Source organism: Bombina bombina, chromosome 1, assembly GCF_027579735.1.
Source record: "Bombina bombina isolate aBomBom1 chromosome 1, aBomBom1.pri, whole genome shotgun sequence".
In the NCBI taxonomy this organism is placed as follows: Eukaryota; Metazoa; Chordata; class Amphibia; order Anura; family Bombinatoridae; genus Bombina; species Bombina bombina.
In genome coordinates this window covers 1,446,735,010-1,446,879,188 of record NC_069499.1, presented here as the reverse complement: position 1 = coordinate 1,446,879,188, position 144,179 = coordinate 1,446,735,010, and the positions used below count along the sequence as shown (strand labels likewise).

General features: G+C 39.1%; 1 protein-coding gene and 1 non-coding gene across 3 annotated transcripts; both read left to right on the top strand.

Moving 5' to 3' along the window:
* The first annotated feature begins 45,227 nt into the window (after positions 1 to 45,227).
* Positions 45,228 to 109,143, top strand: LOC128652644 (zinc finger protein 570). 2 transcript variants are annotated; one of them, XM_053705577.1, is made up of 6 exons: positions 45,237 to 45,311; positions 55,328 to 55,494; positions 62,570 to 62,671; positions 76,526 to 76,652; positions 102,197 to 102,304; positions 103,976 to 109,143. In XM_053705577.1, the coding sequence occupies exons 3-6, from the start codon at positions 62,579 to 62,581 to the stop codon at positions 104,959 to 104,961; spliced, it is 1,314 nt and encodes a 437-aa protein (XP_053561552.1). In that variant the 5' UTR covers positions 45,237 to 45,311; positions 55,328 to 55,494; positions 62,570 to 62,578; the 3' UTR covers positions 104,962 to 109,143. The 2 variants fall into 2 exon arrangements, with proteins under 2 accessions (XP_053561555.1, XP_053561552.1); XM_053705580.1 differs by lacking the exon at positions 55,328 to 55,494 and having other exon boundaries at positions 45,228 to 45,311.
* LOC128646343 (U5 spliceosomal RNA) lies at positions 99,034 to 99,149 on the top strand. Its single transcript, XR_008400287.1, has one exon. It is a non-coding gene; the product is annotated as a U5 spliceosomal RNA (small nuclear RNA).
* Positions 109,144 to 144,179: the final 35,036 nt, after the last annotated feature.

Here is a 144,179-nt window from a genome sequence, read left to right as displayed (position 1 = left end):
CTGTCCAGCTTAGTGTACCTCAATTAGCAGTAGCTGAGTCTCGCACTACTTGCACTTCAGTGTGCAGTTTATAATTCACTTGTATGTTTGGGTGAGCCTGTCGGTTTAAGCAACTGGATCTTGCATTGATGCAATCAATTGGGATATTACATAAGTGCGCAAAAAATTATATAGCACTTTCACGCTTGCGCACTTAGGCCTAGATTTAGAGTTCGGCGGTAAAAGGGCTGTTAACGCTCCGCGGGTTTTTTTCTGGCCGCACCATAAATTTAACTCTGGTATCGAGAGTTCAAACAAATGCTGCGTTAGGCTCCAAAAAAGGAGCGTAGAGCATATTTACCGCAAATGCAACTCTCGATACCAGAGTTGCTTACGGACGCGGCCGGCCTCAAAAACGTGCTCGTGCACGATTCTCCCATAGGAAACAATGGGGCTGTTTGAGCTGGAAAAAAACCTAACACCTGCAAAAAAGCAGCGTTCAGCTCCTAACGCAGCCCCATTGTTTCCTATGGGGAAACACTTCCTACGTCTGCACCTAACACTCTAACATGTACCCCGAGTCTAAACACCCCTAACCTTACACTTATTAACCCCTAATCTGCCGCCCCCGCTATCGCTGACCCCTGCATTATATTATTAACCCCTAATCTTCCGCTCCGTAAACCGCCGCCACCTACGTTATCCCTATGTACCCCTAATCTGCTGCCCTAACATCGCCGACCCCTATGTTATATTTATTAACCCCTAATCTGCCCCCCACAACGTCGCCGACACCTACCTACACTTATTAACCCCTAATCTGCCGAGCGGACCTGAGCGCTACTATAATAAATGTATTAACCCCTAATCCGCCTCACTAACCCTATCATAAATAGTATTAACCCCTAATCTGCCCTCCCTAACATCGCCGACACCTACCTTCAATTATTAACCCCTAATCTGACGACCGGAGCTCACCGCTATTCTAATAAATGTATTAACCCCTAAAGCTAAGTCTAACCCTAACACTAACACCCCCCTAAGTTAAATATAATTTTTATCTAACGAAATAAATTAACTCTTATTAAATAAATGATTCCTATTTAAAGCTAAATACTTACCTGTAAAATAAATCCTAATATAGCTACAATATAAACTACATTTATATTATAGCTATTTTAGGATTAATATTTATTTTACAGGCAACTTTGTAATTATTTTAACCAGGTACAATAGCTATTAAATAGTTAAGAACTATTTAATAGTTACCTAGTTAAAATAATAACAAAATTACCTGTAAAATAAATCCTAACCTAAGATATAATTAAACCTAACACTACCCTATCAATAAAATAATTAAATAAACTACCTACAATTACCTACAATTAACCTAACACTACACTATCAATAAATTAATTAAACACAATTGCTACACATAAATACAATTAAATAAACTATCTAAAGTACAAAAAATAAAAAAGAACTAAGTTACAGAAAGTAAAAAAATATTTACAAACATAAGAAAAATATTACAACAATTTTAAACTAATTACACCTACTCTAAGCCCCCTAATAAAACAACAAAGCCCCCCAAAATAAAAAATTCCCTACCCTATTCTAAAATACAAAAATTACAAGCTCTTTTACCTTACCAGCCCTGAACAGGGCCCTTTGCGGGGCATGCCCCAAGAATTTCAGCTCTTTTGCCTGTAAAAAAAAACATACAATACCCCCCCCCCAACATTACAACCCACCACCCACATACCCCTAATCTAACCCAAACCCCCCTTAAATAAACCTAACACTAATCCCCTGAAGATCTTCCTACCTTGTCTTCACCATCCAGGTATCACCGATCCGTCCTGGCTCCAAGATCTTCATCCAACCCAAGCGGGGGTTGGCGATCCATAATCCGGTGCTCCAAAGTCTTCCTCCTATCCGGCAAGAAGAGGACATCCGGACCGGCAAACATCTTCTCCAAGCGGCATCTTCTATGTTCTTCCATCCGATGACGACCGGCTCCATCTTGAAGACCTCCAGCGCGGATCCATCCTCTTCTTCCGACGACTAGACGACGAATGACGGTTCCTTTAAGGGACGTCATCCAAGATGGCGTCCCTCGAATTCCGATTGGCTGATAGGATTCTATCAGCCAATCGGAATTAAGGTATGAATTTTCTGATTGGCTGATGGAATCAGCCAATCAGAATCAAGTTCAATCCGATTGGCTGATCCAATCAGCCAATCAGATTGAGCTCGCATTCTATTGGCTGATCGGAACAGCCAATAGAATGCGAGCTCAATCTGATTGGCTGATTGGATCAGCCAATCGGATTGAACTTGATTCTGATTGGCTGATGGAATCAGCCAATCAGAAAATTCATACCTTAATTCCGATTGGCTGATAGAATCCTATCAGCCAATCGGAATTCGAGGGACGCCATCTTGGATGACGTCCCTTAAAGGAACCGTCATTCGTCGTCTAGTCGTCGGAAGAAGAGGATGGATCCGCGCTGGAGGTCTTCAAGATGGAGCCGGTCGTCATCGGATGGAAGAACATAGAAGATGCCGCTTGGAGAAGATGTTTGCCGGTCCGGATGTCCTCTTCTTGCCGGATAGGAGGAAGACTTTGGAGCACCGGATTATGGATCGCCAACCCCCGCTTGGGTTGGATGAAGATCTTGGAGCCAGGACGGATCGGTGATACCTGGATGGTGAAGACAAGGTAGGAAGATCTTCAGGGGATTAGTGTTAGGTTTATTTAAGGGGGTTTGGGTTAGATTAGGGGTATGTGGGTGGTGGGTTGTAATGTTGGGGGGGGGGTATTGTATGTTTTTTTTTACAGGCAAAAGAGCTGAAATTCTTGGGGCATGCCCCGCAAAGGGCCCTGTTCAGGGCTGGTAAGGTAAAAGAGCTTGTAATTTTTGTATTTTAGAATAGGGTAGGGAATTTTTTATTTTGGGGGTCTTTGTTATTTTATTAGGGGGCTTAGAGTAGGTGTAATTAGTTTAAAATTGTTGTAATATTTTTCTTATGTTTGTAAATATTTTTTTATTTTCTGTAACTTAGTTCTTTTTTATTTTTTGTACTTTAGATAGTTTATTTAATTGTATTTATTTGTAGCAATTGTGTTTAATTAATTTATTGATAGTGTAGTGTTAGGTTAATTGTAGGTAATTGTAGGTAGTTTATTTAATTATTTTATTGATAGGGTAGTGTTAGGTTTAATTATATCTTAGGTTAGGATTTATTTTACAGGTAAATTTGTAATTATTTTAACTAGGTAACTATTAAATAGTTCTTAACTATTTAATAGCTATTGTACCTGGTTAAAATAATTACAAAGTTGCCTGTAAAATAAATATTAATCCTAAAATAGCTATAATATAAATGTAATTTATATTGTAGCTATATTAGGATTTATTTTACAGGTAAGTATTTAGCTTTAAATAGGAATAAGTTATTTAATAAGAGTTAATTTATTTCGTTAGATGTAAATTATATTTAACTTAGGGGGGTGTTAGTGTTAGGGTTAGACTTAGCTTTAGGGGTTAATACATTTATTAGAATAGCGGTGAGTTCCGGTCGTCAGATTAGGGGTTAATAATTGAAGGTAGGTGTCGGCGATGTTAGGGAGGGCAGATTAGGGGTTAATACTATTTATGATAGGGTTAGTGAGGCGGATTAGGGGTTAATACATTTATTATAGTAGCGCTCAGGTCCGCTCGGCAGATTAGGGGTTAATAAGTGTAGGCAGGTGTCGGCGACGTTGAGGGGGGCAGATTAGGGGTTAATAAATATAACATAGGGGTCGGCGATGTTAGGGGCAGCAGATTAGGGGTACATAGGGATAACGTAGGTGGCGGCGATTTGCGGTCGGAAGATTAGGGGTTAATTATTTTAAGTAGCTTGCGGCGACGTTGTGGGGGGCAAGTTAGGGGTTAATAAATATAATATAGGGGTCGGCGGGGTTAGGGGCAGCAGATTAGGGGTACATAAGTATAACGTAGGTGGCGGTCGGCAGATTAGGGGTTAAAAATTTTAATCGAGTGGCGGCGATGTGGGGGGACCTCGGTTTAGGGGTACATAGGTAGTTTATGGGTGTTAGTGTACTTTAGGGTACAGTAGTTAAGAGCTTTATAAACCGGCGTTAGCCAGAAAGCTCTTAACTCCTGCTATTTTCAGGCGGCTGGAATCTGGTCGTTAGAGCTCTAACGCTCACTGCAGAAACGACTCTAAATACCGGCGTTAGGAAGATCCCATTGAAAAGATAGGCTACGCAAATGGCGTAGGGGGATCTGCGGTATGGAAAAGTCGCGGCTGTAAAGTGAGCGTTAGACCCTTTAATCACTGACTCCAAATACCAGCGGGCGCCCAAAACCAGCGTTAGGAGCCTCTAACGCTGGTTTTGACGGCTACCGCCGAACTCTAAATCTAGGCCTTAATTTGCAATACACTTTAAGTTGAATGTGAGGTGGTGAAAGTCTTAGCAGAGGTATAACTATATTTGTGCTTGGCCAGTTTGTCTAGCTTAGTACACCTCAATTGACAACAGCTGAGTCTCGCATTAATTCCACAGCAATGTGCAGTTTGTAATTCACTTGTATGTTCCAGTAAACTTATCAGTTTAAGCAACTGGATCTAGTATTAATGCAAACAATTGTAATGTTACATAAGTGCGCACAAAATTATTCAGCACTTGCACCCTTGCACACTTGGTTTGCAGTACGCCTTAAGTTTAATGTGAGATGGTAAAAATCTCAGCAGTTACATACACCGATATTAACCACAGAGGACTTATAATTGTAAATATATCTACATTTCTTTCCAATGTTATTAGTATATATCCTATGTAGTTATATGAAGTACATTGCTATTATAGGTAGCAATGATACCATATGGAGATCGATGGTAACTGAATTGCGTACAATTGTTTGTTTGGAACAATTAATTGTTACACCACCACACATATAACTAAACATCCCATAAATAACCCTTGGCTGGAAGCCCAACATAAATCATGCACTTGTATAGCTTTAGGTGATCCTAAATAGTTATTGCCAAATAGTATTAATTTCTAGCAGTAAGTAGTCCGTACTAATAAAAGGTTTGAGATAAAGTAATCAAAGTTATCCTAAAATGAGCAAGCCCTAACAAACACAGGAGCTCCCTGACTCCTCACCAGTGCCCTAACATGTTTCGCCGTTCTCACGGCTTTCTCAAAGGGGGGTGTGTGCACGCGTCGCGCTCCAAGTGACTATTTATGTGTGAAGGAAGCTGAAACACCCTCCCACATCAGTGACGTCAGCCGGTCATGTGAATTGAGCGGTTTCGGAATGAAGACAGATGATGCGCTTGTATCGAGTGTTAAATTATGTTACTCAAACTAATGTAGATAATTGAAATGTATGGATACCTACAAGAGGAATTAAAAAAGAATTAGAAAATAAAGATAATTATCAGTTGAATTCTTAAACCTTACGTATTAACATTACAAAGAGAAATTGTAGACTAATGATTAGCATTAGTAAATAATGTGAGCAATTGTGTGTGTATGAAAATAATAATGATTAAAAGAAAGTGCTCATATTAAATTGCTGTATTTGCTCTGTGTGTTGAGTTTGTGACTGTGCTAGTGAGCATAAAGGATTTGACAACCCGTGGAAAGGGTGATAAGTGAAGGAAATTTGTAAGGAAGGATGTGTTGAGACATCACATATTGCATTCAACACATTGTGTGATCAGGACGTGCTTGTGTATTTGCAGCCAATCATCGGTTCCTGCAAAATAAAGTGATCAAACTTGTGCAAGTGAAACATGGAATCAATTCATGCTTCTGTTTAATCAACAGTATGTGTAGATGCATAAGATAATGTATTAACCTTACACCTACTCAATCAGTAATAGGGGTCATGTGATATTTATAAAACGTGGAAGCTGAATGTTCCCACATAAAAGTTTAATGTCTAAATAAAATACCGTGTGACTAGTGTTGTGATTCACAATACTAAACCTAAGGGTCATGTTCTACAGTGTCTCTTAATTTATAAATCTCCAAAAGAAAGGGAAATTGTGAGCCTGAAACGTTGCTTTGTTTTGTTTGTATCCCTGTTTGCACAATAAAAGGTTTTTGCACCAGCTGGAACATTTCTGCTTTTTTCGTATTGATGCTGGGTTTGGTAAACCTGTTCCTTGCTGTGCAGTGAGTGCTGTGTTTCATGCTACATTGTTGCAGTATTGACTTTACTCTATCAGTTAGTCTGAGGATGGTAGCCAGAAGACAAGGAAACAGTGGTTCCGATCAACTTACAAAAGGCTCTCCAAAAGGCAGAGATAAACTGTGGACCTCTGTTGGAAACAATATTCGCAGGAATGCCATGAAGTCATACCACATGCAAGAGGAAAAGAGATGATATTTCTTGGGTAGAAGGCAGTTTTGTTAGGGGTACAAAATGAGCCAGTCTGGAAAAGTGATCCACCACAACCCAGATAACTGTATGGTGGTCAGAAGGAGGAAGGTCCACAATGAAATCCATTGTTATGTGTGTCCATGGTTGTTTGGGAATAGACAATGGTTGGAGCAAGCCGGGAGGCAAGGATCAGGGAGTTTTGTTGGCAGCACAGGTTGTGCAGGCTTTCACATAATCCTGAGCATCAGACTTCATAGTTGGCCACCTTACGTGTTGGGAAAGAGTTTACTATCATGAGCCCAGTACAGCACAGGAGTGCATAGGTTCAGAGGTACAAAAAAGATATCAGAAGCCACGGGGGCTTCAGGAGGTTTACTAGACTAGGCATGTTGCAGTCTTTGAAGAAGGGTGGTATTCAGTTGAGCAACCACACGGGAGGGAGGTATGATATGTTCAATATGAGCTTCAGAGGGATAACTTGAGTGAGGAAACTGATGGGAAATCGCGTCAGCCTTCTTGTTTTTGGGCCCAGGAAGATAAGAGATCACAAAGTTAAAATGGGAAAGAACAAGGCCCACCTGGCCTGTCGAGGATTGAGCCGATGAGCAGTCTCTAGGTAAGTCAGATTCTTGTGATCGGTGAGAATCTGAATGGGATTGGTGGTGCCTTCTAACCAATGACGCCATTCAGTCAAGGCCATCTTAATGGCTAAGACTTCATGATTACCCACATCTTAAAGGGATACTAACCCCTCATTTTTTCTTTCATGATTCAGATAGAGCATGCAATTTTAAGCAACTTTCTAATTTACTCCTATTATCAATTTTTCTTTGTTCTCATGTTATCTTGATTTGAAAAAGCACTAATAAAAGGTTAGGAGCCGGCCCATTTTTTAGTTCAGCACCTGGGTAGAGCTGCTGATTGGTTTGCTACATTTAGCCACAAATCAGCAAGTTCTACCCATGTGCTGAACAAAAAATGGTCTGGCTCTAAAGCTTCCAGTATTGCTTTTTCAAATCAAGATAGCAAGAGAACAAAGAAAAATTGATAATAGGAGTAAATTATAAAGGTGCTTAAAATCTCATGCTCTATCTGAATCATGAAATAAAAAAATTGGGTTTAGTATCCCTTTAATTCCTCTTTGCAGGAGTAAAGCGTTTGGGAAAATGCGACTTGGAGGTTAAAGGATCCCTTTGGGTTAGAACTGCTTCAGCCCCTATCTCGGAGGCATCAACCTCTAAAGTGAACTGTAGGTCAGGATCAGGATGGTGGAGCACAGGAGAAGAACAGAAAGCCTTTTTTAGATGCGTGAAGGCATATATGGCCTCAGGGGGCCAATGTTTACAGTCATTGTTCCGTTTTGTCAATTCCGTGAGAGGAGCAACTGTTTGAGAAAAGTTCTTTATAAACTTGTGGTAATAATTGGAGAACCCCAAGAATCTCTGCAATTCCTTTAATGAAGTAGGTTGAGGCCATTCTAAAACTGCGGTGAGTTTAGCAGGATCCATGGAAAAACCTTCTTTCGAGATGACATAACCAAGAAACTAGATCTGAACTTGGTCAAATTCGAATTTTTCTAGTTTGGCTACCAAAGAATTGTATCTGAGATGTTGAAGTACCTGTCTCACGTGCTTATGATGCTCCTCCAGAGTGGAAGAGAAAATAAGGATTTCAACCAGGTAGACGATGACCGTGCGATTGAGGAGCTCACGGAAGATATTGTTGACAAATGCCTGGAAGACTGCAGGGGCGTTACACAACCCAAAGGGCATTACGAGGTATTCATAATGCCCTGATCTTGTGTTGAAGGTGGTCTTCCATTTGTGGCCTGGGAAGATACAGATTAGATTGTATGCCCCACGTAAGTCCAGCTTGGTGAAGAAGCGAGCATTCTGGAGAGAGTCATAGAGTTTGATGCTTAAGGGAATGGGATAGCGATTCTTGATAGTTATGTTGTTCAAGACCCTGTAGTCGATGCAGGGTCTGAGCCCACCATCCTTCTTACTGACGAAAAAGAAGTCTGCCCCAGCAGGAGAGGAGGAAGGGTGAATGAAACCTTTAGCTAGGTTCTCTTGGATATACTCCTCCATGGTTTAGAGAAAAAAGGGGGTTGGGGGGAGTAGAGTTATAGAAATGGTGCCAGGTTTTACCTATATTTACTATTAAAAATGATATTCTAAATACTAGAATTTTAAATTATATGAAACAACTGCAAAAACCTGGAGTGGATTATTCAATAAAGCAACTGACAACAACTAGACAAACTAGTTGTAACTGAGAGTACAACAAAGTTTAAAGAGAGAATAATTCCACTAAGTATTATCAAACTTAACTCTACTTATATCGAGAAGTGTTCAAAATAATAAAATCGTTCCCAATCATTCATACATTAAAGTTTATTAATTCAACTAAGGAACTCACACTCATACAGTAGCAAAAGCTGTGAATTAAAACCACTTAAACTCTGTGGTTTGCATAATAGCCATTGAATAAGTATGTCCACTATTAGATATCCTCAATCCGTAATGAATTTAAGCTAACTAAGCCCTTACAATCCAAGGGCTGCATTAATATTATTATATAACATTAAAGGATTAGAGGACATAAATTTAACCACTTATTGATCTATTTTCCACAAGAGTAAGCAAATTAAAAACGCACGTCAGGGGTCCGACAGGGGCAGCTTAGTCTCTTCTGTTGTTTGTTTTTAATTTGCTTACTCTTGTGGAAAATAGATCAATAAGTGGTTAAATTTATGTCCTCTAATCCTTTACTGTTATATAATAATATTAATGCAGCCCTCGGATTGTAAGGGCTTAGTTAGCTTAAATTCATTACGGATTGAGGATATCTAATAGTGGACATACTTATTCAATGGCTATTATGCAAACCACAGAGTTTAAGTGGTTTTAATTCACAGCTTTTGCTACTGTATGAGTGTGAGTTCCTTAGTTGAATTAATAAACTTTAATGTATGAATGATTGGGAACGATTTTATTATTTTGAACACTTCTCGATATAAGTAGAGTTAAGTTTGATAATACTTAGTGGAATTATTCTCTCTTTAAACTCCTCCATGGATTTGGTTTCATCATTGGAGAGTGGATAAGTCCTCCCTTTAGGAAGTGGGTCTCCGGGAAAGAGGTAAATTTTAAAAGTTTTGAGGAAAGTTTGCCACCTTTTAGTTGGTGAGAAAAAACTGTGAGATCTGCAGTGTAAAAATCTTTACAGAGTTACGCTGGAATTAGAGAGACATTTTTATATACGCCCATGCTTAGCCCATTTTAAAAAAAACCCAACAATTATGCTTTGTATTTTGTACTTTGTCAGGGTACCTGTGAAATAACATTAAATAGACTACACATGCATCACATAATTTAATATTTCATTTTTGGCTAATATCTAATTTGACATAAATTGGTCTCACTATGACCCCTGCCCCACCTCACTGCTCCTTAAAGGGACAGTATACTATAAAATTGTTTTTCCCTTAATGTGTTTCCAATTACTATTTTTACCAGCTGCAGAGTATAAAATATATGAGGTTTGCTTTTTTAAGGCATATTTGTGCTGGTTTTGTGTTTTGAAGCCACAACCTAATAAAATGGGTTGAGCTTATAGGTATAATCAGATCTCATTACTTTATCACATTGTGTAAATATACCTGATTCTTTATCTTATATCTGTCCATAAACCAATCACCAATACTTGGAGAGAACAATGGAAAATTAAAATTTTATTACCTTATCTCTTCTATAACCCAATGGGAGTGTATTTTCTTCTACTGGCTGTGTTAATACAGCTTGGCCTCGTGGCCAAAAACTCAGGATGGGTGGGGATACCACAGGATTAATAAACTAATTCAAATGCCAATATAAGGTTAATGGAAATACTTGTAAACAATTTAATACACTCCAGCAGATAAAGTGGATCATTGGGAACAAATTAAAGGGGAGAACATTTTTGAGTAAACTGTCCCTTTAAGTTAAGTGAGAACAAAGGGAAAACATTTGGTTCAATTAGTGAAGGCAGTTTCTTTCAAAGAGATTTTCATTACATGGCTCTCTTTCAAGTTTGATTTCCTTATCTTTCTTCTATATAATAAAAGGTTATCAGGTAATGACCCCTGCTGATAAACAGACATATTTTCTGTAGGAAAACCCCTTTGAGGCTTAAGTGTATGCAGCAAAAAACCCAGTTTTTTTTTTTACAGAAGAAAATGACCATTGCCATTAAATTATCCCCTGCGGAGCTACATATGCATCTTCCCAGACAAACTGGAAATATAAATTTTTTTATTTTTTTTTTGTTTTTTAAAAAAAAGGAGAAATTAGAGCTTCATATGAAATGAAATTGTGTAATTTTCAAATATTCAATATATGCCTTGCTTAGACTGTCCAAATAAATCGTATTAACATATATTTGTGAATCTGAGTGAAAATGCTTAGCAGTGGCATGTTAGATAAATATTTGCTGAATTTAATAAGTGGCTAAACAGTCAATTTAAAATGTCCAATTTATTTCAAAATTAATAACCTATTATTTTTATTTTTTTCAGGCATCTGAGAAGTACATGTGTGGTTGTCCCATAAATTATGTCATATGTTTTGTGCACTCAGCAAAAGGTGTACTGAATGTGAAATGTGCTGTATTTGTATTAATATGGGATAATGATCAAATGCAACTTTAAAGGCATCTTCTGAAATATTATGAAAAATGCATCATGTTTAGTATCATTGAAATGCCCAGATTAAATAATATTAAGTGATCCTATACAAATTGGACAAAATTGTTTGCTGAGGCAAGAAATAATGAATATACTAAATATACACTTGAATATATATATAAAAATCTGTATGTATTGTTAGCAGTGTTGATGATGAGACTACATTTCTGGTTTTCTGCTACCACCAATAGTTCAGAAATGGTATGACAGCCAAGCAAATTGACTATTAGAACATATGCAAATCCAAATAAGCCAATCAGGGAGGTGTCTCCCAAATAATCAATCAATGCTCAGCTCCGTTAGGAGCATAGGAAAAAGACAAGCACTGTGGAGCGTATCCCAACAATGTTCACTAATGATTAGAATAAAAAGGGGTGGGGTGTATCACGTGATATAACCTCATGCAAGAGGAAAGAAAAGGGTCTTTTGCTGCTGAATTTTGACTGACAAACTGTTGCCTTGGAATCCAGTCTCTATAAAGCAAATCTGGGCCTAACTTCCTTATCCATATTGCAATACCTTTCTTCATATGAGGTGAACTGGACTTATCTGAAAAAAGATTGAACATTCAATTTGGTGTATCTGGTAATGTATAAAAGGTTGTTTCATACTCTTATATTTAAATCAAAGGTATCTTGTTACCACAGTTAAATTGCAGCTAATAATTTAAAGAACATATTTGGTGTTTTAAGTTATATCCATATCTCTGTGTAGTTTTAACTAGTCACAAATGCTAAATAATTTAATTTGCTAGATAAAGGTCTTTTGTATTTCATATCTCTAAGTCAGGCTTATTATTGTAAATAAATCTCTCTGGTATGTATTAAGTTATTTGCAGCTATATATACAGTACATATATATATATATATATATATATATATATATATATATATATATATATATATCCTCCATGTGTGTCTGCACTCCCAATCTTGTGTAGTCATCAACCAGGGTGCAAAGTCAATCAAGTATACAGTCTATATCCAATAAGGGACTGCACTCGCTGGATTTGGTTTAAGAAACCTTCAAATCTTTATTATGGTAACATTTCGGGGTTCGCAGACCCCTTCCTCAGACCAGATAACAGTGCAAGTGAACAAAGTGTGCAATATATAGCACTAGCCCCACCCATCACAAACATCAAAATTGCGCCAAAAATCCATCACCATGGTAACACATAAACAAGGCCTAATGACCATACCACCAGAAAACACAATCAAAAATAAGAAATAAAACAAACTGCATATGCAAGTATCTTGCATTACCTCACAGCTGAACACTAATATATACAAATATTGAGTAGTAGATATTAAGTAGTTGCAAAAGTATAACTGTAATCAGTTACTGATCCAGTCTGAGTAGGTTAATGATGGAAAACACACACAATCAAATAATAAAAAATAAAAGTAAACATCATGCAAGAAGAGGAATCTATCAGTTGCACTGTGCAAAACCATATTAACCTCCCTGTATCCAGTTGCAGGAATGAATCTTAAGGGAATATACACATAAGCCATAACATATAAACATTGCAAAACAGATTAGGCATTTAAACCTCTTACATTTGAAATAGGTAAAAAAAAAATAATAAAAGTCAATCAAATATACATATGAGGTCTGTTACTGCTAGTTCAATGTCCCCCATATTCATCCCAAAGCTTGCTATGACCAATCCTATATAAAAGTATTTGAGCTATATGTACTAACCTGACATTCTGATAGATACAAAATAAGCCTTTTATACCAGCTTTGGTCTTTTTGGGTTTACATAGAAGCTCAGTTGAGATAGAGTTATGCAGGGCTGCTAATGAACTATATCTACTACTCAATATTTGTATATATTAGTGTTCAGCTATGAGGTAATGCAAGATACTTGCATATGCAGTTTGTTTTATTTCTTATTTTTGATTGTGTTTTCAGGTGGTATGGTCATTAGGCCTTGTTTATGTGTTACCATGGTGATGGATTTTTGGCGCAATTTTGATGTTTGTGATGGGTGGGGCTAGTGCTATATATTGCACACTTTGTTCACTTGCACTGTTATCTGGCCTGAGGAAGGGGTCTGCAAACCCTAAAACGTTACCATAATAAAGATTTGAAGGTTTCTTAAACCAAATCCAGCGAGTGCAGTCCCTTATTGGATATAGACTATATATATATACATATATATATATATATATATATATATATATATATATATATATATATATATTAGAATTTGTCTTATTGCAGCTAAATAAGAGGTTATTTCAGGTCAGACATATTGGCAGATACATTGGCTGTTTGCATTAATAATATATACAACCTCTGGTATTTTATTGTGGTGTTTTAATGTTAATTTTAAAGGTATATCTTTTATGATCTTTGTAAAGAATATTATAACAGCATAAGCGTGTATAATTTGATTCATAAACTGGTCTCTACATAAATATATTGCAATGTTTATATAAAATGTAACTAATCTAAAGAATTTAGGAATAAATATTAATTTCAATTGTTTCGTATATACATTTTAATTGGGAATTATTTTAAATAATAATAATAAATAAATTGTATTATAACCCTGCTATATACTGACATATTATCTGGAGGCACCGCTAGAAGATTATTATATTTACCATATTGATATAACATATTTCGTGGTAAATAGAGATTATTATTTTAAATTTTTTTTTTTTAAATTAATAATAAAAAAAAAGTTTTAATTTTGTTATTAATAATATTTCAAAATTGATATTAATATTTTAATATATTTATTTTCTCTCTTGTTGGTCAAAATTGTATTAGCGTTTTAAATTTAACCAAATACTAAGTCAAAATAATATTTTCTGTTACTAGAAGTGAATCAAATGAATCTATACTCAGTGTTGAAATACGTTCCCTAAAATTACCCCTCACTAAGGGCAATCTCCTTAAGATAGACATTACAGGCCACATTAAAAAGATTTCAACCAAAACTTGAAAGAAGGCGAGTCGGGGCCACAGGCTTAAGAGCTTAAAAGGGTAATTTTATTGCCATACAAATTAAAATTGCGGTATTCACAGCAAAAGACATAACAGGTCAGATCTGAGACAGCAGCGGTCTAACATGTTTCAGCTCACTGCCTTAATCATAGACCGTGCTGTCTCAGATACACAGCCTCCTTAAATTACAAAATCACAGTGACGTGCAATGCCAAAGTTAACTCTTTAGTTACCTGCTAACACATATATACATGGTCTGCAATGTAGTGCAAAAAGGACATATAGGTATTAGAGATTTACAGAGCATTACTTAGCAATAGAAATGTAAGATTTTTGTAAACATGCTAAATAAACAATCTATCAGTTTAAGGCAATATTCACTCTGTTTTGTAACCGATCATTCTCAAACGTTACTTGGAGTTCCACAAAAGGATTCTATGTATTTATAAAGCTAAGAAGTGTCACTTGAGTAATTAACCTAATGACAGTTTAAAGAGAAATTATCTCAATACTTCTTATTATATTTATATATTGCTTAGCTTAATCTCTACTAGTTTTGTTTGGGTTACTCCATGGTTACTTGGCAGTGATTAGGGAACTTAACTCCATTACTTGATCTAAAAATTAGTTTGCACTAAACTTGGTTTATTTTTAGCATTTTTAACATATTATCTCTCTCAGTTTAATATCTATTGCGTTTATTATAAAGAGACAGAAACTAGGTGAAAGGGGGAATTTATAAAGTAAATTCATGAATATTTATATATTAATGGGACCCTTTGACAGTATATACAAGGCTAGAGTAAGCACATATATTCAAAAGAGTGCCTATTTTGTTTGGCATCATGAGTTTAGAAAATAGAGGTATGTTTCATTGCGGCTAATGCCGAAAGAATTATCTCCAGCAGTTTATAAGATCAGTATGTATGTTTAGGCCCCTAGGGGCCCTTGTATCCAATTTGAAGATCCAAAATGCCTCGCGCATGCGAAGCAGTTTGTCTCTATCACCCCCTCTACTAGGGACTTTAACCCATTCAATAATTTGCCACGATAGATTGTTTGTACTACTATTGTGACAAAATTTGAAGTGTCTCGCTACTTGTGAGTCTGGATCTTCTGATTTGATGTCATAAATATGTTCCTTTATTCTCTCTCTAGCTTCCCTTTTAGTAAGACCTACATACTGTTTTAAGCATTCTTGGCATGTTACGAGGTATATTACATATGTGCTGCGACAGTTTGTGCATGCATCCATAGTAAACACCCTTTGTGTGTATGTTGATTGAAAAGTTTTACCAATTCTGGTGTAGGAGCAAGCTTTACATCTCGCAGCCCCACATCTATAGTGGCCCTTGCATTCCAGCCAGCTTGTAGATCTTTGTGGATTTATTTTAATTTCACTTGGGGCCAAAATGTTCCCCAGGGTTTTGTTTTTTCTTGGGATGCATTTACATCCTTTTTGTACTATCTCATAGAGATCTCCATCTCCTTTAAGGATCGGTAGGCAATCGTGAATAATGCTTGCAATCTGATCAAATTGCTTGCTATAATTTGTTACAAATATTGGTACGTTGATCATCTTTTTGTCTTTGTGCGCTCTATTCATATTGAGCATTTGGTCTCTATCCATTCTAGATACTATATTGTATGCTTTAGTGATTAGCTTCCTAGAGAATCCTCTCTGTAAAAAACTCTCTTTAAAGTCTCTGGCCATATTATGATACTCTGATATTGAAGAGCAATTCCTTCGTAAACGAATGAATTCTCCTTTAAGTATGCCAAAGCTTGTATGTTTAGGATGCATACTTTTAGCATGCAAAATGCTATTTCCTGCTATCTGTTTCCTATGTAGTTTAGTAACTACTTTACTACCTTCACTAGAGAGTGTGAGGTCCAAATATTCTATATTTGTTTTACTTGCAGTACTTGTAAAGCTCAGACCAACATCGTTGTCATTGAGACTTTCCACAAATTTAGTGCCTTCCTCAATTGATCCCCTCCATATCAGGAGGAGATCATCTATGAATCTCCGGTACATCACAATATTTCTCCTCTGGTCGCAGCTCTCTCCATATATATGGGATAGCTCCCACCACCCCATATATAGGTTTGCAAATGAGGGGGCAAAAGTGGCCCCCATCGCTGTACCTCTTTTTTGCAAGTAGAAGCTGCCACCAAAGGAGAAATAATTGTGCGTTAGCAAGAAAAAGAGAACTCTTAGTATGAAGTCTTTATCTATATTACTGTAACCTGTATATTTATCCAGGAAGTATGCCACAGCAACCATGCCTTTGTCTAATGGTATGGTTGAGTATAAGCTAACTACATCAATAGTCAGCCATGAGAATTCTGGTTTCCAATTGATGTCTTTTATCAGGACCAGTAAATGCTTTGTATCCTTAAGAAATGAAGGGAGGATTTTAACCAAAGGCTGGAGAATACCTTCCATCCATCTTCCCAAGGGTTCTAACAATGATCCAATGCCAGAGACAATAGGGCGTCCCTGGACATTTTCAAGACCCTTGTGTGTCTTGGGGAGATGGTGGAATATGGGAATTCTGGGGTTTTTAACCCATAAATATGCCTTAGTGTCGTCATCCATAATACCTAATTCATTTCCATCATCAAGGATCTGTCTTAAGCTTAGCTGGAATGCACTCGTAGGGTCAAAACTTAGTTTCTCATATACCTCTGTTTGACTTAATTGTCTTTCTGCTTCAAGGATGTAATCCTGTTTGTCTAAGACAACAATGTTGCCTCCTTTATCACTTCTACGAATCACAATATCATGTTTGGACTTGAGCCTCTGTATGGCTTCCTGCTCTGATTTTGTCAGGTTGTTTGATCTTTCATGTTCCGTTACAACAGATTCCTGCAGTTTATGTAGTTCTGCCTCTACACGTTTATGAAAGGATTCTAAATAGATTCCTCTTTTCCCTGTAGGGTAAAATACTGAAGTCGGTTTAAATTTTACTTTAATGTTTTCTCCTTGAGATGACTCCATTTCTAAATCTAATAGGGATAGATAATCAGTAGCCTCACTAAATTCAACATTATCGTACACATTAGACCTTACCTCACATGTATCAAAAGTGTTTTCATCAATTATACTCTCTTTGAAGCATTTCTTGACAGTTAGATTTCTCACAAATTTGTTTAAATCTAGCAATGTCTCAAAGAGATTAAAATTGGTAGAGGGAACAAATCCTAGGCCATATTTCAATACTTTTTCTTCCTCTTCATCTAGGTCTGTTTTTGAAAGATTCAAGATGGTTAAATCTTGTACTTGTTCTTCTGTTTTATTTGGGGTCTCAGTGTATATCTGTTTGTCCCTGCGTTTCCCCCCCCCTCTTGTGTGGCCTCTAAAACGTTACCATAATAAAGATTTGAAGGTTTCTTAAACCAAATCCAGCGAGTGCAGTCCCTTATTGGATATAGACTATATATATATACATATATATATATATATATATATATATATATATTAGAATTTGTCTTATTGCAGCTAAATAAGAGGTTATTTCAGGTCAGACATATTGGCAGATACATTGGCTGTTTGCATTAATAATATATACAACCTCTGGTATTTTATTGTGGTGTTTTAATGTTAATTTTAAAGGTATATCTTTTATGATCTTTGTAAAGAATATTATAACAGCATAAGCGTGTATAATTTGATTCATAAACTGGTCTCTACATAAATATATTGCAATGTTTATATAAAATGTAACTAATCTAAAGAATTTAGGAATAAATATTAATTTCAATTGTTTCGTATATACATTTTAATTGGGAATTATTTTAAATAATAATAATAAATAAATTGTATTATAACCCTGCTATATACTGACATATTATCTGGAGGCACCGCTAGAAGATTATTATATTTACCATATTGATATAACATATTTCGTGGTAAATAGAGATTATTATTTTAAATTTTTTTTTTTAAATTAATAATAAAAAAAAAGTTTTAATTTTGTTATTAATAATATTTCAAAATTGATATTAATATTTTAATATATTTATTTTCTCTCTTGTTGGTCAAAATTGTATTAGCGTTTTAAATTTAACCAAATACTAAGTCAAAATAATATTTTCTGTTACTAGAAGTGAATCAAATGAATCTATACTCAGTGTTGAAATACGTTCCCTAAAATTACCCCTCACTAAGGGCAATCTCCTTAAGATAGACATTACAGGCCACATTAAAAAGAGGTGTAATATTGCGGGTGATTTAAATAATTATATGGATATGCTCGCAATTAAGGCTAAAAATATTGCTATTGATGATGGAAGGTGGAATGAAAAAAAGTGAATTGTACCAAGAATTATTAAAAATTAATCAATGCAAAAATCTCAAAAAACGGGATGAACTAATACTCAAATCCTGGCCCCTTGTAATATGCATTATTGACAAAATGTCCACACACCTTATAGAAAAGGAATTGCAAATACAGGGGCTAAAAGATGATATTCGCTCATCACGCAAATGGGAAGAGAGTTTAGAAATAGCCGAAAATTAAATTGTTACATTTAAGCAAGACATGGCCGCTTTAGATAAGCATAATCTAAATTTACTAGCCAAAATACAAGAGTTAAATAAACAACTCGCGCAAAACCAGAAAAATACTTAGTGAACTGAAAAGGCAGTCTAGCAATAATACGCCCCTTCTGTTAGCAATGAGGACAATGCAGATACTTTAAAAAATCTTAAAGAATTAATGAGAAGTGAATTACAGAACTTTAGGGAAGAGTTTAAACAAAGGACCCCTATTGAGTCAGAAATAAACTTCCCACATAGACAGTCACCTCATGTTTTAAATTCAAAGAACTGCTACACTTCATAGGGGGAGGGCAGTGATTATAGTGAGTCAGAAGGCAGAGTCAGCTACCCAAATAGCCCACGTAGTACTAATGTACATAAGGGGCCTCCCCATAGTAGAAGGACAGATAGGGAATGCTCCAACCCTAACAAGAAGGTCCCTAGGAAGACCCAAGATGCATCTAATAAGGTATATGACACCCCTAAAATAATTAAATTTTTAAGTGGCGCAGTACCTAAGTTTTAAAACAAGGGAACCAATTCTATAATTGACCACTTAGTGACTTATGAAAATGCTTTATGCATAATGAATGTTACTAGTGAGGAGTCAAAAAATTAATTTCTGCCCTGGGTATTTGAGGGTAAACCTCACAAATTATTTGCTTCACTAAAGGATATGAATATTCATTACTGGAGTGAAACGAAAAATCAGTGCAAAAAGGAGTTTGGGCAATATCGCACTAAAACCACTGCGAAAATAGCTGTATTCGGTTTAAAATGTAGTGCCAATCAAAGCCCTATAGAATCGTTTCTGTACTAAAAAGTGCATACAGTATAAACAAAGATTACCCCATATTTGAAAGCTCAGAATTTGTGAATTTATTTTACAAAGCATTGCCCGCACACATCAAACTTAACTTAGCTAGATATTTTGATGAGAACTGCTCATTGAACTGGCTGGTCAAAGAGAGTACAAAGTTATACTCTATTTAGCAGTCCGGTGAACAGGGGGTTAAAAAGGAACCAAGGCCCAGCCCCAAAATTGTGGCAGAAACTAGGTTGTCCCCTAACCCCCTCAATTCGGAGTCTAACAATAAAACTAATGCGGAAGTGGCCCGAGAAAACATGCCTTCCCCACAAAGTTTTAACTCTGCCCCACCCCCAACACGGGCTGAGGTGCAGAGAGAATATACTCAAAATGGGGGGCATAAACAGATAAATAATTATCCCCAAAGAGATGAAAACCCACAAGGTTATTGGTGCCCCCGTAAAAATAAATACCAAAAGTGGCGAAAATACTCTCAGGGTAACCAGACACCCCAAGTAAATAGTGCTCCCCAAGATATTAATGCTGAACAAGTTGAACCCCAAAGACAACCACGTCAAAATAGGAACAATAGCTATGATTCTGAGGGATCCCAAGGATCCAGGAATCATTACCCTGGGACATCAAAAAATTGGTCCATGGGTAAAAAGAGCTTGTCCATTCAAGTGGGCCAATTCAGTACGCAAGTAAGCCAATTATGTACACTATTTAATAATATGAGTTAAGTTTTTACGGCTCAGAACCCTAGTAATCCTTTTTTAGGGGTACAGCCAGAGGCCAGCAGTGGGCAACAGGCACAGTCATAAATACTGAGGTATTACCTGAGAGAGAGGGGAGAGATATACCAAATAAAATTATAAATGTCAATAATGGTACTAATCATGGTCTCTTTCTACACTGCAGGGAGATATTATGTATGTGCTGAACTCCATGATTCAGTTGCTAACCCAGCATGGGATTAATTGATACTGGATCTCAGGCAACTATTTTATCCCATAAGTACTAAACACAGCTAAATGAGCTAACACCCCACAAACCTAAGATAAAATAATTTGATGGTTCACTAATAGGTGTTGGGGTGACTCTCAAAGTCTATGGTACGGCATGGTTAAAACTGATACTAGGGAACAGGGTAATAAGACACCCTGTCATTATAGTGGATCTGCCAACTGATCATTTAATTATTGGTAGTGATCTCCTGAAGCGATTAAGCACCATAATTGATTGCATAAATAATGTAATTTGGTCACAAGTAAAAAGACCTATTAATTATGAGCGATCCGGTATATCTCACACCCAACATAACTGTCACGTGGTGGAAGAGAAGCCAGATACTGTGGAGATTCATTTCAGGAATAACTGTACTGAATAGACCTGAAATCACTATCTTACAAATAGATGATCAGACTCCTTTAAAGGGGTCTGATGGTAATATTTTTAAAATTGCGCCTGGAAAGATAGCAAATATTTCTTTAGACGGCGATGTATTAACCATATACCTCCACAAGGGGGACCCTAAATCCCATAAAGGGGGAGATCATTCACAATTCCTTGCAGAAATTGCGAAAGCTAAGGATGATCTATTTATCCCTAAGCAAGTGCATGACCTTTGTAAAACCAAGTATGCTAAATTGAACTTAAAACAGGAAGCTAGCTACATAAGTGAAGGTTTATCAGCGCAGATAGCTGAACCTAAGGTGATTTAATATCTTTCTCCCCAAGACCGCTGGATGACAGGTCTGAAAGCTATAATGTCACAGCTAAATGTTTATTATCTATCTTTATATGTAATAAATCAGCAAAGCACCTGTTTTTAGTTTTAAATACCCCCCATAATCAAATCTACATTGGCAATGATCTCTTACATAGATATGCCATACAAAAAGATTTGATTAACCTTTGCCTCTGGAGCAAGTTAAAGGGGGACCCTGAAGTATTTCATGAAGAAAAATCGGCCCTGAAATCAAACCAGCAATTGCCATACGCTGTGAATATGCAGGTGTCTAACAATGTTGTAATCCCTGCTGGGTCTGATAAATTCCTCTTATCCTTACAGGTAAAAAGAGGTCAGAAATTAAAAACTTCTGAAACGCTATTATGCATCTCCCATAGAGTGCAAAATCTGGGTATAACAATGACCCATACTCCTATGGTAAATATTGGAACTATTCCAATACATGTTATTGTGCATAACAAGACCGCACAGGATATAACCTTATCCAAGGCAACTACCAAAGGATATGCGCTGGAATCAAGTTATTATACTTTTGGATTCCAGAATAATGTAATTGGGCTAATACCTGAAGAATACTTAACTGAAGAACAATTAATAGAACAATCCTTTGCATCTATTGTTTACAACTCAGTCTATTTATCCCTTCAGCTTAGAGGAAGGCAATGTAAATTATAATCAAGGGGATCTCACCCCTAGGTTGGAAGAAGCCTATGAGATAGGACAGCCTGAAATCTTTCCAGGATTTCAGCAAATAGTCAAAGAGCAAATCTCCTTAGCTAATGGCTGTTCCAGTAATGACGAACCCCAACAGCTACGAGAACTCCTGATGGAGTACAAGGATATTTTTTGCTAGGGATTCTTATGACTGTGGGACTACAGACTTGCACATTGCAAGAATCCAAACAGATCCCAATGCACCACCTGTCTTTGTTAAACAATACAGACTTCCTTTAGCCTCATATGATTCTTTTGCAGAAATCATAAGGAACTTGGAAGAAAGAGGTATTATCAGACAGGTGCATAGCTCTTATAACAATCCTATTCTAGGTGTCCTTTAGCCCAATGGACAATAGCATTTGTGTGCTGACTTAAGACAGTTAAACAAACAAATGTACATGTCTGGTTGGCCTGTGCCATATATTGGCCAGTGTCTAGTTCAGGTGCAGGGATCTAAAATATTCACTGCCATTGATTGTGCACAGTGATATTGGACCATAAAGGTACACGAGGAGGACCAGTATAAGCTTGCATTCTCATTCCAAAAGGTCCAGTATGTATTCCAAAGGCTCCCGTTTGGATACATACTGTAAATTCAGGACATGAATTTGCAGTATTCATGCATAAGTAAGGCTATGCCTGATGCACTGGAAAGGGGGACCTTATCTTATGTTGATGACATTTTAATCAAATGCACAGACTTTGAAAAACACATCACATAACTTAAACACATCCTTAGCCAACTTAAAAGGGCAGGTGTCAAATTATCCCTACAAAAAGCTCAATGGTGCCGCACTCATGTAAACTTCTTGGGACATGAAGTTACTTCTGAAGGGTTAAATCCTCAGAAGAAAAAGGTGGAAGCTATAATAAATTCTAAGAACCAAACTAACTTAAAGGAATTGAGATCATTCCTGGGTATAAGCAATTATTCTCGCAAATTTATTGATAATTATTCAGAATTAGCTAAATCACTGCTACTTCTTCTAAAGAAGGATGTGAAATGGCACTAGAGTGAGGCTCAAGAGACAGCCATCAGAGAGCTAAGGAGAAAACTCACACAAGCACCTTGCTTAGCATACCCTGAAGGGGGTAAACTTTTCTACTTAGAGACAGGTTACACCGATATGAGTGTGTGAGGATAAGACAGGATTACCCATAATATACATATGTCTGTATACCGCACCACTCAGTCTCACACCAAACCTCGGGTATTAAAGTATATATAATACCCCAATTATGCTCATAGAACTGAGGGAGACCACCTGGGGTCTAGCATTGTAATACAGTACAATGAAAATAAGGAAGAATAAGTATCCAATTTCACGGTGAATACGTGTTGTAATCAGGACACTGTGCTGGTTACAGGTTTGGAGAGCTAATACTGTAACATGTTCTGCACTGAAAAAGATTGACTACCTTGGCCTCAATATCCACTGGTGACATATAACAATAAAGTCAGTAGTACAATGTTAAGCAATGGTAGGGAAAACAGTAATAGCTATCAGCATGAACTTTTAGAGTAATGCAATCTTACTTCAGGTTTAGGCAGAAGTAGTGAGGTTTGCGGCCTAGAGCGTGGAGCAAGATTCCTACAATGATGCTAGGAGTGAAAGGCAGAGAAGCAGGCAAAGCAGTCAAGCAACTGTCTGTATATGAACTTGGCACACGGTAAGTTAAATAAGCAGTTCATAGAAAGATGTTAAACACAGTAGCGTTAGTTGAATGTCCGTGCAGTTCTATAGCCTGCTGCCTGGTAGTCCGACGATGTCCCTGGTGACGTCACATGCACTAGCGTGTAGGAGGAATCAGAACCCAGCTTGTGAGTGCTTAGACAGCGGAATGCAAAGTAGCAGCTCAGAGAAGACAGTCCAGAGGATCGGTAATTAGTGGAGCTGCAGTGAGGAGGAGAAAGTTAGAAAAAGTAGTGTTTAGCTGTAATAACAAAGTTGGCTAGGAGAGCTTCTGGAATTGCACTGAGCGTTATCCCAATTAACCAGATTACCTAGCAAAGGTAGAAAGGCGGATCAGGGCTAAAATAGGGTAGTGAGGTCATGTGACAGCAGGACTTAAAGGGGAAGTAGAAAAGATGCACAATAGACTTAACATGTTCCTGACAGACTGCTGTTTTATACCAAAAGCATGATAATTTAAGCAAAGTCATTGCTTATGCAAGCCAAACTCTATCCCCAGTAGAAATAAAATTTAGCAATTGCAAAAAAGCCCTCTTATCTACTGTATGGGCTCTACAAAATTTCCACAGCTATATACAGGGTGAGAAAATTATTGTAGAAACGTCCCACCAGCCTTTGCTATATCTGCAAAGTGAGAGAATAAGAGACTCTTGGACTCTTTCCTTACAAGGCTGGACTTTAGAAATTCGCTATAAGCAAAACAAAAAGAATCCAGTCGCACAGGGGCTTGCTTAGCTCCACGACTGTACTGCTAAGGATCATGGGGAAGAGTTATTAGAAGATGATTTCCTGGAGGAACAATTGCTTTCCATTGTCAAACATTACCTTGGGTATATGTTGATGGTTGTTCTTATCATGCCACTAGTAAAAATGAGTGCAGACTAGTTGCTTGCATTGGTATAACTTGGGCAAATGGATTCCCAAATATTTCTGTAGGTTTCAACATTGGACCAAGATTCAGTCAAGTTGCAGAACTAACCGCTGTTCTAAAAACCATTGAAATGGCTATTGAACAGGGTATTCACAAATTTGTGATCATTACTGACTCAAATTATGTGCGTGGCAGTTTTGTTGAATACCTGCCAACTTGGAAAAGAAATGGCATGCAGAAAACTAACAACAAACCAGTCAAACATGGCAAGTTGTTCTGCGAGATTGATAATCTAGTGGTATCCAATGGGTCAACCATACATTGGAAGAAGACTAAGGGTCATTCTAGGATTATAGGTCCTGATAAGGAAGGCAATGATCTTGCGGATTCATTAGCCAAACAAGGAGCCATAACTGGAGAGCTCCTTTATATCGACCACTTAATGGGTGCAATTCAGATAAAAGCCATTACCAGAAACCAGGCTAAATAACAAAATGAGCCTAACCTGGTACAATGGAGTCAGGATTCTCCTAGTGAGGACCTGATCACTAGTCAAAAGGAAGACCCCATTACAGGTATCTTTTATAAACACATAGAAGATCCTGAAAGCAACCCCATCTCAAAAGAGGACAGTATTGGCAAGGACGATCTTAGAATCTTAATGAAATCAAAATCACAATTCAAGTTACAGGATCGTTTGTTAATTAGAACCTCCTAAACTGGCATCCAACAATGGGTGGTACCTACAAAGTTCAGAGGTCTTATGCTCCAACATGCCCATGATGCTCCCATATCTGGTCATCGTGGCGCCAATTTAACGTATGCAATATTAGGTAACTACACCTTTTGGCCGCATATGTTGAAGGATGTTAAAACCTACTGTCAAGGTTGTCTAATCTGTCCACAGCTCCAACCCACTGCGCCGACGCATAAAGCGACATTACAGAAAATGAGGATGGTAATGCTATGGTCAGATATACAAATTGATTTTATTGGCCAGTAACTAGGCCATCTAGAGGTAACAAATATATGCTAACAGTGACATGTCTGTTCATTAAATGGGTAGAGTGCATCAGTGCACCTACCAATAGTGCTGAAACATGCGCAGCATTGCTCATCAACCACGTGTTTTCCAGATTTGGTTTACCCCAGCGAATCGAATCCGATCGGGGAACCCACTTCACTTACAAAGTGATGACCAAAATGTGGAAAATACTAGGGGTCAAAAGAAAGCTCCATATTGCATATAAAGCTGCCTCAAGTGGTGGTGTAGAGCGTTACAATCAGTCCATTGTGAAAATCCTCAAAATGTTTGTGAGTGAAACAGGTAAAGACTGGTATGTAAAATTACCTCTAGTTCTACTGGCATTAAGAGCAACTCCAAGTAGTGCTACTAAGATGTCACCTTTTGAATTGATGACTGGTAGAAGAATGGTTCTACCTCAGCATCTACTGAACCGTACACCAGACCAGAACTTGATAAATGCCGCCAATACGCATCAATATGTGGAGAACTTAAGGAAACACCTGCTTCTGCAACTGCCGCTAAAAACTATTATGATCTCAAAACGTCCAAAAGGAAAATGAAATAAATGATAAAGTTTAACTTTATGACTTTGGAAGAGATCAGGTTAAGGAGAAGAAATTTCTCCCATCATGGAAGGGTCCTTTTGTCATTACTGACAAAATATTTCCAGTTGCCTATAAAATTAGGATACCTAAAAATGATACTTTTATGGATAAATGGTCCATATTAATAAGTTGCGAGCATGCCATCCTAGATCCCAACTACAAGTCATAGAGGGAGAATGAAGTGTCATATCCCCAAATGCACTAAAGAAGTACTGCAGTTTAAAGATGCCTAGCTAGCGAGCATGAGGGCTCAAAAATAATGGACTCTCTTCATAGAAGACTGTCTGTGAATCAAACTGTCAGTACACTCACTAAGTACCACTGACTTTAAGCCAATTCAAATACATGTGTCCTACATCTATTTAAAATTGGAAGGGGTAATTATGTCAGGGTACCTGTGAAATAACATTAAATAGACTACAGATGTATCACATAATCTAATATTTCATGTTTGGCTAATATCTAATTTGACATGAATTGGTCTCACTATGACCCCTGCCCCACCTCACTGCTGCTTAAGACAAGTGAGAAGAAAGGGAAAACATTTGGTTCAATTAGTGAAGGCAGTTTATTTCAAAGAGATTTTCATTACACGACTCTCTTTCAATTTTGATTTCCTGATCTTTCCTCTATGTAATAAAAGGTTATCAGGTAATGACCCCTGTTGATAAACAGACATATTGTCTGTAGGAAAACCCTTTGAGGCTTAAGTGTATGCAGAAAAATGTTTTTACAGAAGAAAATGACCATTACACTTAGGTGTTAAATTATCTCCTGCGGAGCTACATATGCATCTTTCCAGACAAAATGGAAATGTAATTTTTTATTTTTTTTTTAAAAAAGGAGAAATTAGAGCTTCATATGAAATGAAATTGTGTAATTTTCAAATATTCAACATATGCCTTAGACTGTCCAAATAAATCGTATAAACGTATATTTGTGAATCTGAGTGAAAATGCCTAGCAGTGGCATGTTAGGTAAATATTTGCTGAATTTAATAAGTGGCTATACAGTCAATTTAAAATGTCAAATTTATTTCAAAATGAATAACCTATTCTTTTTATTTTTTTCAGGCATCTGACAAGTACATGTGTGGTTGTCCAATAAATTATGTTATGTGTTTTGTGCACTCAGCAAGAGGTGTACTGAATGTGAAATGTGCTGTATTTGTATTAATATGGGATAATGATCAAATGCAACTTTAAAGGCATCTTCTGAAATATTATGAGAAATGCATTATGTTTAGTATTGATGAAATGCCCAGATTAAATAATATTAAGTGATCCTATACAAATTGGACATGTTTGTTTGCTGAGCAAGAAATAATGAATATACTAAATATACACTTGAGTATATATAAGAATCTGTGGCCTAGATTTGGAGTTTGGCGGTAGCCGTCAAAACCAGTGTTAGAGGCTCCTAACGCTGGTTTTAGGCTACCGCCGGTATTTGGAGTCAGTCAGGAAAGGGTCTAACGCTCACTTTTCAGCCGCGACTTTTCCATACCGCAGATCCCCTTACGTCAATTGCGTATCCTATCTTTTCAATGGGATCTTTCTAACTCCGGTATTTAGAGTCGTGTCTGAAGTGAGCGTTAGAAATCTAACGACAAAACTCCAGCCGCAGAAAAAAGTCAGTAGTTAAGAGCTTTCTGGGCTAATGCCGGTTTATAAAGCTCTTAATTACTGTGCTCTAAAGTACACTAACACCCATAAACTACCTATGTACCCCTAAACCGAGGTCCCCCCACATCGCCGCCACTCGATTAAATATTTTAAACCCCTAATCTGCCGACCGCCACCTACGTTATCCTTATGTACCCCTAATCTGCTGCCCCTAACACCGCCGACCCCTGTATTATATTTATTAACCCCTAACCTGCCCCCCACAACGTCGCCTCCACCTGCCTACACTTATTAACCCCTAATCTGCCGACCGCAAAGCGCCGCTACTTACGTTATCCTTATGTACCCCTAATCTGCTGCCCCTAACACCGCTGACCCCTATATTATATTTATTAACCCCTAATCTGCCCCCCACAACGTCGCCTCCACCTGCCTACACTTATTAACCCCTAATCTGCCGAGCGGACCGCACCGCTATTATAATAAAGTTATTAACCCCTAATCCGCCTCACTAACCCTATAATAAATAGTATTAACCCCTAAACTGCCCTCCCTAACATCGCCGACACCTAACTTCAAACATTAACCCCTAATCTGCCGACTGGAGCTCACCGCTATTCTAATAAATTTATTAACCCCTAAAGCTAAGTCTAACCCTAACACTAACACCCCCCTAAGTTAAATATAATTTAAATCTAACTAAATAAATTAACTCTTATTAAATAAATTATTCCTATTTAAAGCTAAATACTTACCTGTAAAATAAATCCTAATATAGCTACAATATAAATTATATTTATATTATAGCTATTTTAGGATTTATATTTATTTTACAGGTAACTTTGTAATTTATTTTAGCCAGGTACAATAGCTAAAATAGTTAAAATAATTACAAAATTACCTGTAAAATAAATCCTAACCTAAGTTACAATTAAACCTAACACTACACTATCAATAAATTAATTAAATAAAATACCTACAATTGCCTACAATTAAACCTAACACTACACTATCAATACATTAATTAAATACAATATCTACAAATAAATACAATGAAATAAACTAACTAAAGTACAAAAAATAAAAAAGAACTAAGTTACAAAAAATAAAAAAATATTTACAAACATCAGAAAAATATTACAACAATTTTAAACTAATTACACCTACTCTAAGCCCCCTAATAAAATAACAAAGACCCCCAAAATAAAAAAATGCCCTACCCTATTCTAAATTACTAAAGTTCAAATCAGAATCAAGTTCAATCCGATTGGCTGATCCGATCAGCCAATCAGATTGAGCTCGCATTCTATTGGCTGTTCCGATCAGCCAATAGAATGCGAGCTCAATCTGATTGGCTGATCGGATCAGCCAATCGGATTGAACTTGATTCTGATTGGCTGATTCCATCAGCCAATCAGAATTTTCCTACCTTAATTCCGATTGGCTGATAGAATCCTATCAGCCAATCGGAATTTGAGGGACGCCATCTTGCATGACGTCCCTTAAAGGAGCCTTCATTCGTCGGTAGTCCGTCGGGCCAGCAGGATGTTCCGCGTCGGAGGTCTGCAAGATGGATCAGGAAGAAAGAAGATTGAAGATGCCGTTGATAGAAGACTTCAGCAGGATCATGGACCTCTTCAGCTCCCGCTTGGGCTTGGATCAGGACATCGGAGGAGCTCTTCTGGATCGATCGGTGAACCTGGTATGGTGAAGATAAGGTAGGAAGATCTTCAGGGGCTTAGTGTTAGGTTTATTTAAGGGGGGTTTGAGTTAGATTAGGGGTATGTGGGTGGTGGGTTGTAATGTTGGGGGGGGGGGGTATTGTATGTGTTTTTTTTACAGACAAAAGAGCTGAATTCTTTGGGGCATGCCCCGCAAAGGGCCCTGTTCAGGGCTGGTAAGGTAAAAGAGCTTTGAACTTTAGTAATTTAGAATAGGGTAGGGCATTTTTTTATTTTGGGGGTTTTTGTTATTTTATTAGGGGGCTTAGAGTAAGTGTAATTAGTTTAAAATTGTTGTAATATTTTTCTGATGTTTGTAAATATTTTTTTATTTTTTGTAACTTAGTTCTTTTTTATTTTTTGTACTTTAGTTAGTTTATTTCATTGTATTTATTTGTAGATATTGTATTTAATTAATGTATTGATAGTGTAGTGTTAGGTTTAATTGTAGGTAATTGTAGGTATTTTATTTAATTAATTTATTGATAGTGTAGTGTTAGGTTTAATTGTAACTTAGGTTAGGATTTATTTTACAGGTAATTTTGTAATTATTTTAACTATTTTAGCTATTGTACCTGGTTAAAATAAATACAAAGTTACCTGTAAAATAAATATAAATCCTAAAATAGCTATAATATAAATATAATTTATATTGTAGCTATATTAGGATTTATTTTACAGGTAAGTATTTAGCTTTAAATAGGAATAATTTATTTAATAAGAGTTAATTTATTTCGTTAGATTTAAATTATATTTAATTTAGGGGGGTGTTAGTGTTAGGGTTAGACTTAGCTTTAGGGGTTAATAAATTTATTACAATAGCGGTGAGCTCCAGTCGGCAGATTAGGGGTTAATGTTTGAAGTTAGGTGTCGGCGATGTTAGGGAGGGTAGATTAGGGGTTAATACTATTTATTATAGGGTTAGTGAGGCGGATTAGGGGTTAATAACTTTATTATAATAGCGGTGCGGTCCGATCGGCAGAATAGGGGTTAATAAGTGTAGGCAGGTGGAGGCGACATTGTGGGGGGCAGATTAGGGGTTAATAAACATAATATAGGGGTCGGCGGTGTTAGGGGCAGCAGATTAGGTGTACATAGGGATAATGTAAGCAGCGGCGGTGTACGGAGCGGCAGATTAGGGGTTAAAAATAATATGCAGGGGTCAGCGATAGCGGGGGCGGCAGAATAGGGGTTAATAAGTGTAAGGTTAGGGGTGTTTAGACTCGGGGTACATGTTAGGGTGTTAGGTGCAGACGTAGGAAGTGTTTCCCCATAGCAAACAATGGGGCTGCGTTAGGAGCTGAACGCGGCTTTTTTGCAGGTGTTAGGTTTTTTTTCAGCTCAAACAGCCCCATTGTTTCCTATGGGGGAATCGTGCACAAGCACGTTTTTTAAGCTGGCCGCGTCCGTAAGCAACTCTGGTATCGAGAGTTGAAGTTGCGTTAAATATGCTCTACGCTCCTTTTTTGGAGCCTAACGCAGCCATTCTGTGGACTCTCAATACCAGAGTTATTTAAAAGGTGCGGCCAGAAAAAAGCCAGCGTTAGCTACGCGGGTCGTTACCGACAAAACTCTAAATCTAGCCGTGTATGTACTGTTAGCAGTGTTGATGATGAGACTACATTTCTGGTTGTCTGCAGCCACCAATAGTTCAGAAATGGTATGACAGTCAAACAAATTGACTATTAGAACATATGCAAATCCCAAATAACCAATCAATGCTCAGCTTCATTAAGGGCCTATCAAAAAGACAAGCACCGTTGAGTGTATCCCAAAAAGGTTCACTAATGATTAGAATAAAAAGGTGTGAGGTGTATCATGTGATATAACCTCATGCAAGAGGAAGGGAAAAGGGTCTTTTTTGAATTTTGACTGACAAACTGTTGCCTTGGAATCCAGTCTCTATAAAGCAAATCTGGGCCTAACTTCCTTATCCATATTGCAATACCTTTCTTCATATGAGGTGAACTGGACTTATCTGAAAAAAGATTGAACATTCAATTTGGTGTATCTGGTAATGAATAGAAGGTTGTTTCATACTTTTATATTTAAATCAAAGGTATCTTGTTGCCACAGTTAAATTGCAGCTAATAATTTAAAGAACATATTTGGTGTTTTAAGTTATATCCATAGATCTGTGTAGTTTTAACTAGTCACAAATGCTAAATAATTTCATTTGCTAGATAAAGGTCTTTTGTATTTCATATCTCTAAGTCAGGCTTATTATTGTAAATAAATCTCTCTGGTGTGTATTAAGTTATTTGCAGCTATATATATATTTTAGAATTTGTCTTATTGTAGCTAAATAAGAGGTTATTTCAGGTCAGACATATTGACATATAAATAGGCTGTTTGCATTAATAATATATACAACCTCTGGTATTTTATTGTGGTGTTTTAATGTGATTCATTTGTGAGTAAAGTTATTTTTAAAGGTATATATTTTATGATCTTTGTAAAGAATATTATAACAGCATACGCGTGTATAATTTGATTCATAAACTGGTCTCTACATAAATATATTGCAATGTGTATATACATTTTAACTAATCTAAAGAATTTAGGAATAAATATTAATTTTAATTGTTTCGTATATACATTTTAATTGGGAAATATTTTAAAGAATAATAATACATAAATTGTATTATAACCCTGGTATATACTGACAACTTATAAGTATAAATTTCTTGCTTTTTTGCACATTCAGTGTACTTAAATTATAATTGACACTGTGCATATTTAATACAATTTATTAATGTGTAATTTACATACAATTTTTTTTATAAAATACGGGGATCCATTACATATGCTGCGACGACCACAAAAGCCGGCGCTGCCGGTTTTTACGCAATTTTGGTATTACATATACGGCGTAGCATACAAGTTACGCGCGTATATTTCACCTGTCGGCCGTATTTTTTTCTCCCATAGATTAAAATAGAACAGCCGCGCAATTTGGTATTGAATATATAGCTTAAGGACTTACATGCGCAGACTTGAGAAAATCTACTCTATTTTCATCTCGCCATACATTGCAGGCGCAGCAACCCTTGCACTGACTAAAAAAGCAACGCAACTCCCTGGAAGCCTTAAAAAACCACATACATTTAAGCAGCATCTCAAATAGTTAAAAGGGACAGTATACTATGAAATTTGTTTTTTAAGCTTTATTTGTGTATTTGAAATAGCTGATTTTGTATTTTGAAGCCACAACCTAATGCATTGAGCTTGTAGGTATAATCAGATCTCATTACTTTATCACATTGTGTACATATACTTGCTTATTTACTTTATATTTGTTCTTAAAACAATCACTAATACTTGGAGAGAACAATGGGAAATCATAATTGTATTACCTCTATCTCTTTAGAACCCACTGGGAGTGTAATTTATTCTACTGTTAACACAGCTTGGCATTGATGCTAAAATATATAATGGGGCAGTCAAGTCTAAAGAAAACCTTCTTGTTTCAAATAGGGCATGTCATTTCAAACAACTTTCTAATCTAATTCTAACACTGATTTTGCTTGATCTCTTGGTATTCTTAGTTGAAAGCTAAATCTAGGATGGCTCATATGATAATTTCTAAGACCTTGAAGGCCGCCTCTTTGCAATTGTGTCAAACTAATCACAAACAACACAACCTCTTACCTGCAGCCTTAAAACACCTGATAATGCACACCTATGAGTAACATCAGTATTATATATACCCATGTGTCAATTTATATTGGATGTTAGATACATTGATTTACATCTTAGAAGTGAATATTACTATATTTACCCTTCATAAACAACTATTGTGGATGTGAGTTATAGTGCAAGAATATGTCATAAACATTATAATATTACCTGTTTTTATTGTCATTTCCATACAGGTCATATTATATGTTTTAACAATATTAGTCTAATAAAACACACCTTACATGAATATGTGTATGACAATTATATGGTAAATAACAGAGGACAATGTTTATGGTGAACTATAATAATATATTTTTTTTTTGGCTTCTTGGATGAGGGAGCTGAGGTGCCTGTAGTGGATTTCCTTGTTTTCCTGGTTTTTGAAAATTCTGGTGTTTCTGCTGGTGTGCTGGCCACAGATGATAGGCTCAAGGCAGTGTCCTGCTGGTGTGTAAATTTCTCAACCAACACACCCAAGAGTTGATTTTGTTCTCTCCATCTATTGTCTATCTGCATCTGCATATCCGACAGAATTTGCATAATCTGTGACTGGTTCTGAACACTTTCACTTAACAATGCTGCAATGTCCCTCTGCAGCTCTATGCTACATTGTTGTATCCTCTCTTGCCTCCTGAAGAACCTCTCTTGGCCTCTTTGTATGCTCTTAGTGCTTGTTATGAGCCTCCTCTGGAGTGCAATGTATTCCTCATCCAGGGGAGAATACAATGCATCCACAGGCTCTTGAGCAACAGGGCTTCTAGTTGCTTGTCGGGCAGGTTCAGCTGCATCTGCTGGTGCTTTTGAGGCAAGTTCAGCTGCATCTGATGGTGCTTGTGGGGCAGGTTCAGCTGCATCTGATGGTGCTTGTGGGGCAGGTTCAGCTGCATCCGATGGTGCTTGAGGTGCAGCTGTAGTTTCTGATATATTTCAATCTGCAGATGGTGAAGCTCGTCCAGTGGATGAGGATGGTGGAGGTCGTCCAATAGGTGAGGATGGTGGAGGTCGTCCCATGGATGATGATGGTGGAGGTTGTCCAATGGATGAGGATGGGGGAGGTCATCCCATGGATGAGGATGGTGGAGGTCATCCCATGGATTAGGATGGGGGAGGTCGTCCCATGGATGAGAATGGTGGAGCTCTCATGGTTGATTGATAGTCCTACTGATGACCAGTGTGTGACCACTCAGCCTCTCCAATTGGCACTTCTTGGGTCCTCAACTGAAGCCATTCAACCATGCTCATGCCTGGGAGCATACTGTTCTTGCGGTTGCCTGAAGACTGGTGGTGGTGGTGGCATGGATGTTTGCATCCTCGTGACAGGAGGTTCTGTGGAGGAGTCAAAGGATGAGAGGGATTAGTACATTAAGATATATGTATATGTGGGCATACAATTACATGTGGCTTGTAGCCTGTGTTACTCTGAGACATGTTAGTATTGCACTATTCCACCTCATATCATGAATTGCATTGTGTTAAGTAGCAGTAATGTCAAGTATAATTGCAGATGTTTTTGTTAGTACGCCAAATACCATGCTCCTCATTGTGTACATGAATGTGTGATATTAAAGGATGTAATATCTCAAATACATATAATACTGGTGTGTGGGATGTTACTCACCAGCATGATGTGCGGTGGTTGCAGCCCCTAAGTCACGAGCCCCTGGAAGTCCACAGGCTGCTGTGATACTCAGGGATCTGCATATCATCTCCTGCCAGGTGTTATACTCTATATCCAGGGATGGACCACTGCCTGTTTCCTTCTGGTGCATAGCTTCCTGCCCCATCTTTTCTTTGACCCGCCTCTTGCAGTCATTCCAGCTCTTTTTCAGGCCCTCAACAGTCCTCCTCTGCGGGGCCACACTGTTGACGGCATCCGCTACCGCCAACCATGCCGTTTTTCTCTTTTTTGCAATGCCTTTGCCCTTATCAATCACACACAATTACAACCAAACACTCAGCCTATCACACTGTAAAACTCTAATAAAATATGTGTGAAGTGTTAGAAAAATAAGTGTGGTATATTTGTAGATGTATGTATGTATGCAATGTGTGCAATATGTAAGAATATGTGCAAGTGTACAAGCTTACTCAACAACAATGCAACCTAACTAACTCCTCTGTTTGCGCCTCTCTCTTTACTCTGACTAATCCTCCACTCCAGTGTAGTGTGTTGTAGCTCAACGAACAATCCAAACACACTGAAGAAAATGGCAGCTGCGCATGGGTTCATATCTGAATTTGAATAGCGTAATTATGTGTCGCATTTTTATATGAAATCGCGGTTTCATTTTTACGAGTGTTAACCTAATTTGCATAAAACTACTCTTTATTGACACTTTCCAGGGACACAATACTGTCGTAAGTTACTTGCAATGACTAAAATGTGTATTTGCGCACATTTCAGAAGATCGCCAGTTTGTCCTACTTACGCCAGTCTATCATCTAATGGCACAGTATATGTAATACCCCGATGTGCGAGGTGAAATTACGGGCGGCGCGGTTTTCAACGCTTGCACCAAAGTCTTGGCCGTATATGTAATTGCGCCCATGATTTTTGGTGAAAATTTTTGTTACGATTTTTGATGCACCTTAAGAATGCAATTTTTCCCTGCTTATTTTTGTGTGAATAATTCAATTACTCGTTTTGTATGATGTTTACAATATGAATTTTATTGTGCACATTTTATAAAAATATTCAGTATACACCCCTTAGCGAGACACCCTGTTTTCAGGGTAAAAAGTGGCTTTAGATCATACCACCAGGTAAATAGAAGTACTGGTGAGCATTCTTTAATAATCTCGCCAGCCCAGAGAGTTTTAGATCATTGGGCCCTAAGCCACCAACTACAGTCAGGAGATGGAATCCTGCCAGTTCTAATAGTCTTTGTTAAGCTCTAAGCCAAAAATAAAATCCAAGCCTCAGGACACCATCATTGCAGCAGGACCCTGTACAGAAGGGACCTTCAACCGAGGTTACATCCATGTTTGCCTCTGATGGGACTCTGGTCAGAAAGATAGACTTAAAAACTTATGAAAAGGCAAAGGCAACCCAAAGAGTGTCCTTGGGGAGAGGGTACTGTCACACCCGCGCCTGAACTTGGGACTTTTGGTTTGCAGCCCTTTGCTCTGTCCTTGAGTCATCAGAGGGCTCTGTTCTAGGCTGATTTTCTTGGAGACCAACTACAGGCAGTTACCTAACTACAAGTACTATAAGAGGCTGCCTCTCAGACCATTTCCTGCCCTGACATTGTTGATCAAGTTCTGCCTTCTGTTTACTGTTGTTTTGGTAAATCTCCTGGCTTCTGAACTTGTCTTGTTTACACACATTTCTCCTGGACTTCACCTGCTTTTTGTGTATAATCAGACTGCTTTTCTGGTATACTAAACTTGCCTTGTCTTTTAACAATACTTCTGGATTACCCCTGTGTTTGGTGATTGATCGGACTGCTCTCTGACCATCAACTTGTCTTCAAATGATTCTCCTGTTACCAACCTGTCTCAGCAGTACCTGTGTAGGCAGTGTTACCAACCTTTCACAGCAGTATCTGTGTATCCAGTGTCACCAATTTGTTACATCAGTACCTATATAACCAGTGTTACCAATCTTTCACAGCAGTACCTATGTATCCTGGTCACCAACCTTTCCCAGCAGTACCTGTGTATCCAGTGTCACCATCCTGTTACACCAGTACCTGTGTATCCAGTGTTAATAATCTATCACAACAGTACCTGTGTATCCTGTATAACAACAGTACCTGTGTATTCAGTGTCACCAACCTGTCACAGCAGTACCTGTGTATCATGTGTCACTGCGGTACCTGTGTATCCAGTGACACCAGCCTGTCACAGCTGTACCTTTGTAACACAGCCTGTCACAGCAATACCTTTTTATCTAGTGTCACCATCCTGTCACAGCAGTAACTGTGCTCCAGTCCTCAACCCTAGAGTGGGCCCTCCAGTCCTCTGCACTAGAGTGGGCACTACTCCAGACCTGCTCCGGTGTGGGCATTACTTCTGCTAAGTCATGTGACTACCGCCAAGACTCCAAATCCTGTGTCCAGTATTCAACTCTATATATTCCAGTACAATTAACTTGACTTGTCGGTCTTTGTAGCCATACCTAATAGGGGTAGTTCCTCTAAGAAAACCATCTCACTGGTCCCTTTTAACACCAAAGATGGACTTAAGACTGACACCTCAACTTCTGAGCTAAAAAAACCTTGAACCTGATGCTCCGGGCGTGACACCTATCTAGAGCACATTTTCTAATCAGTCGCATAACATATAACAAGAATGATAAAAAAAAAAAAAAAGAAAAGAAAAAAAGTCACACAGTAGAAAATGTATAAATGTATAATTGTGCCAAGAGACCCAGAGTTCTAAAAAAAAAAAGTGTCCAGTAAATTAAAGTTAGGTTCACTTATAGTATAAATTCTATAAACTTTAAATATAAAGAATGTTCACTCCAAATATGTCACGAGGAGAAAGCAAGTAACATCAAATGAGAGCCACCGTTATACTCAAATATGTAACCTCAATCTTATTGCTTTCCAATAGGCACCCCAGGAAAGTGGCCCCTTCTCACCAATAGATACCCAGGCATCCTGTAAAGTGGCTCCTGCTCAACAATAGGTGCCCAGTCACCCAGAGAAAGTTGCCCCTGCTCACCAAAACACATCTAAGCACCCCTGAAAAGTAGCACCTGTTCACCAATAGGTACCCAGGCACCCCTGAAAAGTGTCCCCTGCTCGCCAATAGGCACCAAGGCACCTTGCAGAAGTGGCTCTTGCTCACAATTAATCACCCAGGCACTGCAGGAAAGTGACCCCTGTTCACAAATAGGTGCCAAAGCAGCCCGGGAAAGTGGTCCTTTTTCGCCAATAGGTGCAGTTTTTTTTAAATGTGAGTCCTATATTGTTAAATAAAATTAATTTTAACGGATCAAAATACCCTTTGTGTTCTATCTCTTGAAATGAAATACTATTTGCCAACTTGAAAAAACTATAACCGCAGGCTATAGAATCTAGGTCTGAGAGATTTTGTAGACACAATATTGCAGCAGTATAGAAATAATAGTACACAGGTTGCTCATATTGTTAAAAAAAATGTGTTTATGTAAATGGTTTAATACAATGTAACTAATACCCATGCATCCTTTAATGAATGTTTAATGTTCTATCCGTGTCTAATACCCCATTAAATATCCCTTTAAATGACCCCCACAATATACATTTAATAAATGTTCCCTGTCTAATGCCCCTTTAAATATCGCTTTAAATGATCCCCACAATATACATTTAATAAATGTTGCTCTACTGATGAGCAGGGGACAATTTTAGGGGTACCTATTGGTGGGCTTTGGCTACTTTCCCGAAGTGCCTAGATGCTTATTGGCGAGCCGGGGCCACTTTCTTGGGTGTATGGGCACGCATTGGCAAGCAGGGGCCACATTTATTGAGAATTCCTAGGGGAGCAGAGGCTACTGTCCCATGGTCTCCTAGGCATCCATTGGGGAGCAGGGGCCACTTTCTTGTGGTGCTTGGGCATGTATTGGCAAACAGGGACCCCTTTTCTTGCATATTAGCAAGCATGGGCTACTTTCCTGTAGTTCCTGTGCATATATTAGAGGCCACTTTCCCATAATGCTGTTTATTCTGCAGCATAACAACGACCCCAAACATACAGCCATTAAGAAATATCTTCAGTGAAAAGAAGAACAAGGAGTCCTGGAAGTGATGGTTTGGCCCCCACAGAGAACTAATCAACATCATTGAGTCTCTCTGGGATTACATGAAGAGAAAGAAGCAACCAAGGGTGCCTAAATCCACAGAATACCCATGGTTAGTTCTCCAAGATGTTTGGAACAACTTACCTGTCAGTTCCTTAAAAAACAGTGTACAAGTGTACTTAAAAGAATTTATAATGTTTTGAAAACAAAGGGTGGCCACACCAAATATTGAATTGATTTAGATGTTTCACTTACTGTTCACTTACTTTTCATTTTGTTAATTGATAAAAAATAGCATTCTTACTTTAAGCATTTTTTCACACCTGCTTAAGACTTTTGCACAGTAGTATGTATATATGTATACAGTTCTTTTTTTGTAAAAAAAAATGTATCAATACTCACTGATTGATATATTGTTCTCTGTAACTTTGAGAAAAGCAAAGGGACAAAGTGATTTAAAGTACTTAAATGTGTGGGGGCTTGATATGTTCTATGTGTTATGAGATAGTGGTATGAAGTGGTGGTATAAAGCCCTGTATATATATATATACATATACATATGTATACAACACACAGAGAAAACCCAGCACTCACTTACAAGCTCTCAGCTAAGATTTAAAAGCAAAAAAGGAAAGGTTAGTTACCGCATCTGGCCAAATGGGACAAGCCCAGGTACCTCGTCAAGGTCCTTTCCAATACCTGGGACTCTAAAACAGCCACACAATGCAAGCTTTCAAATCCAAACAAACTGGGAACAAGGGAAGGGTGCACAGGCATATGTAATCACCATAGACATATACAAAACACGGAAGGGAACTGCACTCTCACACCGGACCGGGTACACATCCCATGACCCTGCAACATGCTCAGCCCTGGGTGCCACTGGCACTCACAGGAAGCTGTGCTGTCTCCAGAGTCACAGACAGTTAACCCCAGACAGGTTTGGGTGCAAGAACCATAGGGAAAATTACAAAACAAATTAATACAACACACAGAGAAAACCCAGTACTCACTTACAAGCTCTCAGCTAAGATTTAAAAGCAAAAATGGAAAGGTTAGTTACCGCATCTGGCCAAATGGGACACATGTACCACATGGTTTGACAATCTAGGAATCCATTGGGAGAATACACTAGACCTAATAGGTCAGTATTAACCCATTAAGACAAACTGTATTGTCATACCATTAAATTGCCCATGTATTATATGTTATATTAATAAATAAGTTTTGATATAAGCTCCCCCTCATAGGCGCTTTCATATATACATATTTTAGTTTTACTTGGCATTAGGGTGGGCTAGAACATTCTTATATTTAAGCGACAGAGGTGGGTCCGAACCTAAGCGCTTTAACTCACTTGCAAATGGGACAAGCCCAGGTACCTTGTCAAGGTCCTTTCCAATACCTGGGACCCTAAAACAGTATCTCACCTTTCCATTTTTGCTTTTAAATCTTAGCTGAGAGCTTGTAAGTGAGTGCTGGGTTTTCTCTGTGTGTTGTATTAATTTTTTTGTAATTTTCCCTATGATTCTTGCGCCCAAACCTGTCTGGGGTTAACTGCTTGTGGCTCTGGGGACAGCACAGCTTCCTGTGAGTGCCAGTGGCACCCAGGGCTGAGCATGTTGCAGGGTCATGGGATGTGTACCCGGTGTGAGAGTGCAGTTCCCTTCCGTGTTTTGTGTATATATATATATATATATATATATATATATGTGTGTGTGTATGTGTGCATTTGTGTATGGTGTGTGTATGTATGGGTGCACAGCTTTTAAATCACACATACTTTTAAATCACTGTTTAGACATGTATAAGATGTAAACAGCAGTTTCCATCTTGGATATAAACTGTCTGCTCTTATAAAGTATTTCATATCTATTTCTGCCTTAATCCACTAGATGTTTTAGCTTAACACTGCCAGTGATAGCACTATAAATAATACACAACTGCAATCCAATACTGACGGTACTATCCCGTGACAACCTCACCAACGGTACTTGCAGGGTATCCTGTGCCTGCTGAGTCTACTGTGTCTGCTGTACCAGTGACAGTTTTCTTTGGTCTTGCTGTGCCTACTGTACCTACTTGGTATTACCTACAGTACCAGCTGGGTACCCTGTGCCTGCTGAATCTCCTGTATCTACCTGGTATTAAGTGGAAGATTCACTGACAGTACCCACTGGGTAATCTGCTCCAGATAGTGTATTCAGATCTACTGTAATTGTTACTGCAAACCCCCACCCAGTCTTGTTCAAATTGAACAAGACTCTTGTTTCAGTCTTTTGGCCTATTTAAAAACTAGCTGTTCCTGTGTTCCAGAATTAAAACTATCAATTGTTCAGTTGTTTAGTGTATCTATTCATGCACTTAAGTTCCACTCACTCTAACTCCTTCACAAGTCTGTTGCTATGTTCTGTAGATAATTATCGGATTACCAGGATGTCACAAGCACCTTTTAGTATTGAGGCTTATCATGACCGACACCAGAAAAAAAAGGCAGGCAAAGGGCTTTAACATAGACATACATCTAAATATTGATATGTATGTACACATATATAGACATATATTTAGGTGAATTGTAGCCCTTTTCAGTTATATAGTTGAAAACATGAAAAAACGTATTTATGACATTTTTAAATTTAATAAAGTGTTATAGTGTGTATTTACTGTAAATATTTCCCATTCCAATAATCTGCACATGCTGGTATTACAAATTACGAGCAATGTAAACGTGATCTTGCGTTTGCATTGCAAGGAAGCATTGCGCTCGCATTGCAAGGAAGCATTGCGCTCATGAGAGTACACTTCCATAGGCTCCAATGGGAGCCTCGTTCTCATGCTGTGAGAAACGTCATGAGAACTAGCGCAGCAAAGGAGGCAAGACGAACAGCGATGGCAGCAAATTGTAAATATAGAGATAGAGAATACAGGGAGTGCAGAATTATTAGGCAAATGAGTATTTTGACCACATCATCCTCTTTATGCATGTTGTCTTACTCCAAGCTGTATAGGCTTGAAAGCCTACTACCAATTAAGCATATTAGGTGATGTGCATCTCTGTAATGAGAAGGGGTGTGGTCTAATGACATCAACACCCTATATCAGGTGTGCATAATTATTAGGCAACTTCCTTTCCTTTGGCAAAATGGGTCAAAAGAAGGACTTGACAGGCTCAGAAAAGTAAAAAATAGTGAGATATCTTGCAGAGGGATGCAGCACTCTTAAAATTGCAAAGCTTCTGAAGCGTGATCATCGAACAATCAAGCGTTTCATTCAAAATAGTCAGCAGGGTCGCAAGAAGCGTGTGGAAAAACCAAGGCGCAAAATAACTGCCCATGAACTGAGAAAAGTCAAGCGTGAAGCTGCCAAGATGCCACTTGCCACCAGTTTGGCCATATTTCAGAGCTGCAACATCACTGGAGTGCCCAAAAGCACAAGGTGTGCAATACTCAGAGACATGGCCAAGGTAAGAAAGGCTGAAAGACGACCACCACTGAACAAGACACACAAGCTGAAAAGTCAAGACTGGGCCAAGAAATATCTCAAGACTGATTTTTCTAAGGTTTTATGGACTGATGAAATGAGAGTGAGTCTTGATGGGCCAGATGGATGGGCCCGTGGCTGGATTGGTAAAGGGCAGAGAGCTCCAGTCCGACTCAGACGCCAGCAAGGTGGAGGTGGAGTACTGGTTTGGGCTGGTATCATCAAAGATGAGCTTGTGGGGCCTTTTCGGATTGAGTCAAACTCAACTCCCAGTCCTACTGCCAGTTTCTGGAAGACACCTTCTTCAAGCAGTGGTACAGGAAGAAGTCTGCATCCTTCAAGAAAAACATGATTTTCATGCAGGACAATGCTCCATCACACGCGTCCAAGTACTCCACAGCGTGGCTGGCAAGAAAGGGTATAAAAGAAGAAAATCTAATGACATGGCCTCCTTGTTCACCTGATCTGAACCCCATTGAGAACCTGTGGTCCATCATCAAATGTGAGATTTACAAGGAGGGAAAACAGTACACCTCTCTGAACAGTGTCTGGGAGGCTGTGGTTGCTGCTGCACGCAATGTTGATGGTGAACAGATCAAAACACTGACAGAATCCATGGATGGCAGGCTTTTGAGTGTCCTTGCAAAGAAAGGTGGCTATATTGGTCACTGATTTGTTTTTGTTTTGTTTTTGAATGTCAGAAATGTATATTTGTGAATGTTGAGATGTTATATTGGTTTCACTGGTAAAAATAAATAATTGAAATGGGTATATATTTGTTTTTTGTTAAGTTGCCTAATAATTATGCACAGTAATAGTCACCTGCACACACAGATATCCCCCTAAAATAGCTATAACTAAAAACAAACTAAAAACTACTTCCAAAACTATTCAGCTTTGATATTAATGAGTTTTTTGGGTTCATTGAGAACATGGTTGTTGTTCAATAATAAAATTAATCCTCAAAAATACAACTTGCCTAATAATTCTGCACTCCCTGTACACTTTAAACATTTTTTAAAATGTACTTGTATTATCTAATTTGCTGAATAAGCAGCAGTAAACTTCTGGGAGCTAGCAGAAATCATTTGAGAGCCAATAACATGAGGCATATATGTTAAGCCACCAATTAGCAGATTCTGAGCCTACCTCAGTATCTTTTTCAACAATGGATACCAATAGAACAAAAAAAAAAAGATAATAGAAGTAAATTGGAAATCTGTTTAAAATAGCATGTTCTATCTGAATTATGAAAAAAAAAATGGGGTTTCCTTAGCTCTGAATGAGCTTAGCTATATGTGCAAGGCTCATTTTGCTTTCAAAGACTCATCCTAATCTTCATATATTTCCCCAGGGCAGTGGCATGCCATTTTGTACATGCATATGGTATAAATAATGTAGTGACAGTTATTTTAAATCAACGATTTCCACCCATATTGGGCTAGATTACAATATGGCCTCTCATTCGCATTGCCTGGAAGCTTTGGGCACAAAGTTAATAATAATATATGTATATACACATTCACATATATATTTATGTGGCTGTGTGTGTATATATACACATATTAACACACATATATATATAAGCATGTAATGGCTAGTTATTTATCGTGTGCCCGTTAACGGGCGAATTTGCCCATTTACAGGCGTGCAATAAAATAGTGCTTTATTTGTAATCTAGCCCATAAACCGTATAAATGCTCTGTATGATTCGGAACTATATATTTAGTACTAATGATATAACTAACCAGTAGCCACCTTTCAGGAAATTGTCCTGCTTCAAACTTCTCAAAAGCACTGAGTTAAACAGTCCCAAAGACAATATTTTATATTCATTTTCATGGCATTTATCCCCAAATAGTCAGAAGAAAATAGTCACATATTTAAGATCTATAATTAATTTTATCCAAATGTATTTTGTTGTTGAGGACGCGCAATGCATAAATTAATACTAGGTGAAATTATACACCAGTGAACCGATAACAATAATTCGTAGACCAGTGATTTTTAACCTTTTTTTTGCCGTGGCACACTTTTTTACATTAAAAAATCCTGTGGCACACCACCATCCCAAAATTTAATAAAAAATCACACATTGTAGCCTAATACAGCATATATATATATACACATACACACACAAACACACACATACTGTATGTATTGTGCTGTTATGCCATGCCTCCTACAAACTACCCCTGCATTGGGAGTAAAAAACAAGCAAACTTTAAAAAATATGTCACACTGTTGTCAGTCTGCCGTGGCACACCTGAGGATCTCTCACGGCACACTGGTTGAAAAACAGTCTTAGACCATATTGTGTTTGCATATAGGGAACACATCAATCTTAATTTATATAACCTGGTACATCCTCATTTAATAGAAGGGTACTCACACAGGGTTTTAAAAAATAGAAAATCTTTATTCATGATAAAACAAGTCACGTTACTTGTTTGATCATGAACAAAGAATAAATGTTCTATTTTTTAAACCCTATGAGTACCCTTCTATTAAATTATATATATATATATATATATATCCAAGGCATGCCTACATTTTGTAGCATATTATTATATTGTCTTATTATTCAGGATTCTAAAAACGGTCACATAAATTTGACGCCAGGTATTAGGACATAATTGGACCGCTTGCGAAGCAGTTCTTTTTCGTTTAAAAAAACAAGAACACCACCATGCTTCTACTATACATATATGTTAGTAACTATTTGCGGTTTGCGTTTCAGACCTCGTTTTGAGTTACATATATCTGATTGGCTAATTGGCGTGGATATTTTATTGCGTAAAAAAGCATGTTTTTATGGGAAATGTAGTTCTTCTGTGATCTGCCGTTCCTGAACATTTGATGGCAGAAACTACCCATCCCAGCAATCTGTGGGAAAGTATCCTATGATCTACACTACACTAATCCTTTTTACCGCATATTAAATAGTGAAGAGAACTGGATGTTATTTTGATTAAGGTGAGGTGATCAAATATAAATCGTTTTATTTATGAGTTATTTTAAATGCATTAGGCAACCGAAATGATTTTGCTTTATGATTAGATGATTGTATACGGTAGATTTTTGCGATTGAGGCTTGTTATTTAGCCAGTAGCCATGACTCCATTATAATGCAGGGTGTAAAAATCTTCATCCCATTTTTTTTCCCTTCATTTATTATATGTGGCTGGATCTCACTTCTCACATACATTGTCAGAAGCTGCTATAGTGACTTTTACATGAATAGAAAACGTAAATGATTTATTTTCTTATATAGGTAGTGATTGCCTTTAAAATTATATTTAGAAATTCATGTTTAAATGTACAATTTTCTTGATGTCTTGATGATTAGTATAGTAAATTGAATACAGATGACAGCTCTAAATATATTAATAATTTATTTGTTGGCTACTCCATTTTTTAACATAACTGAATACCTATTTCAGACCTTTTTGTTAATTTCTTAATTGTTAGCCCTTTTCCCTTCAAAGTCCTGCAATTATTCAACCACTGCACTTTTCATATCAAAATATAGCTTTATTGATAAACACTGGTCTCATATTTCCACCAAGGGCTAAAAACATATATTTTAAAGGGACGTGATACCCAAATGTTGAAGCACTTGAAAGTGATGCAGCATAGCGGTAAAAAGCTTAATAGAAAATATCACCTGAACATCTCTATGTAAAAAAGGAAGATATTTGACATTAAAGGGACATTAAACACTAAATACATGAAAGATAAAATGATGCATTCAAAGAAAAGATTAGTCCATGACTAACATGTAGATGTATTTTTTAAAGTTTCATTAGTTGTTTAACCTCTTAAGGACATATGACGGAATTTTTCCGTCATAAAACAATTGAGCAAACTGAAAGCTGTGTCCTTAAAGGGTTAAAAAGTGACAAAATAAGTGTAAAGTTTTAGTGTCTATAAAACACTGGGAGCTGCCATGTTGTAACTTGTGTTACCTTCTCTGCTGTGGCCAATTAGGGACAGTTATAAATAGGTCACTAGAGTGTGCAGCCAATGGCTGTGTGGAATAGAACAGTGTTCTGCACTTCCATTTCTAACAGGAACTGAAAAGCTCACAATTTCAGAATGGAATTACAGGCAAAGAGGACAAAATAAATAATGAAAGTATATTGCAGAGTTGTTTTATATATACAATTTATCATTTTATATTACCATCTCAAAGTGTTTAATGTCCCTTTAAAGTGAAGGTCAATTTTGATGAACTAGTGCCCAGTTTTTAATAATCCTATTAAAAACAAGGGCACTTTAATTCATCAAAATTGACATTTCACTCGTTTTCTTCAAAAACTTACCTTTTAATCCTGGTTGCCGCTCCAGCACTTCCTCCGCCCGTCACAAGCCGTCTTTGCGGGTCCAAAATGAAGAATCCTGCTTCCTCTAATCACGGCATTGCATCAGGCCAAGATTCCCCCGGGGGGAAGCCGTGATTGGAAGAAGCTGGATTCGTAATTCCTGACGTCTGCAGAGGGTTCCAACGGCCAGGGGAATCGCTGGAGCGGCTGCCAGGATTAAAAGGTACGTTTTTTTGAAGAAAACAAGTGAAATGTCAATTTTAATGAATTAAAGTGCCCTTGTTTTTAATAGGATTATTAAAAACCGGGCACTAATTCGTCAAAATTGACAATCACTTTAAATTTCCTAAGTATTCACACCACACTGTAAAGAGACTTTAAAGTGAAGGTCAAGTCCGGCGCTCAAGTTTACAGTTTTATACTTAACATGTGAAAACAGCATGATGTTCATTCATCAAAAGCTTGAAAATTATGTTTGTCGTTTAAATTTTTAATTTACAATTACCCTCCGTAATACCGCAATTGTCCGCCCGACATTTTCCCTCTATTGATTGACATGTTTTCTAAATCTTATAGCCAATTCCTTTACTTCCCCCGTGGCGTCCTGCCCCTTTTTACCCGCGTCATCAATCACTAGTGCGCATGCGTGTAACTGCGGGTATGGCCATCGTCTTCATGCTCGTGCACGATATGCGCATGCGTATTAGGCTGTATGTCTTCATTCGTTCCAAAGTATGGATCCAAGTTGTAATTCCTGTAAATACAATGTAACACTGATACGGAATGAACACTGCTACGGACTGAAAATTTCTACGCATGCGCGAATGCGGTTAAAATACGCATGCGCATATTGAACCCGGTGTTTGTGCACAAGCTTTGAAGTGACGCGGTCAGCTTCTTGTTACGCTCGCTACGTCATTAGATGCAAAGAAGGAAGTGGAGCGGGGGAGGAGTAACAATAAGAAACGTCGGTATTATATATATATATATATATATATATATTCATATACTTTTTAAAAATATGTTAGCGACTTTAATATTTAGATGTGAATGTTTACATGGATGCTGTGCCGTGAGTTTAAATTGACCTTCACTTTAAGCAGCTAGTCAGGATGCTAGTCCCTAAACTTGCAAGGGAGTGTGCATTTGGCATGTCCATGCACAGTCATGTTATTTTCCTATGCAGTTTAAAGTGATTGTAACTAAAAAACCTAATGGTTTTTTAGTTACAATATTTGAAATCATAAAGTAAAATATTGGCACTTTCATTCATGAAAGGACTTGTAAGTGTTTTTTAAAAAAAAAAAAAAATTATTATGCTTTAATGTTTTCAGATATTCTGCCGTTTCATTTGCCCTTAACGGATACTCTATTTCTTACTTCAGTGACGATTCATACTGTAGCCAATCGTATTGCACCCTCTTTGGTGTCCAAAACCAGAGGCGTTATTACTTACTTGCTGGATGACAAATTGGGCGCGATACGATTGGCTACAGCATGAATCGTTACTGAAGTAAGAAATAGATTATCTGTTAAGGATAGAGGAACAGCAGAATATCTGAAATCATGAAAGGGTAATTTTTTTTATATATATATATATATATATATATATATATATAGCATTTACATAGCCTTTTATGTAACTAAAAATGATTGTTTAACATCACTTTAAAGGGACAGTCGTCTATTAAAAATTAAACTTTCATGATTCAGATAAGGCACGCAATTTTAAACAACTTTCCAATTTACTTTTATCATCAAATTTTCTTTGCTCGCTTGGTGTCCTTTGTGGAAAGCTAAACCCAGGTAGGCTCATATGCTAATTTCTAAGTAATTGAACTGCTTCTTATCTCTTTTTTTTATATTTTTTTATTTTTTTTTTATTGGGGGAAAAGCTAAACAAAAACTACATTACATTTCAAAAAGAAAAATCCAAATACATCTTCATCTTATATAGTCAATATGAGATAACATCTTAAATAAATGAAATACAAAAAAAAAAGAGACTTTTCCAGTTTACTTGCTTTTTACACATCTTTCCCGATATTTTGCCAATTAGAATTATTGGGATGTTTTAGCTTCTCCCACCCTTGTATATTTTTCTCTTTTCTTACATTCTTTATTAGGAACCTCTATGTATACAGTGATATACCTCAAATGAGTTATACTGTCCCTTAAACACTTTCTTGAGTTCTCCTGCTCAATATTACTCCTATTTATCTTCCTTTCCCACCAAGGGGCTGAAAGTCGCCCCTCCGTAGTGTACTAGATCGAGCACAGAAAAAAACTCAAGGAAAATCACCAACGTATTAAAAACAGTACCCAAGGGGGGGGCGCAGGGGGGGGGGTGGAAAAAAGAAGAAAGAGAGAGAGAAAAGAGAAAAAAAAAAAAAAAAAAGGAAAAATATATATACTTCTAATGTTGCAAAATTTTTTATTCATGCTTTGTTATAAACGTGCCCAGTTTGTAGGCAAAGAGCCATTTACAGTTAATTCTAGGAAGGGTATAGAGTCTTGAAATGTAGATAATATGTGATGTTGCACTGTAATAGGTGATATGTAGATATACTTTTTCCATTTTTTTAAAAAATGTTACAACCTGATTCTCTGCCCTCTTATCCAATCCTATAGTCTCTATCATAATCTGACCTCTCATATGATTCAGAAATTCATTTAAAGATGGAGCATTTTTATGCTTCCACATTTTACATATTACGTTTCTTGCGATCAGGATTGCCATATTTATAAATAATCTGTCTCCGATATTATGTGATGGATATAAAAAGAAAACATATTCTGCAACTATTTCTATCATGTCGCTTACATTTCTGTTTATCCAATATTGGATTTTGCTCCAAAATTGTGTGACCTTTGGACAACTCCAAAGATAATGTAATAGATCCGCATTTGGTCTGTGACATTTGGGGCAGATCGGCTGTAGTTGAGACCACTTAGCAATTCTGGCTGGGGTTAGATAGAAATTGTTAATTACCTTATATTGAGACTCCCTTAGATTAATTCTGTCGGTTGCTTCTAGTGTTCTTCTTAAACTATCTGTTACGTCTTTCTCCTGAAGTTGTGGAAAGTACTTTAGAAATTTTTGTTTGATCAGTTTAATATGCCTTTCTCCCTCCTGAACCATGATGTTCTGGTACCAAGTGGCTATTGATCTATTACCCGCTTTGTATAGTCTGATGCCTGACTCTGTTTATCTGGGTCCAATTCTCCCCAAACCTTTTTTCATATTCCTTTATAAAATGGCGAGTCTGCAAGTATACATAAAACTGTTTGGATGGTAGATCAAACTCACTTGCCAAATCTACAAATGATCTGATTGGCCCTGTTAGTGATTCTTTTAATTGTGATGCGTATATCAGCCCTTTATTTTTCCAAACATTAAATAACTCATTACTACATCCTGGTAAGAAGGCTGGATTGCCGCGTAACGGAAGATGATTGGAGATCTGGAATTCTATCCCCATTATTTTACAATATTTCTGCCATGCAAGCACAATATTTGCGATAGTAGTTAGTCTACTGACATTGCTTGGTAGTTGTCTGTATGGAAAATGCATGATAGCCTGTAAATTGAATGGTTTGATTAATTCCGTCTCCTGATCATAATATGTGACGTAATCAATTCTACTGAGCCAATCTATACCAAATTTAACCAATGAAGCTATATTGTAATATTTTATATTAGGACAGGCAAAGCCCCCAAACCGCTTCATCTGCGCCATCTTACTAAAGGCAATGCGCGACGTCCTTTTCCCCCATATAAAGATAGCACAGGCCTTATTATATCTGTCGATATCATTTTTTTTGTAATAATAAAGGTAAATTCTGTAGCAAAAACAAAATTTTTGGGAATATAATAGATTTTATTACATTTACCCGGGCTGAAATAGATAGTATAGATTCCATTTTGCTAGGTCATGGTGTAGATTCTGAAATAACTCTTTAAAGTTAAGCTGATACCAATGTGCCGGGTTCTTACTAATCTTAATACCTAGATAGTTAATGCTATGTACTTCCTTGAAGTTATCTGAATAACTGTTTTTATCTTTAATGATCCACAAAATTTCTGATTTGTTAATATTGATTTTGTATCCGGAGAATGAGCTGAATAACCTTATTATTTCCATAAAGCGGGGTATACTCTGTGTCGAGTCTTGTAAGAATATTAGTAAATCGTCAGCATATAATGATATAGATACTTTCTGCTTCCCTATTACAACGGGTGGAAGATACTTTCTAAGATATATCGCTAGTGGTTCTAGTGCTATATCGAATAGTAATGGTGAAAGAGGACAGCCCTGGCGAGTCCCACTTCCTAGAATGATATATTGTGATAGTTCGCCGTTAATAAGTAATTGAGATCTAGGTTTGTTATATACTAACTTAATCAGATCGACCAGGGCACCTGAAAAACCAAACTTCCTCATCGCATTTATTAGATGGTCCCAAATAATTGAGTCAAAAGCTTTTTCAGCATCAACCGTGACTAATGCTATATCTTTCCCCTGGTATTTTTTCCCGGGGTCCTGGCCGATCTGATAAAGGTAGTCCACGGTAGTGAGTACTCTGCGCATGTTTCGCACTGAGTTCCTTCCTGGGATGAAACCTGCCTGGTCAGGGTGTATGATATCAATAATTGATTTTTTCAATCTGTCTGCAATGAGGGACATTAGTATTTTATAATCATGGTTCAGAAGGGAGATCGGACGATATGATGCAATATTAGTTGGATCCTTTGCTTTTTTGTGGATTAGAGTAACTACTGAGTCAGAAAAATAACTTGAGTTCATATCTTTCTGCAGATAATATTGATTAAATAGTCTAGATAAAATTGGGGATATCTCTGCTTCCATTATTTTGTAAAATTCTGCAGATAGGCCATCTGGCCCGGGGGCCTTACCAGATTTAGCCTTTTTTATGACAGCTAATATTTCCAATTCAGTTATAGGGGCATTGATTAGCTGTAATGCTTCATGTGAAATCTGCGGGATGTCCAGCCCCGTCCAGAATTGCTCTTTCTGCGTCTCATTTACCTCCTCCTTGGCATAGAGTCTGCTATAATAGTCGTAAACTGCCTTTCTAATTTCATCTGGATTGGTGGATATTTTATCCTGTAATCTAATAGCAGGGATTTGATTTGATTTCTTCCTGAATTTGACCAACCTGGCCAGGTGTTTAGCAGATATACCCTGAAAACCCTGAAATTTGGCTCTGTTTTTAAGCTCTTCCTGTGCTCCCATCTTTTTCAAAAAGCATTCCCTTTCCACTCTTGCTTCTTTGTATTTATCCCAGGTGTCTTTATTGGGTACTCTGAGATATTTAGCATAACTATTTCTAAGTTGATTAGACAACTGGTTTTCTCTCTCTTTATTTTTCCTATTTCTTTTGATCATGTATGCTTTCACCTCTCCACGAATAACTGCTTTGCCCGCCTCCCATAACATCTCTATTTTATTTTCATACTCCCGATTTTGTGTGTAGTACTCCCTCCATTTTTGCTTTAACCAGTTTTCAAATTGTACATTGTTAATCATATAGTGGGGAAAACGGAAAGTGTTAACTGATTTTTTGGAATGGGCACTCAACATGATCTTTATATCAATAAACGCGTGATCAGAAATAACTATTTCCGAGATCTGTGATTCCAATTTAAGTTTCATGATCTGCTCATCTACTAAAAACATATCTATTCGGGAAAAGTTTTTATGGGCGCCCGATTCGCATGTAAAATCCTGAGTATCAGGGTGCTGAATTCGCCAAACATCCCGAAGTTTTAGTATAACGGTGAAGCTCTGCAAATGCTTTGCTTCCCTGTAGTTAGCCGCTCTCCGGCGTATTTTGTATCGATCTAAGTCTGGGCACAAAGTATTATTAAAGTCTCCTGCCACATTCAGGTTCTGGCCTATATATGGTGATAGTACCTTTTTCAATTTCTCCCAAAATTTGGGATTCCAGATATTTGGTGCATATATATTGCATAACGTCCAAGTCTTATCATCTATTTTTAGCTGCAGCAATAGGTATCTCCCTCCTGGGTCTAGTTCCTGTTTAATTATCGTATATGATAGTTCCCGTCCAAGCATTATCGCTACCCCTCTCTTTCTTTTTTCACCTGGTGTCGCAATTATTTCAGCAATCCAGTTTGTTTTCAGCTTCCCTATCTCTACTCTTTTGAGGTGTAGTTCTTGCAGGAATATAATATTAGGCTTGTGTTTCCTAATTTCTTTAAGTACGTTTTTACGCTTGATGGGAGACGTTATGCCGCCTACATTCCAGGAAATTAATTTTAATGAGTTATTCATTTAATTTTTTATTCTTTTATTTGTGTGCTTTCTGAGAGAAAAAAAAAAAAAGGAAAAAAAAACACAAAGGATCGAAAAAAAAAAAAGCCCCCCCACCTCGATATCTTCTAACAAAACCTCCATTGCATTCACTTTTTCTATACACAGTTGAATAGTCTAAGACCGTTACTTTAAACTTCAATGTTATTTTCTCTGCAAAATTCTTTTGCTTCTTCAATTGTGTTTAGTGCAATAATGCCATCCATACCCAGCACTGTAATTTTTGCCGGATATCTCATGGTGGCTTTCAGGCCCGCCCTAATTAGACCTGTACAAAATGGTGCCATCGCCCGCCTCTTTGTTGACGTTTCTATTGAGAAGTCTTGGAATAAAAGGATCTGTTTAGTATCTATAGTGAGAGTCTGGGTCTTTCTATAGTTTTGCATGATTTTAACTTTGTCTTGAAAATTTAGATATTTTATCATAACCATTCTTGGTCGTGTATTACCATCTTTTAGCTGTCTCGCTATACCAACTCTATGTGCCCTCTCTACCTGGAAACTTCCCTCACCTACCTGTAGTCCTAGTAGTTTTGGTAATGTGTATGTACTAAATTGTAAAAGATCCTCAAATTCCTTTGACTCCGGGAGGCCAATTACTCGGACATTGCTACGCCTAGATCTGTCCTCCAGGTCCTCAATTTTAGCTTTTAATATTTTAATCTCGTCCGTATGTATATCTAGAACACCCTCCTGTTTAAAATGTCTGTCTTCTATATTCGAGATTCTAGATTCTACTTCTATGAGTCTATTAGAGAATTGCTTTATCTCATTTGACAGAGCTGAAATTTCTATTTTTATCATTTCAAACTGTGGCAACATCAAATCTGCCAACTGATTTGTGGTTAACTGTTTTTCCAGATTTGCTTCAGGGCTTCTAATAGATATCTCTTGTATATTTTCTTGTGAGGATTTTTGTTTTCTATCCCTCTTTAAAGGCATAGCTGGAGATTTGTTTTTAGGATTTGTAATAAACTTCTCCATTTATCCTGGTGTTCAGGACCAAGTTTTGTTTCCCTTTTCTACTTAAGCTATACAGAGTTGATAAACCAGTTTAATGGCGTCCCCTCTTACACCATCTTTAAGCGAGAAAAAAGTACAAATATAATCTATTTAGTTACCTCCCTATGATGAAATGGGCCTGCACATACACCTCCTGGCAGGATACCCTAATATAATGAGGTTTATCTAGTACTTTCTAGATTCAGCTCACTAGTGGTTTACTTTTAACTATTTTGGGTGTTTGTGTTAATATATATTAGTCAAAGGGGGGCCTGTATAATAAAATTTCAGACACAGGTCAGCAAGTGTACATTAACTGTTAGAGCATTGCGAGCCTTTACATATGTATATACTTCCAAGGAATACCAAATATCTTATTCACTTGGAGATCCAGAGCAAAATTTTACAAAAAACTAGACAATCTATACAGACTTAACAATCCATATACCATCTGCAAAGTTAACACAAATATGTAAAGTCAAAATACATCAGAAGATCTCTACAGAATTTACATCATTTAGCAAGATTTGACTTTATAATCTTAATCTTTTCAATTAAATCATTCAAACCCTGTCTCCCTTGACACTGTGCCAAAAGCTAGAAAATATATATGTGTGTCTTATCTGTTCAAGGTATTCAAAAGATCTTTTTATAGCTTGGAGCACTGTGCAGGGGCTTAGTATGTCTTACAACTCCTCTTTTGTCAGGTAGCATGTACTTTAACAGATAACATGTACTATACAAGTCGGTATCTAATATCTATTGTCACAGAAATACTTGAACCACTACTGATTACTCCTTAACTTCCCTAGAAAGGAGCACAATTAAGTATCTAGGTTCATTCTTCAGACCGAGTAAAGTCTTGCACACATGGGGAGATGCCAAATATACTATGGACTTGACTTATATAAAATACAAATATGGCCTTGGAGCTCCAACTGCTCTGCAGATTTAGACTGTACTTTTCCTGGTTTCTTTCCCCTTTTTTTATTCTTTTATTCCTTTTGAGTGTCCTCAGTGTGAACCTGTCCAGGAATTAGCTAACCTTACAGCAAACAGGCAGTCCCCTCTAGCGCCACGCCAAGTCTGATTAAACAATGTTCTCAATGTTCTGGGGTAAACAGAGAAAGTCCTGAACAACACATAGATATGACCCCTCTTTACTTGACTTTAGTATAGTTCCACGGATACTCCCCCTGCCACACAAACTGGAGGATTAGAGACCTCTTTCTTCTGCCCGCTATCTATTTACCAAGCCTTATTAGCCAAGGCACAGTTGTACTCACCCCCCTTCTTCTTCATGGCAGGTACGATACAGAGCTCTGGTGGCCTCCTCCTTTCCCAAGGCCTTCCACGCTCCAGCAGCACGCTGTCTTGATGCAGCGCCAACGGACTCAGCCTGCGCCTGACGCTGGAGCGCGACGTCAGAGCAAATCGCCGGCTTATCGAAGGGGGGAGCGCTGACTCTGACCAGGTATGTAGAATCCCTCCAGCCACTTCCCTCTTAACCGGACTGTGTGGCAATCTGTATCTCCTGTCCTCTTCACCAGCAGGACATCCGTAATCACTCAGTAGCCTCAATTACCACACTCCTCCTGCGGACGTGTGCTCTCTTCACCTGGGGCGGGTCTTTTCACGTGCAGGTAACTTTATGATTCTCTTCACACATCGTTAGCGGTCCTTGGGTTCGGCTTGTCGGCTTAATAGATTTAGGCTGCAGTGTCACTGATGTTTGCATTGGAGGTATGTGGGCACAAACATAGGCTGGTCCCATTCAGCCCCTTCTTATTTTGGGATCTGAGAGTGTCCTTTCTCCACCTTTTTGTTGCCTCTGGCCGGGTAGCGCAAATAGCTTAGCTCCCAGCAAAAAGGCTATGTGGTTTGGGAGGTATGAGCTGTTTAAAATTCCACCCGCAGGTGAGCTTGAGCGTGCATCACCTCCACCATCACCTCCTACACGCTCCTCCCACAGGAATCACTCAACTGCTTCTTATCTCAGTGCTTTTTGACAGTTAGTTAGACACTGCTAGTTCATGTGTGTCGTGTGTATATATATATATATATATATATATATATATATATAAAAACACTGATTGCCTAAATTGCATGTCTGTCAAAAGAACTGAGCTTAAGGGACAGTCTGTAGAGCAGTGGTCTCAAAGTAAACCAGGCAATCACAAAGATAAAAAGTGTATTAATATAACAGTGTTAGTTATGCAAAACTGGGGAATAGGTAATAAGGGGAGTAGCTATCATTTTAAACAATACAAATTCTGGAGTAGACTGTCCTTTTAAGTCAGTTCAGTGAAATCTCATGAGATAACAGCAAAGGCAAAGTATTACTCAGCACTGCTGATGCTGATTGTTTTTCTGTTTCAACTTTCAGCTGGATAGCAGTTGAAGTATAACTGTTTACACAGCACTTATTCTGGTGAGCTAAATCATTTTTGAGGAAAATATCTTTCTTTTTACATATAGATGCTCAGGTGATATTTTCTTCAGTTTTGCACTGTTGTGCTGCATCTTTTTCAAGTGATTTAGCATATGAATATTTTGTCCCTTTAAATTTACGAGCTTTGTTATTAGAGCTAGATATAGGTTAAAATTAAATCAAGACCTGCTGTAGACAAGGTTTTTCAGCTCAGTCCACGGTTTGTCAAATTGACAAAAATATAGTAATTAAATTGACTTTTAACCACTGACTAGTAAATTAATTATAGTGATATTTACCTTAGATATGTCTGTGTCTATGTATAGGTATGTATGCTAGCACTATGCTCAAGTTAAAAATGCTTTATTTGAAAACAATACATGTTTTTTAAATAAACTATTTTTAACTTGAGCATAGTGCTAGCACCTTTTTGTCTTCCTATTTGAACATCGTATTAAGGCGAGCCTTGTGCCTGGCCTGGGATCCTACCTACATAGAGAGAGGGTGAGCTGATACACCCAGATATATCAGCCTGCTACTACCAGCACATAGGTGTGCTATTGCCGAATGGGAGTTCCCTTTTAGCTTTGGTCTAGAGCTGCAAAAACTAATCGGCATAATCGATTATGAAAATAGTTGTCAACAAATCTCATAATCGATTAGTTGGTTTGCAATTAGATGGTCTGTGCACAGCACCAGCTGCTTTACTCCAATGAGCTGTGTAAGGCTGTGTCCTTTTAATGATATATAATCTTCAGCCCTTTTGCCTTTTTTTTTTTTTTCCCTTATTTTAATTAATTGGAAAATGTAACAAATTCAACCTCTAAGTATATATCTTATTTTAAGAGGGGACTAGATATTTTTACCCTAACCTTATAGATGGTGATTTACCACTGCATATAGATATTCAAGATATTTTTATGTTAAAATGAAGTCCAGGCTTATTTTGTTGAGAGGCCCCTTGCATTGGTGGAGAACTAACAAAGATAAATTTTCCACCTTGGTGAAATTGGCAAAAGCTTATTTATGCATCTCGAGCACCTCAACACCATCTGAGTACCTCTTCTCTGCTGCAGGCAAAATAACTTGCAAAAAAGAGAGCCAGCCTCAGCCAGGAGCATGTGGTCATGTTAACATTTTTGTATTTCAATGCAAAGTTTCTGAAAGAGTGAATAACAGATTGTTATAAACAGTGGTAGTCTACCTATTACTAGTTCTACCTCTTTTCAAACAGTTTGTGGTTTGTTTATTTATAAAAATGTGCTCTGCTGCTTAAAAAATTGGACCAACAGTTGTTTTAATGTGAAGTTTTATTTGGAAGTTTATATTTATAACACTCAGTACATGGATTTTATTTTAAATATAGGAAATTTTTTATTTTTTTATTCAATTAATTGGAAAAATATAATCGGCTGATTAATCGATTATGAAAATAATCCTTAGTTGCAGCCCTACTTTGGTTTACACATCTTTTTTTTATTTTTTTATTATTATTATTATCGGTTATTTGTAGAGCGCCAACAGATTCTGCAGCGCTAAATCTTTTGCACCTTGTTTTGGTTGATCTACACATGAGGTGCCCCTCTGTTTTGTGCTTCACTTTATAATTCTGCCCAAGATCGTCTGTGAGGAGAAGAGCACAATGTGGCTGGGAATTTGTGGTTACGAATATGTTTTCTATTTCTGATTGTGTCCTGTGAATAGCACTTCTGGGGCGCGATCCGATATACGGCGTAGTTTTCGGCGCAAGCGAGGGAACCCGCGCTGCCCGTGGTTTCACCTTGCACATCGGGGTATCCAATATACCCCACCGGCAGTTGCTAAAGTGCCGTAAGTCAGACAAACTAGCGATGTCCAGAAATAAGCATAACTACAAATTTCTGGAGTCGCCAGTGACTTACGGCACTTTAGAAACTGCCTGCCCCTAAAAAAAACTAACTAAAGTATAAAATCTCCCGTAACTGTCTAACACGCCTCCCAAAAATAGCCCGACACGTATACCCCTATATCCGCAATTTCCCCTCTCACTCCTAATAATAAATGTATTAACCCCTAGACCGACAACCCCCCACAACTCAATAAGCCTAATTATTAAACCCTAAACCGCCATAGCCCACGCCGCAATAAACCTATCCTAGTATTAACCCCTAAACCGCTGCTCCCGGACCCCGCTGCCACCTACATTAAATGTATTAACCCCTAATCTGACCCCCCTACACCGCCGCCACCTTCATTAAATGTATTAACCCCTAATCTGACCCCCCTACACTGCCGCCACCTACATTAAATTTATTAACCCCTAATCTGACCCCCTACACCGCCGCCACCTACATTAAATATATTACCCCCTAAACCTAAGTCTAACCCTAACACCCCTAACTTAATTATTATTTAAATAAATCCAAATAATATTAATATTATTAACTAAATAATTCATATTTAAAACTAAATACTTACCAATAAAATAAAGCCTAAGATAGCTACAATATAATTAATAATTACATTGTAGCTATTTTAGGATTTATATTTATTTTACAGGTAACTTTGTATTTATTTTAACTAGGTACAATAGCTATTAAATAGTTAATAACTATTTAATAGCTACCTGTAAAATAAATCCTAACCTAAGTTACAAATACACCTAACACTACACTATCAATAAATTAATTAAATAAATTAACTACAATTATCTAATATAAAATACAATTAAATAAACTAAACTATATTACAAAAAAAACAAACACTAAATCACAAAAAATAAAAAAATATTACAAGAAGTTTAATCTATTTACACCTAATCTAAGCCCCCTAATAAAATAAAAAAGCCCCCCAAAATAATAAAATTTCCCTAAACTAAATTACAAATAGCCCTTAAAATGCCCCTTTTGCGGGGCATTGCCCCAAAGTAACCAGCTCTTTTACCAGCCCTTAAAAGGGCTTTTTGCGGGGCATTGCCCCAAAGTAATCAGCTCTTTTACCTGTAAAAAAATTAGAAATACAATACCCCCCCAACATTACAACCCATCACCCACACACCCCTACTCTAAAACCCACTTGATCCCCCCCCTTAAATAAACCTAACACTACCCCATTGAAGATCACCCTACCTTGAGCTGTCTTCACCCAGCCGGGCTGAAGTCTTCATCCGATCCGGGCACAAGTGGTCCTCCAGCCGGGCAGAAGTCTTCATCCAATCGGGGCAGAAGAGGTCCTCCATCCGGCAGAAGTCTTCATCCAAGCGGCATCTTCTATCTTCATCCTTGCAGCGATGAGCGGCTCCATCTTGAAGACCTCAAGTTCAATCCGATTGGCTAATTAAATCAACCAATCGGATTTTTCCTACCTTAATTCCGATTGGCTGATAGAATCCTACCAGCCAATCGGAATTCGAGGGACGCCATCTTGGATGATGTCATTTAAAGGACCAGCCATTCGTCGGGTAGTCGTCGGCCGAGGAGGATGTTCTTCAAGATGGAGACGCTCATCGCCGCAAGGATGAAGATAGAAGGTGCCGCTTGGATGAAGACTTCTGTCGGATGGAGGACCTCTTCTGCCCCGATCGGATGAAGACTTCTGCCCGGCTGGAGGACCACTTGTGCTCAGATCGATGAAGACTTCAGCCCGGCTGGGTGAAGACGGCTCAAGGTAGGGTGATCTTCAATGGGGTAGTGTTAGGTTTATTTAAGGGGGGATCGGGTGGGTTTTAGAGTGTGGGTGGTGGGTTGTAATGTTGGGGGGTATTGTATTGGGTTTTTTTTTTTTACAGGTAAAAGAGCTGATAACTTTGGGGCAATGCCCCGCAAAAAACCCTTTTAAGGGCTATTTGTAATTTAGTTTAGGGTAGGGAAATTTTATTATTTTGGGGGGCTTTTTTATTTTATTAGGGGGATAAGATTAGGTGTAATTAGATTAAACTTCTTGTAATATTTTTTTTTATTTTTTGTGATTTAGTTTTTTTTCTTTTTTTTTGTAATATAGTTTAGTTTATTTAATTGTATTTTATATTAGATAATTGTAGTTAATTTATTTAGTTAATTTATTCATAGTGTAGTGTTAGGTGTATTTGTAACTTAGGTTAGGATTTATTTTACAGGTAATTTTGTTATTATTTTAACTAGGTAGCTATTAAATAGTTATTAACTATTTAATAGCTATTGTACCTAGTTAAAATAAATACAAAGTTACCTGTAAAATAAATATAAATCATAAAATAGCTACAATGTAATTATTAATTATATTGTAGCTATCTTAGGGTTTATTTTATAGTTAAGTATTTAGTTTTAAATAGGAATTATTTAGTTAATAATATTTAGATTTATGTAAATAATAATTGTTAGGGGGTGTTAGGGTTAGACTTAGGTTTAGGGGGTAATATATTTAATGTAGGTGGCGGCGGTGTAGGGGGATCAGATTAGGGGGTAATAAATTTAATGTAGGTGGCGGCGGGTTCCGGGAGTGGTGGTTTAGGTTTTAAACACTTTATTTAGTGGCGGCGGGGTCCGGGAGCGGCGGTTTAGGTGTTAAACACTTTATTAGGTATTGCGGTTGACAGGTAGATAGACATTGCGCATGCGTTAGGTGTTAGGTTTTTTTTTTTTTTTGGCATTTTAGGGAGTTACTGTGCTCCCATACTCAGCGCAAGGCCTGCTACGGCTGCTTTTTATGGCGAGGTGAAAATGGAGTTAGTTTTCTCCGTATTCGCCACGTAAGGCCTTGCTCTGGATATTGGATACCAAATTGCGCGGTTTTATATGTTAGCCTATGGGAGTAAAATTTGCGGGCGACGGGTGAAATATACCGGCGTAACTTGTATGCTACGCCGTATATGTGATACCAAACCCGCACAAAATCTGGCGTCTCCGTCTTTTGCGGGCGACGCTGCATATCGGATCGGGCCCCTGATCTTTGTCTCCTTTGCGGTGTAAATTAGAAAGTTGTTTAAAATTCAATGCTCTATCTGATTCATGAAAGTTTATTTTTGACTACACTACCCCTTTATCTCTACATGAGAACAGTGGCAAGCCTTTTCTAATCCTCTTGCAAGTCTATATTGGATGTTCCAAATAAAACAGGTGGTGGGGGGAGTTTGATTGGTTCAGACCAGAATAATATTGTCATTACAAGGTATTTTTATATCCCTTTTTGAGTTTTGTTTTTGCTTTCTAAATGCTTCACAGAAGTATCAGAAGTTAAAGGGGCTTGTAGGCATGCATGCTCATCAATATCCGGTATTAAAGGGATATAAAGGTAAAAATTTTAATTTATATTTTAAATGGAAACATTTTTACTGTTTTTCTGTGGCATACACACACATCCTGTGAGGGTCTGTTCATCAGTATGCAAGCACTATGCTTGATCATAGAGCTAGTAGTGATGTGTATTACTTCTGAAAACTTGTGTAGTACAATCTACTGCTGACCCTCTGAGAAAGTGTGGGGTTTAAATACTAGTGCACAGGCCCTCACACGATGTATGTGCGTATGCCTCAGGAAAAACAGTAATAACTTTTACCAGAATCATTTTTGCTAAGGTAAGTATATTGCAAAATTGCTTCTATTTCAAATTTAAATGCACCTATGCTCATTTCATTTTTGACCTTTCTATCCCTTTAAAGGGACAGTAAAGTAAAAAAACTAAAACTTTTTCATGATTTAAATAGAGCATTTAATTTTAAACAACTTTCCAATTTACTTTTATTACCAATTTTGCTTTGTTCTGTTCCTTCTTAGACATTGAAGGCCGCCTCTAATCAAAGCATTTTGACAGTTTTTCATCACTAGAGGGCGTTAGTTCATGTGTTTCATATAGATAACATTGAGCTCAGGCACGTGAAGCTCCTAGGAGTGAGCACTGATTGGCTAAAATTGCAAGTCTGTCAAAAGAACTGAAATAAGGTGGCAGTTTGCAGAGGTAAAACGTGTACAGGTATTACTGTGTTGGTTATGCAAAACTGGGGAATGGGTAATAAAGGGTTTATCTACCTTTTTTAAACAACAAAAATTCTGGTGTTGACTGTCCCTTTTCGTATTGAGTGTATTCTATATCTGCTTTATGTCTTAGGGGAATAGTTTCCAGAACTTAAGGAATACTCTGATGTTTGTATGTTTTCATATTACAGCTTCCTAGAATGTCCAGGCTGAGAAAACGCAGTGAGAAGAAAAGAAAGCTGAAATCTGATAAACCAGTAAAGGATCTTGAGATGGATAATAGGCTAATGACGGTAATTCTTTCTATATTTGTATTACTTGTGTAATTGCTTAAAAGGACAGTAACCGTAAAAAATAAGCTTTTTATTATTCAGGTTGAGCATGCAATTTTAACCACTTCACGCCATTAGTATGTTCCATGGCGTTCTAACAGCGCTGGGCTTTATGCTAAAGCCTTTAATGCCGTTAGGACGGCATGGAACTTCCTACCTTATACGGCGTCCTACAGCCTCCCCCTTTGATGAAAGTAGGAATCGGACTGGGTGTGTGCTTAGCATCCTAGGCAGTCCCCCATGATCTGATCCCAGCCTTGAAATTCTTTTTCAAGCAAATGTTTACATTGGAACTTTGTTTCGATCTTAAACATTATCGCCTGGCATTAAGGGGTTAAACAACTTTCCAATTAGCTTCTATTATATAATTTACTTTGTGGTCTTGATATCCTTTGTTGAATACCTAGTAGTGCTGTGCAATTAGCCACAATATGAGGCTATGCAATATCTATTTTGAATGAGGCTGCAATTTTTTATCCAAACAAACAACAGAAAAAAACACATTCCAAAATGGCTTCTTTAACATTTTCACGCCAGTCACACAAACGCTCCAGCCCAGCAGCAGCACTGATCACTTCTCCAGAGGGGCTCACCAGGAAGCGTCACAGCACGTAATGTTAACAACGCTATTTCTCCAACATTGGTGTGTCCGGTCCACGGCGTCATCCTTACTTGTGAGATATTCTCTTCCCCAACAGGAAATGGCAAAGAGTCCCAGCAAAGCTGGTCACATGATCCCTCCTAGGCTCCGCCCACCCCAGTCATTCTCTTTGCCGTTGCACAGGCAACATCTCCACGGAGATGGTTAAGAGTTTTTTGGTGTTTAAATGTAGTTTTTTTCTTCTATCAAGTGTTTGTTATTTTAAAATAGTGCTGGTATGTACTATTTACTCTGAAACAGAAAAGGATGAAGATTTCTGTTTGTAAGAGGAAGATGATTTTAGCAGACAGTAACTAAAATCGATTGCTGTTTCCACATAGGACTATTGAGATGAAGTAACTTCAGTTGGGGGAAACAGCAGACTTTTCTGCTTAAGGTATGACTAGCCATATTTCTAACAAGACTGTGTAATGCTGGAAGGCTGTCATTTCCCCTCATGGGGACCGGTAAGCCATTTTCTTAGTCAAAAACAAACAGAATAAAGGGCTTATTATGGGCTAAAAAACTGGTAGACATTTTTATGGGCTAAATCGATTGCTTTATTTGTGCGTATTATTACAAATTTAGGCTAACAATTGACATTTATAATCTTGGGGAACGTTTAAAAAATGGCAGGCACTGTATTGGACACCTTTTTCAGTCAGGGGGCCTTTCTAGTCATAGACTGAGCCTCATTTTCGCGCCATTAATGCGCAGTTGTTTTTTGAGAGCAGGGCATGCAGATGCATGTGTGAGGATCTAAGAATCTCTGAAAAAGCTTTTAGAAGGCGTCATTTGGTATCGTATTCCCCTCAGGGCTTGGTTGGGTCTTAGCAAAGACTGTATCTGGGACTGTATAGGGGTTAAATTGAAAAACGGCTCCGGTTCCGTTATTTTAAGGGTTTAATGCTCTGAAATTCGGTGTGCTATACTTTTAAGGCTTTAAGACACTGTGGTGAAAATTTGGTGATTTTTGAACAATTCCTTCATACTTTTTCACATATTCAGTAATAAAGTGTTTTCTGTTTGAAATTTAAAGTGACAGTAACGGTTTTATTTTAAAACTTTTTTGTGCATTGTTGACAAGTTTAAGCCTGTTTAACATGTCTGTACCTTCAGATAAGCTATGTTCTATATGTATGAAAGCAAATGTGTCTCCCCATTTAAATTTATGTGATAATTGTGCCATAGCGTCCAAACAAAGTAAGGACAGTACTGCCACAAATAATGATATTGCCCAAGATGATTCCTCAAATGAGGGGAGTAAACATGATACTACATCATCTCCTACTGTGTCTACACCAGTTTTGCCCATTCAGGAGGCCCCTAGTACATCTAGTGCGCCAATACTTATTACCATGCAACAATTAACGGCTGTAATGGATAACTCCATAGCAAATCTTTTATCCAAAATGCCTACTTATCAGAGAAAGCGCGATTGCTCTGTTTTAAACACTGAAGAGCAAGAGGATGCTGATGATAACTGTTCTGACATACCCTCACACCAATCTGAAGGGGCCATGAGGGAGGTTTTGTCTGAGGGAGAAATTTCAGATTCAGAAAAAATTTCTCATCAAGCTGAACCTAATGTTGTGACATTTAAATTTAAATTAGAACATCTCCGCGCACTGCTTAAGGAGGTGTTATCTACTCTGGATGATTGTGACAATTTGGTCATTCCAGAGAAATTATGCAAGATGGACAGGTTCCTAGAGGTTCCGGTGCCCCCCGACGCTTTTCCTATACCCAAGCGGGTGGCGGACATAGTAAATAAAGAGTGGGAAAAGCCCGGCATACCTTTTTGTTCCTCCCCTATATTTAAGACTTATGGCAGACAGTCACCAAGGTCGAGGGGGCAGTTTCTACTCTAAACAAACGCACTACTATTCCTATCGAAGATAGTTGTGCTTTCAAAGATCCTATGGATAAAAAATTGGAAGGTTTGCTTAAAAAGATTTTTGTACAGCAAGGCTACCTTCTACAACCAATTTCATGCATTGTTCCTGTCACTACGGCAGCGTGGTTCTGGTTCGAGGAACTAGAAAAGTCGCTCAGTAGAGAAACTCCATATGAGGAGGTTATGGACAGAGTTCACGCACTTAAATTGGCTAACTCTTTTATTTTAGATGCCGCTTTGCAATTAGCAAAATTAGCGGCGAAAAATTCAGGGTTTGCTATTGTGGCGCGCAGAGCGCTTTGGCTAAAGTCTTGGTCAGCGGATGTGTCATCCAAGACAAAATTACTTAACATTCCTTTCAAAGGTAAAACTTTATTTGGACCTGATTTGAAAGAGATTATTTCAGACATCACTGGGGGAAAGGGCCACGCCCTTCCACAGGATAGGTCTTTTAAGGCTAAAAATAAGCCTAATTTTCGTCCCTTTCGCAGAAATGGACCAGCCTCTAATTCTGCATCCTCTAAGCAAGAGGGTAATGCCTCACAACCCAAACCAGCCTGGAAACCAATGCAAGGCTGGAACAAGGGTAAGCAGGCCAAGAAGCCTGCCACTGCTAACAAGACAGCATGAAGGAGTAGCCCCCGATCCGGGACCGGATCTGGTGGGGGGCAGACTCTCTCTCTTTGCTCAGGCTTGGGCAAGAGATGTTCAGGATCCTTGGGCGCTAGAAATAGTTTCTCAAGGTTATCTCCTGGAATTCAAGGAACTACCCCCAAGGGGAAGGTTCCACAAGTCTCACTTATCCTCAAACCAAATAAAGAGACAGGCATTCTTACATTGTGTAGAAGACCTGTTGAAGATGGGAGTGATACACCCAGTTCCAATAAAGGAACAAGGAATGGGATTTTATCCCAATCTGTTCGTAGTTCCCAAAAAAGAGGGAACGTTCAGACCAATTTTGGATTTGAAGATCCTAAACAAATTTCTCAGGGTACCATCGTTCAAAATGGAAACTATTCGAACGATTCTACCCACCATCCAGGAAAGTCAATTTATGACTACCGTGGATCTAAAGGATGCGTACCTACATATCCCTATCCACAAGGAACATCATCAGTTCCTAAGGTTCGCTTTTCTGGACAAACATTACCAGTTTGTGGCTCTTCCATTCGGATTAGCCACTGTTCCAAGGATTTTCACAAAGGTGCTAGGGTCCCTTCTAGTGGTTCTAAGACCAAGGGGCATTGCAGTAGTACCTTACTTGGACGACATTCTAATACAAGCGTCGTCCCTGTCAAAGGCAAAGGCTCATACGGACATCGTTCTAGCCTTTCTCACATCTCACGGATGGAAGGTGAACAAAGAAAAGAGTTCTCTGTCCCCGTCAACAAGAGTTCCCTTCTTGGGAACAATAATAGATTCCTTAGAAATGAGGATTTTTCTGACAGAGGTCAGAAAATCAAAACTTCTAAGCTCTTGTCAAGTGCTTCATTCTGTTCCTCGTCCTTCCATAGCGCAGTGCATGGAAGTAATAGGATTGATGGTTGCAACAATGGACATAGTTCCTTTTGCACGAATTCATCTAAGACCATTACAACTGTGCATGCTCAAACAGTGGAATGGGGATTATACAGACTTGTCTCCAATGATTCAAGTAGATCAAAAGACCAGAGATTCACTCCGTTGGTGGCTGACCCTGGACCATCTGTCCCAGGGAATGAGCTTCCGCAGGCCAGAGTGGGTCATTGTCACGACCGACGCCAGTCTAGTGGGCTGGGTTGCGGTCTGGGAATCCCTGAAAGCTCAGGGTCTATGGTCTCGGGAAGAGTCTCTACTCCCGATAAACATTCTGGAACTGAGAGCGATATTCAATGCTCTCAGAGCTTGGCCTCAACTAGCAAAGGCCAAATTCATAAGGTTCCAATCAGACAACATGACGACTGTTGCGTATATTAATCATCAAGGGGGAACAAAGAGTTCCCTGGCGATGAAAGAAGTGACCAAAATAATTCAATGGGCGGAGGATCACTCCTGCCACTTGTCTGCGATCCACATCCCAGGAGTGAAAAATTGGGAAGCGGATTTTCTGAGTCGTCAGACATTTCATCCTGGGGAGTGGGAACTCCATCCGGAAATCTTTGCCCAAATAACTCAATTATGGGGCATTCCAGACATGGATCTGATGGCGTCTCGTCAGAACTTCAAGGTTCCTTGCTACGGGTCCAGATCCAGGGATCCCAAGGCGACTCTAGTAGATGCACTAGTAGCTCCTTGGACTTTCAACCTAGCTTACGTATTCCCACCGTTTCCTCTCATTCCCAAGCTGGTAGCCAGGATCAATCAGGAGAGGGCCTCGGTGATCTTGATAGCTCCTGCGTGGCCACGCAGGACTTGGTATGCAGACCTGGTGAATATGTCATCGGCTCCACCATGGAAGCTACCTTTGAGACAGGACCTTCTTGTTCAGGGTCCATTCGAACACCCAAATCTGGTCTCCCTCCAACTGACGGCTTGGAGATTGAACGCTTGATTCTATCAAAGCGTGGGTTTTCAGATTCGGTGATAGATACTCTGGTTCAGGCCAGAAAACCTGTAACTAGAAAAATTTACCATAAAATATGGAAAAAATATATCTGTTGGTGTGAATCCAAAGGATTCCCATGGAATAAGATAAAAATTCCTAAGATTCTCTCCTTTCTTCAAGAAGGTTTGGAGAAAGGATTATCTGCAAGTTCTCTAAAGGGACAGATCTCTGCTTTATCTGTCTTACTACACAAAAGACTGGCAGCTGTGCCAGATGTTCAAGCATTTGTTCAGGCTCTGGTTAGGATCAAGCCTGTTTACAGACCTTTGACTCCTCCCTGGAGTCTAAATTTAGTTCTTTCAGTTCTTCAAGGGGTTCCGTTTGAACCCTTACATTCCATAGATATTAAGTTACTATCTTGGAAAGTTTTGTTTTTGGTTGCAATTTCTTCTGCTAGAAGAGTTTCAGAATTATCTGCTCTGCAGTGTTCTCCTTATCTGGTGTTCCATGCAGATAAGGTAGTTTTGCGTACTAAGCCTGGTTTTCTTCCTAAAGTTGTTTCTAACAAAAATATTAACCAGGAGATAGTTGTACCTTCTTTGTGTCCGAATCCAGTTTCAAAGAAGGAACGTTTGTTACACAATTTGGACGTTGTCCGTGCTCTAAAGTTCTATTTAGAGGCTACTAAAGATTTCAGACAAACATCTTCCTTGTTTGTTGTTTATTCTGGTAAAAGGAGAGGTCAAAAGGCGACTTCTACCTCTCTTTCCTTTTGGCTTAAAAGCATCATCCGATTGGCTTATGAGACTGCCGGACGGCAGCCTCCTGAAAGAATCACAGCTCACTCCACTAGGGCTGTGGCTTCCACATGGGCCTTCAAGAACGAGGCTTCTGTTAACCAGATATGTAAGGCAGCGACTTGGTCTTCACTGCACACTTTTGCCAAATTTGATACTTTTGCTTCTTCGGAGGCTATTTTTGGGAGAAAGGTTTTGCAAGCTGTGGTTCCTTCCGTTTAGGTGACCTGATTTGCTCCCTCCCTTCATCCGTGTCCTAAAGCTTTGGTATTGGTTCCCACAAGTAAGGATGACGTCGTGGACCGGACACACCAATGTTGGAGAAAACAGAATTTATGCTTACCTGATAAATTACTTTCTCCAACGGTGTGTCCGGTCCACGGCCCGCCCTGATTTTTTTAATCAGGTCTGATGAATTATTTTCTCTAACTACAGTCACCACGGTATCATATGGTTTCTCCTATATATATTTCCTCCTGTCCGTCGGTCGAATGACTGACTGGGGTGGGTGGAGCCTAGGAGGGATCATGTGACCAGCTTTGCTGGGACTCTTTGCCATTTCCTGTTGGGGAAGAGAATATCCCACAAGTAAGGATGACGCCGTGGACCGGACACACCGTTGGAGAAAGTAATTTATCAGGTAAGCATAAATTCTGTTTTTACTTGCTTCGTGGTTTGTTGCTTCAGACAAGGAAGGTGGTGGACTGGCGGTGCTCTTTTCTCAGGCCTATTCAGTCTGCAGGAACAAGCTGCTTTTTTTTTATAGTTAAATGCATTTTTTTTTTAATGCAAAATAAAGGTTTAAAAATATTTTAAGAAAATTGTAATATTTCATAAAAAATAAATTGTGACACTTTTATTTCCTCCATACATATCGCAAAGTTACGTAGGTATACTCAGGAGCAGAAGTTCAATACTACGCTTGTCTTTTGCTTACCTGAGGTGTTCTCCTATCTTCTAGTAGTACATTACTGCTCATGAGCCTGCCTAGGTGTTCAGCAAAGGATACCAAGAGAATGAAGCAAATTTGATAATAGAAGTAAATTGGAAAGTTGTTTAAAATTCTATGTTCTATCCAAATAGAGAGAAAACGTTGGATTTCATGTTGAGCAGAAATAATAAATGCAACTCTCCCATTCCATACACCTGCTCACTTGAAGCCGGCAGTGGCATGAAACATGAAAATGTTTATGCAAAATAAAGTCAAAATGGAAAATAATGTATTTAGATGTTTATAAATGTAGAAATTGAAAATCCACTTATGTCAGTGCTCGACAAATATGTTCAAAGTCTAGGAGCCAGCCCAAAAATCTAGAACACACACATACACATGCACCTACACACACACATGTACGTACATACATACCTACACCCACACACATACATACCTACACCCACACACACATACATACATCTATACACCCACACACACATGCACATACACACATGCACATACATACATACATACACCCACACACATGCACATACATATATACACGCACACACACATGCACATACACACATGCACATACATATATACACCCACACACACATGCACATACATATATACACCCGCACATACATATATACACCCACACACACATGCACATACATATATACACCCACACGCACATGCACATACACACATGCACATACATATATACACCCACACGCACATGCACATACACACATGCACATACATATATACACCCACACACACATGCACATACATATATACACCCACACACACATGCACATACATACATACACCCACACACGCATGCACATACATACACCAACACACACATTCCCCAAGTGCCTCCAGAGTGTGACAGTTAAAAGAAAGCAGCAGGATGGCCATCATTAAAAACACGTGAAGGAAGGTGTTGCGCATTACAGCCCACAGTAGCATCTGCACCAGCTAATTAGCAGCATGCGGATGTTGAGCACTTGCTGGGCAGCAAAGACAACACACGTGGGAGTGAGATTGTGAGAACAGAGCGGTGCGACTAGTGTATTTGTTCCCGGGTGGTAGCAGCCAGCATTACGGGAATGGGTGGCTGCAGATCATCACCATGGCTGTACACAAGGACAAACTGTCCTGCGAACAGGTCCATCCGACATTGATAGGATACAGTTACACATATTGAGCAATATCACTAGCAAGTGAGCTAAGGAGCTTTGCAGCGATACGCAAGTCTAAAATCACCACCATGCCCCTTGTGGACGTATGGCCTAACAAGAATCCACCAGCAGTGACTAATGCCTTTAGATACTTGGGTATCCTTGTTTTCCCCTCATCCTGACACTTGGTTTGACTTAAAGGGACACTGTACCCAAAAGTTTTCTTTTATGATTGAGATTCAGTATGAAATTTTTAAGCAACTTTCTAATTTACTCCTATTATCAAATTTTCTTCATTCTCTTGGTATCTTTATTTGAAATGCAAGAATGTAAGTTTAGATGCCGGCCCATTTTTGGTGAACAACCTGGGTTGTCCTTGCTGATTGGTGGATAAATTCATCCACCAATAAAAAAGTGCTGTCCAGAGTACTGAAACAAAAAAAAGCTTAGATGTCTTCTTTTTCAAATAATGATAGCAAGAGAATGAAGAAAAATTGATAATAGGAGTAAATTAGAAAGTTGCTTAAAATTGCATGCTCTTTCTGAATTACAAAAGAAAAAATTTGGGTTCAGTGTCCCTTTAAACATTCCCCCGATCCTGGATAAAGTTAAAGATTATATGAAAAGTTGGATGAATTTCCTATTTCAGGCAGAATTGCTATTTTCAAGATGATTCTTCTTCCTAAAATCCTATATGTCTTCCAAAATATCCCTTTTTTTTTTTTTTTTTTAAAGGGAAAGACAGAAACAATGTCAACTCCTTCTTATGACGGTTTATTTGGCAGAATAAGAAACCCAGAATCTTTTTCAATAAACTATGCTTACCAGAAAAATTTGCGGGATTGGCATTACCAGATTTGAATATCTACAATTTAATATTCTTAGCCAGAATCATACCTGGATGGATTTTAGATTTAGATTACTTCACTAACAATGAACTTGAAAGGAACATGTTACTGTATATCCATTTAATCCGTTTCCACTGATCCATTGCAAACCTACTTCAATTCCCTATAATGTAAAACAATTCTTTTTTTTTTTTTTTTTGAGATTTGTAAAACGGCATACAAAGATCCTGAAACAATAGTACCAATTAGGCGCACATGTATGAGATGCCTGATGCTCAACAAACCTCCAAATTCACACAAGAGGCCGCTTTTGGACCTCATTTATAAATATACACAGTTTAGGAGGTTATTACTAACTGAGGAGACCGCTCTTGGGCCTCAATGACAAACCTTTTTGTATTTACGTCAAGAGCTGTGGTAACACGTCTAGCTGGTATCTAATACTAAAGAAGTGAGTTCTGCTAATGTTATAACTCAAGCTGTTTATTCCCGCTAAGTATATCAACAAACTGGTCAGTATGTTAGACCTTTAAGTAAAAATAACAACCATAATTTTCTCTGTTTTTTAAAAAAAGCTTGGATACTAACTTTTCTAGGGCTATATAAAAGATATTCTGTTAAAGGGACACTGTACCCAAAAACTTTCTTTCGTGATTCAGATTGAGCATGAAATTTTAAGCAACTTTCTAATTTACTCCTATTATCAAATTTTCTTCATTCTCTTGGTATCTTTATTTGAAATGCAAGAATGTAAGTTTAGATACCGGCCCATTTTTGGTGAACAACCTGGGTTGTCCTTCCTGATTGGTGGATAAATTCATCCACCAATAAAAAAGTGCTGTCCAGAGTACTGAAACCAAAAAAAGCTTAGATGCCTTCTTTTTCAAATAATGATAGCAAGAGAACGAAGAAAAATTGATAATAGGAGTAAATTAGAAAGTTGCTTAAAATTGCATGCTCTTTCTGAATTACAAAAGAAAAAAATTGGGTACAGTGTCCCTTTAAGTACACAGACTGTGCAGGGGCAATGGATATAAAAAAACTCAAATTAAGGGCATGTCTCTGTCTCGCAAATAAAAGTAGTGTAATTGGAGCTTCGACAGGCATAAGCATAGAGGGACAAAGATTGAGGTATTTAGTTTGGCAATGCCTCTCAAGGTAGTAGGTGGCTATATGTCTATAGATAGCATGACAGGTTAGAACTGTTTTATCCAGCTAAGAGCTAGAAACTTAACATAAGGAGCAAATGCTATGCAATCCCATATTTCTATATAAGGTTCCCGACCAACCATAATGCTTTATAAACTCCCAATACAATGAACTGCATTCTAGCACACTAACGATACATCTTGCTTTATACAGTGGCAAAGTGCAATAACGCAGGAGGAGTCAACACCACCGTCCCGGCCGCTGACTGCAAATCCAACCCCCCCCATGCAGAGACATTTCAAACACCATAATAAAAAGACAGTGTGAGCTAGTCCTAAATTATTTTCAACATGCTAGAACTGAGATAAAATGGCATGATCAGAGCTACATCATACAGACATCATGAGAAAAAATAAACTGTGAGAAAAAAAAAGGTCTCTAGTGCTGAACACTGGCCCAACGAAGCTTCATTTTGGCTAGAGTAAAAGGGAAAAGGAAGTTCAAAGAAAATTAATATAATAGAAAAAAACATAACATCAATAGTTCCTACAGGATAAACAGTATACTAGTAAAGTTCTCCATTGTATACTCAGCCAATACCAGTGCAGATGAATTCGGCATATTTCAAGTATACCCGGCTGCATAACAACAGGGATATTCGTGTCTCTGTGAAAGTTCCCCAGCTATACTGTGTCCAAAGGGCAAGAGTTATCAAGGGAAATACTGGGTAGGCAGCCAGGATTTTAAACTTATCTTCTCTATTATGAAGCTCTCTCAACATCATGGTAAAACGTTGCACCCTCTGAGTAGCAGGTTCTTGAACGGATATCTCCAATCCCGGTTCTGAAAATGAAGGGCTCCGGGCTCTTCTCAAGTGATAGGTAAAGAAAGGGTCAGACCGCTCCGGAATTATCTGAAGGTTTATGTGCGCTAGTACCCCCAAATGCTCTTCTCGAGAATTCCAGCCCCCATGCCGGCTTTCTGCTTCAGCTTTCGTCAGCGGGGGGTCACCTTTACTTTTTGCAGTCTCGTTGGTAACTATCACTCCAGCCGACTCATAAGGAGAAACGATAGTGTGAGGTAGGTGCTGGGGCCCCATGGCACCCCCGTCACTGCTGGTCTCTTCAGTCCGGTTTGAGATCTTCTCAATGGAGGTTAGCTTTTGGGTTACCGGGTTAAGGGCTGCGCTCAGCGTTTCAGAGAATGCCAGCTGATGAAAATCTAGTAACCTGTGTAGCTCAATTAAAATCAAGTTTGCGTCCATGATAACTGTAGATGATAGCCCGTAATGGTGGTATAGGGAAAAACTTGAAACTGGATAGCGGTGACTTAAAACGTGCAAGCGATTATAGGTTAAGCTGCAGTGACTGAAGAAGTAGCACTGCTCTTTAACGACAGGCCCATAAAGGGTACCCGCCGGGGGGTCTAAGTGATGGCACCAGTCCTCAGCTTGACTTGGGAACCCGGGTGGATTTGCGAGATCCTATTCACGAGGATGGAAAGATGGCCGCCCCTTAAGTAGAGTCAAGATAGGGCTCCGCTTTAAATTCAGGAATGTAACACCAAATTTTAGATTTGGCTTTTGCCAGCTGCTAAATAAGAGTCCAGGGTGTACTCAAGGTTTTTTTTCCCCGGGTCAACTCTGTGAGGACAATAGGCAAGGTTGAAGAAATCTTAGTCAGGACCAGAGCAGTAGGATTATGCGACCATTCTCGTGCGTACCGGGCTCGGCCCCCATGTAAAACAATTCTTAACTATATACACTACAATCAAAGCATGGTGTGAACTATTCACACTGTTAGGCATGAATTTCGGCATCCCTAAATTTCAATTTTTTCTTGGGAACCCTGAATTTTAATTAGGTACACAATCAGCTCTTTTCCACAGGTGGAAATAATTGGGTCTATTTAGGCTGTCCCATATGATAGATATAGAACTTAATTCAGTGAAGTCTTTCAATACCTTAAATAGGGAATTCAATCTTCCCAATAAAGACGTTTATGTCTACTTACAAGCCAGGCACTATATCTTTAAATTAGCAGCAAAATTTGGTTGTGATTGGACCTGGGGACCCTTCGAAAGTTGGCTTGTGTTGGTCAAAAATTATTTTATTTTTTTTCAATTTAATTTTGGTATCAATTACTCATTTCTCAGAAGGGTGATTCAAATTTGTTAAAACTGTCTCAGAATTGGGGAAATGTAATTCATCAAGACATTAATCAGGGCACTATTAAAAGGTCAATTTTAACAACTTCATATACTACACTATCCTCAACATGGAGAGAGTCCCATATCAAATTACTCTAAAGGGCATATTATACTCCTGCTAAAGGAGCAAAATGGGGTAATCATAATTTTAATAAATGTCCAAAATGTTCACTTCCAGCAGCGAATTTGGCTCATATTATCTGGGATTGTTCTAGAATAAAACAATTATGGCAGAAAATGGAATACTGGATTGTTAATGTCCTGAAGCTTCCCTTAGGAACTTTTCTTTAAAGGATTCCAAAACTTTTGCTTTTTGTTCACACCTGGACCGCAAATGTCATAATACAAACATTTATATATTATAAATTACCTACTTTTAAACTCCGATGTTTCCTGACATAATAAAATTAAACTTTAATTTTCGCTGATGATGTCATCAATCCCCACCCTCCAATATGGGTTGTCCACGATAAGAATACATTTCCAACCGGATTGCGATATCATGCATATAATTAAGTGACAATTTCGTCACCATGTGCATGCTTACTGCGATCCCTAAACTCGCGCATGCGTACTGCAACCCATGATCGTCCAAATTGTATTATCTAACATTATAGGTAGCAACATTTTTAAACAAAATAAATGTTTCATTCATTATTTGTTTGTAATTTAAGTAAATATGGTACTAATGCTCGCTATTGGTAGGGAGATTCTCGCAGCGCACCGCTCTTACATGCTCTGTGCAGCTCCGTCATCCGCTCTGCTATTGATATAGCAGGTCTGGGTTAGACGATGGAAAAGCATAGCCGGCGGTGGGTTTGGAAATAGTTTAATTTTACAAATTAGATTTCTACTAAACTGTAGTTATTTGAAACCGAATGTAAATGACAAAATAATGTAAAATGTATACATTTTGCAATTGCATATAACTTTTTTTTGGGGGGGTTTAGTGTCCCTTTAAGGCAAGTGTTCTTACGGGAAGACGCTCAGAACCTACAAGACAATAAGATATATATATATATATATATATATACACACTAATTTAAAAAAATGGAAAGTGGGTAATATTCCCAGCATCCCGAAATAAAAAAATTCCTGAAAAAAACAGTGCAAATTAGATTAACATGATATAGATATGTACAACAAACTAGATATATGCCGCTGTCACTCATACTTAGATATGTACGTAGTCATGTTACAACTACTGTATAGTACAACAATATAGAGGGCTGTCTTTTTTGTTTTTTGTATCTGTTAATTTTTGCTTCTTTGCAACTCTTTATGTTATCTGTTGAATTACGCAATATGTACTTTGACACTGATCTGTACCTTGATTTGGTCAATAAATATATATATAAAAAAAAAAAAAACATCAGCACCGGGCTAAATTTTAGGTGTCTTGGGCTAAAACCAGGGCGCCAGGGCCTAACCTTAAGGCGCCCAGGCACCTGGGATTGTCGAGCCCTGTGTTATGTGTAACTATCCCTATACTTATAATAATTTGTGGTGTAAAATCTAGAATGGTAAATATGTAAACCAACCACTGTCTTTGAGTAACGTGTTTTTTTGTTTTTGTTTTTGTTTGTTTTTTTCTTGTGTTTTTTTTTTTTTTTTTTTTTTTTTTATAGCCTTCCACTGAGTTTGAGGAAGTTGCTATTTACTTTTCTGAGGAAGAATGGGGATTTTTAGAAGAAGGACAGAAGAAGCTTTATAAAGAAGTAATGATGGAGAATTATGAGACCATAAATTCATTGGGTAAGTTGTATTTGTAGGTCTAGGTAGTAATTTCCTACTTTGGCTTAGATTACAAGTCTTATATTGAATACAGTTATTTTGCCTTGGCCTTGTGCAAACAACGCATTACAAGTAGTTTTAACCAAATAATTTTTAATGCACACGATAGCACAGCCTATATTTTGTAGTAGTACGCTATTTTTTTGTTGTGTCGTCCAAAATATCGCTTTCACATTTAGCCGTTTTGAAAACCGGGTAATAACCATCACTTGCTCTTGTGCATTCAAAACCCTGAAAGGTCTATAGTAGAGAACTTATACAAAACCTCACTTGAGGGGGATTTTTACCAACTTAATCTTAGCATTCAAAAGTTTTCCAACAGGAATTTTAGATATATTATCTGAATAAAAGAATGCTCCTCTGCTATCCAGCATGATTATTGTATTGTGCATGATATATATTAACTACGGGCTTGTAATAATAGCTGCAGTATTGATTGTGCTCCAGTGATGTTTCGGATCCATGCTGCTTGCATTCTTGCTCTCTACTAATCCTTTGCCTTTATGTTTTAAACCTAAAGGGACACTGAACACGATTTGTTTCTTTCATGATTCAGATAGAGCAGGCAATTTTAAGCAACTTTCTCATTTATTCCTATTATCAAATTTTCTTCATTTTCTTGGTATCTTTATTTGAAAAGCAAGAATCTAAGTTAGCCAGACCATTTTTGGTGAACAACCTGGGTTGTTCTTGCTGAATAAATTAACCCACCAATAAACAAGTGCTTTCCAGGGTCTGAACCAAAAATTAGCTGGCTTCTTAGCTTAGATGCCTTTTTCAAATAAAGATAGAAAGAGAACGAAGAAAAATTGATAATAGGAGTAAATTAGAAAGTTGCTTAAAATTGTCTGCTCTACCTGAATCACAAAAAAAAAATAAAAATTGTGTTCAGTGTCCCTTTAACAGAAAACATTTTTACTTGTCCCTGGAATATGCTGAGTATTTATAATAGAGAATGGAGCTTTATGATAATTTTAAAAAGGTAATAGCAATATTTTTAAGACAAACAAGCATTTTATTGCATAGCATAGTTATATTAAACATAGCATTAGTCAGTTTACTGTGATAGTAAATTCTAGCGTTTCAAAAACGTGTGGATTTACCATCACAACAAGAAAAAGGCGACCCTTATTCAAAAGTATTCAAAAACCAACAACTGATGAATATTTACCTTTTAATTTGCCGCAGCTTCAGTGCTAACGTAAGCGCCTCCAGCCGCCCCTCCCAACAACTTCAATTTTTTTTCCAATGAGGTGACATGTCAGCCTCTTAGCCAATAGCCCTTCTTGCCCTTTGGCATTATGCCATAGCCTGGTACGGCTATTGGCTAAGAGGTGGAAACCTCACCTCGTTTATCACTGTTTTAGTGTTTACATTTTTCACTGCACGTGTATGTTAAGCATGGCTAGATATCAGTGCATTTTAAATTCTGCAGCTGCTCAGAGTGCCAATGTGGCTTGTATCATGTCAGCAACTAACAAATTGAGTAATTACCAGATGGTACCTTAGGCTCTGGGAGCAAGTTCTATGTTTAAAATGCTGGTGCACAGTGCATACTTAAATATACCTTTTGAAACAGCTATAACTTTAATTAGAAGCACCTGCTCCACGGGCGGTGATAGGAGAGATCAGAAACCTCAACAAAAAAATAGAGTCTATACCAAGAGGACACAGAGAAAGGACACCATATATTATTGCCCTGGACAGCCTGGACTCTGCATTGGGGACTGCTTCAAGCGGTATCATACAATGGTCCATTTTTTTTATTTTTATTTTTTTTACATTTGCCGTTTTTCTTTTTTGGTTATGTTCACTGTTAGTTTTTTTGTTTTGTTTTTAATTTTACTGTGCCAGATTTTTACATTTCACTACTCTCTTTTTTATAAGTTATAAAATTGGTGCTGTATTTTACCAAAACCCCTGTCAAACCTATGCATGGGGGGAATAGGTGTACTTAGGGGGCCTTGCAAAAAACAATCTGGGGTGTTTTTTGCAATAACTTACAACAGGCTCTCCTAAATCATAGTCAAAAAGCAATGTGTGTGTAAAAAATTACCACCATACATATTCGCCAATTTTTTTGGCTAAAACGGTTGCATGAAAGGGATCAAAGCACACCATATACAATACCTTGGGGTGTCAACATTTCAAATATATACACTTTCATGGTAATAAATAAAACTGGGGTATGCGATAGGCCCCAAACTAAAGATAGGCCTATCAGAAGAAATACTCTCACTTTTAACTAAAATTACAAGTCATACAATTGTAACAGAACCTTCCCAAAATCCTGGCAAATCTATGCATGGGGGGGCATAGGTGTACTCAGGAGGTCTTGCAGAAAACAACTTGGAGTGTTTTTTTTTGCAATAACTTACAACAGGCTCTCTTAAATCCATAGCCAGAAAGCAATGTGTGTGTAAAAATGAAAAAAATTTTATCTAAAAAAAGAGTTGCTTCAAAACACCTCATATACAATACCTTGGGGTCTTAACGTCTGAACTATATGCACGTTCATGGCGAGCAAATAAATTGAGGTATGTAAAAAGGCCCCCCAAAAGAAGATAGTCAAAAAAAGATATGTTAAATTTGAAAAAATCACAAACACATGTTGAAAGTTTGGCATTGCAAAACCCAACAAATCTATGCATAGGTGGTATCACTGTACTCAGGAGATCTTGCTGAACAAATATTATATCAGGGTGTTCTTTGGCAGTAACACATAACAGAAACTGAGAATCCATGCCTAAAGTACAATGTGTATGAAAAATAGCACAAAAAATGACTACCCAAAAGTGTGACAAAGACTGATGGTTGAATTAGTGCATGGAAAGTGTTAAAATAGTAGCATTTCAAATACCCTAGAGTGTCTACTTTTCAAAAATGTATGGTTTGAGGGGGGTAAATTACATTGGCCAGCTTCAGAAATGTCCCAAATAGGACATGGGTGCATGATGACAGATGTGAACATTCCAAGTTGGAAAACTGGAATGTGCCCCCTAAAAATAAGGCCTTTTAGGCCCCTGAGAACCCAACAAACCTATTCATGGGTGGTATCACTGTATTTAGGAGATGTTGCTGAACACATATTAGGGTGTTATTTGGCAGTGATCCTTAACGTTCTCAGTAAATGTATTCTTAAGTTGCTATTTTGTCAAAATTTTCATTTTCTTCAAACATTGGCATATATTGGTGGTAAAATGGTTGCATGAAAAGAGTCAAAATACCCCAAGTTGAATACCTTAGGTTGTCTTCTTTTATAAAAATATATACATGTGAAGGGTTATTCAGGGATTCCTGACAGATATTAGTGTTCCAATGTAACTATCGCTAATTTTGAAAAAAAAATGGTTTTGAAATAGCAAAGTGCTACTTGTACTTATTGCCCTATAACTTGCAAAAAAGCAAAGAACATGTTAACATTGAGTATTTCTAAACTCAGGACAAAATGTAGAAACTATTTAGCATGGGTGTTTTTTGGTGTTTTTTTCCCATCAGATTTTATAAAAAATGTTTATAGTAAATTATAAGATATGATGAAAATAATGGCATCTTTAGAAAGTCCATCTAATGGCGAGATAAACGGTATATAATATGTGTGGGTACAGTAAATGAGTAAGAGGAAAATTACAGCTAAACACAAACACTGCAGAAAAGTAAATATAGCCCTGGTCCCAAGCGGTCAGAAAACTGAAAAGGGCTGTGGTCACTAAGGGGTTAAATGTTTCAGATACTGAAGCTCTACCTCTTTGTACAGGGGTTCCCATCACAGTCAATATTATCTACTTTTTATAGCTGTATAATGTGCTTTAGGTTAGTGTGCATGATACATACATCATGTGCGCTTTACATATTTGCATTTTTACACATTTTACCGTTACACAAAATATATCTAAAAAAGCACTCACCATTAATATAGAGCAATGCAGCCACAGCAAAAATGTCCAGCTCCTGCTTTTGTATCATGCAACCTAACCTGAAGCACTTTATACAGCTGTAAGAATATTACTGATCTGTGAGTTATGTCACAGGCTGTGAGAATACCTGAGCTCCAATATGGCAGCCCCCAGTACACCGAGGCAGGGCTTCCGTATCTTTTATACAGCTGTAAGAATATTACTGATCTGTGAGAATACCTGAGCTCCAATATGGCAGCCCCCAGTACAAAGAGGCAGGGCTTCCGTATCTTTTATACAGCTGTAAGAATATTACTGATCTGTGAGTTATGTCACAGGCTGTGAGAATACCTGAGCTCCGATATGGCAGCCCCCAGTACAAAGAGGCAGGGCTTCCGTATCTTTTATACAGCTGTAAGAATATTACTGATCTGTGAGTTATGTCACAGGCTGTGAGAATACCTGAGCTCCAATATGGCAACCCCCAGTACAAAGAGGCAGGGCTTCCGTATCTTTTATACAGCTGTAAGAATATTACTGATCTGTGAGTTATGTCACAGGCTGTGAGAATACCTGAGCTCCAATATGGCAGCCCCCAGTACAAAGAGGCAGGGCTTCCGTATCTTTTATACAGCTGTAAGAATATTACTGATCTGTGAGTTATGTCACAGGCTGTGAGAATACCTGAGCTCCGATATGGCAGCCCCCAGTACAAAGAGGCAGGGCTTCCGTATCTTTTATACAGCTGTAAGAATATTACTGATCTGTGAGTTATGTCACAGGCTGTGAGAATACCTGAGCTCCAATATGGCAACCCCCAGTACAAAGAGGCAGGGCTTCCGTATCTTTTATACAGCTGTAAGAATATTACTGATCTGTGAGTTATGTCACAGGCTGTGAGAATACCTGAGCTCCAATATGGCAGCCCCCAGTACAAAGAGGCAGGGCTTCCGTATCTTTTATACAGCTGTAAGAATATTACTGATCTGTGAGTTATGTCACAGGCTGTGAGAATACCTGAGCTCCAATATGGCAGCCCCCAGTACACAGAGGCAGGGCTTCCGTATCTTTTATACAGCTGTAAGAATATTACTGATCTGTGAGTTATGTCACAGGCTGTGAGAATACCTGATCTCCAATATGGCAGCCCCCCCCCCCCAGTACAAAGAGGCAGGGCTTCTGTATCAGGCTCCTATAAGCTGTTAATACAGGAGAATGGATTTGAAAGAGCTGCAGGGACAGAATGAAATACAATAACATAGTTAGTGAGTAGTAACAATTCTAGGCTAGTTGTGCCCAGCAGTTTAATGTCCCTTTATTACCTCTTTTTATGGGAATAATTTATATTGATTCTCATGTTGTACAGTACTATAGAGAAATTAATTACAGTAATCTAGTTCTAAGCCCTTATTTACCTACATTATAATTCTTCACCTCTTTGCTTAAAGGGACAATCAAGCCAAAAAAAACCTTTCATGTTTCAAATAGGGCATCCAATTTTAAACAAATTTCAAATTTACTTTTATCACCAATGTTGCTTTGTTCTTTTGGTATGCTTAGTTGAAAACTAAACTTAGGAAGGCTCATATGATATTTTCTAAGCCCTTGAAGGCCGCCTCTTATCACATGCTTTTTTTATTTGCTGTTCACAACAGATTACATATCTGACCTGTTCAGTACAGTGTATGTATTGCAGGGCAATCTGACTTCAGATAATCCTGATGAGGCTTCTTTGTTTTATTGATTCTCTGTAATAAATGTTATGTTTTAACACACACGTTCATTCACCACACACTTTTACAATATAAATGAATCTGTGGAAAAATCAAACTGTAAAGCTATCTATACCTGTAAGATAAGTGAAGTTGATATTTGAGTTGTGTGAATGCTTTGCATAATCTGATTTCTCTTTTAATATTCTCTTGCTCTTCGAGCAATAGTACCAGTGTATCATACACCAGTGTATCATACCCAATACTGCCCACAACTGAAAGGAATAGTCTAGTCAAAATTAAACTTTCATGCTTCAGATAGAGCATGCAATTTTAAGCAACTTTCTAATGCACTCCTATTATCAAATTTCCTTAGTTCTCTTGGTATCTTTATTTGAATGTAACCTTAGGAGCCGGCCCGTTTTTGGTTCAGCACCTGGGTAGCGCTTGCTGATTGGTGTCTTAACTGTAGCCACCATTTAGAAAGTGCTACACAGGTGATGAAGCAAAAATGGGCCGGCTCTTAAGCTTACATTCTTGATTTTTCAACTAAAGATACCAAGAGAATGATGAAAATTTGAGAATAGGAGTAATTTAGAAAGTTGCTTAAAATTGCATGTTCTATCTGACTCATGAAAGTTTAATTTTGATTAGACTATTCCTTGAAGTCCTGGTCTCAAGGCATGAAAGCTGAGATCTCAAATCTGCTTAAAGGGACATAAACCCATTTTTTTTTCTTTCCTGGTTCAGATAGAGCATACAATTTTAACCACTTTCTAATTAACTTTAATTGTCATGTTTTTTGTTTTCTTGTTATCCTTTGTTGAAAAACCTAGAGTTGCCTGATCAATTGAAAGAATCAGAGGGGGGGGGTTTCCTAAGTGCAGTATTTATTTTGTTCCACTAGAACAATGTAGTTTAGATAATACATAAAGTCAAGAAAAAACATTTTGAGCAAATCCTAAATAAGCCGAGCCTTGGCTCAATGCTGAAACAAAGTTCCCTCTAACCCCGTTAGTAAAATGCAGCCATTGTCATTTAACAGACACTACATTCAAAATGTAAACGTCCATTATACAGAGAGGAACATTAAAGAACTTTCCAATTTACTTCATTATCAATGTGCACAATCTCTTTATATGCACACTTTCTGAGGCACCAGCTCCTATTGAACATGCACAGTGTATGTGTTTTGTGATTGGCTGATGTCAAAATTAAGCTTCCATGATTCAAATGAAACAGTATTACATTACTTTCCAATTTAATATTATCAAATTTGCTTCATTCTTTGTGCTATTTGTTGAAAAGCATACCTAGGTAGTTTCAGAAACAGCAATGCACTACTGGCAGATAGCTGGTGATTGTTGACTGCACATATATGCCTCTAGTCATTGGCTCATTTGATGTGTTTAGCCAGCTCCCAGTAGTCCAATAGAATATATTACATTCTGTCTGAATCCTAAAAAAGGTGAACATAAGTTTTAGTTTTGTGTCCCTTTGACTTTGAAACTTGCCAGAAAAAAAAATCTGCTACTCATTTGAAATTTAAAGTGCTATTGCAATATCCTTTTATGATGTATTTGTGTATCTGTTATGCAATTCTTTTGTATTTAATGGTGCTTTTAACCAATGGCCATCTACTTTAAGCCAAAGTAGTAGTTCAAGGACACTCATGGTTCAGATTCCAGGCACCCACGTGCTTCAAATATTTGACTAGCTGAATAGCTCAGACGTTTTCCACTGGAAGAGCCACTATGGGCTCCATGTACTAAGCCGTCAATTCATCCGTCATTGTAGACGCGGATAAACTCGCCGTTACTCGCCGCGGGCGAAATGGTGTCCGCTGTCGCTATGTACTAATATTCCCCCAATAAATAGACAAGTCTAGCCCGCCGCGAGCAGTTGCGCATTGTTGATAAATTTGACGCCTCGCTCGCCGCGACTAAGCTGATGTACTTAACTTTCAGTTGAATTGTCTGGCCAATTATTAACACGTGACATGCAAGGTGTCACGAACATCATAGTAGTCGCGGGAATAGAATTTTGCTCCTATAAAAGTTCAACTTATCTAAACAACTTTATTATTGTTCAAAAATTTTTGAAGAGTGATAACAGAGCGTTATTTTTGTAATATTTATTTACAATTTGGATATGGCTTCATCTGGATCTGATAATATATAAATATTAATATAAAAATAATTATAAAGATTGACAACTATACAATACAAATTTAAAATATAGATTACTCTTTAATTACAGTCGACAAATTGGGCGCAATTTATGTACATGGAAATGAGAGACAAATTAGACGCCAGTTATGCTGTAAGTACAATGCTGATATTACTGCCTTTTATATATGTCTAGACTGGCGTCTAGATTGACTTTCCTATTGTTTTGTACCTTGCCCGCCACCTAAAAGGTGGCGAGGCAAAAATAACGAGGTGGGAGCGGAAATTGTAGCGAGCGGACAAATAGATTTTTTAGTACATTCGTTTTTGGCGAGTTGGTGGTCAAATGTGTCTAATTACAGTGAAAAATGGAGCGGTAGCGAGGTTTGGCGGATAAGTACGCTCGCAATTTTAAAGATGCGAGTTTGAACATAATTGACGGCTTTGTACATATCAGTTTGCGAGTTTTGACGCGAGATTTGTTGCGGGTAGCTCGCTGACTGCTTAGTACATGGAGCCCTATGACAAACCTGTATAATGGCTCTGTTTAGACATAAACAGCATTAAATCAACAGGAAATGCCATAGCAGTGCAGGGACTTTTATATCCCTTCAACTAACTCCACTTCTATTAAAGGGAGGAAGATACATTTTTTTCCATTCTACATACTTGTTTTTAAATTGTTATTTAGTTTACTTTAATGATTTAGATAAAGCATGCTATTTGAAACAATTTTACAATTTACTTAAATTTCAACTTTTTCTTGGTATCCTTTGTTAATAAGCATACCTAGGTAGTCTCAGGAGCAAGCAATGCACTGCTAGGAGCTAGCTGCCGATTGGTTGCTGCATAAATATTTCTGTTGCCATTGACTCATCCTATGTGTTCAGCTAGCTCACAGTAACACATTTTCTCGTTGAACAAAGGATAGAAAGTGAAGAACATTTGATTATAGAAGTAAATTGGAATGTTTAAAATTGAAAATTATGAAGGAAAAAAAAAATGGATTTTATGTCCCTTTTTAAACAAAATAACTATATTTCTTTTACAAGATATGACGAGTATACGGATTTCATCCTTACTTATGGGATATCGCCTCCTGGTCAGCAGGAGGAGGCAAAGAGCACCACAGCAGAGCTGTATATATATATATAGCTCCTCCCTTCCCTCCCACCCCAGTCATTCTCTTTGCCTGTGTTAGTGATATGAAGAGGTAAAGTGAGGTGTTAGTTTAGATTCTTCAATCAAAAGTGTATTATTTTTAAATGGTACCAGTGTGTGCTATTTTTCTCAGGGCTAGAGCTTCTGGCTTTTCAGCAATGGACTGGGGAGATTTTTACTATGCTATGCTCCCATATTGGTTGCTGCCCTGCTGATGGTCTTAGCAGATATTATCTAAGACCCTGTTTGTCCCCACAGATGTGCTGGAGGTGAGGAAAAGGAACATCTTCATTGTGTGGGACAGCTTCATACTGCATTCAGCATTGAAGTATGTACAGTCATTTATTTCTGGGGAGACTGAAGTATCTCAGAACAGACTGGCACTTATTCCCTGTACAGGGAGGGGGTAATTGTTTTGCACAGGGTCAAGTTATGTGCATAAGTGTTCCCTTTTTTGTTTGGATAATCAGTGGCCTAATAAAGGGTTAACCAGTGGCAATGTTTATTATGGGCTTGACGCTGGGAGATTGTGGCATGCGCAGCAAAGTGTTCTATCTTTAACATTGGCAATGATAGTGTGTTTTTCTTGTGAGGGGGCACATTGATGGTTCGAGGTACTTTTATAAGATACCAACATGTTTATTTTCCATGCATGTAACCGGGGACTTTAGTTGCGCCCACGATGGGCGGGGCTTAGAGTTTCGCGCGCTCAGACGCGCATTTACTATCTGGATCCTGTCTTGGAGCAGCATGTATCTAGGCTCTGGTGTGGCATCACAAGCAGCCTTAGGAGCGCCGTTCATGACTATTCAGTGTTCGATTGGGACAGGTAGGTGCCACAGCAGAGCTGTGGCGAGGTGCAAGGGTTTAATTTAGGCCTAAATTGATTTAATCTTTAATCGGTCATACACTTACAGTAAAAGTTTTTCAAAGTGTTAGGGTGCTTCCAAATTATTGCAGGTTTATTGCGAAGCAGCAAACGCATATACGGTTTTAGTTTTTAAAGAGACAGTACATCCGTTTTTCAGCAACTTTTATAAAAGTATTTGCTTTTTAAATTTATTTGAAATTTCAGGAAAAAACAACCAATATTGCTATTGCTGGTTTGTTTGTCATGGCTGAACTTCAGGAAAGTACATGTTCTATATGTTTAGATGCCAATGTGGAACCCCCTATTCCTTTTTGTCCCTCATGTACTGAGAGGGCTTTACAATTTAAAGAACACATTTTCTTTAATGCAAGTATATCTAAGGATGCTTCTCAGACTGATGAGACTCAGGGTATGCCACAACTTTCTCCCCAAGCGTCACAACCTTTTAACGCCCGCCCAAGCGACGCCGTGTTCTTCAACTGCGTCTACTTCATTCACTCTGCAGGATATGGCTGCAGTTATGTCATCCACTCTTACAGAAGTTTTATCCAAGTTGCCAGTGTTACAAGGCAAACGCAGCAGGACAGAGGCCCATGTGGTCCCTGCGACTTCTGATGCTTTAATGGCTATCTCCGATATACCTTCCCAGGGCTCTGAGTTGGGGGGTAGGGAGGCCCTGTCTGAGGGGGAATTGTCTGACTCAGGAAGTGCATTACCCCCGACAGATTTGGACTTCATGTCCTTCAGATTTAAGCTTGAACACCTCCACCTCTTGCTGCGAGAGGTCTTGGTGACTCTGGACGACTGTGACTCTATTGTGGTCCCACCAGAGAAATTGAGTAAGATGGACAAATACTTAGAGGTCCCTTCTTCTTTTGATGTTTTTCCGGTTCCTAAGAGAATTTCGTAAATTATTGCAAGGGAATGGGAAAGACCGGGTATCCCGTTCTCCCTTTCCCCTATTTTTAAGAAAATGTACCCTATAGCTGACACCGTTCGGGACACTTGGCAGACGGTCCCTAAGGTGGAGGGAGCTATTTCTACCCTGGCAAAGTGTACCACTATTCCTATTGAGGACAGTTGTGCTTTCAAAGACCACATGGATAAGAAGTTGGAGGGTCTTCTCAAAAAAAACTCTATGTTCATCAATTGCAACCGGCGGCCTGCATTGTAACAGTCACGACTGTGGCTGCTTTTTGGTTTGACGCTCTAGAAGAGTCTCTTAGAATTGAGACCTCTTTAGAGGAAATACAGGACAGAATTAAGGCCCTTAAGCTGGCTAATTCTTTTATTACGAATGCTTCCTTTCCGATCACCAAATTAGCGGCTAAGAGTTCGGGATTCTCCATCTTAGCACGAAGAGCTTTATGGTTAAAATCTTGGTCTGCGGATGTGTCCTCTAAATCCAAGCTTTTGGCTATTCCTTTCAAGGGAAAGAACCTATTCGGGCCTGATTTGAAAGAAATCATTTCTGATATTACGGGAGGTAAGGGTCATCTCCTCCCTCAAGACAAAACATCTAAGCAAAGGGGACGACAGAGTAATTTTCGTTCCTTTCGTAATTTCAAAGGGCTCCCCCCTTCCTCTTCTGCTAAACAGGAAGGGAATTATTCTCAAGCCAAGCCCACCTGGAGACCCAACCAGGCTTTGAACAAGGGCAAACAACCCAAGAAGCCCGCTGCTGCTCCCAAGACAGCATGAAGGGGCGGCCCCCGATCCGGGACCGGATCTAGTAGGGGGCAGACTTTCTCTCTTTGTCCAGGCTTGGATAAGAGATGTTCAGGATCCCTGGACACTGGAAATCGTGTCTCAAGGGTATCAGTTGGAGTTAAAAAATTCCTTCCCAAGGGGAAGGTTTCTTCTTTCACGATTGTCTGTAGACCAGATAAAAAGAGAGGGTTCTTACGTTGTGTAAAATACCTCTCTTCTATGGGAGTCATTTGTCCCGTTCCAATACAGGAACAGGGGCAGGAGTTTTACTCAAATCTTTTTGTGGTTCCCAAAAAGAGGGAACGTTCAGACCCATTTTAGATCTCAAGAGTCTAAACAAGTTTCTCAGAGTTCCATCCTTCAAGATGGAGACTATTCGGACAATTCTTCCATTGATCCAGGAGGGTCAATATATGACTACCGTGGACTTAAAGGATGCATATCTTCATATTTCTATCCACAGAGATCATCACCAGTTCCTGAGGTTTGCCTTTCTGGACAAACATTTTCAGTTTGTGGCTCTTCCATTTCGGGCTGGCCACGGCACCCAGGATCTTCACGAAGGTTCTAGGGTCTCTGCTGGCGGTTCTCAGGCTGCGGGGCATTGCAGTGGTGCCTTATTTGGACGATATTCTGATCCAGGCATCGTCTTATCAGCTGACAAAGTCTCATACCGACATTGTTCTATCCTTTCTAAGGACTCACGGGTGGAAGGTGAATCTAGAAAAGAGTTTACTAATTCCACAGACAACAGTTCCTTTCCTGGGAACTCTAATAGACTCTGTATCCATGAAAATCTTTTTGACGGAAGTCAGAAAGTTAGATTCATGCCGATCCCTTCGGTCCAATCCTCGGCCATCAGTCGCTCAGTGCATGGAGGTAATTGGATTGATGGTGGCGGCAATGGACATCATTCCGTTTGCTCGTTTTCATCTCAGACCTCTACAACTGAGCATGCTCAGACAGTGGAATGGAGATTATGCAAATTTGTCTCCTCAGATAGATCTGGATCAGGAGACAAGGGACTCTCTTCTTTGGTGGTTGTCGCCGGATCATCTGTCTCAAGGGACATGCTTCCGCAGAACCTCATGGGTGATAGTGACAACGGACGCCAGTCTACTAGGATGGGGTGCAGTTTGGTATTCCCTGAAGGCTTAGGGTGTGTGGACTCAGTCAGAGTCTCTACTTCCAATCAATATTCTTGAGTTGAGAGCAATATTCAATGCGCTTCAGGCTTGGCCTCAGTTGGCTTCGGCCAAATTCATCCGATTTCAGTCGGACAACATCACAACTGTGGCTTACATCAATCATCAGGGAGGAACAAGGAGTTCCTTAGCGATGACAGAAGTATCCAAGATAATTTGGTGGGCGGAGGCTCACTCTTGTTATCTGTCAGCAATCTACATCCCAGGAGTGCACAACTGGTAAGCGGATTTTTTGAGCAGACAGACGTTTCATCCACCTGATTCTCAGATGGGGCAGACCGTAGCTGGATCTTATGGCATCTCGTCAGAATGCCAAGCTCCTGAGATACGGATCCAGGTCCAGGGATCCTCAGGTCGAACTGATAGATGCCTTGGCAGTGCCTTGGTCGTTCAACCTAGCTTATGTGTTTCCACCGTTTGCTCTCCTTCCCCGGATGATTGCTCGGATCAAACAGAAGAGGGCTTCTGTGATTCTCATCGCTCCTGCGTGGCCTCGCAGGACTTGGTATGCCGATCTGGTGGACATGTCCTCTCTGCCACCGTGGAAGCTTCCATTCAGGCAGGACCATCTCATTTAGGGACCCTTCCATCATCCGAATCTAATTTCTCTGCAGCTGACTGCTTGGAGATTGAACGCTTTATTTTATCTAAGCGAGGGTTCTCTGATTCGGTCATTGATACCTTGATCCAGGCACGTAAGCCTGTTACTAGAAAGATTTACCATAAGATATGGCGTAAATATCTTTATTGGTGTGAATCCAAGGGCTACTCATGGAGTAAGATTAGGATTCCTAGGATTTTATCTTTTCTCCAAGAAGGATTGGAGAAAGGGTTTTCAGCAAGTTCCTTAAAGGGACAGATTTCTGCTTTATCTATTTTGCTACACAAACGTCTGGCAGATATTCCGGATGTTCATTCGTTTTGTCAGGCTCTGACTAGAATCGGCCTGTGTTTAGACCTATTGCTCCTCCTTGGAGTTTGAATTTAGTTCTTAAGGTTCTTCAAGGGGTTCCGTTTGAACCTATGCATTCCATAGACATTAAATTGTTATCTTGGAAAGTTTTATTTCTCTTGTTAAGTGTATTCAGTCCACGGGTCATCCATTACTTATGGGATATTCTCCTTCCCAACAGGAAGTTGCAAGAGGATCACCCAAGCAGAGCTGCTATATAGCTCCTCCCCTCACATGTCATATCCAGTCATTCTCTTGCAAGTCTCAACATAGTAGGAAGGCTGTGAGAGGAGTGTGGAGTTTTTATACTTAATTATTTCTTCAATCAAAAGTTTGTTATTTTAAATGGCACCGGAGTGTGCTGTTTTTTCTCTCAGGCAGTATTTAGAAGAAGAATCTGCCTGCATTTTCTATGATCTTAGCAGAAGTAACTAAGATCCACTGGCTGTTCTCGCACATTCTGAGGATTGGGGTGACTTCAGAAAAGGGAATAGCATTCGGGGTCCCCTGCAAACGAGGTATGTGCAGTAAAATATTTTTCTAAGGAATGGAATTGACTAAGAAAATACTGCTGATACCGATGTAATGTAAGTACAGCCTTAAATGCAGTAGTAGCGACTGGTATCAGGCTGATGAGTGTATGTGCAGTAAAGTAATTTTCTAAGGAATGGAATTTGACTAAGAAAATGCTGTTAATACTGAAGTAATGTATGAGCCTTAACCGCAGTAGAAGCGACTGGTAGCAGGCTTATTAATAACACTACATAACCTTTAAAATGGATGTTAAAACGTTTACTGGCATGTTAATCGTTTTTTGTGAGGTACTTTGGTGATAAAACTTATTGGGGCATAATTTTTTCCACATGGCTAACGTATATTTCTGCATAGAAACAGTTAACTGAGGTTTCCCACTGTTGTAATATGAGTGGGAGGGGCCTATTTTAGCGCTTTTTTTGCGCAGTAAAAATTCAGTCACAGTCTTCCTGATTCTTCCTCCATGATCCAGGACGTCTCTAGAGAGCTCAGGGGTCTTCAAAATTCATTTTGAGGGAGGTAATCAGTCACAGCAGACCTGTGACAGTGTGTTTGACTGTGATAAAAACGTTAATTGTTAAAGGGATTATCCGTTTTGGGTATTAAGGGGTTAATCATCCATTTGCTGGTGGGTGCAATCCTTTGCTAATTTAATACATTTACTGTGAAAATTTGGTTGCTATAACTGATTTGGTTCATTGTTATTTCAACTGTGACAGTTTTTTTGTGCTTCTTAAAGGCGCAGTAGCGTTTTTTATATTGCTTGTAAATTTATTTGAAAGTATTTTCCAAGCTTGCTAGTCTCATTGCTAGTCTCTTTAAACATGTCTGACACAGATGAATCTGTTTGTTCACTATGTTTGAAGGCCAATGTGGAGCCCCATAGAAATATGTGTACTAAATGTATTGATGTCACTTTAAATAAAAGTCAGTCTTTATCTGTAAAGAAATGATCACCAGACAACGAGGGGGAAGTTATGCCGACTAACTCTCCTCACGTGTCAGTACCTTCGCCTCCCGCTCAGGAGGCGCGTGATATTGTGGCGCCAAGTACATCAGAGAGGCCCTTACAAATCACTTTGCAAGACATGGCTGCTGTTATGACAGAAGTATTATCTAAATTGCCAGAATTAAGAGGCAAGCGCGATAGCTCTGGGTTAAGGACAGAGCGCGCTGATGATGTGAGAGCCATGTCCGATACTGCGTCACAATTTGCAGAACACGAGGACGGAGAGCTTCATTCTGTGGGTGACTGATCTGATCCAGGGAGACCAGATTCAGAGATTTCTAATTTTAAATTTAAGCTTGAGAACCTCCGTGTATTGCTAGGGGAGGTATTAGCGGCTCTGAATGATTGTAACACGGTTGCAATTCCAGAGAAATTATGTAGGCTGGATAGATACTATGCGGTGCCGGTGTGTACTGACGTTTCTCCTATACCTAAAAGGCTTATAGAGATTATTAGCAAGGAGTGGAATAGACCCGGTGTGCCCTTTTCCCCTCCTCCTATATTTAGGAAAATGTTTCCAATAGACGCCACCACACGAGACTTATGGCAGACGGTCCCTAAGGTGGAGGGAGCAGTTTCTACTTTAGCTAAGCGTACCACTATCCCGGTGGAGGATAGTTGTGCTTTTTCGGATCCAATGGATAAAAAATTAGGTTACCTTAAGAAAATGTTTGTTCAACAAGGTTTTATCTTACAGCCCCTTGCATGCATTGCGCCTGTCACTGCTGCTGCGGCATTCTGGTTTGAGTCTCTGGAAGAGGCCATTCGCACAGCTCCATTGGATGAGATTATGGACAAGCTTAAAGCACTTAAGCTAGCTAACGCATTTGTTTCTGATGCCGTCGTACATTTAACCAAACTAACGGCTAAGAAATTGCTTAATATTCCTTTCAAAGGGCAGACCTTATTCGGGCCCGGCTTGAAAGAAATTATTGCTAACATTACTGGAGGTAAGGGTCATACTCTTCCTCAGGACAGGGCCAAATCAAAGGCCAAACAGTCTAATTTTCGTGCCTTTCGTAACTTCAAGGCAGGAGCAGCATCAACTTCCTCCGCCCCAAAACAGGAAGGAACTGTTGCTCGTTACAGACAGGGCTGGAAAGCTAACCAGTCCTGGAACAAGGGCAAGCAGGCCAGAAAACCTACTTCTGCCCCTAAGACAGCATGAAGAGAGGGCCCCCTATCCGGAAACGGATCTAGTGGGGGGCAGACTTTCTCTCTTCGCCCAGGCTTGGGCAAGAGATGTCCAGGATCCCTGGGCGTTTGAGATCATATCTCAGGGATATCTTCTGGACTTCAAAGCTTCTCCTCCACAAGGGAGATTTCATCTTTCAAGGTTATCAGCAAACCAAATAAAGAAAGAGGCGATTCTACGCTGTGTACAAGACCTCTTACTAATGGGGGTGATCCACCCAGTTCCGCGGACGGAACAAGGGCAAGGATTTTACTCAAATCTGTTTGTGGTTCCCAAGAAAGAGGGAACCTTCAGACCAATCTTGGACCTAAAAATCTTAAACAAATTCCTAAGGGTTCCATCATTCAAAATGGAAACTATTCGAACCATCCTACCCATGATCCAAGAGGGTCAGTATATGACCACAGTGGACTTAAAGGATGCCTACCTTCACATACCGATTCACAAAGATCATTATCGGTACCTAAGATTTGCCTTTCTAGACAGGCATTACCAATTTGTAGCTCTTCCCTTCGGGTTAGCTACGGCCCCGAGAATTTTTACAAAGGTTCTGGGCTCACTTCTGGCGGTGCTAAGACCGCGAGGCATAGCGGTGGCTCCGTACCTAGACGACATTCTGATACAAGCGTCAAGTTTTCAAATTGCCAAGTCTCATACAGAGATAGTTCTGGCATTTCTGAGGTCGCATGGGTGGAAGGTGAACGTGGAAAAGAGTTCTCTATTACCACTCACAAGGGTTCCCTTCCTAGGGACTCTTATAGATTCTATAGAGATGAAAATTTACCTGACGGAGTCCAGGTTATCAAAACTTCTAAATGCTTGCCGTGCCCTTCATTCTATTCCACACCCGTCAGTAGCTCAGTGCATGGAAGTAATCGGCTTAATGGTAGCGGCAATGGACATAGTGCCATTTGCGCGCCTGCATCTCAGACCGCTGCAATTATGCATGCTAAGTCAGTGGAATGGGGATTACTCAGATTTGTCCCCTCTACTAAATCTGGATCAAGAGACCAGAGATTCTCTTCTCTGGTGGCTTTCTCGAGTCCATCTGTCCAGGGGTATGACCTTTCGCAGGCCAGATTGGACGATTGTAACAACAGATGCCAGCCTTCATGTTGGGGCGCAGTCTGGAACTCCCTGAAGGCTCAGGGATTGTGGACTCAGGAGGAGAAACTCCTCCCAATAAATATTCTGGAATTAAGAGCAATATTCAATGCTCTTCTAGCTTGGCCTCAGTTAGCGACACTGGGGTTCATCAGATTTCAGTCGGACAACATCACGACTGTGGCTTACATCAACCATCAAGAGGGAACCAGGAGTTCCCTAGCGATGTTGGAAGTCTCAAAGATAATTCGCTGGGCAGAGTCTCACTCTTGCCACCTGTCAGCGATCTATATCCCAGGCGTGGAGAACTGGGAGGCGGATTTTCTAAGTCGCCAGACTTTTCATCCGGGGGAGTGGGAACTTCATCCGGAGGTCTTTGCTCAACTGATTCATCGTTGGGGCAAACCAGAACTGGATCTCATGGCGTCTCGCCAGAACGCCAAACTTCCTTGTTACGGATCCAGGTCCAGGGACCCGGGAGCGGCGCTGATAGATGCTCTAGCAGCCCCTTGGGTTTTCAACATGGCTTATGTGTTTCCACCATTTCCACTGCTTCCTCGGCTGATTGCCAAGATCAAACAGGAGAGAGCATCGGTGATTCTGATAGCGCCTGCGTGGCCACGCAGGACCTGGTATGCAGACCTAGTGGATATGTCGTCCTGTCCACCATGGTCTCTGCCTCTGAGGCAGGACCTTCTAATTCAGGGTCCTTTCAACCATCCAAATCTAATTTCTCTGAGGCTGACTGCATGGAGATTGAACGCTTGATTCTATCAAAGCGTGGCTTCTCGGAGTCGGTTATTGATACCTTAATACAGGCTCGGAAACCTGTTACCAGAAAAATTTACCATAAGATATGGCGTAAATATTTATATTGGTGCGAATCCAAGAGTTACTCATGGAGTAAGGTTAGGATTCCTAGGATATTGTCTTTTCTACAAGAGGGTTTAGAAAAGGGCTTATCTGCTAGTTCGTTAAAGGGACAGATTTCTGCTCTGTCTATTCTTCTACACAAACGTCTGGCAGAAGTTCCAGACGTTCAGACTTTTTGTCAGGCTTTGGCTAGGATTAAGCCTGTGTTTAAGACTGTTGCTCCGCCGTGGAGCTTAAACTTAGTTCTTAAAGTTCTTCAAGGTGTTCCGTTTGAACCCCTTCATTCCATTGATATTAAGCTGTTATCTTTGAAAGTTCTGTTTTTGATGGCTATTTCCTCGGCTCGAAGAGTCTCTGAGTTATCTGCCTTACATTGTGATTCTCCTTATCTGATTTTCCATTCAGACAAGGTAGTTCTGCGTACTAAACCTGGGTTCTTACCTAAGGTAGTTTCTAACAGGAATATCAATCAAGAGATTGTTGTTCCATCATTGTGTCCTAACCCTTCTTCAAAGAAGGAACGACTTTTGCATAATCTGGACATAGTCCGTGCCTGAAGTTCTATTTACAGGCAACTAAAGATTTTCGTCAAACTTCTTCCCTGTTTGTCGTTTACTCTGGACAGAGGAGAGGTCAAAAAGCTTCGGCTACCTCTCTCTCCTTTTGGCTTCGTAGCATAATACGTTTAGCCTATGAGACTGCTGGACAGCAGCCCCCTGAAAGAATTACAGCTCATTCCACTAGAGCTGTGGCTTCCACCTGGGCCTTTAAAAATGAGGCCTCTGTTGAACAGATTTGCAAGGCTGCGACTTGGTCTTCGCTTCATACCTTTTCAAAATTTTAGAAATTTGACACTTTTGCTTCTTCGGAGGCTGTTTTTGGGAGAAAGGTTCTACAGGCAGTGGTTCCTTCTGTTTAATGTTCCTGCCTTGTCCCTCCCATCATCCGTGTACTTTAGCTTTGGTATTGGTATCCCATAAGTAATGGATGACCCGTGGACTGAATACACTTAACAAGAGAAAACATAATTTATGCTTACCTGATAAATTTGTTTCTCTTGTAGTGTATTCAGTCCACGGCCCGCCCTGTCTTTTTAAGGCAGATCTAAATTTTAATTAAAACTCCAGTCACCACTGCACCCTATGGTTTCTCCTTTCTTGTCTTGTTTCGGTCGAATGACTGGATATGACATGTGAGGGGAGGAGCTATATAGCAGCTCTGCTTGGGTGATCCTCTTGCAACTTCCTTTTGGGAAGGAGAATATCCCATAAGTAATGGATGACCCGTGGACTGAATACACTACAAGAGAAACAAATTTATCAGGTAAGCATAAATTATGTTTTTTGGTTGCTATTCTGCTCGCAGAGTTTCTGAGCTTTTGGCATTACAATGTGATTCTCCTTACCTTATTTTTCATTCCGATAAACCTGGTTTTCTTCCTAAGGTTGTTTCCAACAAAAATATTAATCAGGAAATTATTGTTCCTTCATTGTGTCCTAATCCTTCTTCTAAGAAGGAGCGTCTGTTACATAACTTGGACGTGGTCCGTGTCCTGAAGTTTTACTTGCAGGCGACTAAAGAATTTCGTCAATCGTCTTCATTATTTGTTGTTTTTTTCTGGGAAACGTAGGGGCCAGAAAGCTACGGCTACCTCTCTTTCTTTTTGGCTGAAGAGTATCATCCGTTTAGCTTATGAGACTGCTGGACAGCAGCCTCCTGAAAGAATTACGGCTCATTCTACTAGGGCTGTGGCTTCCTCGTGGGCATTTAAAAATGATGCTTCTGTTGAACGAACAGATTTGCAAGGCTGCAACTTGGTCGTCTCTTCACATTTTTTTCAAATTTTCCAAATTTGATACTTTTGCCTCGTCTGAGGCTGTTTTTGGGAGAAAGGTTCTTCAAGCAGTGGTGCCTTCCGTTTAGGTTCCTGTCTTCTCCCTCCCTTTCATCCGTGTCCTATAGCTTTGGTTTTTGTATCCCATAAGTAAGGATGAAATCCGTGGACTCGTCATATCTTGTAAAAGAAAAGGAAATTTATGCTTACCTGATAAATTTTATTTCTTTTACGATATGACGAGTCCACGGCCCACCCTGTCATTTTCTAAGACAGGTCTTTATTTTTGTTATACTTCAGTCACCTCTGCACCTTGGCTTTTCCTTTCTCTTCCTAACTTCTGTCGAATGACTGGAGTGGGAGGGAAGGGAGGAGCTATATATATATACAGCTCTGCTGTGGTGCTCTTTGCCTCCTCCTGCTGACCAGGAGGCGGTATCCCATAAGTAAGGATGAAATCCGTGGACTTGTCATATCGTAAAAGAAATAAATTTATCAGCTAAGCATAAATTTCCTTTTTCTTCTTAAACGGGGAGAGTCCACAGCTGCATTCATTACTTTTGGGAATTCAGAACCTGGCCATCAGGGGGAGGCAAAGACACCCCAGCCAAAGGCTTAAATACCTCCCCCACTTCCCTCACCCCCCCAGTCATTCTTTGCCTTTCGTCACAGGAGGTTGGCAGAGAAGTGTCGGAAGATTAAAGATAGTCTCTTATGGAGGGTAGTACTCTTCGAAATGGGACTGGAGTTTTAAGTAATCCTGTCAGCCTCTCAGTGAGAGCATGGATTAATGTTAGAGTCCGGAGATGCAGGGAGAGTCTTTCTGCGAAACCATCCTGACTCATGTTAACAGCTCCTTAGCAATCAGCGTTGATGAGTTTCGCTGCCTGCTTTCTTCACTCAAGTCCATGTCAGAAGCGAGGCTACTATTGGAGGTGTAAGGTGCCGTTTTTATTTTTTTTTCTGCTATCCATAATTTCTATCCAAGTTATGGAGCATTCTGATTTTTTGAAGACAGATGTCTCTGAATCAGATTCTACTTCTTGCGAAGAGTATGAGATGGCCAGGGTAATCCGTGCCCATCAGTTTTGTTCCGAATTCCGCTTTAGAGTGCTCAGTGCTCTCTTCTCCTGCAACAGGGAACTTAGAGTCCGCTGAGGCATCGGCCCCTGGGAATCCCACATCCCGAGAGGCGCGTGCCCTAGAAACTTCCTTAGTTACGCAAGCATGTGTCTCTAATGCCGTTACCCGGAAGGCGGCTTGTTTCCTCCAGAGGTTACGGCACGGTTCCGCATGGCCATATCTATGGCGTTGGTGCATCTACAACTTCCTGGGAGGGAGGTGTTGATGAGATATTGTCCGTTTTCTGTTAACCATGGCTCATCAGGTGTGGGATCGTCTAGGTCAGATCAACCATCTAGGGAAGTGGTTTTCTCTGAAGCTTCAGGGCCCCAACCCTCGGGGGTAGTCTGTTGCCCCGGCAGAGGTAAGTCTTGCTTTTCATTATAGACTGGCGCGCATGTTTTGGCAGTGCTGGAGGATCCCAATCCTAATGGGTTGAGGGATCCTCGGTCTTCTGTTCCAGGCGGCAAGATGGGTTAGACGTGGGGGATGAAGTTAATCTCCTTGTAGTCTCCGATTTACTTTATTTTTTAGGTATCTCATTCCAGTTCTGAGCTTCGGGAGAATGGGGTCTCTGATTGGCTAGTCCTGTTACTGTGCCCATTCTTCTTGGGCGTTCACCTGCGGGTGCTGCTCTCTTTTTCTTTGATCCGGTTAGGATGTCATATATATATTATTATTTTTTTTGAGAAGCTCATGTCTGTTGTAATTTTTCCGTTGGGAAACATTTCTTCTCGGGAATTTGATACTAACTATTTTGTGGTCGCTTGGGCACTTCTGTGGAAGTTGCATGTTAAGGTGTTAGTACATTGTTATGTCTATAGTTCCTTTTGTCGATTCCTATTGGGGTTTCAATTTTTCTGTGGTCTGGGTCAGTTCTGAGTGCCTTGTGTAGCAGGCTGGTCCTGGTCGGGCACTATTTTCTGTTCCTTAAGGTCTATATCATCCATGTGGTGCCAGTATAACTGTCTATCCTGGTCAGATGAGGAGTTCGTTATACTCTGGTTTCTCTTTAGATCGAATAAAGCTTTCGTCTTTACTAAAGTTTTCTGTGGAGAGGATCATCCAATTGTTTGAAAATTTTTTTTTGAGGCTCTGCCCCTTGCAGGGCTAAAACATGGTAGAGGAGGCCTTTCATTCCAAGACGTCAGGCTGGTTCTCGTTTCTTACTTTGGGTGGGGCATCAGAGGGATTGTACTCAGTCTTTATTGTCCTGTTGTCCTGATTGTTGGCGGGGTTCCAGAAGCAGATCCTGCTAAGATTACTCTGGGGGTTCCGGAGGTCCTTTGGCCTCGGAGCTAGGGTTCTCCATTCCCGATGGGACTGGAGGTTTAGATGACTCCTTGGACATCTGGGGTACCAGGTTGAAACGATTTTTATCTCCTCTATGGTATTCTTATTGAATGTATTTTTTGAGGCCTTGATGACAGTAACTCTTCCTTAAGGGGTCGAGGTGTCTTAGGCTTCTTTTTTCCCCTTTTGTGGGGCTGGTTGGGGGGGGTCATCTGTTCGGGAAGTTTACAGCCTTTTTCTTCCTCCTACTGTTCTCCTCTGCACCCATGTTTTGGGGCTCTGGATAATGCGTTTGTCTCAGTTTTTTCCTGGAGTTGCCCTTAAGATTAATCGGTTTTATCTGTCACTCGCCAGGAATTGTGAGGCTCGTCCATCGTTAATTCCTTGAGCTGTGGGGGTTTCCGGAAGGTTGATCCTGAAAGGATTTTTTTGGAGACTATTTTATCTTCTCAAACTGCATTTTCTAGTTCTGAGCTCTAACTCTGGGGTGTTGTCCTTTGAGCCTTTAGGAGATATGCTCTCTGTCTCTGGGATGCTTAGCGAATGTGCAGTGACCAAGGACCTTTGGATGTGGCTGTTGTTGCATCTCCTTGGGTACAGGTTTTCTGTATGAGGTATCCCTATGGTTCCTCTGGGGTTACTACCTTGTAGCCGGCTGCGGTTTCTGGATGTCTGGTTTTCCGGAAATGTTCTTGTCTTGGATATCTGACCATATCTCTTCGATGGGTTTTGGGTGGCTCAGTCCTTCTGGTTCTGAGACTTCCACTTGCCCTTTCAGGGGGTTTGTTTTTCTCTTATCAGAGTCTTGGAAATAACCTGATGAGTGGTTTAGCTGCCTAGCAAGTAGGAGATTGCAGTCACAATCTGTTGCAGCTATTTGCATCTTTAAAAGTTTACTCAATGGTTATTTGTATTTCTACTGGGCCGGCTGTTGCAGCCGGATGGTTCCTCTACAGTCAGTATTGCCTTTGCCGTCTGTCTGCTACCGCACACTCCATGCCTGTGGACGGGTGAGTGCTTATATTTGGCTTTCTCCTCTCCTTAGGGAGATTGGGGCATACCACACTATCCACCTAGTACCCCAGAGGTCTTACTCTGTTCAGTGGTGTCCCCCTGCCTTGCAAGCAGGATGTCATGAAGGATTGGATTCTGGTATTGTGCCGTCACTGTTTCAGTATAGTCTCCTTTTTTGCCTGGGAGTGTCCCTTCTTGTAGGGTAAGGATCGGTGTCTGGGTCCTGGAACCCAAGCTCGCCCTATGTTCTGTCATAGCTTAGTTGGTTAGCATGCCAGTCTTGTTAGCAAATGGTGGAGTTTGCTCTACCCATTTGTGCTGTTCAATTTAGTTCCCCTCCTTTTTCTTTACTGAGGATCGGGGAATGGTTTATTTCCCTGCTTTCGGACATTGCCAGTCGCTTTGGTGATGAGTCTGTTGCCTCGGTGAGGGGGTCAGAGGTCTGTCTGCTTAGTTAAGCCTTGACCGTGTATCTTACTTAGATCTTGTGATCCCTCCTTAACTGGGAGGCTTTGCAGTGTTTCCTTCCTCAGCAGGGTGCTTTCTCTGCTGGTTTTGGGTGCTCTCCTACTTCCTTGTTTTTACTGGTAGAGAGTGGTTTTCTGCACTCCTTCGGAATTTTCCTCTGTGGGAGTCCTGGTGCAGTTCCTAGCTTGGTTGGCTAGTGTTAACGGCTGGAGTCTGCTAGACTTCTGTTGCAGAGGGAAGCCTCTGGCTTCATCTGGAGCACGATAAGATTTATGGTGCTATTTTTAGGTGGTTGCCGGGGGTGGTTTTTATCCCTCAGTCGCTCTTTCATAGTGTGGATTGCACACTGTGTGTGTGAGGGATGGGGTCTACCTTCTCTCCTAGGTCTCCAGGGTTGGGACGTTACATGGTCCCTTGGACTTCCGTTCAGATAGGGGTAGGGTTTTTTTCCTCCCTTCTCTTTATTCGGTGGTTGGGGTTCGTTCTCTATGCGTTTTGTCCTGTTGCAACCTTGGTTTTCGCTTGGAGTTCGGCTAGGGTTCCTTTTATCCTAGCTTGTTGTTATTTAGATCTCTGAGTTCTTCTTCCCTTCCGGGGGTATGTGGAGGTCCCCTTCCCTCAGGTCGGGGGTAAGTTTAAGTGTGGGCTTGGAGCCTGCAGGACTTGTCTCCACAGAGGCTTTGTGCTCGGTGGATTCTACTGATTCTGAGCCGTCTCTAACTAGGGCCTTGCTGGTGTTAACTGATGGGCAGTTACCTGGTCCTTTCAGGTTTTATTCTTCTGTTTCTGGTGAAGTAGTTGTTTTTGTCAGGTGTTTGTGTAATTTCAGGTTGTGATGCCCTCCGAATGGGCCACCTCGTCTACCCGCCCTTTTTTTGCATTCAGTGTCCTCTATAGCTTGGGTATTGTTTTCCCAAAAGTAATGAATGCAGCTTTGGACTCTCCTCGTTTAAGAAGGAAAACTTAAATTATGCTTACCTGATAAATTTTCTTTTCTTCTAACGGGGAGAGTCCACAGCTCCCCGCCAACGTTTTTATATGGGGCGGCCGTTTATTTCTTTTTTTATACTTCTGGCACCTTTTTTCACCCTGATATTTCTCCTACTGTTTCTTGTTCCCTTGGCAGAATGACTGGGGGATGAGCGAAGTGGGGGAGGTATTTATGCCTTTGGCTGGGGTGTCTTTGCCTCCTCCTGGTCGCCAGGTTCTGTATTCCCAAAAGTAATGAATGCAGCTGTGGACTCTCCCCGTCAAAATAAAAGAAAATTATCAGGTAAGCATAATTTAAGTTATTACATCTGTAGGTGGTTTATCTTCACACAGTTATATACTTGGGGTTCATCTATGTGATCCATTATAATAATTATTTATTATTTTCATCTAGGAAATCTTGAAAACAAACCAAATCTCATATCAAGTATTGAGCGTGGCGAGAATCCGTGTTTAAAGCATTTTCAAGTTAATGACGAAAATGACGCAATATCTGGCTTTGGTAAGTAGGTGCAAAGATGAGATTAAATGTATCTGTGACTGCTTCAGCTGCAGTATTTTTCGACACAACTCACTTATTTTATGCATTTTTTCCCCTTATTACATAATGAAAATAGAGGACTGGCCCTTATTATACTCAGCTTATACAGATTTATGGCATCTAAAACTAATACTTGAGCTAAATATAACCAGAATGGTTTGTAGATCTGACACATTTCACGCAAAACTCCAAAGATGGACTGGACAAAGTTATTGCCACCCTCAATTTAATATTTGGTAGCACACCCTTTGGAAAAAATAACTGAAATCAATTGCTTCCTGTAACCATCGATGGGTTTCTTAAACCTCTCTACTGGAATTTTGGACCACTCTTCTTTCGCCAACTGCTCCAGGTCTCTCAGATTGAAGGGTTCCTTTTCCCAACTGCTGTTTTGAGATCTCCCCCAAGGTGCTCTATGGGATTGAGATCTGGACTCATTGCTGGCCAGTTTAGTACTCTCCAGCGCTTTGTCTTAAACCTTTTATGGGTGCTTTTTGACTTGTGCTTTGGGTCATTGTCCTGCTGTAAGACCAATGACCTCTGACGGAGACCCAACTTTCTGACACTGGGCCCTATATTGCACCACGTAATTCTTTGGTAGTCTTCAGATTTCATAATGCCATGCACACAGTCAAGACATCCAGTGCCTGAGGCAGCAAGCAACCCCAAATTATCAATGAACCTCCACTATATTTGACTGTATTCTTTTCTTTAAAAGCCTTATTTCTTTTTCTGAAAAAAGTAGAATGATGAGCTTTACCAAAAAGCTGTAATTTAGTTTTGTCTGTCCACAGCACATTCTTCCAAAAGGATTTTGGCTTTCTCAGGTAAATTTTGGCAAACTCCAATCTGGCTTTTTTATGTTTCTGTGTCAGCAATGGGGTCCTCCTGGGTCTCCTACCATAGCGTCCCTTTTCATTCAGATGACGGCGTACAGTGCGAGCTGACACATTTGTACCCTGTGCCTGAAGGTCAGCTTGAATTTGTCTGAAAGTTAATCAAGGTTCTTTATCCACCATTCGAACAATCCTTTGTTACAATCTTTGATCAATTTTTCACTTTTGTCCACATCCAGGGAGATTAGCTACAGTGCCATGGGCTCTAAATCTCTTGACAATGTTGCGCACAGTGGACACAGGAACATTAATATCTCTGGAGATGGACTTGTAACCTTGAGATGGTCCATGCTTTTCCATAATTTTTCTTCTCAAATCCTCAGACAATTATTTACTGCTCTTTCTCTTCTCTATGCTCAGTGTGGCACAGAGACACACAAAAAGTTTGAGTACATTTTTCACCATTTTAACTGGTTGCCGGTGTGATTTTCTATATTGTCAGATCCTGTTAATTGATACAGGAGAGTTTAATTACAGGAGCATCACAAAGTTGAAATGTAATTATTTCTTACAATTTTGAGAAGGTGCCAATTTTGTCCAGTTCATTTTTAGAGTTTTGTGTGGAATGTGTCAGATTTGGCTTTTTCCTCTCCACTTTTGGACAAAGTGGTGCATTAGCTGACAGAAATGCAAGGGTGCCAATATCCTTGGCCATGACTGTGTGTATGTATGTATATATGTATAAAACGTGTGTATTGGGTTTTGTTCTAACTTTGTATACTTTTTTTTTTTTTAGATGCCTCCCTGTTTATACCTGAAAGGTGGGCTTTTGAGGATATACAAATGTATCAAGTATGTGAAAAGGAAAGTAAATTGGTTCAGAAATCAACATCGTTTCATAATGCAGATGTAACCACTTTACGTCAGTATAATCTTCGTAAACGTGGATCAGTTGAATACTCCACCTTTTTCGATGATGAGATAACTGAAAAAAGAGAATTGAAGCCTAATAAGAAACTTCTATCCAGTAAGCTTCACAAATCCTATTTGAAAACTAGGAGTAAAAAATACACAACCAATTTTAACAACCATTCTCCACAGAAAAGTGAAGGACCTTATACTTGTTCTGAATGTGGTAAAAACTACAGTGATAAAGCTTATCTGGTTAAACACCAGAGGATGCATACTGGGGTTTCTCTCTTTAAGTGCTCATGGTGTTGTAAATGCTTCACCCAACGTGCAAGTCTAAGCAGGCATGAAAGAACTCATGCAATGGAGAGACCTATTGAGTGTGAGGACTGTGGAAAATGTTTTACTGATACATCCACGTTATCCAAACATCAGAGAATTCACACTGGCGAAAAACCATATAAATGTTCAGAATGTGGAAAAACCTTTAGCATTACCACATATCTAATAGTACACCAACGAACACACACTGGTGAAAAGCCCTATGAATGCAAAAACTGTGGGAAATGCTTTGCTCAGAGTTCACATCTTGTTACACACCAAAGAACACACACCGGAGAAAAGCCATATGCTTGTATTGAATGTGGCAAAAGCTTTACATCCAGTTCCCATCTTACCACACACCAGAGAACTCACACAGGAGAGAGGCCTTACACTTGTGTTGAGTGTGGTAGATCATTTAACCATAGTACACATCTTGTTCTTCACAGAAGAACACACACAGGAGAAAGACCTTTTAAGTGTGCTCATTGTCCAAAAACATTTGCACAGAGGCCACAGCTTCTCAAACATCAGCAGAAGTCACATTCATAGTCTGGGAAAGTGTTCCTGTTTGCTCATTTGAATTAGATTGTATTTTGAAGTTAACAGAACTAGCTTTACATTAGAATAATGAAAAGCAAACCCACAAGGGCTCAGTATATAATTTAAAATATATAATTTTAAAACCGCCAACAACAAAAGGTATTTTTTGTAAGTTCCTCAACCTAACAAGATTTCTTTCATATAGGTGGCAAGAGTCCACAAGCTAGTTAATGATGGGATATACATTCCTACCAGGAGGGGGAAAAGTTTCCCAAACCTCAAATGCCTATAAATACACCTCCCACCTCACTCATACCTCAGTTTTAAAAACTTTGCCTCCATAGGAGGTGGTGAAGCATGATGGGCTCTATCTTAAATGAAAGGCTCTTATAAGCATATTGAATCCCAGTTTCTCTCTAAGGGCAGTGTTTTCTGAGGTATGTGAAGGCAGTATTGCCTGATGATACCATGTTTTCACCTATGGGAAAGCTTTTCATAAAGCTCTGTAAATCGGTCGCAGGGATTCATCTACTGCCTCCCTTTATAGATCGACAATATACTCTTGTACCATTACCTCTGCTGATATGTTTTAGTACTGGTTTGGCTGTCTGCTATATGTGGATGGGTGTCTTACACGGTAAGTATATACTTTTATTATATAAGACACTCTCAGCTATGGATTGGCACTTTTTAAGTAAAGTTGTTATATATTGTTTGTATACATGCCTTGAGTCAGTAATTCAGTGCTCTTTTTTAGCGACTTTATTTGTGGCTAAATATTTGTCAAGGTTGGTAAAGTCTGTGAAACATACAGAATTTTTTTGGGAGCTAGTAATTTATTTATAAATAAGGATGCTAAGTATTATGTTAGTCTCATGGAATGTTGATAATCCCATTTTATGCAGCTATAATAGAAGTATCCATTAGGCTTTATTTAGGTACATTTTGTATTTACAATCAAAATTCTTAACTGCTCTTTAGAGTGATGGGTGTATTAGAAATCCACTACAGCTTTTCATGTCACGTGCATGTGATGATGCTATTTATGTCATAGCGTGACGTTTCATGTTTCATCATTTTGCGCCGGGTTTTTTTTGGTGCCAAAAATTAAACTCCGCCCCCAGCTCATTCAGTTTTCTCAGAAAACACTTAGAGAGCTTTCATGCAGCATTTTATGAATCCGTTTTCTTTTTCTTTTTTTTTATATAAATTTTCGCTTTGTTTCCCATTCTCTCAAGCCTGTTATATATATATTATATAGGAGCATGGATATAAATTTGTGGAATTTAATTTATTTTTTCAAATTTTGTTTTTTGCAACAATGTCTCAAACTGAACCTGCCTCTGGTTACCATAGGATTTGAGCTGCCTGAACACGTATCTGCCAAAGCTAAGTTTGTTTGTTGTAATAAAGCTGATCTAAATTCTTCAGCTCAATTATGTGGCTCTTGTTTTGACAAATTGTTAAATACTGATAATATATCTATGAGTACAAATACACCCACTATTATTCCATCGCAGTTTAATGTACATAGCATTACTGCAGAAATGAAAGATTTTATTGTTGCCGCTATAGAGAAGGCAATGACTGCTATTCCGCCTTCAAATAAACTTAAAAGGGGTTTGCAACATTTTCCTAAATCTAGTGAATTAAGTTCTGACCTTCAGCATACTGATGTATCCTCTACTGATGGAGTTTCCTCTTATTCAGAGGATGCCACGTCAGAGACAGATATAGACAAATCCTTTTTTTATTTATGATCGTTTATATTTGTTCTCTCTTGAAGGAAGTTTTGTTTACTTTGGGTATTGAGGAGTCTAAACCTCCTGATAATAAAGCTAGTAATCATCTAAAATCTGTATTTAAAACTACTTTTTTTACTCCTGAAGTATTTTCTATTCCTGACGCTATCACTAATGTGATTGCTAAAGAATGGTCTAAGCCTGGTACCTCTTTTAACACTTCTAGGTTTAAGAAATGCTATCCTTTACCTGTAGCCAATTTAGAACTTTGGGAAGTTCATGGGACAATTTCCACTCTTGCGAAACATACTACTATTCCTATGGAAGACAGTACTTCTTTTAAGGATCCTTTAGATAGGAAGCTTGAAACTTATCTAAGAAGGGCATATTTACATACTGGCTATATTCTTAGACCTGTTATGTCTCTGGCTGCAGCTGCTTCTACTTTTTGGTTGGACAGTTTAGCACAGCAGTTGTCTTCAGATTCTGAGTTATCTAACATTATTGTTTTACTTCAACATACAAATCATTTTATTTGTGATGCTATTTTTGATGTTATGACGATCAATGTCAAATCCATGTCTTTAGCCACTCTAACTAGAAGAGCTTTATGGCTTAAATCTTGGAATGCTGACATGGTGTCTAAAACTAGATTACTATCTCTCTCTTTTCAAGGTAAAAATCTTATTGGTTCACAATTGGATTCTATTAACTCCACTGTTACTGGGAGTAAGGGAGTTTTTCTGCCCCATGAAAAGAAATCTAAGGATAAATTTAAAGCTCCCAATAATTTTTGTTCCTTTCGTCAGAATAGAGAACAGAAAACCACTTCTTTCCTCTGGTTTTAATTGGCGACCATCTCCGAATTGGAATAAATCTAAGCCTTATAAAAAACCAAATCCTGCCCCTAAACCTACATGAAGGTGCGGCCCTCAAGTCAGTTCTTCTGGTAGGGGGCAGACTAAAGCTATTTCAAAGAGTTTGCACAGACGAATAGGGTATCGAATAGGATTCAGAATAAGACCTCCTTTGGGAAGATTCTTTTTTTACCCATGTACCAAAAAACCTAGTAAAAGCTTGAGCCTCTCTGAAATATGTTTCAGAGCTAGAACTTTCAGGGGTAATTATCCCAGTTCCACAGCAGGAACAAGGATTGGGGTTTTTATACTAATATATTCATTGTACCAAAGAAGGAAAATTCTTTCAGACCAATTTTTGATCTAAAAACTTTAAATAGTTTGATAGTGACTATAAGGACTATTCTGCCTTTTGTTCAGCAAGGTAACTTCATGTCCATAATAGACTTAGAGATGCTTACCCCTTCACAATCCGATTCATCCAGATCACTATTGATTTCTGAGATTCTCTTTTCTAAACAAGCATTACCAATTTGTCGCTATTCCGTTTGGCCTTGCAACAGCACCAATAATATTCTCAATAGTTCTAGGTGCCCTTCTATCTGTAATCAGAGGGCAGGGTATTGTGTTTTCTTATTTGGACGATATCTTGGTACTAGCTCAATCTTTTCATTTAGCAGAATCTCACACAAAGCAATTTCTGTTGTTTCTTCAAAGACAAGTTTGGAGGATCAATTTTATTAAAGAGTTTCTTGATTTCTCAGACAAAGGTCACCTTTTTAGGTTTCCAGATAGATTCAGTGTTCATGACTCTATCCATAACAGAAAAGAGACTTTTCAGATTGGTTTCAGCTTGTCTAAACCTTCAGTCTCTTATTTCCTTCAGTGGCTATGTGCATGGAAGTTTTAGGTCTCATGTTTGCAACATCGGACGCGATCCCTTTTGCTTGTTTTCATATGAGACCTCTACAGCTTTGCATGTTGCACCAATGGTCCAAGTATTATATCAAGATATCATAACTGATATACTTAAATCCTAACAATCATCTTATTGTTCAAGGGGCCTACTTTGTTCTTTTACTCCTACTTTTATGCTTTTACTCCTTATACACCTCACTAACTTGGCTATACGTTAAACTGAGATATGAGTGAGATGGGAGGTGTATTTATAGGCATTTAATGTACTGTATATCCCATCAGTAACTAGCTCATGGACTCTCGTCACCATGAAATAAATTAATTTATCAGGTAAATTCTTACATAAATTATGTTTTGTATATTGTAATTTTTCACCAGCAGCTTTTTATTGTCTTAAAATCAAAACCTACTTTCCAAAAGAGTGCTTCAGGTGTTTAAGACTTGCATTCTTCTTCCATGTTGCTGTTAAATGCAGATGGCCGGGATATAGGTAGTATATCATTTCCAGATATTGATGAACTTGTAAACTGACAAAGCCTTTCTTTTCTATGGAAAACTAACATGTATATCTAGACTTCTTTATTAAAGGAAATATTAAAATGCTGCTTTCAAGATTAAACTTGTGATTGGGTAAAAACAGATTTTGAAATAAACTTTTAGATACAACATCAAAATGTGGGACTTCTCTCATATGAAAAGAACATTATTCTATATGATTGTAATGTACAACATATTGAGTTACACAGGTTAGGATAATTTTGTTACAGTGTTTCCCATTTCCCTCTAACATTTTTTGTAGAAGGATTACTTTCTTGAACACAGGTCATCAGAATTTGCAAGGGATAAGAATTATTTTGTTAAAATACTGTATGCATATACTTAATTACAGCAAAAAGATACAAAACATTGGTATATTAGGTGTAAAAACTGATAGCATGACAGTTTTGTTTGTTTAAATTATGTTGTTATAAGGTATTATAGTTTACCATATTTAATAGCTAGAACCAGTCTCATAGATGTGTTGCAGGTAGTAGTCAGGAGGCTTCAATGGACGAGCTAAAGCAGATATAAGAAGGCGGGCAATGCGCAGGAGAGTAGACAATAATGAAAACAGAGTTGGAACAGTAGCTTCCAATAGTAACCAGGCAACAAAACAGGGCAGGCAAAGACTTAATCCAAATTACATTTGTAGAAGTCAGCAACAGGTCTCAAGGAGCGCAGTTCAAGGTACAGATAGGGGCAAAACCAGAAGAGTAGTCCAAAATAAAGGCAAGGGTGAGATCTTTCATGAAGAACCAAGCACAGGAATTATATCACTAAGGGCCTTTTAAAACCTCCTCTGCTGATCTTGGCACCAGAACTATCCCCAGGTCACTTTTGACATCTTTAATACACACAGGTAACATAGGCACAGGTAACAGGCAAAGCTATTGGAAAACCATATGAGCTAGCCTTAGCGCACTCCTCCACAGTCACATCCAAAGCAATGAGCATAGCACATGCCGGGCTATCAGTCACACTGAACAACTTGTTAAGAGTGTGGCCACAAGCTCCCACTAAAAGGACAGTGCTCTTCTTAGATGTCATGTACAACTATCAGCCCAAACTTAGCGTGGCTGCGCACGGGTAAGTCCTTACATGCCTGACAGTTGTGTAAAAGACTACTGTGAATTTTCTGTCTCTAAAGGCCCTTGAGGAATTAGTGTCTTAATACAATTTTTTTTTGCCCCATATAAAATGCAATTACTGTTATGCTATGTGTTTTTGTAGAGGTAATTCACACAGGTAGTTCATACTTTATGTAGATCATATTGTAAATTCATAAAAATCCCTTGTTTCTGAATAAGCAAATTTACCATACTATATAAACGTTGGTAGCCTATTAGCCTTTGTCCAGGACCTAAATGACTCAGTGAGAGGGTTAAAATTCACTTTAAACATTAGTGAAATAGGTATAGAATACCTGGACACGTATGTATACATTGAAGAGGGTTTTCTTAAGACAGATCTATATACCAAGGGGTCCATTTATCATTGTGTGGACAGACATGATCCGCTATAGCGAACCATGTCTGCCACACATCGATAAATGCCGACAGCATACGCTGTCTGCATTTATTATTGCAACAGCAGTTCTTGTGTGCTGCTGGTGAAATACCGCCCCCTGCAGATTCGCGGCCAATCTGCCGCTAGCAGGGGGTGTCAATCAACACGATCGTATTCGATCGGGTTTATTTCTATCTGCCGCCTCAGAGCAGGCGGACAGGTTATGGAGCAGCGGTCTTTAGACCGCTGCTTCATAACTTTGTGTTTCAACACAAGGCATCAAGCTCTATTCAGAGCTTGATAAATAGACCCCTATGAGTACTTTACAAGGGTGAAACGAATTGTATCTATTACCAACAAATGCAAACACAGGCTAGAGGAAATGGCAGACAAATTCATCACCAGAGGTTATCCCCCCAAATTTGTTCAAGAACAACTAAATGCAGTCACCAATAGGAACCAGGAAACTAGAAAAAACAGGAAAGGGATAACGCAATATTTGTGACTCAATACACATTAACACATTAAGCCGAAAAATCACAGGGATATTAAAAAAACATTGGCACATATTGAGGGAATATAATCCTCAAGTGGATCAATTTAAAAAAGTACCGATGGTAGCTTATAGAAAAAAATCAGAGTATCAAAGATATGTTAGTGCATACTGACATAGGTAGTAGAAGAACTAACATCCAGACAACTATATTTGTGAAGAAAAATGGCTGTTATCCATGCCTCAACTGTAGTCATTGTAGTTCTGTGATAAAAGGGGAACATTTTCACCATCCAATAAATGTGAAGAAATTTCAAATAAGAGACTATTTGACATGTAGATCCACATTCGTTATTTACTTAAGTGTCCGTGTGGATTAATTTATGTGGGTGAGACCTCTAGAGAGGTAAGAGAGAGGACGGAACATAAATCCAACATCAGACGAAAGAATAAAAATGCACCCGTATACTCTCACTTCCTCTCTATGGGCCATAATATAAGTCAGTTTAGGTTCCAGATCATAGAGAGGATTGTTAGACCTAGGAGAGAAGGGGACAGAGAACATTTATTAAAAACCAGAGAAATGTTCTTGATTTATAAATTGGAATCCCTCACCCTTCACCCCTAAATGTCTTGACAAAGACTATGACTGGAATCTATTTCTTTGAACTAATTTTCTGATTGTTTATTTTTTTGTTCTTTGTTTTTCTGAAATCACAAATTTGTTGATCCCTGCTGCTATAATCTCCTTTTTTAATTGTATATATAGGTTTTTAAGTGTGGTGTTTTTTTTTTTTAATTCATATACTAAGATTATGCCCATTGGATCATTTTGAGAAATTACTAAGAGATGTAGTATTGTTTTACATCCACAAGATTGTCATTATTGAAATGCTCCCATGGTGAGAGTATAAAAAGCGCAAACCTGTGTATAATCAGTATACATAACTAAGGGACTAGTAAGGGCCTGAAACGTATTGTTTGCTCTGGACCTTATGTGAAAAATAAAGGTCTTTTTATGCCAAAATTGGAGGCTGGAATTTCTATGTTACAAATTGGATAAGGGGACTTGGCAAGTTCTGCATTCCGTGCCCCTCAACTAAGAAATTGTGTGCTGTTTTCCATCTTTTGTGAAGTTGCAAGTGAATAGAATATAAAAACACCAGAGTTCATGCATTATTATTTTTGTGGTGTGTTTTAGTCTGTTTTCTGGATGTAGAGGGTATCCCCTTTAAAATGTTAATATTTTAATGTATGTTACCATAAATTAATAAAATAGATTATTAGAATCATCATTGAGATACATTTAGCTACTTAAGTCTTATGTCTGGTCAATAATATGTTCTGTTCTTATAGAGGGGGATTTGTTTTATCCGTAATAGAACACAGGAAATAAAGAACATGATTATGCAAACATTCCAAGAGCCAAGTTCTGCTTCTAAAGAAAGCTACCCTGCATGGAAAAGACATCCTGCAAATGGCTGCACTTTACTTTGGAATATTCCTTGTCAAATTTTAGGAGGAACGTTAGTGTCTATCAGGCACACATTTGCTAGCTATATGTTAAAAGCCTATCGGCTAGATTACGAGTCTTGCGTTATGAGTAAAAAAAGTAGTGTTAAGCCTCATAACGCTGCTTTTTTACTACCGCTGCTATTACGAGTCTTGCAGATTTAGGGGCACCGCACACTTTTTTGGCCTTACCGCAAATCAACTTACGCAAATTGCGTATAGTCTTTTTTTTCTATGGGACTTCCATAGCGTCAGTATTAGGAGCTTGTCTTGGGAGGCCAAAAAGTGAGCGGTACAGCCTATCCCGTCAAGATTCGTACCGCATTTTAAAGTCAGTAGTTATGAGTTTTACACTACAAAGCCGTAGCATAAAACTCATAACTAAAGTGCTAAAAAGTACACTAACACCCATAAACTACCTATTAACCCCTAAACCGAGGCCCACCCGCATCACAAACACTAAAATAAAATTATTGACCCCTAATCTGCCGCTCCGGACATCAACGCCACTATAATAAACATATTAACCCCTAAACTGCCATACTCCCGCCTCGCAAACACTAGTTAAATATTATTAACCCCTAATCTGCCGCCCCAACGTTGCCGCCACTTTACTAAATGTATTTACCCCTAAATCTAAGTCTAACCCTAACACCCCCTTACTTAAATATAATTAAAATAAATCTAAAGAAAACCTACTATTAATAACTAAATAATTCCTATTTAAAACTAAATACCTATAAAATAAACCCTAAGCTAGCTACAATATAACTAATAGTTGCATTGTAGCTTGCTTAGGGTTTATTTTTATTTTACAGGCAAGTTTGTATTTATTTTAACTAGGTAGAATAGTTACTAAATAGTTATTAACTATTTGCTAACTACCTAGCTAAAATAAATACAAATTTACCTGTAAAATAAAACCTAACCTAAGTTACACTAACACCTAACCCTACAATTAAATAAATTCCTTAAATTAAATACAATTAAATAAATGTAATGCAATTACCTAAATTACAAAAAAACCATTAAATTACAGAAAATAAAAAACAAATTACAAGATATTTAAACTAATTAAACCTAATCTATTAGCCCCCCCCCCCAAAATAAAAAAAACCCTAGCCTAAACTACCAATAGTCCTTAAAAGGGCCTTTTGCGGAGAATTGCCCCAAAGAAATCAGCTCTTTTACCTGAAGAAAAAAAAATACAAACAACCCCTCCAACAGTAAAACCCACCACCCACACAACCAACCCCCCAAATAAAACCCTAACTAAAAAAACCTAAGCTCATTGCCCTGAAAAAGGCATTTGGATGGGCATTGCCCTTAAAAGTGCATTTAGCTCTATTGCGGCCCAAAGCCCTAACCTAAAAATAAAACCCACCAAATAAACCCTTAAAAAAACCTAACACTAACCCCTGAAGATCCACTTACAGTTTTGAAGATCCGACAACCATCCTCTACGAAGCCGGGAGAAGTCCTCAACGAAGCCGGGAGAAAAGTCCTCCAGACGGGAAGAAGTCTTCTTCCAGACGGCATCTTCTATCTTCATCCATCCGGCACGGAGTGGCTCCATCTTAAAGACATCCGGCGAGGAGCATCCTCTTCAATCTACGTCTTCTTCCAGAATGAATATCTCTTTAAGTGACGTCATCCAAGATGGCGTCCCTTAGATTCCGATTAGCTGAATTCTATCCGCCAATCGGAATTTAGGTTGAAAAAATCCTATTGGCTGATGCAATCAGCCAATAGGATTGAACTTCAATGCTATTGGCTGATCCAATCAGCCATTAGGATTCAGCTGGCATTCTATTGGCTGTTCCAATCAGCCAATAGAATGCGAGCTCAATCCTATTAGCTGATTGGATCAGCCAATAGGATTGAAGTTCAATCCTATTGGCTGATTGCATCAGCCAATAGGATTTTTTCAAACTTTAATTCCGATTGGCTGATAGAATTCTATCAGCCAATCGGAATCTAAGGGACACCATCTTGGATGATGTCACTTAAAGAGATATTCATTCTGGAAGAAGACGTCGTTTGAAGAGGATGCTCCGTGCCGGATGTCTTGAAGATGGAACCACTCCGCGCCGGATGGATGAAGATAGAAGATGCCGTCTGGATGAAGACTAAAGCCCGTCTGGAGGACCACTTGTCCCGGCTTGGATGAAGACTTCTCCCGGCTTCGTTGAGGATGGATGTCGGATCTTCAGGGGTTAGTGTTAGGTTTTTTTAAGGGTTTATTGGGTGTGTTTTATTTTTTGGTTAGGGCTTTCGGCCGCAATAGGGCTAAATGCCCTGTTAAGGGCAATGCCCATCCATTTTCAGGGCAATGGGGAGCTTAGGTTTTTTTAGTTAGGGTTTTATTTAGGGGGTTGGTTGTGTGGGTAGTGAGTTTTACTGTTGGGGGGGTTGTTTGTATTTTTTTTTTTTTTCAGGTAAAAGAGACGATTTCTTTGGGGCAATTGGTAGTTTAGTTTAGGCTACGATTTTTTATTTTATTTTGGGGGGGCTTTTTTTATTTTGATAGGGCTATTAGATTAGGTGTAATTAGTTTAAATATCTTGTAATTTGTTTTTTATTTTCTGTATTCTGTATTTTTTGTAATTTAGGTAATTGTATTAAATTAATTTAATTGTATTTAATTTAGGGAATTTATTTAATTGTAGGGTTAGGTTAGGTGTTAGTGTAACTTAGGTTAGGTTTTATTTTACAGGTAAATTTGTATTTATTTTAGCTAGGTAGTTAGTAAATAGTTAATAACTACTTAGTAACTATTCTACCTAGTTAAAATAAATACAAACTTGCCTGTAAAATAAAAATAAACCTAAGCTAGATACAATGTAAATATTAGTTATATTGTAGCTAGCTTAGGGTTTATTTTTCAGGTAAATATTTATTTTAAATAGGAATTATTTAGTTATTAATAGTAGGTTTTCTTTAGATTTATTTTAATTATATTTAAGTTAGGGGGTGTAAGGGTTAGAGTTAGACTTAGGTTTAGGAGTTAATAAATTTGGTATAATGGCGGCGATATTGGGGGCGGCAGATAAGGGGTTAATAAATGTAGGTAGGTGGCTGCGATGTTAGGGCCGTCAGATTAGGGGTTAATAATATTTAACTTGTGTTTGCGAGTCGGGAGTGTGGCGGTTTAGGGGTTAATATGTTTATTTTAGTGGTGGCAATGTCCGGAGCAGCAGATTAGGGGTTAATAAGTGTAATGCAGATGTCAGGGGTGGCAGATTAGGGGTTAATAAGTGTAAGATTAGGGGTGTTTAGACTCGGGGTTCATGTTAGGGTGTTAGGTGTAAACATAAATTTTGTTTCCCCATAGGAATCAATGGGGCTGCTTTATTGCAGGTGTTAGACTTTTTCTCAGCCGGCTCTCCCCATTGATGTCTATGGGGAAATCTTAAGCAGCGCTGGTATTGGAGTGCAGTATGGAGCACAATTTTGCTCTACGCTCACTTCTTGATCTTTAAAGCCGGGTTTATAAAAACCTGTAATACCAGCGCTGTAGGTAAGTGAGTGGTGACAATAACGTGCAAGTTAGTACTGCACCCCTCATAATGCCAAACTCGTAATCTAGCCATATGATATTTGTCATTTTCCATAAGCATCTGTAGAACATCTTCTATTGTATCCTTTTTGCAACCCACAAACCGATATCTACATCATAGTCAAATGATTAAAGGAACATGAAACCCATTTGTTTTTATTTCATGATTCAGATTCTGCATACGAATTTAAACAACTTTCCTATTGACTACTATTATCTGATTTCCTTCATTCTCTTGGTATCCTTTGCTGAAGAAGTAGCAATGCACTACTGGGAGCTTGCTGAACATATCAGGAGAGGAAATAAAAATGTACAGTGCAGCCATCAATAAGCAGCTAGCTCCCAGTAGTGCATTGCTGTGTTGAGCCTATCTATGTATGCTTTTCATTAAAGGATACTAACAGAATGAAACATTAGATAAGAGAAGTAAATTGGAAAGTTGTTTAAAACTGTTGGCTCTATTTGAATAATGAAAAAAAACTATTTAGGTTTTCACGTAAGATATTTACATTTATATGTAAAAAGGTTAGTAAGCACAAGAACAACTAATCCTTTTTTGTTCCTAAGAAACACTCACTGAGAGAGAAACATCCAGTCTTTCTAAAAACTGTTATATATGGGAAGTAGAAGTACTAAACAACCATTCAATAACTAAAATTGAAAAAGGGAAATATGTTTTGTTGTTTTGTCAGGTATGTGCATTTCTCGTTGTATTATTAGATAAACCCAAAACCTTAACGGGATTGTAAAGCCCCTGTTTTAACTTCACATAATATTCACTGTTGGGCAGTGGGTCAAGTAAGTAGTGATACATTGATTAACTGTTCAAGCTCCAAAAAAGGACATTAGAATATTTGTTTTATTTGTTAATTCTTAAATAGAGCTTTTTACAATGCATAATGGGGTTTTGTTAAATAGATATTCCTGTACTGAGAAAAATATAATTTATTTTCTTTTTTATGACACAATGAGTCCACAGATCATCTTAATTACTAATGGGATATTCACCTCCTGGTCAGCAGGAGGCAGCAAAGAGCACCACAGCAAAGCTGTTAAATAGCTCCTCCCCTCCCTCCCACTCCAGTCATTCTCTTTGCCTACATTAGTGATAGGAAGTGGTAAAGTGAGGTGTTAGAAAAGATTCTTCAATCAAGAGTTTATTATTTTTAAAGTAGTGCAAGATTGTGCTGCTTTGTTCTAGGGTGTAGCCGTAGTCCATATCAGTCTCTTCAGTAGAGCATTTGTGGCTTTAGAGCAATGGGAACTTGTGGGACATAATTCTCACTGCGCCTCCCATACAGTCATGCTGCCCTAATCCTGATAGCCTAAGCAAGATTACTCAGGCTTTATTCTTTTTTCCACAGGGCTATGTGAGGGAGAGGACCTCTCAGACCTGCTGAGCTTCCTTGCTGTTGGGCAGATTTTAAAGGTAAGTGCTAACTTTTTATTCTGGGTCTGGAAGATCTCAGAGGAAGTGGAGCACTTTATTGGGACATAACTCCTACATATATAAAGGGAGGGGACCCTGTGACAGCACATTGTTAGCAGGCACTGGGGCTAAGGAGAATAGATGTGGCTTATACTCTGGGGGCCTTAATCACTTGGGTGAGCAAAATAAAAAGGAGTCAGGAGGTGGTTGTTTGGTTCACTCATATGGGCTATAGAGCTACCTAACATGTGGTAGCACAATTTGTCCCCAAGTTCTCAACAGAGTTTGCAAAATAAAGAGGTTCAGTTAGCTCCCGGTGGCCTATCGATACATATTAATGGCGACCGGGATATTGTTTATTGTTACGCCCACGATGGGCGGAGCTACTTTTGGCGCCGTTTTGGGCTGCACTATCCTCTATCTCAAGGCACAGTCATAATGGTGCCGGGAAATGGAGTATTATCACGCCAATGAGGGGAGGAGCTACGTTTGAGGCTGTTTTAGACTGCGCTCTCTACCTCAACAAATTTCTCAGAGTAGCGTCCTTCAAGATGGAAACTATTCATTCCATTCTTCCTTCGATCCAAGAGGGTCAATTTATGACGACAGTGGATTTTAAGGACACGTACCTGCATGTTCCCTTTCATAAGGATCATCACAAGATCCTAAGATTTACCTTTCTGAACAAACTCGTCTAGCTCGTGGCTCTTCCATTTGGTTTTGCCACTGCTCCCAGATTTTTCATAAGGTTCTGGGATCGCTGTTGGCGGTACTTCGCTTACGGGGCATTGTAGTGGCGCCCTATCTGGACCGACATCCTAGTCCAGGCGCAATCCTTACAACAAGCAAGATCCGACACGGACATATTCTATCCTTCCTCTGATCTCACGGGTGGAAGGTAAGTTTTGGAAGGAGTTCTCTAGTCCCTAATACAAGGGTAACTTTCGTGGGAACCATAGTAGATTCCCTATCCTATATTAAAAAAAAAAAAAAAATTCTAACAGAAGTCAGGAAGTAAGTTTATCGATACCTATCTAGTCCTTTAGTCCACTCCTCAGCCATCAGTGGCTCAGTGCATGGAGGTAATTGGGCTGATGTTTGCGGCAATGGACATCATCCAGTTTGTTCGGTTCCACCTCAGACCTTTGCAGTTAAGCATGCTTAGACAATGGAATGGAGAATATGCGTATTTGTCTCCTCGAATACTACTGGAGCAGGAGACAAGGGATTCTCTTCAATGATGGTTGTCTCTGGATCATCTCTCCCAGGAAACCTGCTTCTGCAGACCATCCTGGGTGATTGTGACAACAGACGCCAGCCTTCTAGGGTGGGGAGCAGTCTGGGGCTCCCTAAGGGCTCAGGGAGTTTAGACTCAGTCAGAGTCTGTTCTTCCTATAAACATTCTGGAGCTTAGAGCGATCATCAATGCTCTTCTGGCCTGACCCCAGTTAGCCTTGTTTCAGTTTATCAGGTTCCATTCGGACAACATAACTTCAGTGACTTGCATCAGGGAGGAACGAGGAGTTCTTTAGCGATGACCGAGGTAACCAAAATATTCCAGTGGGCAGATGCCCACTCTTGCTGTCTGTCAGCGATCCACATCCCAGGGGTGGACAACTGGGAGGTGGATTTCTTGAGCAGGCAGACCTTTCATCCGGGGGAGTGGGAACTCCATCCGGAAGTGTTCTCCAATCTGATTCTCAAGTGGGGTCAGCCGGAATTGGATCTCATGGCATCCCGACAATGGCAAGCTCCTGAGATACGGGTCAAGGTCCAGGGACCCCCAGGCGGAGCTAATAGATGCTCTGACGGTCCTTTGGACCTTCAATCTACCATACATATTTCCTCTGTTTGATCTTCTTCCTCGGGTAATTGCTCAAATCAAACAACAGAGGGCATCGGTGATCCTCATAGCACCGGCCTGGCCTCGCAGGATTTGGTATGCAGATCTGGTGGAGATGGCATCTCTGCCACCTTGGAGACTTCTGTTGAGGAAGGACCTTCTAATTCAGGGGCCTTTTCTTCTCCCAAATCTAGTTTCTCTGAAGTTGACTGCTTGATTCAGGCTCGTAAGCTTGTAACTAGAAGGATTTACCGTAAGATTTGGCACAAATATCTCTATTAGGGCGAATCCAAGGGCTACTCATGGAGTAGAGTTAAGATTCCTAGAATTTTGTCTTTTCTTCAAGAGGGTTTGGAGAAGGGATTATCGACAAGTTCCCTAAAAGGTCAAATATCGGCCTTATCTATTTTGTTACACAAACGTCTGGCGGATATCCCAGATGTACAGTCATTTTGTCATGCCTTGATCAGGATCAGGCCTGTATTCAAATCAGTCACTCCTCCATGAAGTCTTAGTTTAGTTCTCAAAGTTCTTCAAGGGGCTCAGTTTGAGCCCATGCATTCTTTAGATATTAAGTTGTTATCTTAGAAAGTTTTATTTCTTGTTGCTATTTCTTCCGCTCGGAGAGTGTCAGATTTCTCGCATTACTGTATGAATCTCCATATCTTATTTTCCATTTAGATAAGGTAGTTTTACGTACTAAATTAGGATTCATTCCTAAGGTTGTTTCTGATCGGAACATTAATCAGGAGATTGTTGTTCCTTCCTTGTGCCCTAATCCTTCTCAGAAGGAACGTCTTCTGTACAATTTGGACGTGGTCCGTGCTTTAAAGTTTTACCTGCAGGTGACCAAGGACTTTCGTCAGTCGTCTTCCTTGTTTGTGACAGAAAGCTACGGCAACATCTCTTTCTTTTTGGCTGAAGAGTATCATACGTTTTGCTTATGAGACTGCTGGACAGCAGCCTCCTGAGAGAGTTACGGCTCATTCCACGAGGGCTGTTGCTTTCTCATGGGCATTCAAAAATGAAGCTTCTGTGGAACAGATTTGCAAGGCTGCAACTTGGTCCTTTCTTCACACTTTTTCAAAATTCTACAAATTTGACACTTTTGCCTCAGCTGAGGCAGCTTTTGGGAGAAAGGTTCTTCAAGCAGTGGTGCCTTCCATTTAGGTTCCCTGTCTTGTTCCTCCCGTATCATCTGTGTACTCTAGCTTGAGTATTGAATCCCATTAGTAAGTAAGATGATCTGTGGACTCAGGGTGTCATAACAAAAAAAATAAAATGTATGCTTACCTTATAAATGAGTCCACGGCCCGCCCTGTTCCTATAAGACAGGTTGTTGGTTATTATAAACTTCAGACACCTCTGCACCTTGGTTTTTCCTTTCTTTCCTTAACATCGGTCAAATGACTGGAGTGGGAGGGAAGGGAGGAGCTATTTAACAGCTTTGCTGTGGTGCTCTTTGCCGCCTCCTGCTGACCAGGAGGTGAATATCCCATTAGTAATTAAGATGATCCGTGCACTCATCGTGTCAAAAAAGAAATAAATTTATCAGGTAAGCATAAATTTCTTTCATGTAATTGGCAAGAGTCCATGAGCTAGTGATGTATGGGATATACAATCCTACCAGGAGGGGCAAAGTTTCCCAAACCTCAAAATGCCTATAAATACACCCCTCACCACACCCACAATTCCGTTTTACAAACTTTGGCTCCTATGGAGGTGGTGAAGTAAGTTTGTGATAAGATTTCTACGTTGATATGCGCTTCTCAGCATTTTGAAGCCCGATTCCTCTCAGAGTACAGTGAATGTCAGAGGGTTGTGAAGGGAGTATCTCCTTTGAATGCAATGGTTTTCCTCACGGGAGATCTATTTCTTAGGTTATCTGTTATTGGTCGTAGAGATTCATTTCCTACCTCCCTTTTCAGATCGATGATATACTCTCATATTCCATTACCTCTACTGATAACTGTTTCAGTACTGGTTTGGCTATCTGCTATATGTGGATGGGTGTCTTTGGTAAGTATGTTTTCATTACTTAAGACACTCTCAGCTATGGTTTGGCACTTTATTTATTTTATAAAGTTCTAAATATATGTATTGTACTTTATATTTGCCATGAGTCAGGTTTTCAGTATATTTCCTTTTGCAGACTGTCAGTTTCATATCTGGGAAATGTTTTTTTAGGAAAAATGTATTTCTTACCTGGGGTGTAGTCTTTTTCAAATTGACTATCTTTTAAATTCGCGGGCAGAATTAGGCTCGCGAGGGCGCAAAATGCTAAAGTTTATTGTGTCATTCTTGGTGCAAGATTTTTTGGCGCAAAGTTATGTTCGTTGACGCAATTTCGTAATTTTTGGCATCTTAGTTGACGCTGAGTCCTTCACAAGGTTGCGTTTTCTGTGACGCAAGTGTGTGTCATTTCCGGACGTTTTTGGCGCCAAAAAATATTTGCTTTATGTGTTGTGTTTTCTCTTACATTTGCAAGATGTCTCAATCTGATCCAGTCTCAGAAGTCTCTGTTGGAACTCTGCTGCCGGATAACAGTTCTACCAAAGCTAAGTGCATTTGTTGTAAACTTGTGGAGGTTATATCTCCTGCTGTGGTTTGTAATAGCTGTCATGATAAACTTTTGCATGCAGAAAATGTATCCATCAGTAGTAGTTCATTACCTGTTGCTGTTCCTTCAACATCTAATGCACAAGATATACCTGTACATTTAAAATAATTTATTTCCAATTCTATACAGAAGGCTTTGTCTGCTATTCCACCTTCTAATAAACGTAAAAGGTCTTTTAAAACTTCTCATAAAGTTGATGAAATTTCAAATGACCGACAACATACTGAATTATCCTTCTCTGATGAGGATCTGTCTGGTTCAGAAGATCCTGCCTCAGATATTGACACTGACAAATCTTATTTGTTTAAAATGGAGTATATTCGTTCTTTGTTAAAAGAAGTGTTGATTACATTGGATATGGAGGAAACTAGTCCTCTTGATATTAAAACTAGTAAATGTTTAAATTCTGTTTATAAACCTCCTGTAGTTATTCCAGAGGTTTTTCCAGTTCCTAATGCTATTTCTGATATGATTTCTAAGGAATGGAATAGGACTGGTACTTCTTTTATTCCTTCTTCAAGGTTTAACAAATTGTACCCTTTGAACGGAGTCTCTTTAGAGTTTTGGGAAAAGATCCCTAAAGTTGATGGGGCTATCTCTACTCTTGCTAAACGTACTACTAGTCCTACGGAAGATAATACTTCTTTTAACGATCCTTTAGATAGAAGACTTGAATCTTATCTAAGGAAAGCCTATTTATATGCTGGTCATCTTCTCAGGCCTTGCAGCTGCATCAACTTTTTGGTTGGAACATTTAGCGCAACAAGAATTGGATTCTGATTTGTCTAGCATTGTTCATTTACTCCAACATGCTAATCATTTTATCTGTGATGCTTTTTTTGATATCATCAAAATTGATGTTAAGTCTATGTCTTTAGCTATTTTAGCTAGAAGAGCTTTGTGGCTTAAATCTTGGAATGCTGACATGACTTCTAAGTCCAGATTGCTATCTCTTTCTTTCCAAGGTAATAAATGATTTGGTTCTCAGTTGGATTCAATAATTTCAACTGTCACTGGGGGAAGGGAGTTTTTTTGCCTCAGGATAAAAGACCTAAGGGCAAATCTAAAACTTCTAACCGTTTTTGTTCCTTTCGACAAAATAAGGAACAGAAATCTAATCCTTCCCCCAATGAATCTGTTTCCAATTGGAAGCCTTCCTCAAACTGGAATAAGTCCAAGCCATTTAAGAGATCAAAGCCAGCCCCAAAGTCTGCATTAAGGTGCGACCCTCATTACAGCTCAGCTGGTGGGGGGCAGATTAAGATTTTTCAAAGATGTTTGGATCAATTTGGTCCAAAATCAATGGATTCAGAGTATTGTCTCTCAGGGGGTACCGCCTGTGAGAAGATTTTTTTTCTCTCACGCATTCCAGCAAACCCAGTAAAGGCTCAGGCTTTCCTGAAGTGTGTTTCAGACCTGAAGTTATCATGGGTAATAATGCCAGTTCCATTTCAGGAACAGGGTCTGGGGTTTTATTCAAATCTATTCATTGTCCCAAAGAAAGAAAATTCATTCAGACCAGTTTTGGATCTAAAGATTTTGAATCGATATGTAAGAGTACCAACTTTCAAAATGGTGACTATAAGGACTATTCTGCCTTTTGTTCAGCAAGGGCATTATATGTCCACAATAGACTTACAGGATGCATATCTTCATATTCCGATTCATCCAGATCACTATCAGTTCCTGAGATTCTCTTTTCTAGACAAGCATTACCAATTTGTTGCTTTTCCTTTTGGCCTAGCGACAGTTCCAAGAATATTTTCAAAGGTTCTCGGTGCCCTACTCTCTGTAATCAGAGAGCGAGATATTGCAGTGTTTCCTTATTTGGACAATATCTTGGTACTTGCTCAGTCTTTACGTTCTGCAGAATCTCACACGAATCAACTAGTGTTGTTTCTTCAAAGACATGATTGGAGGATCAATTTACCAAAAAGGTTTTTGATTCCTCAGACAAGGGTAACCTTTTTAGGTTTCCATATAGATTCAGTGTCCAGTACTTTGTCCCTAACAGACAAGAGACAATTAAAATTGGTTTCAGCTTGTCGGAACCTTCAGTCTCAATCATTCCCTTCAGTGGCTATGTGCATGGAAGTTTTAGGTCTCATGACTGAAGCATCGGATGCGATCCCCTTTGCTCGTTTTCATATGAGACCTCTCCAGCTTTGTATGCTGAACCAATGGTGCAGGGATTATATAAGGATATCACAATTAATATCCTTAAATCCCAATGTTCAACTCTCTCTGACTTGGTGGTTAGATTACCATTGTATAATCCTAGGGGCCTCTTTCGTTCGTCCAACCTGGACTGTAATCACAACAGATGCAAGTCTTTCAGGTTGGGGGGCTGTTTGGGGATCTCTGACAGCACAAGGGGTTTGGAAATCTCAAGAGGCGAGATTACCAATAAATATTTTGGAACTCCGTGCGATTCTCAGGGCTCTTGAGTTTTGGCCTCTGTTGAAGAGAGAACCGTTCATTTGTTTTCAGACAGACAACATCACAACTGTGGCTTATGTCAATCATCAGGGTGGGACTCACAGTCCTCAAGCTATGAAAGAAGTATCTTGGATACTTGTTTGGGTGGAATCCAGCTCCTGTATAATTTCTGTGGCTCATATCCCAGGTATAGACAATTGGGAAGCGGATTACCTCAGTCGTCAGACTTTACATCCAGGAGAGTATTTTCTAAATCCAGAGGTGTTTTCTCAAATTTTTCAGATGTGGGGTCTTCCAGAAATAGATCTGATGGCATCTCATCTAAACAAGAAACTTCCCAGGTACCTGTCCAGGTCCAGGGATCCTCAGACGGAAGCAGTGGATGCGTTGACACTTCCTTCGTGTTATCATCCTGCTTATATTTTCCCGCCTCTAGTTCTTCTTCCAAGAGTGATCTCCAAAATCATCATGGAGCAATCGTTTGTGCTGCTGGTGGCTCCAGCATGGCCTCACAGGTTTTGGTATGCAGATCTTGTCCGGATGTCCAGTTGCCAACCTTGGCCACTTCCATTAAGGACAGACCTTCTATCTTAAGGTCCGTTTTTTTCATCAGGATCTCAAATCATTAAATTTGAAGGTATGGAAATTGAACGCTTAGTGCTTAGTCATAGAGGTTTTTCTGACTCCGTGATTAATACTATGTTACAAGTTTGTAAATCTTTTTCTAGAAAGATTTATTATTGAGTTTGGAAGACTTACATTTCATGGTGTTCTTCTCGTAAATTTTCTTGCCATTCTTTTAGAATTCCTAGAATTTTACAATTTCTTCAGGATGGTTTGGATAAAGTTTTGTCTCGAAGTTCCTTGAAAGGACAAATCTCTGCTCTTTCTGTTTTATTTCACAGAAAAATTGCTAAGCTTCCTGATATTCATTGTTTTGTACAGGCTTTGGTTTGTATCAAGCCTGTCATTAAATCAATCTCTTCTCCTTTGAGTCTTAATTTGGTTTTGAAGGCTTTACAGGCTTCTACATTTGAGCCTATGCATTCTTTGGACATTAAACTACTTTCTTGGAAAGTGTTGTTCCTTTTGGCCATCTCTTCTGCTAGAAGAGTTTCTGAATTATCTTCTCTCTCTTGTGAGTCTCCTTTTCTGATTTTTCATCAGGATAAGGAGGTTTTGCGGATTTCATTTAAAGGGACAGTCTAGGCCAAAATAAACTTTCATGATTCAGATAGAGCATGTAATTTTAAACGATTTTCCAATTTACTTTTATCACCAATTTTGCTTTGTTCTCTTGGTATTCTTAGTTGAAAGCTTAACCTAGGAGGTTCATAAACTAATTTCTTAGACCTTGAAGTCCACCTCTTTCAGATTGCATTTTAACAGTTTTTCACCACTAGAGGGTGTTAGTTCATGTATTTCATATAGATAACACTGTGCTCGTGCACGAGAAGTTATCTGGGAGCAGGCACTGATTAGCTAGACTGCAAGTCTGTCAAAAGAACTGAAAAAAGGGGCAGTTTGCAGAGGCTTAGATACAAGATAATCACAGAGGTTAAAAGTATATTATTATAACTGTGTTAGTTATGCAAAACTGGGAAATGGGTATTAAAGGGATTATCTATCTTTTAAAACAATAAAAATTCTGGTGTAGACTGTCCCTTTAAATTCTTACCTAAGGTTGTCAATTCTAACAACATTAATAGAGAAATTGTTGTCCCTTCTTTGTGTCCTAATCCTAAGAATTCTTTGGAGAGATTAGAAGGTTTCTGCTGTTTCCTTGGCTTCATGGTTAAAGCTTTTGATTCATCAAGCTTATTTAGAGGCGGGTCAAGTCCCGCCTCAGAGAATTACAGCTAATTCTACTAGATCAGTCTCCACTTCGTAGGCTTTTAATAATGAAGCTTCAGTTGATCAGATTTGCAAAGCTGCAACTTGGTCTTCTTTGCATACATTTACTAAATTCTATAATTTTGATGTATTTGCTTCTTCGAAAGCAGTTTTTGGTAGAAAAGTTCTTCAGGCAGCTGTTTCAGTTTGATTCTTCTGCTTCTTGGGTATTGCTATCCCATACATCACTAGCTCATGGACTCTTGCCAATTACATGAAAGAAAACATAATTTATGTAAGAACTTACCTGATAAATTCATTTCTTTCATATTGACATGAGGCCCACCCTTTTTATGGTGGTTATGATTTTTTTGTAGAAAGCACAATTATTCCAAATTCCTTTGTAGATGTTTTTTACTCCTTTCTTATCGCTCCACTACTTGGCTATTTGTTAAACTGAATTGTGGGTGTGGTGAGGGGTGTATTTATAGGCATTTTGAGGTTTGGGAAACTTTGCCCCTCCTGGTAGGATTGTATATCCCATACATCACTAGCTCATGGACTCTTGCCAACATGAAATAAATTAATTTATCAGGTATGTTCTTACATAAATTATGTTTTCTTTTTCGCTTGGAAACCCAACACTTGAGTAAATGGTGTGAGAAGGCAGCTCAAGCTTGTGCCTATTCCCTATAGCAGCAAGCATTAGAGCTTTAGGTTGGCTGTAGTACTCTGCTTCTATAATGGAATAGAGAGCACTGTATGAGTGGGAAAGAGAACAAGGATAAGTACATATCAAAGATATTTCATTATGTAAGCTTTTATTTTTTATTTTTTTAATGGGACTGGTTTTGTTTCTCTCCAACCCCTTTAACTACATGGACATGTATCTATGTCCGGTGGTTCTTTGTTCTCAGTACTGCTGCAAAGCACATACATGTGCATGTGGTTTTGCCTGGATTTCTCCACTGTTGCTGTTGAAAGAATAAGTATTTATTTAAGTAATTTATGTTATAACACTTTCAAGTATTATGGAAAAAAGTTGTATGTATGTATATATGTGTATGTATATATATATATATATATATATATATATATATATATATATATATATTAATGTCTAATTAGATGATATACCATGCTGGTCCCACTCTCATTACTCGTGGACTTCCCTACTTGAAAATTAGCTTTGCTTACCTATGAAATTAATTTTTTTCAAGGTGGTGAGACCCCATCCTGTTACTTTTTCTGGTGGTAGTTTGTAGTTTTAGCACATCTCTTTTTCCTTGCTTCTTTCAGACTACTTACCATAGAGGAGGGAGCGGTTTTATAGGGCTCTTGGAGTTTGCCAATATTTGCCTCCTAGTGGTCAGGAAGAGTAATTTCCAGAATTAATGGATTGTGGATGAAATATATTAATTTATCAAGTAAGCATAAATTGTGTTTTTTAATATTGCAAATGCCACCTCTAGATTGAAGATTCACTGACTAAGCATATTATATTTTTTCACATATAGATTATTACCTATGCATACATAAATACATAGGGCTAGATTTCAAGTGGCCTGGTATTTTATTTTTTTGCGTAATCGAAAACACTGCTTTCGTTAAGCTTTTCTCCTGTTAAGTGTGGTCAGTCCACGGGTCATCATTACTTCTGGGATATTAACTCCTCCCCAACAGGAAGTGCAAGAGGATCACCCAGCAGAGCTGCTATATAGCTCCTCCCCTCTACGTCACACCCAGTCATTCTCTTGCACCCAACTAATAGATAGGATGTGTGAGAGGACTGTGGTGATTATACTTAGTTTTATATCTTCAATCAAAAGTTTGTTATTTTAAAACAGCACCGGAGTGTGTTGTTCCTTCTCAGGTAGAATTTGAAGAAGAATCTACCTGAGTTTTTGTATGATTTTAGCCGGCGTAGTTAAGATCATTTTGCTGTTCTCGGCCATCTGAGGAGTGAGGTAAACTTCAGATCAGGGGACAGCGGGCAGGTTCACCTGCAAAGAGGTATGTAGCAGCATATTATTTTCTGAGGAATGGAATTGACTGAGAAAATACTGCCAATACCTATATAATGTAAGTTCAGCCTTAAATGCAGTAGTAGCAACTGGTATCAGGCTGTCATGTATGTATATTTACACTTCAGTATTCTGGGGAATGGCACTTCACTGGGATAATACTGTATGCATAAAACTTTAGCCTAACTTGCAGTGAGAACGACTAGCAGCAGGCTTTCTAATGACACTTCATTTATTTGATGTTAAACGTTTTGCTGGCATGTTAAATCGTTTAATTATCTGAGGTACTGGGTGAAAAATTGTTTTGGGCACTGTTTTTTTTTTTCCACTTGGTGGTCGTTTTATTTAATTTAAGACAGTTTACTGATCTCCCTCACTGTTGTGTGTGAGGGGGAGGGGCCTATTTTGGCGCTTTTGCTACGCATCAGAAATTCAGTCACAAGTCTGTTTTCTTCCCTGCATGATCCGGATCGTCTCTACAGAGCTCAAGGGTCTTCAAAAATTATTTTGAGGGAGGTAATCACTCACAGCAGACCTGTGAGATTCTGTACATTTTTTCTGCTATTTAAGGGTTAGTTATCCATTGCTAATGGGGGCAATCCTTTGCTAAAATTGTGTTTTTACCGGAAAGAATTTGATTTTATAGTTTCTCCGGTTTATTGTTACTCAACTGTCATAACTTTTTCTGTGCTTCTTAAAGGCACAGTACGTTTTTCATATTATTTGTAAATTGAGTTGAAAAGTATTTCCAAGTTTGCTAGTTTAATTGCTAGTGTGTTAAACATGTCTGACTCAGAGGAATATCTCTCTGCTATATGTGCTAAAGCCAAAGTGGAGCCCAATAGAAATTTATGTACTAATTGCATTGATGCTACTTTAAATAAAAGTCAATCTGTACAAATTGAACATCATTCACCAAACAACGAGGGGAGAGTTATGCCGACTAACTCACCTCACGTGTCAGTACCTGCATCTCCCGCTCGGGAGGTGCGTGATATTGTAACGCCGAGTACTTCAGGGCGGCCATTACAAATCACATTACAGGACATGGCTAATGTTATGACTGAAGTTTTGTCTAAATTACCAGAGCTTAGAGGTAAGCGTGATCACTCTGGGGTGAGAACAGAGTGTGCTGATAATAATAGGGCCATGTCAGATACTGCGTCACAGTATGCAGAACATGAGGACGGAGAGCTTCAATCTGCAGGTGACGGTTCTGATCCCAATAGAGTGGATTCAGACATTTCTAATTTTAAGTTTAAGCTTGAAAACCTCCGTGTACTGCTAGGGGAGGTATTAGCGGCTCTGAATGATTGTAACACCGTTGCAATCCCAGAGAAATTATGTAGGCTGGATAGATACTATGCGGTACCGGCGAGTACTGACGTATTTCCTATACCTAAGAGGCTTACAGAGATAATTACTAAGGAGTGGGATAGGCCCGGTGTTCCCTTTTCCCCCCCTCCTGTATTTAGAAAAATGTTTCCAATAGACGCCACCACACGGGACTTATGGCAGACGGTCCCTAAGGTGGAGGGAGCGGTTTCTACTCTGGCTAAGCGTACCACTATCCCGGTGGAGGATAGCTGTGCCTTTTCAGATCCAATGGATAAAAAATTAGAGGGTTACCTTAAGAAAATGTTTGTTCAACAAGGTTTTATATTGCAACCCCTTGCATGTGTTGCGTCTGTCACGGCCGCGGCCGCTTTTTGGTCCGAGTCCCTGGAAGAGACTCTTGACTCAATAACTATAGATGAGATTTCAAACAAGCTTAAAACACTTAAGCTAGCTAATTCATTTGTTTCAGATGCCGTAGTACATTTAACTAAACTTACGGCTAAGAATTCCGGATTCGCCATTCAGGCACGCAGAGCACTGTGGCTAAAATCCTGGTCAGCTGACGTTACTTCTAAATCTAAATTACTTAACATACCTTTCAAAGGGCAGACCTTATTCGGGCCCGGTTTGAAAGAAATTATCGCTGACATTACAGGAGGTAAAGGCCATGCCCTGCCTCAAGACAGAGCCAAACCTAGGGCTAGACAGTCTAATTTTCGTTCCTTTCGTAATTTCAAGGCAGGAGCAGCATCAACTTCCTCTGCACCAAAACAGGAAGGAGCTGTTGCTCGCTACAGACAAGGCTGGAGACCTAACCAGTCCTGGAACAAGGGCAAGCAGGCCAGAAAACCTGCTGCTGCCCCTAAGACAGCATGAATTGAGGGCCCCCGATCCGGGAACGGATCTAGTGGGGGGCAGACTTTCTCTCTTCGCCCAGGCTTGGGCAAGAGATGTCCAGGATCCCTGGGCATTAGAGATCATATCTCAGGGATATCTTCTGGACTTCAAAGCTTCTCCCCCAAAAGGGAGATTTCATCTTTCAAGGTTGTCAACAAACCAGATAAAGAAAGAGGCGTTTCTACGCTGTGTACAAGATCTTTTACTAATGGGAGTGATCCATCCAGTTCCGCGGTCGGAACACGGACAAGGGTTTTACTCAAATCTGTTTGTGGTTCCCAAGAAAGAAGGAACCTTCAGACCAATCTTGGATTTAAAGATCATAAACAAATTCCTAAGAGTTCCATCGTTCAAAATGGAAACTATTCGGACAATCTTACCCATGATCCAAAAGGGTCAGTACATGACCACAGTGGATTTAAAGGATGCCTACCTTCACATACCGATTCACAAAGATCATTACCGGTATCTAAGGTTTGCCTTCCTAGACAGGCATTACCAGTTTGTAGCTCTTCCATTCGGGTTGGCTACGGCTCCAAGAATCTTCACAAAGGTTCTGGGTGCTCTTCTGGCGGTACTAAGACCGCGAGGAATTTCGGTGGCTCCGTACCTAGACGACATTCTGATACAAGCTTCAAGCTTTCAAACTGCCAAGTCTCATACAGAGTTAGTACTGGCATTTCTAAGATCGCATGGGTGGAAGGTAAACGAAAAGAAGAGTTCTCTCTTTCCACTCACAAGAGTTCCCTTCTTGGGGACTCTTATAGATTCTGTAGAAATGAAGATCTACCTGACAGAAGACAGGTTAACAAAACTTCAAAACACTTGCCGTGTCCTTCATTCCATTCAACACCCGTCAGTGGCTCAATGCATGGAGGTGATCGGCTTAATGGTAGCGGCAATGGACATAGTACCCTTTGCACGCTTACACCTCAGACCGCTGCAATTGTGCATGCTAAGTCAGTGGAATGGGGATTACTCAGATTTGTCCCCTACTCTGAATCTGGATCAAGAGACCAGAAATTCTCTTCTGTGGTGGCTTTCTCGGCCACATCTGTCCAGGGGGATGCCATTCAGCAGGCCAGATTGGACAATTGTAACAACAGACGCCAGCCTACTAGGTTGGGGCGCTGTCTGGAATTCTCTGAAGGCTCAGGGATCATGGACTCAGGAGGAGAGTCTCCTTCCAATAAACATTCTGTAATTGAGAGCAGTTCTCAATGCACTTCTGGCTTGGCCCCAGTTAACAACTCGGGGGTTCATCAGGTTTCAGTCGGACAACATCACGACTGTAGCTTACATCAACCATCAAGGAGGGACAAGAAGCTCCCTAGCGATGATGGAAGTATCAAAGATAATTCGCTGGGCAGAGTCTCACTCTTGCCACCTGTCAGCAATCCACATCCCGGGAGTGGAGAACTGGGAGGCGGATTTCCTAAGTCGTCAGACTTTTCATCCGGGGGAGTGGGAACTTAATCCGGAGGTCTTTGCCCAAATACTTTGACGTTGGGGCAAACCAGAGAGAGATCTCATGGCGTCTCGACAGAACGCCAAGCTTCCTTGTTACGGGTCCAGATCCAGGGATCCGGGAGCGGTCCTGGTAGATGCTTTGACAGCACCTTGAACCTTCGGGATGGCTTATGTGTTTCCACCCTTCCCGATGCTTCCTCGATTGATTGCCAGGATCAAACAGGAGAGAGCATCGGTGATTCTAATAGCGCCTGCGTGGCCACGCAGGACCTGGTATACAGATCTAGTGGACATGTCATCCTGTCCACCTTGGTCTCTGCCTCTGAGACAGGACCTTCTGATCCAGGGTCCCTTCAAACATCAAAATCTAATTTCTCTGAAGCTGACTGCTTGGAAATTGAACGTTTGATTTTATCAAAACGTGGATTTTCTGAGTCAGTAATTGATACCTTAATACAGGCTAGGAAGCCTGTTACCAGAAAGATTTACCATAAAATATGGCGTAAATACTTACATTGGTGCAAATCCAAGAGTTACTCATGGAGTAAGGTTAGGATTCCTAGGATATTGTCTTTTCTACAAGAAGGTTTAGAAATGGGTTTATCCGCTAGTTCCTTAAAGGGACAGATTTCAGCTCTGTCCATTCTTTTACACAAACGTCTGTCAGAAGTTCCAGACGTTCAGGCTTTTTGTCAGGCTTTGGCCAGGATTAAGCCTGTGTTTAAAACTGTTGCTCCACCATGGAGTTTAAACTTAGTTCTTAACGTTTTACAGGGTGTTCCGTTTGAACCCCTTCATTCCATTGATATCAAATTGTTATCTTGGAAAGTTTTGTTTTTAATGGCTATTTCCTCGGCTCGAAGAGTCTCTGAGTTATCGGCCTTACATTGTGATTCTCCTTATCTGATTTTTCATTCAGACAAGGTAGTTCTGCGTACTAAACCTGGGTTCTTACCTAAGGTGGTCACTAACAGGAATATCAATCAAGAGATTGTTGTTCCATCTTTGTGTCCTAATCCTTCTTCGAAGATGGAAAGACTTCTACACAATCTAGATGTAGTTCGTGCCCTGAAATTTTATTTACAGGCAACTAAAGATTTTCGACAAACTTCTTCCCTGTTTGTCGTTTATTCTGGACAGAGGAGAGGTCAAAAAGCTTCTGCTACCTCTCACTCTTTTTGGCTTCGTAGCATAATACGTTTAGCTTATGAGACTGCTGGACAGCAGCCTCCTGAAAGAATTACAGCTCATTCTACTAGAGCTGTGGCTTCCACTTGGGCCTTTAAGAATTAGGCCTCTGTTGAACAGATTTGCAAGGCTGCAACTTGGTCTTCTCTTCATACTTTTTCCAAATTTTACAAATTTGACACTTTTGCTTCTTCGGAGGCTGTTTTTGGGAGAAAGGTTCTTCAGGCAGTGGTTCCTTCCGTATAAAGATCCTGCCTGTCCCTCCCGTCATCCGTGTACTTTTGCTTTGGTATTGGTATCCCAGAAGTAATGATGACCCATGGACTGACCACACTTAACAGGAGAAAACATAATTTATGCTTACCTGATAAATTCCTTTCTCCTGTAGTGTGGTCAGTCCACGGCCCGCCCTGTTTTTTATGGCAGGTCTAAATTTTTAAATTATACTCCAGTCACCACTGCACCCTTTAGCTTCTCCTTTCTCGTTGGTTCTCGGTCGAATGACTGGGTGTGACGTAGAGGGGATGAGCTATATAGCAGCTCTGCTGGGTGATCCTCTTGCACTTCCTGTTGGGGAGGAGTTAATATCCCAGAAGTAATGATGACCCGTGGACTGACCACACTACAGGTGAAAGGAATTTATCAGGTAAGCATAAATTATGTTTTTGTGCTTTTCAGGTTGCGCTGGTATTACAAATTCCAAAAAACATATTTTGTGCTAGCGTTAACCCGCATACCGTGAAGAAACTAACTTAAGTTTTTGCGTGTGTGTGCATGTATTCCCTCATAGAGATCAATGGAGAAAAAAAGTGGAAAAAATCCTAATACCCGAGATCGCACAAACTCTATCGACTTTTCGCATTTCCCATAAAAGTCAGTAGAAAAAAAAATTGTTGAAAAAACAATCGCCAATCACGCATAACACATAGCATATTCACATTAACAAATGTGAAATATTTATAGTAAATACATAGTTAAAATCTTTATTAAATATGAATATTGCATAAATATGTTTTATGGTTTTTATCTGCTTAATGGCAAAGGGCTATAATGCACTTTTATATATGTGTGTATATATATATTAATGTTTTTATATGTATGACTAAATACATATATACACATATAAATTAATATATAAGTACACCTATATAAACATATATATGTATACATGCAAATACATCTTTAGAAATGTATATGTATGTGTCTCAATGTTAAAGCCCAAGATCTCCAGTCTTTGAGCCCTTACAACTTTATTTGTGCAATATTTTTTTTTTAAATAATTTTTACTAGACAGTGTTAATATGATTGTAACTGTACTTTGTAATGTACACTATTTTTAATGTGTTTTGTGCAAATTTTGTTTCGGAAACCAGTTTACCACAGCTCTGAGACCGCGGTAAGGATTAAAGCGTAAAGGGCGATTGCACTAGCACAAACGCGATTTAGCTCCACTTGAACTATCAGCTGTATTAAAATGGCTTGCGCATAATTGCGCTAGTGCAAAACAGTTTGCGTCTCACTTGTAATCTATGCACAGGTTTGGCAGTTGTTAAATAGTTTATAAAAATGGCAGTTATTTTAATGTTGATGAGACATATGAAATTATTAATAAATCAGAGACGAATCTTGATCTACAACCAGAGACATTGACACTGAAGAATAGCACCATATTCCCATAATATATATCTCATAAAATTAACAAGCTCCCCGAGCAAATCTGAAAATGAAGTGTGTGAATAATTTATTCTAGACAACAGTTTAATATGGAATCCCCCTGACTTATATTGCCCAGAAATTCCACTTTCTAGAACTAATGGTTGTTCAAACTAATTTATACACACAGCAACGCTTATCCCAAAAGGAAGTTTTAAATATACTTTAGAAAATTATTGGATTACCTTAGTCATTGTTGTCACTTGGTCTGACAATACAGACAGGTACCGAACCACCTCTGCAAGCTCTGTTGTTTGGCCCTGACATACTGTCACACTTGGTGTTGGGTATGGGGAGTGAAGCTCATTCACAGAGGCATATTTGGTTACAGGCTCTAGTTTATTCACTGGGGCTAATGTAGCCTTCTTACTTTAAGGCATAATGCCAGATTAGGAATATAGGAGCTGGTATCACAGCACGGGAACTTAGTTTCAGGAAAGCAAGATGTTAAAACAAGTCCTGGCAGTTTAGGCAAGCTAGAGGGTAAAACAGGTCCTGGCAGTTCAGGCAAGCAAGAGGTTAACACAGGTCCTTGCAGTTCAGGCAAGCAAGAGGTTAACACAGGTCCTTGCAGTTCAGGCAAGCAAGAGGTTAACACAGGTCCTGGCAGTTTTTAAACAGTTTTATACTGGATTTATATATCAGTATCTGTGCATCTTATTCTTTATAGTAGTGTCTATTACATGCAGCTATATGAAAATTGGTGTATACTCTCCCTTTAAGCACAGGCCTTGGCTATCCAGGCAGGCAAAGGTTAAGCACAGGCCTTGGCAATCTAGGCAGGCAGAGGTTAGAAAACAGGCAAGGAAAATTCAGATTATCCTAGTATTATGAAGGTATAATCTAGATTTTATTAAAGACACAGAGACGAGTATTTTGCATTCTCTTTCTTTACTACTCCAATGCAGCTTTTAAAAGCACAAGAATAACATAAGATATTAAAACAGCATAGAAATTAAAGAACCACAATAAGTAGCTAGGGAGAGAGCTAACTTATAACTCCAAGAAAAAAGTGACCAATCAGAGAAGGAATAGTGACCATAAACTGTCCAATAAGCAGCCAACCCTCCTCTTTCTTGACTGATGCTCACAAAGAGAAACATTTTTAGAACCATGAAGAATCCAAAAAGTCCTAAACAACAAAACAAAACATATATGTAACAACTGTAGGCTTGATTGGAGAGAAACTTGGTTGAGAAGAACTTGATTGCAGAAGATGAACTTGGTCTAGGAATGTTTGCAAGGTGGGAATACTCTTGAACAGACGGTAGAAATCCTGATATAAGGAAAGGGTTCCGTTCAGAGACGAATCTTGATCTACAACCAGAGACATTGACACTGAAGAATAGCACCATATTCCCATAATATATATCTCATAAAATTAACCACCCCCCCCGAGCAAATCTGAAAATGAAGTGTGTGAATAATTTATTCTATACAACAGTTTAATATGGAATCCCCCTGACTTATATTGCCCAGAAATTCCACTTTCTAGAACTAATGGTTGTTCAAACTAATTTATACACACAGCAACGCTTATCCCAAAAGGAAGTTTTAAATATACTTTAGAAAATTATTGGATTACCTTAGTCATTGTTGTCACTTGGTCTGACAATACAGACAGGTACCGAACCACCTCTGCAAGCTCTGTTGTTTGGCCCTGACATACTGTCACACTTGGTGTTGGGTATGGGGAGTGAAGCTCATTCACAGAGGCATATTTGGTTACAGGCTCTAGTTTATTCACTGGGGCTAATGTAGCCTTCTTACTTTAAGGCATAATGCCAGATTAGGAATATAGGAGCTGGTATCACAGCACGGGAACTTAGTTTCAGGAAAGCAAGATGTTAAAACAAGTCCTGGCAGTTTAGGCAAGCTAGAGGGTAAAACAGGTCCTGGCAGTTCAGGCAAGCAAGCAGTTAACACAGGAATTGGCAGTTCAGGCAAGCAAGTGGTTAACACAGGTCCTGGCAGTTCAGGCAAGCAAGTGGTTAACACAGGTCCTGGCAGTTCAGGCAAGCAAGTGGTTAACACAGGTCCTGGCAGTTCAGGCAAGCAAGTGGTTAACACAGGTCCTGGCAGTTCAGGCAAGCAAGTGGTTAACACAGGTCCTAGCAGTTCAGGCAAGCAAGTGGTTAACACAGGTCCTGGCAGTTCAGGCAAGCAAGAGGTTAACACAGGTCCTTGCAGTTCAGGCAAGCAAGAGGTTAACACAGGTCCTTGCAGTTCAGGCAAGCAAGAGGTTAACACAGGTCCTGGCAGTTCAGGCAAGCAAGAGGTTAACACAGGTCCTGGCAGTTCAGGCAAGCAAGAGGTTAACACAGGTCCTGACAATTCAGGCAAGCAAGAGATAACACAGGTCATGGCACTTCAGGCAGGCAAAGGTTAAACACAGACCTTGGCAGTCCATGCAGGAGGGGGGGGTGTCTTATTTCCCACTTACAGTGGACTTTCCAGCTACCTTTTCAACAGAGCAAAACTGAGAGCTTCTAAGTAAGTTTTTAAACAGTTTTATACTGGATTTATATATCAGTATCTGTGCATCTTATTCTTTATAGTAGTGTCTATTACATGCAGCTATATGAAAATTGGTGTATACTCTCCCTTTAAGCACAGGCCTTGGCAATCCAGGCAGGCAAAGGTTAAGCACAGGCCTTGGCAATCTAGGCAGGCAGAGGTTAGAAAACAGGCAAGGAAAATTCAGATTATCCTAGTATTATGAAGGTATAATCTAGATTTTATTAAAGACACAGAGACGAGTATTTTGCATTCTCTTTCTTTACTACTCCAATGCAGCTTTTAAAAGCACAAGAATAACATAAGATATTAAAACAGCATAGAAATTAAAGAACCACAATAAGTAGCTAGGGAGAGAGCTAACTTATAACTCCAAGAAAAAAGTGACCAATCAGAGAAGGAATAGTGACCATAAACTGTCCAATAAGCAGCCAACCCTCCTCTTTCTTGACTGATGCTCACAAAGAGAAACATTTTTAGAACCATGAAGAATCCAAAAAGTCCTAAACAACAAAACAAAACATATATGTAACAACTGTAGGCTTGATTGGAGAGAAACTTGGTTGAGAAGAACTTGATTGCAGAAGATGAACTTGGTCTAGGAATGTTTGCAAGGTGGGAATACTCTTGAACAGACGGTAGAAATCCTGATATAAGGAAAGGGTTCCGTTCCGATGGTAACTGTCAAAACAAAATATATTAATAATAATAATATATAATCCTTTAAACGAGAGGGTATCATACATCATTGAGGTGGGAAAATACTCGACTATGTGTCTTTAAAAAAATCTAGATTATACCTTCATAATACTAGGATAATCAGAATTTTATTACAAGACCAGAGACTCCTATTTTGCAAGTTTAAAGCACATTAATAAAAATAAAACAATTTAAGAAAATAAGTTAAGCAAGGCATGTTGAAAGGGTCTGAAATAAAATTGTTTAAACGTAGAGTCTAAAGACCAATCTGCCGCATTCAAAATTTGTTGGAGAGGGGCAGATTTTAAAAAGGCTTTTGAAGCAGCAGAACCTCTTAACTGAATGAGCTGAGAAAGAAATATCAATCCTGGCTTCTTTCATAACCCATTTAACCCATCTCGCTATGGAAGTAGAAGTGACAGGAGTATGAGGGGGAACAAAATAAATCAGAAGTTGATTATTAGAAGGTTTTCTAAAAGGTGATGTTCTAGATTCATAAGATTTTAAATATTCAAACACACAAAGGGAAGAGTCAGAAGGAAGATAAGGATAAAATATTGATGTGGAAAGAGTTTTAGTTCTACGTGAAAGAAAAAAGGTAACACCTTCAGGAGAAAAACGTTTAGAATTCCAATCTAAAGCTTTAACATCAGAAACTCTTCTGAAAGAAATAAGACAAAGAAGGGTGGCGAGCTTAGCTGAAAGTTGTTAAAGGGATAACAAAATATTTTCCGGCCAAGCTTTGAAAAGAGAAAAAAATCAGATCTACGTCCCAGAAAAACTCATGTTTAGGGACTGGAGGACGCTTCAATCTAATGGCCTTGAGAACCCTACATACCAAAGGGTGTTTACCTATAGAAATGTTATTCACCAAATTATGTCTGGCAGAGATGGCTGAGCGATGAACGTTGATAGTTCTATAAGCTAAACCTGAATCAAAAAGATGAGACAAGTAATTCATAATATCAGTCAAATCTGAAGAAAAGGGATCCAGGTTCCTTTGCAAGCACCAGCTAGTCCATTTAGATCAAGCGGCAAAGTAGCATCTACGAGTACGTGGGGCCCAAGACTCTTGAATGAGAGATCTTGCTCCATCCGAAAGGCCTCAGAGAATCCAGGGTCCCCTGAGATCGTCCATGCCACCAGGAGAAGAGAACCTTGCAGAACTAGATCATGATAATTGCCTTCCGGATCTGTGAGAAGATGGGGAAGACAAGGAAGTAGAACTGGAAGATTGATGGACATCTCCAAGAGGGAGGGATACCATGATTGTGTTGGCCAAAGAAGAGTCACAATCGTTAAACATAGGCGATCTCTGCGGACAGTTGACATTGTCCTTGGAATCATCGAAAAAGGAGGGAACGCATAAACTCCCTGGAACGGCCATGGATGAAGAAAAGCATCTATGGCTGCTGTCTCTGGATCTGGGCGCCAGCTGAAATAAGGAAGAATCTGAAAATTGATCCTGGATGCAAACAGATCCAAACAAAATGGACCCCTGAGGGACTGGAGAGAGAGGAAAAGACTCCTGTCCAATTTCCAGTCGCTGAAATCTGTCAAATGACGAGATCCCCAGTCCGCAGCCGAATTCGATTGACCTGGAATATATTATGCTCTGACTGAGATGTTTCTGTCCAAACAAAGATGAATAAAATCTTTGGTGATATTGGACAAGTCCCTGGACTTGGTGCCTCCCAAATGATTGAGATACTGCCCTGCAGAAATATTGTCCATACGCAGGAGAATAGAAACTGGAGAAGAAGACTTTGCAAAACTCTTGACTTCAAACGAGCCAGCCAATAATTCTAAGCAATTTATATGAAATCTAGTGATGTAGCGAACCTAAAAATTTCGGTTCGCGAACGGCAGACTCAAACTTCCGCAACTGTTCGCGAACCGGCGAACCGCCATTGACTTCAATAGGCAGGCGAACTTTAAAACCCACAGGGACTCTTTCTGGCCACAATAGTGATGGAAAAGTTGTTTCAAGGGGACTAACACCTGGACTGTGGCATGCCGGAGGGGGATCCATGGCAAAAATAGTTGATGCAGAGTCTGGTTTTAATCCATAAAGGGCATAAATCACCTAACATTCCTAAATTGTTTGGAATAACGCGCTTTAAAACATCAGGTATGATGTTGTATCGATCAGGTAGTGTAAGGGTTACGCCCGCTTCACAGTGACAGACCAAACTCCCCGTGTAACGCACCGCAAACAACCGCAAACAGTCCATTTGCACAACCACGAGATAAATTTGATAGATACATAGATTACATAGATCAATAGATGCAATATACATTTGATAGATACAAATTACATAGATCAATAGATGCAATATACATTTGATAGATACGAATTACATAGATCAATAGATGCAATATACATTTGATAGATACGAATTACATATATCAATAGATGCAATATACATTTGATAGATACGAATTACATAGATCAATAGATGCAATATACATTTGATAGATACGATTGATTGATAGTTAGATAGATTTGATAGATATATAATTTCCCAGACAGAGAATTACAAGACGTGCGGGCTGACACCCATGGTAAGGTTACTTCCTTTTGCACAATCGAGTATAGGTTGGGGTCCGGGATTGCCTTTTATGCAAAGAAATTGTGGCCGGGTACCTTCCACTGCGGTGTCCCCTATCAGGGAACGTGTATATGGCATGGATTTTAGGAACCGGGAGATGGAAAAAGATGCTTGGACACCCAGTACAGGTTGTTCTCCTTCAGCCTTTTTATACGAGAGTCCCCGACCCTCAACAGGCACGACAGCATGAAAGACCCCATATGCCATGACTTCCTTTTGCAGAATCGAGTACAGGTATGGAATCGATTTTAGGAACCCGGAGATAATTGTTAGGAACCGGGAGATGGAAAAAGATGCTTGGACACCCAGTACAGGTCGTTCTCCTTCAGCCTTTTTATACGAGGGTCCCCAACCCTCAACAGGCATGACAGCATGAAAGACCCCATATGCCATGACTTCCTTTTGCAGAATCGAGTACAGGTATGGCATCGATTTTAGGAACCCAGAGATAATTGTTAGGAACCGGGAGATGGAAAAAGATGCTTGGACACCCAGTACAGGTCGTTCTCCTTCAGCCTTTTTATACGAGGGTCCCCGACCCTCAACAGGCACGACAGCATGAAAGACCCCATATGCCATGACTTCCTTTTGCACAATCGAGTACAGGTATGGCATCATTTTTAGGAACCCGGAGATAATTTTTAGGAACCGGGAGATGGAAAAAGATGCTTGGTCGGTCCTCCTACTTCAAATTTGGGGCACTGCGCGTGCAATCTACTGTGCCACCAGATATGAGTGGTGTGTTAAGTAGTACTATTCTTAGCAGTTTAATCCCTGTTATGTGCCTTTTTTTTGGTTTGGGTTTTGAAGCCACAGTGCAGCACCAGAGGCCAGAAAATTAGGCATGTACACATGCCTGAAAAATTAGGTATTGTTGCTGCTGTAGCAGCGGCCAGAAAAATTGATGTTTGTTTGACAGTTAGAAAGTGCCCTAAAACATTGCAGCTTGAACCCTAGTTGTTGGCGGATAAGTCACGCAAGTCATCCGGCATTCGAAGATAAAATACAGCAGCGTGTGGACCATTTTTAGCCCAAGGCAGCTCATCTCATCAGGCCTTTTTTACTCTAATGTATCGCCCAATGTCAGTCCCTTCGGGATCCATCCCTCATTCATTTTTTTTATTTTTTTTTTATTTTTATTTGAGGTTCATTTAAAGGCATACAACATTGCATAAAAAGATTCTTATGTCACATGAGATAAAATAACAGTTTTACAAGGAGTACTGACAATACAAAATATATGTACCATGTGGACATTATGTAAATAGAGTGCCTGTCACCTAGGGACCTTCTTAATGATACAGTAGGTCTCTCATGGACCTTCTAACATAAACAGAAATATTTGGGTAAAAGAAGTTGATTTCAAACCTGAGAGACCACTTATGGATCTCAAATGATAAACCTCAATTTTATAATGCTTTATATCATGCACAACAAATAAACTTAGAACATTTTTCTATAACTCAATAGGCCGCTGTTGGACCAAACTGAAATATAAACTCAAGGTAGAAAAGAAAAATGATTTTAGTATGTGCAATTTGTAGGTAATGTTGAAAGTTATACTAAGGGTTGCAGCATAGGCAAGAAAAGCCACGTATTTAGTTCTCCTTAACAAGGGGACACGTTAGAGATTTGGGGGGGGGGTGAGTATATATATGTAGTAGGATATATGAGCAATATTACTGTATATAATAGCACATGGGCATATGGGACCTTGGGGAAATGTTAGAAAAGAATGGGTGACATATGAGGCCAATAGCTTGTCTAGTGTAGGAAAGTGCAGAAGGCGCGGCATAGGCTAGATGAGCCACATAGTTATATTATTATTATTGTGGAGGAGGAGGAGAGGTGATTGTAAAAGCATAGTAGGTAGTTTATAGGCTAATAATATGTTAGGCTGATGTTATACCTAGTGCTAGGGAGCCTCAAGTTCAATACTCACAAAGATGGTATAACTTATGAAGCTTATTCAAAATATTGTGAAAAATAAGATCACAATTAAGTATAGTAATACCGGTCCAGCCCGTATCACAAAATGGAGCTATGCATCTCAAAATATCTATGTCTTCCCTAGCAAGTTATGAATTAGAACACTGTATCTCATAATAGGATAGCAAGACCCTCAGCAAGGTACCTAAACCAAGCAGCTAGGGATATAATAAACCCACTGCTTTGTCGTTAGATAGGTTACACAAGCCACTCAAGTGGTCCATTTATGTTAAAATATGGTAAATTATCTTAAGCATGCGAACCATGGGTATAAACAGAAGTGGAATGTAGGAGCCAGGATGGGATTTTTATAGTATAAATGTTTCTAACTATGAAAGACTGCACTTAGGTTGCTACCTGGACCCTATGACTCAGGTTATAATGGAAACTAACGGCACTTTCAGTAAAAATTAGCTAATAACAATAGGAGGAACATTAGTATAAGAAGGGGGACAAACAATTGTACCTTATAGAACAGCTATAACACTGTACTTACTAAATGTTTAGGCGGAGCCTCGGCCGCTGGCTACGCCTGCGCTGTAGGAAAATAAAACTCAGCACTCAAAGTGTAATGTCCCCAAATGAATCATGATAAATGCATACATGGATATGAGAGTAATAAATGTCTCACCTAAAAGTTGAGCATACCCATAGAAAACAAAATATTTCATATATAAAATAGAGCATATTATAGATATTAATCTGAGACTTTTCCTGGTAGATTAGTGGTAAACCGCAACATCATTATTTAACTAAGATTGTAAAGACACATTATAAACGTAAGATAATACAGTCAGCCATGATAGCGTTAGTTTAAGTCAGTCCAGGAGACAAGATGCACATAAGTCATCAACACACCAACTCTAGATATTATGCTAAGAGACCCTATAGCATTAGTAGAATAAATAATGAATATATAGAGGCAGAGGAATGGTATTTATATAGGTATTACCATGCCCTATAGTGAACTTAACTGTAGAACAGTCTGGTAATATACAAACATGGCTGTCCCAGAATATATTCCCGCTGCAGAGGTCCAGTCGGGAGAGTATGATCTAGCCAATACCGGCCCTGTGAGGAGGTGGTGTATTTCTTTTCAGCGCTAGTTTCAGAGCCGGAGTTGCCCCAAAGTCAATCAGCACCAGAAAGAGAGTCAGCTTGTGGAGTGACAGGACGGACAGCTCTGGGCATGTGAGGTAAGAATCGGGCCGTGCTGCTGCTTTACTGGCTCTACCTTCCCGCAACTGATCCCAGGAATTGCTGCGAGTAAAAACATAAGATGTTAGGCACCTCTCTGGGGCACTGTAGACTGCAGCAACGGGTGGTAAGCAAGCTCCTGTCTCACTCACGCAGGTCATTACCTTCAAGCTCTTTTCTACCAGAGAGCCCAGTACTAAGTGCCAAGTTAGTGGCGGATTCTGTGAGCTTACAATTCTCCTGCTCTCTGGGGCTGTTATAGGCATGCATGTGTGGACGGTGTGTGCTGTGA

Bases quoted from the DNA above. Each gene is read 5' to 3' on its own strand.
- LOC128652644 (XM_053705580.1), top strand. From the start codon at position 62,579: ATGTCCAGGCTGAGAAAACGCAGTGAGAAGAAAAGAAAGCTGAAATCT. The intron at 76,653-102,196 runs GTAAGTTGTATT...ATTTTCATCTAG, and splicing joins TGAGACCATAAATTCATTGG to GAAATCTTGAAAACAAACCA. The intron at 102,305-103,975 runs GTAAGTAGGTGC...TTTTTTTTTTAG, and splicing joins TGACGCAATATCTGGCTTTG to ATGCCTCCCTGTTTATACCT.